Source organism: Salmo trutta, chromosome 13, assembly GCF_901001165.1.
Source record: "Salmo trutta chromosome 13, fSalTru1.1, whole genome shotgun sequence".
Classification (NCBI taxonomy): domain Eukaryota; kingdom Metazoa; phylum Chordata; class Actinopteri; order Salmoniformes; family Salmonidae; genus Salmo; species Salmo trutta.
In genome coordinates, this window is record NC_042969.1 from 3,705,190 (window position 1) to 3,827,810 (window position 122,621).

The 122,621-nt window shown below is 42.0% G+C and overlaps 2 protein-coding genes across 2 annotated transcripts; both read left to right on the top strand.

The window, feature by feature from the left end:
- Positions 1–14,384: 14,384 nt before the first annotated feature.
- On the top strand, positions 14,385–103,800 carry LOC115205082 (short transient receptor potential channel 3-like). The gene is made up of 12 exons (XM_029770673.1): positions 14,385–14,655; positions 27,901–28,675; positions 34,815–35,000; positions 39,946–40,110; positions 41,671–41,887; positions 68,455–68,688; positions 78,691–78,955; positions 80,511–80,706; positions 92,910–93,119; positions 99,389–99,463; positions 102,945–103,020; positions 103,379–103,800. Exons 1-12 carry the CDS (start codon positions 14,501–14,503, stop codon positions 103,528–103,530), a joined length of 2,706 nt encoding a protein of 901 aa, XP_029626533.1. The 5' UTR covers positions 14,385–14,500; the 3' UTR covers positions 103,531–103,800.
- Positions 103,801–109,585: 5,785 nt separating this feature from the next.
- Positions 109,586–112,713, top strand: LOC115205084 (glutathione S-transferase P). Its single transcript, XM_029770674.1, has 7 exons — positions 109,586–109,665; positions 109,927–109,959; positions 110,584–110,690; positions 111,329–111,416; positions 111,508–111,611; positions 112,056–112,157; positions 112,289–112,713. Coding segments are annotated over exons 1-7 (624 nt in total). The 5' UTR covers positions 109,586–109,664; the 3' UTR covers positions 112,478–112,713.
- The last annotated feature ends 9,908 nt before the right edge of the window (positions 112,714–122,621 follow it).

Below are 122,621 nucleotides of genomic sequence, written 5' to 3' on the forward strand. Positions count from 1 at the left end.
TACAGTATGCACACGCACAAACACACACACACAGTTTCAAATATACAGGGCTTCAAACATCTGAGACTGCTCGTCTCCCTCTCTGTCAGCACGGATTCATCCAGATGGAGGGATCCAATTTATCAATCTCGACAACACACACTCCAACCAATCAAAGAACATACAGACCCAGGAATACCATTATCTGAACAAAGTAAACATACCATTACCCACGCAAATGGAAGTCTGGGGAACTTATTTGCGTGTGTGTGTGTCTCTAGAAACGATTAGCTGGATCTCTCTGGTTCTGTTCTCTTCATGGACTATGTGTGATGATTAACTATCCATCCCTGTGCCCACATCAGTACCACTCATGTGTAATTGGGTTGGCTGGTATTTGTCTGAATCAGTCGGGGCGGATGTACTTAAGTGTTCTGTTTCAGGGAAATGTACAGTCCAACCCCCTTAGTTTTATTACTAAACTCACCATAAACTCACTATAGTAATCATAGAGTATAGCTCAGTACCACAAATACTATACAATTCACTACATTAAATGCTAGCCATTCTGCTCACAGAGTCAATAATGTTATTTTTAATATACAGGTAGATAACCAGGCAACTCCAATCGAAATTCACTGTCTGAATTGAAAATAGCCAATTAAGGTCTGTGAAGATATTGTCAATTCACTTCCAGAAATTATCAAATTGAAATAGGATTTGACTCTGATGTTTAGCTTACAGTCACTTCGGAGCCAATGTGTTGCTTTGCTGACCACCAACATGGCCTTGATATCATAGTATAATATAACCACTAAGCATAGAGTATTGCTCCCAGAGCCTTGGAACACAGGACAGCAGAAGGCAGAGGCTAAGCCATTAATAAACCTATTTACATGAATAACACAGCCCACATGGCAGAATCTACAGCTGCCATCAGAGGCTCTGACTGCATCTAAAATGGCCCCCTATCCCCTTTATCGTGCACTACTTTTGGCCCTGGTCAAACGTAATGCACTATACAGGGAATAGGGTGCCATTGGGGATGTAGCCTCCGAGACCGTTGTCACATCCTCCTGTCACACGAGCATCAAATGATGTGGCTATAGCCAGTCTGGAGCCATGCACTAATGAAAAGGCTTTTGGTTTCCGGAAGCTGTTGCTCATACAAGGTCTGACATAGTAACCAATGACATAGTGCAGGGTTACTATGTCATTGGTTAAGGGTGGGGGGATGGTTGTGTGTGTGGTCGTGCGTACGTGTTTGCATCTGTGTTAGTGGACAATAGAACAAGGCCCACAAGCAGTAAACCTGACACCTTTCTGACAGTAACAAATGCCATAGGCAAAGTTGTTGGAAATAGAGATTAGGGGGATGAAGGTACAGCAAAGAAAGAGAGAGACCTTGAGAAGAAGTCAATAGCATAAACATGTATCAGGCAATAGTTACACCCAATTCTCATTCTCTCCATTCATGAAAAACAGAAATGGTCTCACTGTAAATAGACAGGCTTTTCATTTCAAAGAAAGGGGGGAAAAAGTGAGAGACCTTAGCCGAAAGTCAATAAAGTCATTTTTTTTCAAGTTAATACTAACACTCATTTCTCACTACCCATTTACCAGTTACACCACACCTAACACACAGTGAGGGGCTCTCAATCATGAAAACTCTGACTGCAACTGCCAAACGTGCTACTGGCCCTAATCGAACGGTGTTGAGTAGAGCAGGTAATGTACAGTGCCTTCGGAAATTATTCAGACGCCTTAACTTTTTCCATATTTTGTTACGTTACATCCTTATTCTAAAATGGACCAAAAAAATACTCAGCAATCTACACACAATACCCCATAATGACAAAGCAACAACAGGTTTTTAGAAATGTCTGCAAATGTATTTAAAAAAAATATTCAGGCCCTTTACTATTAGACTCGAAGTTGAGCTCAGGTGCATCCTGTTTCCATTGATCATCCTTGAGATGTTTCTACAACTTGAATGGAGTCCACCTGTGGTAAATTCAATTGATTGGACATGATTTGGAAAGGCACACACCTGTCTATACAAAGTCCCATAGTTGGCAGTGCAGGTCAGAGCAAAAACCAAGTAATGTGGTTGAAGGAACTGTCCAGAGAGCTCCGTGACAGGATTGTGTCGAGGCACAGATCTGGGGAAGGGTATAAAAAAGGTCCCCAAGAATACAGTGGCCTCCATCATTTTTAAATGGAAGAAGTTTGGAACCACCAAGACTCTTCCAAGAGCTCGCCGCCCGGCCAAACTAGGCAATCGGGGGAGAAGGGCCTTGGTCAGGGAGATAACTAAGAGCCCGGTGGTCACTCTGACAGAGCTCAAGAGTTGTCCTATCTCTGCAGCACTCAACCAATCAGGCCTTTATGGTAGAGTGGCCAGACAGAAGCCTCTCTTCAGTAAAAGGCACATGACAGCCAGCTTGGAGTTTGCCATAAAGCACCTAAATACTCTCGAACCATGAGAAACAATCTGGTCTGGTCTGATGAAACCAAGATTGAACTCTTTGGCCTGAATGCCAAGTGTCACGTCTGGAGGAAACCTGGCACCATTCCTACAGTGAAGCATGGTGGTGGCAACATCATGCTGTGGGGATGGTTTTCAGTGGCAAGGACTGGGAGACTAGTCAGGATCGAGGCAAAGATGAATGCAGCAAAGTACAGAAAGATCCTTGATGAAAACCGGCTCCAGAGCACTCAGGACCTCAGACTAGGCAGAAGGTTGACCTTCCAACAGGACAACGACCCTAAGCACACAGCCAAGACAACGCAGGGGTGGCTTTGGGATAAGTCTCTGAATGTCCTTGAGTGGCCAAGCCAAAGCCCGGACTTGAACCCGATCAAACATCTTTGGAGAGACCTGAAAATAGCTGTGCAACAACGCTCCCCATCCAACCTGACAGAGCTTGAGAGCATCTGCAGGGAAGATTGGGAGAAACTCCCCAAATACAGACGTGCCAAGCTTGTAGCGTCATACCCAAGAAGACTCGATGCTGTAATCGCTGCAAAAGGTGCTTCAACACCGTACTGAGTAAAGGGTCTGAATACTTATGTAAATGTCAAATTTCAAAACATTTCTAAAAACCTATTTTTGCTTTGTCATTATGGGATATTGTGTGTAGATTGATGAACAAAAAAAAAACAATTCAATTTTAGAATAAGGCTGTAACGCAACAAAATGTGGAAAAAGTCTGTCACGACTTCCGCCGAAGGGCAGAAATAAAATGAAGGGAAAATAGTGATTCTGCCCAAATGTTTTTCCTAATTTGTGTGATGCCAGACGTATCAATACTGAAATATTACTTTCATTATCACACTGACACCATTGTTATAACACACCGGGTTAATGAGGTCTCCTTCATCTTACTGAGATACAGAATCGACGTACAGAGGGACTTTAAAGCCTGAATCCCTAATAGTGAAACCGCCACATCCGTTTGCGAACAAATAAGTTGCTGCAAACAACGAACATCATTTCTTCCGCTCAGACATCATTGCACACGCGAAAAGCACAATATTTACTGCAATTATTATCTATTTTTTTCACAATGCTCCGTGAAGTCTCCTCAGTTCGGCAACAGAAACAATAACAACAATGCTGGGGGGGCCGTGGCGCTGTTTCTACCTACTACAGAAAAGTTATAACTGGAAAAGTATAAACATTTCAAATGTTTATGACTTTCCAATGTCAAATTATCGTTATTTCTTTGGAAGAGTAGTTTTTACTTAACCAGGTAGTCCCATTGATGTCAAGCAAGCACCTTTTGCTGTCTGCCCAGAGGGTGTGTGGTTGCACACCCACACAGACATACACAAGCATAAACTTCTCAACATTAAAGAGATCCTTCAACACATTAGAAGTCATATAAACTTAAAAAGGTTAACATAGATTTTTCCCTCATTCCCCACTTTTGAGAGTAATCTAAATAAAATGAAAAATTACGAGTAAGCATACAGGTATCAAATGTTCACACAAGCAATTTCCACTCAAGCAGGTGAGGGGAAAGGGACTCTCCTTCCACAATGACCATATACTTCTGGGCCTCTACTCCGGACCGGCTCCTTCCACTCAGGATTCCTTTATATTTATAAAATATATATTTTTTTTTACCCCCTTTTCTCCCCAATTTCATGGTATCCAACTGGTAGTTACAGTCTTGTCTCATCGCTGCAACTCCCGTATGGACTCGGGAGAGGCGAAGGTCGAGAGCCGTGCGTCCCCCAAAACACAACCCAACCAAGCCGCACTGCTTCTTGACACAACGCCCACTTAACCCGGAAGCCAGCCGCACCAATGTGTAGGAGGAAACACCATGCACCTGGTGACGTGTCAGCATGCACTGCGCCCGGCCCGCCACAGGAGTCGCTAGTGCGCGATGGGACAAGGACATGCCTGCCGGCCAAACACTCCCCTAACCTGGACAACGCTGGGACAATTGTGCACCAATTGTGCACTGCCCCATGGGTCTCCCGGTCGTGACAGAGCCTGGACTCGAACCTAGAATCTCTAGGGGCACCAGACCACTGCGCCACGCGGGAGGCCCATTACGCTCAGGACTCTTTCTACGATTACCACCTTCTCCGCAAATACATTTACACATAAATCATTCCATCTAACCCATAACACATTCATTGCTCCCTACTTATATAGTTATAAACATACTAAAACACTTGCTCAAGTCAGTTACAAAAAATGTGTTTCCAACAATCCCTCAGCCCCAGTTTCCAACAATCACTCATCTGGAACAATGATCACTTTCATGGTCTACCTAACAAAAACCATATTGACTTTCACAGGGAAGAGAGGACACATGTTATAACACTTACCAACCTTGATAAGAATGATATTGGGGCAAGTGTCACAACTTCCGCCGAAGTCGGGTCCTCTCCTTGTTCGGGCGGCACTCGGCGGTCGGCGTCGCCGGTCTTCTAGCCATCATCGATCCACTTTTCATTTTCCATGTGTTTTGTCTTGTTTTTTCTCACACCTGGTTTCAATTCCCTCAATCACTTGTTGTGTATTTAACCCTCTGTTCCCCTAATGTCTTTGTGTGGGATTGTTTATTGTAAGTGCTTGTGCACATTTTGATTGGTGCCCGACTGGTTTTTGTACCCATTTCTTGTTATTTTTATGCCGTTGGTTTTGCTATTAAACTGCTCCGGCTATTACCAAGTTCTGCTCTCCTGCGTGTGACTTCCCTGCCACCGGTTACGCACCCCTTACATCAAGCTTGTAACATCCTGACCATAGAAAACTTTTATTTTCTATGGTAGAGTAGGCTAGGGCGTAACACGGGGTTGTGTCTAGTTCATTTATGTCTATGTGGAGTTCTAGATTTTGTATTTCTATGTTGTTTTTTGGGATGATTGCCAATTAGAGGCAGCTGGTCATCGTTGTCTCTAATTGGGGATCATATTTAAGTTGTTGTTTTTCCCACTAGGTTTTGTGGGAGATTATTTTAAGTAAGTGTATGTTGCACCTCTTCGTCACGGTTTGTTGTTTTGTTTATGAGTTTATTTGTATGTCTTGCATAGTTTCACAGTTTAAATAAAATGTGAAACAGTACACACGCTGTGCTTTGGTCTCCTTCGTACGACAAACGTGACAAAGCTACCATCTAGTGGCTCCCCTCACTCTGTCTCTAGAAGCCTCGCCTTCCCAAATCATTATTAGACCTATTGATAAATGATCCAACCCAAATTTCGAACGACATTGCTTAGTGATTCATGTTAGTTCTATCACTCCAAGTTAAAACCCTCAACTTAGCATACACCGACACTAGAATAATGTATATTTACATGAACATACAGTATATTCATTTTATACTTCTAGTATTAACTTTTTTCATCACGGTCATAATTACAGATCAGTATTTCAATGCATTCTTAGCCTAAATTACTATAAATTGCTCAATGTGTAGGCCTCCACAATCAACTTAATATCCCAAATAAACAATTTTGTACAAGTCTAAATCAATTACGGGCACGGCACTCATTCTTCTGGCGTCTCTTCGTCGTCTTCTTCAGATAGCTTTACAGTTCCTCTTCCCAATGGCACACATGTTCAAAGTGGATGGCCCATGATAATGTCCCGATTTTCAATGTATGAGGAATAATCTGATTTTCCAAGACAGACTCATGTCTCACCTGAGCCGCCACAACCTTTATCACCCATTATGTCTTCTCTATTTGACGACCAGTATACCAGCAACATGAGAGAAGTTTAGAACTAATCTCTCTCCATGCTCACTCCACGTGGACGGTCTCAGGACTCATGTAGAAGTGGTGAAGGACAGGGCCATAGTGAACGCCATTGTCGCCATTACTTCAGCCGGTGAGTGGTGGTTGAGGATCACACTGTTCTCGGTCGAATAATCCCTTCCATGCATTTAGTCACCTTTGCCATAACCTCGAGAGAGGACAGACCAGAACAACGGTTTCGTTTGGGGCAATTTCTGATTCAGGAAATCCAGGCAAACCATTCACTGTATGAAAAATTATTACTTCAACCAATATTCTTAATACAAATGTATAAGACATGTCAAAGAGAATAACAACACATAGGTAAAAAAATTGTAGACCTCCACAAGTCTGGTTCATCCTTGGGAGCAATTTCCAAATGCCTGAAGGTACCACGTTCATCTGTATAAATAGTACGCAAGTATAAACACCATGGGACCGCGCAGCCGTCATACCGCTCAGGAAGGAGACCCATTCTGTCTCCTAGAGATGAACGTACTTTGGTGCGAAAAGTGCAAATCAATCCCAGAACAACAGCAAAGGACCTTGTGAAGATGCTGGAGGAAACTGGTACACAAGTATCTATATCCACAGTAAAACGAGTCCTATATCGACATAACCTGAAAGGCCGCTCAGCAAGGAAGAAGCCACTGCTCCAAAACAGCCATAAAAATGCCAGACTATGGTTTGCAACTGCACATGGGGACAAAGATCAAACTTTTTGGAGAAATGTCCTCTGGTCTGATGAAACAAAAATAGAACTGTTTGGCCATAATGACCATCGTTATGTTTGGAGGAAAAAGGGGGACGTTTGCAAGCCGAAGAACACCATCCCAACCGTGAAGCACGGGGGTGGCAGCATCATGTTGTGGGGGGGCTTTGCTGCAGGAGGGACTGATGCACTTCACAAAATAGATGGCATCATGAGGCAGGAAAATTATGTGGATATATTGAAGCAACATCTCAAGACATCAGTCAATAAGTTAAAACGGGTCTTCCAAATGGACAATGAACCCAAGCATACTTACAAAGTTGTGGCAAAATGGCTTAAGGACAACAAAGTCAAGGTATTGGAGTGGCCATCACAATACCCTGACCTCAATCATATAGAAAATGTGTGGGCAGACCTGAAACAGCGTGTGCAAGCATTACATTTTAGTCATTTAGCAGACGCTCTTATCGAGAGCAACTTACAGTAGCAAATGCATACATTTCATGCATTTTTTTTTCTTTTTTGTACTGGCCCCCCGTGGGAAACGAACCCACAACCTTAGTGTTGCACACACCATGCTCTACCAACTGAGCCACAGGGAAGAGCAAGGAGGCCTACAAACCTGACTCAGTTACACCAGCTCTGTCAGGAGGAATGGGCCAAAATTCACCCAATTTAATGTTGGGAACATTGCCGAAGGCTACCCAAAACCTTTGACCCAAGTCAAACAATTTAAAGGCAATGCTACCAAATAGTAATTAAGTGTATGTAAACTTCTGACCGACTGAGAATGCGAGGAAAGAAATAAAAGCTGAAATAAATCATTCTCTCTACTATTATTCTGACATTTCACATTCTTAAAATAAAAGTGGTGATCCTAACTGACCTAAAACAGGGAATTTTTTTACCAGGATGAAATGTCAGGAATTGTGAAAAACTGAGTTCAAATGTATTTGAATAATATGTAAAATTCCGACTTCAACTGTATCATTTTATACACTTCTATATACCACTCAAGGTGTATATTCCAACCAACCATTACCAACATGTATTTCTTCCTTTTACAGTCAGGCATGTGAACAAAATAAATGTGCATATTTAACCAAAAAGCCTTAGGGGACTGGTAATCCCCCCTTTTAACACGTGACTCACATTCTGATTAATGTATAAAAAAACAACAACAAAAGAACACCAGGTTAAATAAAAATAAAACAAACATTACAACAAATCAAATTAAAACTACCCCCCTTGATATCTCCAGAAGGAAAAAAAATTGTACCTCATAAGTTCTACTTCAATATAGCCTAACCAGTTGTTAGATTGGCTTTTATAACACATATAAGACAAAAGGCTAACGAGTAGGCCTAACAAACAGCAAAAGCACTAGCCTATGTCAATCTAATATCCCCCATAGTACAAAAGTTGACCTATTCTATTCTGTGTGAGAAATAAATATTCCAAACATAAGGACAGGTGTGGGCACGATAGATCCCAAATTAATACAACCACTAGCGTCCCAAAAACTGTTTTATACGATGAGGCTGACGCAACAGTTAAGAACATTTAGCTTAAAATGTGATAAACTATTACGCAATTTCTTCACATTATAAGAGCAGCATTGCGCACATGGCAGTAGCCTATAAGCGCAAATGTTTCATTAGCAGAAAACACCATTCTCAAAAGTGACAGCAATTGCGCATTTTTAAGGTGAAAATGATTTTCCCCAAACTTGAAACTCGCTCGCTTCGTGTGTATGCCAGTTAGGCTCTACACCCCTTGTAAAGCGGATTGATGTGCTTCATTTCAAGAAGTTATTTGGCCACTTTAGTTGTGATACAAACCTTATCAAAACATATAAACTATGGGCTAGGCTACATGAGGTGTGCGATTATGATTTAAAAAAGGTGCAAAAAAAGGCATTGTTTCTTGCGTTAAGCTGGGGATCATTCACAAGTGATAATATATAATTCACAAGTGGTAGGCTAATATTGTCACTCATCAGACTATTCTTGATTTATTCTTGTCTTTAAATATACTAAATAATATATGTGGGAAATTTGTTTTGATTTAGAATGGACCATTATCATGCACCTGTCTCGAAACAGGGGAAAAAATACCAGTCATCTATGCACTTAAATAGCAAATGGAGAACGCTTTTCCCGTGGTTAATTTTCATGCCAGCTAGGTACGCTATACTCCTGTTGTAAAGATAAGCAATGTGCTTAATAATAGGAAAGTTGAGAAATAAATATAGTAGGCCTAGCCTATAGAAAGCTGATGGGATCCTCCTCTTTTTAATAGAGGCCATCACACTGTTTTCTCGCACAATTGCATAGCCTATAGAAATGTTGCGCAACATGAGCATATGGGCTCTCATGAAGTGTTTGATAAGATTTTCAATTACATTTGCATTGATATCAGAGTGATTAGAGGGACAATAGAGTGCTGAGTACCATCAGCAGCATCAGAGCTTGGAGAAGCCTAATAACCGTGACTGAACGGTCACTTGGAATTTGACTGCCTTCATAACTCATGACCGCCGGTGTGGCGTAATACGTTCACCACAACAGCCCTAGCAATAGCCATCTACTAGACATTTGTGCAGTGCTTTTTACTCAACACAAGTCATCATGTATTACATTAAAGGTCAATTCGGGGACTTTCTGTGTATTTTAATTGTTTTATCAATGTTTATTCACTTCTGAATCTCAGTCTCTTCAGCCCAGCTAGTGAGTTTGAGCTGTAGTAACAAGTGACTATGGTGTCGGATTACATTACATAGACACCGCACTGAAGGTTGGAAAGCCCTGCTTATTTCATTCGCTGAAAGGCACCACTTCTTGGCAGAAAGATACGCATTCACGTGCCGCAATGTCAAACGAACCACAACACAGGAAATCTATCCGCATCCACATAAACTAGCTCTTTCATAAACACAGAACGTTGTATATTTGAATTCAGTTCCTTAATGTAGCCTTTGGCTGTATTATACAACCAAAACATTAAGGAACTGTCAGTCTCTCTCAGTTTTCTTCTTTTGAATTATATGTGGCCTAATATTTAAATATTTAGATGAGTGGGCAGGGGGGAAAACTTAAAATGCACTCATTTTAAATATAAGGTATTATATAATCCAATGGTCATCTATAAGGAATTTATTCAGTGATTTTCTTTGTCTAATATATGTATCTATTCATTCACCACTAGGATGGGTTCACTTAATTTTAAGGGTCCATAATAAACCATTTGTAAGGCATTTAGGGGTAAGAATAAAATATATGCCTAAAATGTATTAAGCCCTTTAGTCATTTCAATAAACCATTTGGAAGACCTTATTAAGAGCTGTCCTAACCTGTTAGAAGCTGTCAGCTGCAAGCATGCGTTTGCATGAATCTGCCTGTGTCAAAGTGTGGAAAATGGTTTGGAAATTATGAAGTTGTATCGACCAATCACATCGCCTGTCAGTGTAACAGAGGTGTTTGTGAGCAAAAAGAACAATTTGCCTTCTCTGGAAGATAATGGAAAAAGTATTGTTCTTCTTCTTCTTGTTTTTCTTATTTTTTAGTGAACCACATTTGTTTGATGATTAACCTTGCTTGAGACCTGATGACTTGATTTAGCTTGCCAAGCTAATGTATAGGCTTTAGCTCAGTGGGCTAACACAGTCTTGTAGTAAAAAGGAGACCTGGGTTTGAAACCCGGTGGGTCACACTGGCAGTTATAAATTGATCAAGCAATGTCAGGCAATGGCTAAATAGGTACTGCGTTATCTCATCTGAATGGAGGGAGTTTACACTTGATTTAGGAATTGGCAGTCCCATTGAAGCTCATTCCGATATCACTCGTTACCTTTAAACTTCCTGCTGCAAATTTGGCTCCTGCTTCGCACCAGTCTCTGTGATCTAAGACTTCCAAGACACACCATAATGCTGGAACAAACCCGGTGCCCAACAGACTGATCAAGCCTCTCTATAATACAAAACACCTGTCAAAATACTGTCAAAACACTACAGTTCACCTCCTGTTCTCAATTATAACTTCTTTTGAGGCCCTCAAAAACGATCTGTCAGATGCTTTAAGACAGAGTACTCTCACCCCGTTGTGGAGCCCCCCCAAAAAACAGACTGTTCTGTCTGACTGAGACATCTTCCACACTTCAAGCACAGCCACACAGAGCTTCTTGTGTCAAGTGGGCCACGCACAACAATAGAAGAGCTGTACCAGTCAATCCTTCTAGTGAACTATTGCATCTGCACATCAACAGAGGTCGGGTTATGCTGCAGGCGGTCTCTCTGTTTATTGGCTAACTCCCTTTATTTTTTAGAGGGAGCGCAGAGGGATATGTGCTAATCATGTTAATGGAAAAATTAAAACCCAAAGGACAGCCTGTTAGCTGGTTGGATGGCAACATCAGTGTTCTAGCGTTCACATGGTCAAGCCTGGAGTTATCACACTCATTGGGGACCTATGGAGCATGCATGTCTGTACAGTACATGTGAGAAGTGATCTTTTTTATTTAGGCTACTTTAGCTCATATGATTGATATATATTTATTGCTGGTGCATTTTATACCAGCCGCCCCCACAGGAAATGGAAGCTGAGGGTAGGACAGCAAATACTTTCCTTAAACTGCAATGAGCTCAGTGATGCCGTACAACAAACTAGTAATCTGTCTGAACCTAGTCTCCATTCTTCCAGTACCCAATGCACCTTCTGATATGTCCATTCATATTGTCCATGAACCTTAATCCAGTTAGCAGCATATGTTGAAAGATTTGAGTGAGAACGCCAACTTGGCATTGGCCCAAATGTGCGCCCACAGTGATTTCTCTGCTTGCGTTGATTTTCGAGGTGCCAGGAACACCATAAATTATATCCTTTCTGCCAGGGATGACAGGATGTCGATCTTCCTCTTCCTGCTCTGGACCCCCTGGACTCCTCTGGTGCCCGTTGTGCTCTTTGTCCTCATCAGAAGACACATCATAGAGGTTGTGAGATCTGGGAGTGGCAGCTCTCTATTGTCACATCCTCTTCTGCTACTTCTTCTAAGCAGCCTTCGAGTGACTTATGACTACTGCTGTCCACCCTCAAAATATGATCTGATTACCTGGCATTGGTTTATTAATGAGGCATGCAGTTGCACAATAATTCAAATGCAGTATATTGATTTGAATCCCTTACATATTTTAGCAGTGGTACCATCTGCACTGTGCTGCAAATCTCTGCATAGGATGATCTGTTTGTTGTCTGAAAAAGTTCATGTTTCCCAAGACAGACACTTGCAGCATGCAAGTGAATATCTCCTCCAACCCCTTTGGTGTTCAATTGGAGTAAACAAAATAGCTTAGCTCACTTTGTACCATATAGTGTGGATGGGCAGACAAATGCTGATCAGCTGCACAGGTGTGCTGAGTAAGAAATGCTGCAGTGCTGTCCTTGGTGAGCAGGCTACTGTGGTGAGAGGAGCGGTCCAGGGATCTGAAATGACCAGATGTGGGAGTCGAGTTGTACATGGTGCTGAAATGGGAGACAATTGAGCTGTAGTACACAGAGCTATCTATGGTGCTAGAGTTGTCAACAAGATGCTTAGTGGCATTGTCCATGGTACTGTAATAGTAGCCAACACGCTACTATAGTACACCTTGCTGTCTATGTTGATGAATGGCCAATTTGGTACTTAGTGGAGCTGTCCATGGTTCTGAAATGAACAGCGCTCTGCTGTATTGAGTTGATCTGTCTTTGGTGCTGAAATGAGAGCTGTATGTCTTGCCACAGGGTTTCAACATAATTAATCGAATTCACATTAAAATTGCAGCGACGTAAAGTACTTAAGTAAAAGTACTTTAAAGTATTTTGACTTTTTCTCAAATAGTATTTTACTAACTTTTACCTGAGTCATTTTCTATTAAGGTATCTTTACTTTTACTCAAGAATGACAATTTGGTACTTTTTCCACCACTGCAAAATTGCAATACTGACAATATTATAACAACAACAAAAAATGCCCCCCTTTTTCTTCCCAATTTTTTGATATCCAATTGCGATCTTGTTTCGTTGCTGCAACTCCCTAACGGGCTCAGGAGAGGCGAAGGTTGAGTCATGCGTCCTCCGAAACATGACCCGACAAGCCGCACTTCTTAATCACCCACTCGATTAACCAGGAAGAAAGCTGCACCAATGTCTTGGAGGAAACACCATTCAACTGACGACCCGGCTGCCACAAGGAGTAGCTAGAGCGTGATGAGCTAAGTAAAGCCCCCCAGCCAAACCCTCCCCTAACCCGGACAACGCTGGGACAATTGTGCACCGCCCTATGCAATATATTTTAATGCATCTCAGACGCATTTAACCTCCTAGAGTCGATTGACGCACCAGTGCAAAAAATTCCCATCAAAATACATCCGTTTTGCTCAGGGACCACAAGTGTCATGGGACCCGTCTGAAGGTAACCGGCACCTGTTTTAAAAAACAAATGGAAGTATGAAGTTTTGTGCCTACCCAAAAAATGGGATTAAATAATTATGTGTTAAAAATATCCAAAATATTCTCAGAGTTTTTTAAAATATCTCCTAGATTTAGGACAGACACTTCAAAACCTTATTTCTTCTGATGATTTTTTTTTACTGTCCTTGAATGTGTTATTCAATGTGTTTCTATGGGCTTTAGTTGTAAAGGCCAAAATCACAATTTTATCAAATAATTTTGTCACATTTTTTTATATACCTAAAGGTGTCCTAAAACTCTAATTCAAATAGCCAAATGATCCATAGTATGACCATCTTAAAACAATTCCATTTGTCAGTTTAGAAACCCCCCCCCCAACGATTTAGACTTTAAATATATATTTTATATCATTTTTTTTAAAGAGTTTTATGGTCTACTATAGCGTTTTTTCTATTGTCACTCACGACCTTTGGAGTCAAACATTTCACACATCCCCCACAGAGGTGGCCAGTAATTACGCGTTTTATACCTATCGTTTACTACCGCATATTTCATGTACAGTATGCCTGTTTGAGTCATGTAACAGTACCTTGGGGGATATGGTGCCACCGCGCATACATACTTTCATAAGAAATTACAACCACTCTAGAAGCTGAGAAGCAAATTAGAAGCAGACTAGATTGCTGTAAGAGTGCTGCACTAGTATTCACATGGCTGAGCGCTACATCAAACCAACAGATCGGGGATTTATAATCCAAAGAAAGCAATAATGGAAAGCAAGCTGGATCTGGATCTTTCAGTACCAAGGCAAACACTTCACCTGTTACTCGTGTGATTATAGTAGCCTAGTGGTGGTGGTGAAGATGAAGACAGTGATTGATGAGCGTTCATTTGGCAGAAATGGGCCGGACCACTACAACCTCCTAAATTGACTTTTGCAGACTAGCCCGGAGTTGTACAACGACCTGGGGAAATAGACGGTAGGGCTGGCTGAGAACTCAAGCACACGCCGGCTTCATTCTGAAGCCCAAACTGACGTGCTTGACTTCGGAAGTTTGTCACAAAACAATGAGACGGTAGAGAGAGAGAGTCACTACTGCCCATATGTTAACGAAGGCCAGAATGTATCACAAGAGAGTATCGTTCTTCGAAGAGGAGGATGAACAGTGCTGGATAGAGGAAAACGACGGCGTGAATGCACATGACCTAATGTCCGTCCAAAAAGTCCGGAACTCGTCGGGATATTGTGCTTATAATATGTGAGTAAACGAGCCTACTGTCTATGGAAAACTCATTTTAGGCTTGATAACGTGGGCACGGGAACTGAGGTAGGATACTATCTTTGTGTGGATTAACATGTTTACTTCAAACTGTTGAAATTTCATGAATTATTTTATGACACAGGCTACTTTAAAATGAACTTTTCTGCCTTTGGTCCAATGAAAAAATCATAATTTGTCATGCCCTCTTCGAAGATCAAGACTATTCACATTTGTTGCACTGACATGCTATATAAAGTTCTCCGATACGAAGCTTTGAACTGGTAGCTAATAGTGCAATGATGTTGTTTTGGGCCAAACCCAAATGTTGAATTATATCCTATTATCGTTATCTAGCTGCATTTTTGGACATTGGCAGCGTTTGTGACAATACTTGCGGCACTTCGTTCGCTTGTCACACATGACATTGTGCAGACAAGAGAGCATCAGTTTGGTTGATAATGCATGACATGCTGACTAGACCGCGTCCCGTGCGCCACCGCATGTTCATTTTGTCCACCCACACCAGACGCGATCAGGACACACAGGTTGAAAAATCAAAACGAACTCTGAACCAACTATATTAATTTGGGGACAGGTCGAAAAGCATTAAACATGTATGAGAATTTAGCTACCTAGCTTGCTGTTGCTTGCAAATTTGTCCTGGGATATAAGCATTGAGTTGTTATTTTACCTGAAATGCACAAGGTCCTCTACTCCTACAATTAATCCACAGCTAAAAGGGGAAACAGAGTTTGTTTCTAGTAATCTCTCCTCAATCAGGCTTCTTCTTCTTCTTTGGACTTTATATGGTGGTTGGCAACCAATTTTAAGGTGCATTACCACCACCAATTGGAGTGTGGACCTCAGTTCATCTTTCAATCACCCACGTGGGTACAGTATATGCTCCTAAAAACCAATAAGGAGATGGGGGAGGCGGGACTTGCAGCGCGTCACAAATAGAACCAAGACTGGCTACTTGACGCAGTGTGGGTACAATGATTGAATAACGTGTGTGTACATTTATTTTGCGACGCGAGCGGTGTTGTCAGCATGTAAGCCGACATGTAGCCTACATACACTACATGACCAAAAGTATGTGGACACCTGCTCGTCAAATATCTCATTACAATATAATGGCCATTAAATGGAGTTGGTCCCCCCTTTGCTTCAATAACAGCCTCCACTGTTCTGGGAAAGCTTTCCACTAGATGTTAGAACATTGATGTGGGGATTTGCTTCCATTCAGGCACAAGAGCATTAGTGAGATCAGGCACTGATGTTGCACGATTAGGTCTGGCTCACAGTCGGCGTTGAAATTCATCCCAAAGGTGTTCAGTGGGGTTGAGGTCAGGGCTCTGTGCAGGTCAGTCAAGTTCTTCTACACCGATCTGGACAAACCATTTCTGTATGGACCTCGCTTTGTGCATGGGGACATTGTCATGCTGCAACAGGAAAGGGCCTTCCCCGAGCTCTTGCCACAAAGTTGGAAGCACAGAATCGTGTAGAATGTCATTGTATGCTGTAGCGTTAAGATTTCCCTTCACTGAAACTAAGGGGCCTAGCCCGAACCATGAAAAACAGCCCCAGACCATTATTCCTCCTCAACTAAACTTTTCAGTTGGCACTATGCATTTGGGCAGGTAGCGTTCTCCTGGCAACCGCCAAACCCAGATTCGTCCATCGGACAGCCAGATGGTGAAGCGTGATTCGTCACTCCAGAGAACACATTTCCACTGCTCCAGAGTCCAATGGTGGAAAGCTTTACACAGTTTGGAACTCGGTAGTAAGTGTTGCAACCGAGAACAGATCATTTTTACGCTCTACACGTTTCAACGGTCCCGTTCTGTTAGCTTGTGTTGCTTACCACTTCGCGGCTGAGCTGTTGTTGCTCCTAGATGTTTCCACTTCACAATAACAGCACTTACAATTGACCGGGGCAGCTCTAGCAGGGCAGAAATTTGACAAACTGACTTGTTGGAAAGGCCACTTTGAAAGTCTCTAAGCTCTTCAGTAAGGCCGTTCCACTGCCAATATTTAGCTATGGAGATTGCATGGCTGCGTGCTCGATTTTAGTAGCCAAATCCACTCATTTGAAGTGGTGTCCACGTAGTTTTTGTGTATATACAGTTGAAGTCGGAAGTTTACATACGCTTAGGTTGGAGTCATTCAAACTCTTTTTTTCAACCACTCCACAAATTTCTTGTTAACAAACTATAGTTTGGCAAGTCGGTTAGGACATCTACTTTGTGCATGACACAAGTAATTTTTGCAACAATTGTTTACAGACAGATTATTTCACTTATAATTCACTGTATCACAATTCCAGTGGGTCAGAAGTTTACATACACTAAGTTGACTGTGCCTTTAAACAGCTTGGAAAATTCCAGAAAATGATGTCATGGCTTTAGAAGCTTCTGATAGGCTAATTGACATAATTTGAGTCAATTGGAGGTGTACCTGTGGATGTATCTCAAGGCCTACCTTAAACTCAGTGCCTCTGCTTGGCATCATGGGAAAATCAAAATAAATCAGTCAAGACCTCAGAAAAAAATTGTAGACCTCCACAAGTCTGGTTCATCCTTGGGAGCAATTTCCAAACGCCTGAAGGTACCACGTTCATCTGTACAAACAATATATGCAAGGATAAACACCATGGGACCATGCAGCCGTCATACCGCTCAGGAAGGAGACGCGTTCTGTCTCCAAGAGAAGAACGTACTTTGGTGTGAAAAGTGCAAATCAATCCCAGAACAACAGCAAAGGACCTTGTGAAGATGATGGAGGAAACAGTTACACAAGTATCTATCTATAGCCACAGTTAAACGAGTCCTATATCGACATAACCTGAAAGGCCGCTCAGCAAGGAAGAAGCCACTGCTCCAAAACCACCATAAAAAAGCCAGACTATGGTTTGCAACTGCTTATGGGTACAAAGATAGTACTTTTTGGAGAAATGTCCTCTGGTCTGATGAAACAAAGATATAACTTTTTGGCAATAATGACCGTCGTTATGTTTGGAGGGAAAAGGGGGACGCTTGCAAGCCGAAGAACACCATCCCAACTGTGAAGCATGGGGGTGGTAGCATCATGTTGTGGGGGTGCTTTGCTGCAGGAGGGACTGGTGCCCTTCACAAAATAGATGGCATCATGAGGAAGGACAGTTATGTGGATATATTGAAGCAACATCTCAAGATATAAGTCAGGAAGTTGAAGCTTGGTCGCAAATGGGTCTTCCAAATGGACAATGACCACAAGCATACTTCCAAAGTTGTGTCAAAATGGCTTAAGGACAACGAAGTCAATGTATTGGAGTGGCCATCACAAAGCCCTGACCTCAATCCAATAGAAAATGTGTGGGCAGAACTGAACAAGCGTGTGCGAGCAAGGAGGCCTACAAACCTGACTCAGTTACACCAGCTCTGTCAGGAGGAATGGGCCAATATTCACCCAACTTATTGTGGGAAGCTTGTGGAAGGCTACCCGAAACATTTGACCCAAGTTAAACAATTTAAAGGCAATGTTACCAATTACTAATTGAGTGTATGTAAACTTGTGACCCACTAGGAATGTGATGAAAGATATAAAAGCTGAAATAAATCATTCTCTCTACTATTATTCTGACATTTGACATTCTTAAAATAAAGTGGTGATCCTAACTGACCTAAGACAGGGAATTTTTACTAGGATTAAATGTCAGGAATTGTGAAAACTGAGTTTAAATGTATTTTGCTAAGGTGTATGTAAACTTCCGACTTCAACTGTATAGTGTATGTCTACTACTTCATGTGACATGTTGAAAATCCCTCCACAATGTAGTAATGCTCAAACAGAAGGTGTTCTATTTCATCTCATGTTCCTATGCAGACACAAAATAACTTGGATGATTCAGGTTATATTATGTGTCTCTCCTTGATATTTTAAACCCCTGTGTAATCCTTTTACATCGTTTTTTTTTAATGAAACAATACCCACGATTACTTAATCCATTCCACACACAGATCACCTTTGAGAGGTTTGAGTATCTTATCCTTTAGGTAAACGACTCAGAGACAGCATGACTCAACCTCTAATGTTAACACTGGCAATATCCATGTTTCTCTCATTTGCAGGCATTGCTTAGAATTTTTATGTGGTCCAGACATTACCACTAAGCACTAGCTCCCTAGTCTATTTTGCAACAGTCATACATCAGGAGTATGTAAATCTAATACACCTAGCTGTGTGCATGTGTGTGTATAAATCCACTCCAGTCTTCAAAGGTTCTCCATATCTTACCCATGAATTAAGATGTTATCATGTGTCACGTGTGGTGATGTAAAGTGTGCTAACAGGGGTGATTACTCTGCTTTATGCTATCTTATCCTGGTGATACTTGCTTTGTGCTGATACAGTGTCTTCAGAAAGTATTCATACCCCTTGACTTATTTCACATTTTGTTGTGTGACAGCCTGAATTAAAAATTGATTAAATAACAAATACACATCGACACACAATAACCCATAATGACAATGTGAAAAAGCTTTTGGACGTTTTTTCAAATGTATTGAAAAAGTAAAATACAGAAATTACTAATTTACATAAGTATTCACACCCCTAAGTGTCAATACATGTTAGAAACACCTTGAGCAGTGATTACAGCTGTGAGTCTTTCTGGGTAAGTCTCTAAGAGCCTTGCACACCTGGATTGTACAATATTTGCACATTATTCTTAAAAAAATTATGAAAGTTCTGTCAAGTTGGTTATTGATCATTGCTAGACAGCCACGTTCAAGTCTTGCCATAGATTTTCAAGCCGATTTAAGTCAAAACTGTAATTAGGCTACTCAGGAACATTCAATGTCGTCTTGATATGCAACTCCAGTCTATATTTGTCCTTGTGTTTATTGGTTTTTGCCCTGTTGAAAAATGAATTTGTCTCCCAGTGTCTGTTGGAAAGCAAACTGAACCCGGTTTTCCTCTAGGATTTTGCCTGTGCTTAGCTCTATTCCGTTTCTTATTATCCTAAAAAACTTCCTAGTCCTGCTGATGACAAGCATACCCATAACATGTGTTGTGTTGGATTTGCCCCAAACATAACACTTTGTATTCAGGACATGGAGTTCATTTCTTTGCCCCAGAAAATTCAGTTTTACTTAAGTGTCTTATTACAAACAGGATGCATGTTTTGGAATATTTTTATTCTATACAGGCTTTTTTTCTTTTCACTGTGTAAATTAGGTTAGTATTGTGGAGTAACTACAATGTTGTTGATCCATCCTCAGTTATCTCCTATCACAGCCATTAAACTCTGTAATGGTTTTAAAGTCAGTATTGTCATCATGGTGAAATCCCTGAGTGGTTTCCTTCCTCTCCGGCAACTGAGTTAGAAAGGATGCCTGTATCTTTGTAGCGCCTGGGTGTATTTATACACCATCCAAAGTGTAATTAATAACTTCACCGTGCACAAAGGGATATTCAATATCTGTTAGTTTTTACCCATCTACTAATAGGTGCCCTTCTTTGCGAGTGTAACCGATGTGAAATGGCTAGTTAGTTAGCGGTGGTGCGCGCTAATAGCATTTCAATCAGTGACGTCACTCGCTCTGAGACTTGAAGTAGGGTTTCCCCTTGCAACGTTGCAAGGGCCGCGGCTTTTGTGGCGCGATGGGTAACGATGCTTCGTGGGGTGTCAGTTGTTGATGTGTGCAAGGGTCCCTGGTTCGAGCCTGGGTTGGGGCGAAGAGAGGGACGGAACCTACACTGTTACACGAGGCATTGGAAAACCTCTCTGGTCTTTGTGGTTGAATCTGTATTTGAAATCCACTGCTCCACTGAGGGACCTTACATATAATTGTATGTGTGGGGTATAGAGATGAGGTAGTCATTCAAAAATCTTGATAAACACTATTGCACACAGAGTGAGTCCATGAAACTTATTATGTAACTTGTTAAGTACATTTTTACTCCTGAACTTATTTAGGCTTGCTATAACAAAGGGGTTGAATACTTATTGACTCAAGACATTTCAGCTTTTCATTTTTTATTAATTTGTAAAAATGTCTAAAAACATAATTACACTTTGACATTATGGGGTATTGTGTAGGCCAGTGCCACAAAATCTAAATCTAATCGATTTAATATAAATTCAAGCTGTAACACAACAAAATGTGGAAATAGTAATGGGGTGTGAATACTTTCTGAAGCCACTTTACATGTAGCCCAGGCCTTTGGTAAGTCATGCAGTGTTTAACGTCCTTCTAACTATGGACGTAAACTCTATGTGTTTAGGGTGTTTTTGATGATTAGCGAGCTGGTACCACCTTACATTGTCAGGCTTAGCTGAGTTTACGGCTGTATATTAAAAATGACGTTCGAAAAGTCAGTTGAAATACTTTAAAATGAACCTGTCAAACAGTAGACTTACCACAGTTCCCCGACCCTGCTGTGTTGGGGATAGTAATAGCTCAAGTCTTGTGTGTTGTGATTTTGATATTTACTTAGATATTCCTTGGGTATATGTTGAGTTTGTGAATACGACAAAAGTGGATATCGTGCATTTTAAGATACCAACGCCATGTTATGCCTTGCCAATGGTATGCCTTGCCATCATGTGATATGTGCCTTAGGTGTAGAGACCCTAGCCTGGTCTCCGATCTGTTTGTGCTCTTACCAACTCCATTGCTCATTGTCAAGCTCATTGTTTGGCATGACAATCAGTGACAAGGAATTGGCATGATAGCACAACCAGACTGACACTCAGGCTATGGAGATATATAATTAGAATTAGTAGAATTTATATATTTCTTCAGTCCATGGATATTTTTTTTTGTGGTCTCTCAATACGGCAACACAATAGCCACTTGCGTGTGTAGAATATTGAGAGAGGCACAGGATTCTGACAGTATTTTCAGCAGAAGATATCCACTGACAGAGTACAAGAAAGTATTGTTGGACCTCGACCACCCAGGAATTAAAGGTCATGAATTTCTCCAGGCAGTGACATTTGTCCTCTGAGAAGATCATCTGTGACCTTCCAAGACCTCCCATTGTCTTATGGTTTTTAGCCTAGACAAAAACAAAACATGAAGAACATGAACTGGGTCATTCCACGAAATGAGTGCCTTTGGCATCTCTTTGATATTTTAAGTAGATATTGTACACAAATATAGAATTTTTAAAAGCCTGATATATTCAATGAAGTCCTCTTTATTAATGACCACATGGAAAATTGATTGAATCAGAATAGAAACTGGTTGAATAAAGACTTGCTAAAGTGCCAAAAATCTGCATTTTGACATGCCCCTCAGTGCATCCACTGTGAATTCTAGGAATATTTTAACCCACTTAATCCCAACATTTATCCAAGTTTTCAACATCATTGTAAAGCCATAGGTATGTTGTTGCTTTGACAAAGTAATTTCTGAAGATGAGTGATTCAAGGTAAAACAAAGACAACCTGTCCCTCATTTTAAGGTCAACCCTGTTATGTGAACTGAACTCTTGTTTTAATATCAAATCATATGAATATGTGAATATAAGGTGTGTGTGATGGCTTGTGTGTGTTTGTGTGAGTGAGTGAGTATCACCTGGTAGACGGTTAGTGATGGCTGTTCAACAGTCTGATGGCCTGGTAATAGAATCTGTTTTTTAGTCTCTCTGTCTTGGCTCTGATGCACCTGTACTGTCTACGTCTGTCAGACGGTAGCCAAGTGAACAGTCTGTGGCTGAGGTCCTTCTTGGCCTTCCTTTGACAGCGGGTGCTGTAGGTGTCTGGGAGGGCAGGCAGCGTGTCTCAGGTGATTCGTTGTTCAAGTGAAGCTTGCATTGAATTGCCCCTCCCTGTTGCACACAACAAGGGGACTCCTTGTCCTGCCTTATGGGCCGTTCAGGGTCTGACAAGGCTACTTACAATAGCAATTGAGGCCTTTGTATTGTATAATTAGTTGGGGCCGAAGCTGTGACTAAATGGCTTTGTCAGGTCCAGGCCTTTTCTTAGGCAGTGTATCAGGCCAGTCAGTGTCCCCACCAGCTGTGACTGTAAAAAAGGCCAAGCCTGTACCTGTGACTTTCCCCGATGCCGAAGTTTGGCTGCCGACTAAGTTATCAGTGTGTTTACTGTTTACTATTCAGGGGCAGTGAAAATTGTCGAAGCAGCGAGTAGAGATGGTGAAGCTATGGCAGTGGATGCCCAACAGTCTGTGGATGTCAGTTGGTTGAGAGATCCTGAAACCCTAATCATGAAGAAGGTTGATTTACTGCGCAGGTGAGTCATTTTAACTAACAAAAAATGTAAGAAACTGGAAATCACTGTCAAAGCGTCTAAAAGATTCTTGGATCTCCAGGATTTCACGGCTGAAACAACGCAGGGTATGCTGTTTGAAGATGCTTCCCCCTCTCAGGCCTCAGAGCCTGTGTAGGAATCTGAGTACATTTTACTAAGTGAAGGACTACATTAACTTTTGTGTCGTTTTTTGAAAATTGTATTAGTGTGTCTTATTTTTATTGTTTATTTATTTTTCGTTAAAGGATCTCAGTTTTTACCCCACCCAGTAGGTGGCAGCAATACACCTATTTGGTTGTAGTACGTCAATAAAACCTTAAAGAAGAAGAAGATTGTGCATTCATCCCTTGTGGGGTATAGGTTTCCTGTCTTCCTTGTAGGCCAAGTGTTTCCTCAAGTAAGTCTAGAGTTCCCTGCTTTCCCAGTAAGTCCAGTCTATCTTGCCCCCTCGGTAGGTCAAGGGTATCCCGGCCCTTCGTTAGGTCAGATGCATCCTTCTCCCACAGTATACTCTGTTTTTTTTGTTTTTTATCTTTCTTTTTTCTACTTTTTACCACTTTTTCTCCCCAATTTCGTGATTTCCAATTGGTAGTTACAGTCTTGTTCCATCGCTGCAACTCACTTACGGACTCGAGAGAGGTGAAGGTCGAGAGCAATGCGTCCTCGAAACACGGACCTGCCAAGCCACACTGCTTTTTGATACACTGCATCGCTTAACCCGGAATCCAGCCATACAACTGGCGACCGAAGTCAACGTGCCCGCGCCCAGCCCGCCACAAGAGTCGTGATGTGTGTTTGTCCTACTTTTTTATTTTGAATCCCAGCCCCCGTCCCCTTAGTAGGCCTTTTCCCTTTTGCTAGGCCGTCATTATAAATAAGAATTTGTTCTTAACTGACTTACCTAGTTAAATAAAATAAATAAATAAATTGTATAAAATATTCTGGGCCCTCAGTTTCCTGCGCCATTGAGCTCGGAAATAACACAGTTGTAGACATTTGTGCGAGGGATAAGAGGTCATTAGGTAGGTTTGCTTCTATGCGTAATCGGGTGCTTACTCAACATTGACAGGAGCGCTCCAAACAAAAGACTATGACTAAATTGACAACTTATAAATAAAATGAAATAAACCAAAACTTGTTTCTCAGAATCATAGGTTGTGCACTTTGCAAACAACGTGTCCACTCCGACAATGAGGACGGTAAAAGACTGGAATAATAGTATTTTAAATGCATTAACATAAATTACCGTAACCAAAACAAACATTGTAGATTAGAAATTGTAGGAATGAACTGTAAATGTGCTACTGGTGATACATTGTATGTAATGGGGAATTGATAGACACTAACAATCAAATGCAAACAATTGACACAACGAAGTCATTAAACAATGAATGTGCACAAATTGGGTGGAGAGAGCGCATTCACACTCCCCTTCATCGACTGTGTCATCCGCGCAGCCTCCGCAATGGATTAGTTCACTGAGATGGGCGCGAATCAGACAGGGGTCTCATGTCCCATCATTTAAAAAAATATATATTTGCTACTGCTCCAGCACAAAAAACAATTGGTCGACCAACAGCCAATCGATCAAACAATCAGCCAAACAATCGACCAGTCGACTAATTGGGGTCAGCTCTAGTTTCAACACCAGTGTATTAGCCTTTTCTTGGTTTGTTTGTTGTTATGTTATGCAACATGTATTTTCCTTCTCCGTCTGCATGCATTTTGTATTCTGTAATGTTGATATTTTGCATCAGAAGTATGGACTCTATTCGCATTAAGACTTTATGACTTACACCCTCCCCCTGTTCAGAAATGGGAGTCAATTTTTTTTCTGCCACAGCATTCGCCTCAAATGGATGCATTTGGAACGATGAAGGCTCCTCAGAGGAGGAAGGGGAGGACCATCCTCCCCAGTGAATTTCATAAAAATGTATATTGTAAAACTAAAAAAGTGATCATTTTTAGATAAAACTATACTAATATATTCACATCACCAAGTGTATTAAAACACACTTTTTTAAAATCAAGGTCTACAGTAGCCTCCACAGCACTCTAGGGTAGCACCATGGTGTAGTCGGAGGACAGCTAGCTTCTGTCCTCGTCTGGGTACATTGAGTTTAATACAAAACCTACAAAAACTGCTAAGGTATGTGTATGTGACCAATACAATTTGATTTGATTAGATTTTTAGGAAGCTCATGGTTCTCACTCCCTTCCATAGATTAAACAGTAATTATTACAACTTCCGGAGGACGTCCTCCAACCTATCAGAGCTCTTGCAGCATGAACTGACATGTTGTCCACACAATCAAAGGATCAGATAATGAATCACTACTGAAAGCATAAGCCTCAGTTAGCTAGCACTGCAGTGCATACAATGTGGTGAGTAGCTGACTCAAAGAGAGAGAAAGACAATAGTTGAACCGTTTTGAAGAAACTTTCAGTTTCACTTACTAAGCTAGCAGATGCAGCTAGCTAGCTTAGCCTACTCAAACACCCTGCTCAAACAGAGGGATACTATGTTTTTTTTGAGGGGTTGATCAGCTTTAATATTACAGATAGATTGTTGCTTTCATCAATGTAATTGTCTGCATCATTTCCAATCCCCCATATATTTTTGGGGTAAATATATATATATATATCCATATACAGTCGAAAGTTTACATACACCTTAGCCAAATACATTTAAACTCAGTTTTTCACAATTTCTGACATTTAATCCTAGTAAAAATTCCCTGTCTTAGGTCAGTTAGGATCACCACTTTATTTTAAGAATGTGAAATGTCAGAATAATAGTAGGGTGATTTATTTCAGCTTTTATTTCTTTCATCACATTCCCAGTGGGTCACAAGTTTACGTACACTCAATTAGTAATTGGTAGCATTGCCTTTAAATTGTTTAACTTTGGTCAAACGTTTCGTGTAGCCTTCCACAAGCTTCCCACAATAAGTTGGGTGAATTTTGGCCCATTCCTCCTGACAGAGCTGATGTAACTGAGTCAGGTTTGCTCGCACACACTTTTTCGGTTCTGCCCACAAATTTTCTATGGGATTGAGATCAGGGGTTTGTGATGGCCACTCCAATACCTTGACTTTGTTGTCCTTAAGCCATTTTGCCACAACTTTGGAAGTATGCTTGGGGTCAATGTCCATTTGGAAGACCCATTTGCGACCAAGCTTTAACTTCCTGACTTATATCTTGAGATGTCTTGCTTCAATATATCCACATAATTGTCCTTCCTCATGATGCCATCTATTTTGTGAAGTGCACCAGTCCCTCCTGCAGCAAAGCACCCCCACAACATGATGCTACCACCCTCGTGCTTCACAGTTGGGATGGTGTTCTTCGGCTTGCAAGCATCCCCCTTTTTCCTCCAAATATAACGATGGTCATTATGGCCAAACAGTTCTATTTTTGTTTCATCAGACCAGAGGACATTTCTCCAAGAAGTACACTCTTTGTCCCCATGTGCAGTTGCAAACCGTAGTCTGGCTTTTTTATGGCGGTTTTGGAGCAGTGGCTTCTTCCTTGCTGAGCGGCCTTTCAGGTTATGTCGATATAGGACTCGTTCTACTTTTGTACCTGTTTCCTCCAACATCTTCACATGGTCCTTTGCTGTTGTTCTGGGATTGATTTGCACTTTTCGCACCAAAGTACGAACGTGTCTCCTTCCTGAGTGGTATGACTGCAACTCCAATTGACTCAAATTATGTCAATTAGCCTGTCAGAAGCTTCTAAAGCCATGACATCATTTTCTGGAATTTTCCAAGCTGTTTAAAGGCACAGTGTATGTGTATGTAAACTTCTGACCCACTGGAATTGTGATACAGTGAATTATAAGTGAAATAATCTGTCTGTAAACAATTGTTGGAAAATCACTTGTGTCATGCACAAAGTAGATGTCCTAACCGACTTGCCAAAACTATAGTTTGTTAACAAGAAGTTTGTGGAGTGGTTGAAAAACGAGTTTTAATGACTCCAACCTAAGTGTATGCAAACTTCCGACTTCAACTGTGTATACTGTATTCTATCCTATTCTACTGTATCTTAGTCTATGCCGCTCTGACATTGCTCGTCCAAAGATTTATATATTCTTAATTCCTTTCCTTTACTTTAGATTTGTGTGTATTGTTGTAAAATTGTTTGATATTACATTGAGTTCAATACAAACCTACAAAACCTTGTTTGATATTACTGCACCGTTGGAGCTAGAAACACAAGCATTTCGCTACAACCACTGTAACATCTGCTAAACACATGTATGTGACAAATAAAATTGTATTTTAATTGTACAAATACTTACCAAATACCCTTGGATATTATTAAGCCAAAATCAAAAACATGTAATCCAATGGGCTTTATGGCTATGACTCTCATCTCTGGAAAGAGCAGTTGCTCAGATTCAAACCTGTCTGAGAAACCCATGATATCTCAGTGCAACCTGTAGTTGTATTACTCATGCATCTGTTGTGTTTCATTAAAACGCTATTAACGCCAGGAGGATTTCTCACTCAGTCTGTGTGACGCTCTGTCACTGGCTCACCTCTCACTGAGACGGCTGGGGTGGCTGGGTTCTAATGAATACACTGCTGTCCGGCTGCCACTCTCCATTCTGTTGTGAAGGTAGGGGTGGCACGGGGTGGTGGAATTACGTGGCTGTGGGTCAAGGAACAACAGAGACTGTGCAGACAACAAAGATGATGCCCTAGATGAGCCCTTATGCCAGAACGTAACATTAGCTCCGAGCTTATATTACTGGTCTCTTTGAATGGTGAAGGGTCGTTTAGTAGACTTTGTAAAACATAGGGCTACAACTGAAGTCATCTATTTATAGTTGAAGGAGAAAGCAGCTTGTTTTAACTTGTAGAGGGGCAATTTCTAATTTTTTTGGTAGTAAACTTGATGGTAAGTATGTTTGCAAAAGTCAAGGCTCTTCACAGAGGAAGTAACCATGATGTTGTTTTCTCCGTCTCTGCAAGGAAAGGGGCGGCGGAACTTGAGCTCCCCGCCCACCGGCGGATGACAGGGGCTCGGGAGAAGGGTCGTCGACCAGCGACGCGTGGGCCGGCCTTCATGTTCAACGACCACACCACCATTATGACCGCCGAGGAGGAGCGCTTTCTGGATGCCGCCGAGTACGGCAACATCCCTGTGGTCCGCAAGATGCTGGAGGAGTCCACCACGCTCAATGTCAACTGTGTGGACTACATGGGCCAGAACGCATTGCAGCTTGCGGTCGGCAACGAGCATCTGGAGGTGATGGAACTGCTCTTGCGGAGGGACAACCTGGCACGCATCGGTGACGCCTTACTCCTGGCTATCTCGAAAGGGTATGTCAGGATCGTGGAAGCCATCTTGGCCCATCCATCCTTCCAAGCCAGCGAGCGGCTGACGCGGAGTCCGTGTGAGCTGCAGGACGATGACTTCTACTCGTATGACGAGGATGGCACACGCTTCTCGCCCGACATCACCCCCATCATTCTGGCTGCACACTGCCAGAAGTACGAGGTGGTACACATGCTGCTGTTGAAGGGCGCGCGCATTGAGCGGCCACATGACTACTTTTGCAAGTGCCCAGAATGCACCGAGAAACAGGTCAAAGACGCTTTCAGCCACTCACGTTTGCGCATCAATGCCTACCGGGGCCTGGCTAGCCCGGCTTACCTTTCGCTGTCTAGCGAGGACCCAGTGCTCACCGCGCTGGAGCTCAGCAATGAACTGACCAAGTTGGCTGACATCGAGAAGGAGTTCAAGGTAGGACACTTATGAGCTACTCGCACTCAGGATTGCAAAATTCTGGAAACGTTCCTAAATTCACCGTTTTTTTTAGAAATCTATTTCTAAGAACGTTCTCAACATTGTTTGGTTTTTCTGAAAAACCTAGGAATTTGGGGAAATGTACAGAATTTTGCAAACCTTCTACTCAGAAGCTTAATGCTCAATGTCTGTTGTTTTTTCTGCATTTATTTTGATGGCATAACCAAGTTTGATCGGTTTCTTGGCATAGTACCTACTAGGGCTGGGTGATATGGCCAAAATTCAAATTTTTGACAGTGTGACGGTATTTCACTATATTTTATGTTTTTGATTAATAAAAGTTCTAAATTTGCTTTATGAGTAGTGTGTGACCCTAGGGTGGAAACACATATATTCTAAATCATTTCAATGGGTCTTTCTCCATTCTGATTGTTTTATAATGTTCAGTTGAACTTCAACCTAAAATAATTTCCTACATTTGCATCAATTTCGGCATTTCCTGCACTCATTTGAGATAATTTCCACACTGCCATGATATGGGCAAAAATACTAGGCCTTATTTTTAACCAAATGTTGCAATTGCGATTTAGATCAAAACCCTTGGGTGAAGTTTTGGAATCATGGAAATAGAATGTTTATTATAATTCAATAGTTAGAATGTAAATAATAGTGGGCACTTTGAATACAGCGTTGTTTGACATGACAACGAATGAAAATGCCATGGATGAGTTATTGTGACAGGGTAGGAACCAAAGGAATGTTCAGTGTTTCCTAGGGGACCCTATAATCTTTGGCTACGTTAAATCTTTATTCATATAGCCAACATATTCATGCTTCGCCTATTCATCTTTGATTTAGAATATACTGTTGCACAAACAGCATGCTGACTTAAGCCTCCACCAGCACTAGTATCAGGCTGTATTACCTAGCTACGTTTGCTCTGACTCAGCACTTTTATTAGCTAGTTAGCTAGCCAGCTAACTAGTGATTAGCATCAGTGGCTAAAACGATTTAGCTTAACTTGCTAAGAAAATACAAACTAGCTGTTTGCAGATGTAAGAAACACAAACTAATATTGCAATTATAGTACGCTTGTGGATGTATATTAAGATCAAAGTGGAAACAACATCGTTGTCATCAACATTGTTGCATGTGCTGCATTGACCATGCAGACTGAACGAAAGTGTCTCGTCAAGCAACAACGAACTCGCTCCTTGAGTGACGGGACGGGGCTAGGTCTGTGTGGAAAGCGGCATGGAGAGAGAGCTGAGAGGGATGACTCGAGTAGCGGAGTAAACTATGGGCGTTACAAACGGCGTATCACATTTAACAACCCAAACATTAAAATACCCTTATAGAAGGTCAAGTAAAAACCCAAACCGGTCCGTGCATACATACCGGTATATCGCCCAGCCCTAGTACCTACAAGATTGATGATTGTTATCAGGCAAAGTCTTGCACAATAGCAATGTGTTGATGCTGCTTAACCACCCGTTTAATTTCTGCCTCATGTTTTCATGTAATGAATCTTCAACCTGTGTGTGTGTGTTATGCTGCTGTCACCACCAGGATAAAAAGAGCCATAAAAAAGAGACCATGCAGCACAATTGCTTCTCCCTGGTAAATATGTTTAGTTACATCAATTCATTGACATTGCAGATAAACATTCTGAAAGAGACTTGAATTACAAGAGCAGTTAATGGGAGATAGGGGGGGAAAAAACGAACATGTCCTCTCCTTTAAGAACTTAGATTTGTTTGTATTATTTGTATTGATTGTAAAAATGAGTTCACTGAACCACATTGCCACAAAAGCTTGTTATCCAAATTTGCTAAAGTGTTCCATGCTGTTAAACATATGACACATTAACAACCATTTTGAGCTTGTATGATGGCACAAGCTACACTGAATTTGTTTTAAATGAGAACATTTGAGAAAAGGATGCTTGTTTGCAGTCTGGATACCAGTCTTTTTAGCTAACATTGACAAACATTGACAAACCTTGTATAAAATATGTTGAATTTGTACCTTTGAAACAATCTCAGATCTTCAATGTAATGTCCACTATAAGAAAAAAACTATAGGCTGGGCACCACATCCTACTGGAAAGTTGATCTACCTATAGATAGCCTTGTTTCCCATCCAGGGTTTTAACCAAGCCCCGTCCTGCTTAGTTTTGATATCTGTCACCAACTGTTACCAATGTGCTATCGTGATGTTGATTGTTGAAAAATCTCCATTTAATAGATTCACTGGTGCTATCAAAGTCATTCCGAAGTGTAGGTTTAACAGAGCAAATGAAATGTAACCATACCGTATCAATCATATATCATCAATGATGCTATTTAGGACTGTATAGCATTTGGGAAGTCATCAACAGCTATTGTTTAAATTCAACCTAGGATTAAACTAAAAATAGACAATACATACAGTGAGGGAAAAAATTCTTTCATCCCCTGCTGATTTTGTATGTTTGCCCACTGACAAAGAAATGATCAGTCTATAATTTTAATGGTAGGTTTATTTGAACAGTGAGAGACAGAATAACAACAAAAAAATCCATAAAAAGGTCCTGGAGTGGCCTAGAACTGTCAATCTCCCTCGGCCTGGGGCTCCATGCAAGATCTCACCAAATAAACCTACCATTAAAATTATAGACTGATCATTTCTTTGTCCGTGGGCAAACGTACAAAATCAGCAGGGGATCAAATACTTTTTTCCCTCACTGTATAGTCCTAGGTTTTCACACGTTACATAGCTCTCAATATCCGGCCTCATACAGGGCTTGTTATCTTTTTGTTCTGAAACCTGTTTTCTTCCATCTGTTCTCTGAATTGTCCTTTTGCCTCCCTCTGTGAGAGATTATATCAGAACATGTTCTAGTGAATCAAGCGCAGTAAATGGTTCACTGCCTCTTACCACATGGTGCAATGCTTCACTTTACAGTTGGATCACAATGTTCAGTTATAAGTAACTGGAAATGTAGGAATTGGACTTGCCTAAGACTGTATTCAAATTGTCTCCCATTCTATTCTGTCTTTGGACATATGGATTATGACAATCGGTCCGTTAAAAAAATTGGAGGCCCCTTACACTTCAGTGTTGTGACGCAAACATTCTAGCAAAATGCATAGCGCATAGAATTTAAACGGTATTGTCGGATATTATTAATCCTAATCAGACAGGTTTTTTTTACATGGACGATACATTGGAGATAATATAAGGCAAGTACTGGAAACAATAGAACACTATGAAAATTCTGGGAAACCAGGCCTGGTATTCATAGCTGACTTTGAAAATGTTTTTGATAAATTACGACTGGAATTTATATATAAAATGCCTGTAATATTTAATTTTGGAGAATCTCTTATACAATGGGTTAAAGTTATGTATAGTTACCCGAGGTGTTAAATAGTAAATAAGGGCTACTTCTCAGAAACTATTAAACTGTGAAGAGGAGTAAAATAAGGTTGTCCTCTATCGGCATATCTATTTCTTATCGCCATCGAAATATTAGCTATTAAAAAACCTGTTGAGGCCAGGGGGCAGGATCTTATCCCGGTATTGGGATTCATTGTCATGTGACCATGGCGGGGAATTCAAAACTGCAAGAGTAATCATTTCAAATACTCAAATAATCAACTATTTTCCTCCATTTGAAAGATACACATCTCCTAAATCTAACCACGCTGTCCGATTTTCAAAGAGGCTTTACGGAGAATGCATAAAGTTAGGTTATGTTAGGAGAGTACATTGACAATAGCTGTGTGTAATGTTTAGCCAATTCAAAGAAGGGCATCAACAGACAGAAAACTAGCTAGAATTATGCACTTACCTTTGACAATCTGCATCAGATGACACTCATAGGACATTATGTTATACAATACATGCATTTTTAGTTCCATCAAGTTCATATTTATATCCAAAAACAGCATTTACAGTCGCGGTGAAATTCAGAATTTTTTTCGGCTCGAATGCTCCCAGTGAATCCAGCATTACAAATCACGGAATTACTATTCGAAAACATTGGTAAATTATAATATTGTCATTCAAAGAATAATATATTATCAACTCGTAATTGCTACCGAATGACCAGATCTCAAAATAACTTTACTGGGAAATCACATTTTGCAATAAACGGGGTACTATGCTAAGAACAATAAGCTAAGCTATACAGTTAGCATCATCTAATATCGATAATAACATTGTAAATATCCCCTTACCTTTGATTATCTCCATCAGAAGGCACTGCCAGGAATCCCAGGTCCAGAACAAATGTGGTTTCTTTTGACAAAGTTCATAATTTATGTCCAAATAACACCAAATAGTTAGCGTTCAGTAGGCTCCCACAAAACGTGGTGGGGGGGGTGTAAAGTCACGCCGAAAAGCTAAAAAAAAACTAGTAAATAATCTATTTACGTTCGTTCAAACATGTCAAACGTTGTTTAGCATTAATCTTTTGGTCCATTTTTAACGTGAAACATCAGTAAACATCAGTAATATTTTCACACAACCTATCAAGTGTCTAGATAAACGATTATGACAAACACACTCTTCTCAGATTTATGCGCAGGCGCAAAAAATGAAGTGATGACGTGTCAACTTTCCTGCATTCTAATTCGGTCTGTATTCATCACAGATGCTTCAAACAACTTTATAAAGATCGTTGACATCTAGTGGAAGCCGTAGGAGTTGCGAACTGAATCCTTTCTCACTATGGTATCTATAAAACAATGACACTAAATAGTACAGTCACAAAATTCACATTTTTTTTAATCTATTTTTCACAGGTTTTTGCCTGCAATATGAGTTTTGTTATACTTACAGACACCATTCAAACTGTTTTAGAAAATTCAGAGTGTTTTCTATCCAAACCTGAACAATAAAATGCATATTCTAGCTTCTGAGTTGGTGTAGGAGGCAGTTAAAAATGGGCACATATTTTTTCCAAAATTCTCAATACTGCCCCCTAGCCCAAACAGGTTAAAATCAGATCCAACGATAATATCAAGGGGCTAGAAATCCAGGGCTTGAAAACAAAGGTTTCATTGTACTGTGATAATTCATGTTTTTTTAATCAGCAATTTTGATAGAGGATCTAGATACTTTTTCTAACCTCTCATGATTACAACCAAATTATGATTAGTGTACTATATTAGGTATTGGATCACAAAAAAATACTACTTTTACATTACCGTGTAGTTTATTAATAAAATGGTCTGACAGTGATGTGGACATACTCAATATTCATATCCCGAAATAATTGATTTATCTCACTACAATCAATTTTAATAGAAAGTTAGAAAAAATAGATAAGATCTTGCTACCATGGAAAGGAAAATACCTGTCTATTTGTGAACAAAATGTGGGAAAAGTCAAGGGGTCTGAATACTTCCCGAATGCACTGTATATACACACACAATTTTGTTGTATGTATTTCTTAATATAGGCCTATTGTAAATGTGTATTATTGTTGCGTCACCATCTTTATTGCAACAAGAAATACAAGTACAAACAAACTTTAAGCTACATATTATTTTGACAGAGGTAATGAGCTGTCCATTGATCAGCACAGCAATTGATAAAACAGCAACAATTACATTATCTGATCCATAGCACCCACTGATAAATCAAATTTAGAAAATGATTTTATATATATATATATATATATATAAACATTTTAATAATCAACAATGTTTGTGAACTAGGCCTTTATTACTCCTGTATGAGCGGAGAAAAGTACTTGTCAGCAGAGCAGAGAAAAATGCTTCTCAGCACTGTCCCAAAACCTGACCTCCCCCTTGTACAGTGCACAGTATTAAGATTTAAATGCATTTCAGATTTTCATACTTGAGTAATAATAACATTTTATGAAATGTGCATATATAACACTGCCGAGATCATTGCACACAGATATTCCCATTGGGTCACCACTACCGTAGTGACCCAATGGTTGTTTTCTCACTGATATAGCTTCTATGACAGTATGGTTGCTGAACAAAATACCACTGTAAGTTTATATTATGTTCGTGTCACATATTACTTTTGTAAGTTAGATTTATGCAGACGAGCTTGCATTTCCCTGTCTACAGCAGCTGACTTGGCTCTAACCTGTGTTTTCTCTCCCTCCGTCCAGAATGACTACCGCAAGCTGTCTATGCAGTGTAAGGACTTTGTAGTGGGAGTGCTGGACCTCTGTCGGGACACGGAGGAAGTGGAAGCCATTTTGAATGGAGATGTTACTGCTGAGAAGGAGGCGGGGAAGGGCCTTCGCTCTCTCCTGAGCAGGGTCAAACTGGCCATCAAGTACGAGGTGAAAAAGGTAAGTCGCTAACAGTTTCCTTTATCTATTCTAAGGCCTTGCAAGTAGTTGACTTCTCTCTCTCTTGTAAGTTATTTCTAGAATATACAGTAGTTCAGTCCAAACAATTCCCAAGACACACCACGTTACATCCAAGGGATTCCATTGTCACTTGCCTGTGTACCAGACCTGCATCTCTGGCCCTTCTGTCCTTTCTACACCCCTCCACCGGCCCTGCCTATAATATTACCTGGCAAACTTTCACCCGAGCAAAAAAAAAAACGAGCATGCCTTCCAACTCCACAGGGCAACTTTTGTAACATTATCTGTCTCGTATGCAGCATCCATCCATTTTTCATCGACATTTTATCTCTACACTTTTTGCAACAGTTAGCAATTTGCATTGCTCCGATGCTGGGTGCTTTTGTTTTTTTGCCAGAACTACAATATGTGATACTAGAAATCCCTGTGCTGTACCTCAAAGTTCAGGGGTCAACTAAGAACTAAACATAATCTTCCTATTCAGAGTGCCTAGAAGTAACACAGCATAATTCCAACCAAACCACAGTCAAAATATTGAATGCACATGCACATGCACGGTGAGCCTCAAAAGTGTTGGGATACTTGAAATGGTACAATGACTATGAGGTTAAAGTGCAGACTGTCAGCTTTAATTTGAGGGTATTTTCATATATTGGGTGTTGTTTAATTGTTTAGAAATTACAGAATTGTTTGTACATAATCCTCCCTTATTAGGGAACCAAAAGTATTGGGACAAATTCACTTATACTGTATGTGTATTAAAGTAGTAAAACGTTAAGTATTTGGTTCTATAGTCATTGGATGCAATGACTACATCAAGCTTGTGACTATACATTTGGTGGATGCATTTGTTGTTGTTTTGGTTGTTTCAGATTGTTTTGAGCCCAATAGAAATGAATGGTATATAATGTATTAAAAAGGATGTTGGATCCTTCCCTCTGGGCACACCATGTCATTTCAACGTGGAGAATTAGGTCATATTTGGAAAGATAGATTGATCAATGAGGTTCCAAACTATTTTCACCCACTCAAAAAGACAGCTAAAAGTTTGTTGAAATCCCAATGTGTTATTACTATGCTTTCAACTATTTAAAAGCACAACCAAATTCCAACGGAAAATCAATGTCAGATTTTTTGTTTAGTTGTCACCTAAATGTGTTATCACTGCGCTTTTAACCATTTTAAAAGCACACCAAAGTTCAAATGTCAGATATTTCATTTATTTATACAACAGCTTAATGTGTTGTCACTGTGCTTGATCTAATAACACAACCAAATGACATGGATTACAGTTAGTTGAGATTAGAGGTCGACCGATTATGATTTTTCAATGCCGATTATTCGAGGGCCAAAAACCCCGATGCCGATTAATCGGCCGATTTTTCTACATATATTTGTAATAATGACAATTACAACAATACTGAATGAATACTTATTTTAACTTAATATAATACATCAATAAAATCAATTTGTCTCAAATAAATAATGAAACATGTTCAATTTGGTTTAAATAATGCAAAAACAAAGTGTTGGACAAGAAAGTAAAAGTGCAATATGTGCCATGTAAAAAAACGTTTAAGTTCCTTGCTCAGAACATATGAAAGCTGGTGGTTCCTATTAACATGAGTCTTCAATATTCCCAGGTAAGAAGTTTTAGGTTGTAGTTATTGTAGGAATTATAGGACTATTTCTCTATACCATTTGTATTTCATATGCCTTTGACTATTGGATGTTCTTATAGGCACTATAGTATTGCCAGTGTAACAGTATAGCTTCCGTCCCTCTCCTCGCCCCTACCTGGGCTCAAACCAGGGACACATCGACAACAGCCACCCTCGAAGCATCGTTACCCATCGCTCCACAAAAGCCATGGCCCTTGCAGAGTAAGGGGAACAACTACTTCAAGGTCTCAGAGCGAGTGATGTCACCGATTGAAACGCTATTAGCGCACACCCCGCTAACTAGCTAGCCATTTCACATCGGTTACACCAGCCTAATCTCGGGAGTTGATAGGCTTGAAGTCATAAACAGCTCAATGCTTGAAACACAGCAAAGAGCTGCTGGCAAATGCACGAAAGTGCTGTTTGAATGAATGCTTACGAGCCTGCTGCTGCCTGCCACCGCTCAGTCAGACTGCTCTATCAAATATCAAATCATAGACTTAATTATAGCATAATAACACACAGAAATACAAGCCTTAGGTCATTAATATGGTAAAATCCATAAACTATCATTTTGAAAACAAAATGTTTATTCTTTCAGTGAAATACGGAACCGTTCCGTATTTTATCTAATGGGTGGCATCCCTAAGTCTAAATATTGCTGTTACATTGCACAACCTTCAATGTTATGTCATAATTATGTACAATTCTGGCAAATGAATTACGGTCTTTGTAAGGAAGAAATGGTCTTCACACAGTTCGCAACGAGACAGGCGTCCCAAACTGCTGCATATACCATGACTCTGCTTGCACGGAACGCAAGAGAAGTGACACAATTTCCCTAGTTAAAAGAAATTCATGTTAGCAGGCAATATTAACTAAATATGCAGGTTTAAAAATATATACTTGTGTATTGATTTTAAAGAAAGGCATTGATGTTTATGGTTAGGTATATATTGGTGCAACGACAGTGCTTTTTTCACGAATGTGCTTGTTAAATCATCACCCGTTTGGCGAAGTAGGCTATGATTCGATGAGAAATTAACAGGCGCCGCATCGATTATATGCAACGCAGAACAAGAAAGATAAACTAGTAATATCATCAACCATGTGTAGTTAACTAGTGATTATTGTTAAGATTGATTGTTTTTTATAAGATCAATTTAATGCTAGCTAGCAGCTTACCTTGGCTCCTTGCTGCACTCGCGTAACAGGTAGTCAGCCTGCCACGCAGTCTCCTCGTGGAGTGCAATGTAATCGGCCACAATTGGTGTCCAAAAATGCCGATTACCGATTGGTATGAAAACTTGAAATCGGCCCCAATTAATCGGCCACTCCGATTAATCGGTTGACCTCTAGTTGAGATTACATTAAAGTACATGGTGTACAGATAACTTTCCTGATAAGAGCGTCTGCTAAATGACGTAAATGTAATGTAAATGTAATAAAAACGTTAAGAAAACAAAAAAGATAAATTGATTGTAGAAGGAACAAAACTGCACTACCCCCTACGGAGATCAATGGGGAACCAGTTGATAGAGTGACCATCGGAAAGTATTCAGACCCCTTGGGAGACTAGTCAGGATCGAGGCAAAGATGAACGGAGCAAAGTACATAGATCCTTGATGAAAACCTGCTCCAGAGCTCTCAGAACCTCAGACTGGGGCGAAGGTTCACCTTCCAACAGGACAACGACCCTTAGCACACAGCCAAGACAATGCAGGAGTGGCTTCGGGACAAGTCTCTGAATGTACTTGAGTTGCCCAGCCAGAGCCTGTACTTGATCCCGATCGAACATCTCTGAAGAGACCTGAAAATAGCTGTGCAGCGACACTCCCCATCCAACCTGACAGAGCTTGAGAGGATATGCAAAGAAGAATGGGAGAAACTCCCCAAATACAGGTGTGCCAAGTTTGTAGCGTCATACCTAAGAAGACTCGAGGCTGGAATCGCCTTGAATCGATTGTTAGCAAACATTTCTAAAATCTAAAATCTTTTGCTTTGTCGTTATGGGGTATTGTGTGTAGATTGATGAAGGGGAAAAAATAATTCAATTTTAGAACAAGGCTGTAACCTAGCAAAATGTGTAAAAGTCAAGGGATCTGAATACTTTCCGAAGGCACTGTATATAATTCCATACATTTTTTCAACTGGTACTGGGGACCTTCAGACGATTCTTGTGAGGCCTGTGGGTGTCCTAGTGCAAAACAACATGTTCATGAGAGTATCGTCTTTCCATAGAGGGGTCATAATAGTTTTGTAGGCCAAACCGTTCGGACGCTACAGACAATTTTGTGAGATTGTCCTTATCCTGTAACTGCAAAGTTCATTTTCACCTCTCAACTTGTCCCAAGCTTTTAGTACATCCCTCACAGTACACTCATCCCACTTATCCCAAAAATGTATGAATGTCACACATTTCTCCCTTTCCAAAGAATCTTTAATAATAGACTCGCTGCTCCTTATTTATAGCCGTTCTGGCTTCGCCTTGATTCCTCATTCAACTGCATAATTAATCGGCCATATTTTCCGATTCAATTTTTGCTAGGAAAAAGGGAGAGCCGATGTAGGACAACCACGACGTTAAAAACCTAAAGGCACAGAGGTGTGTTATTCATTAACCTTGCACACTTGAGGATAGAACTTGTTCCTTACTACAGGGGGTAATGCACCTCTCGCTGACCCAGAATTCACGAGTCTGTGTCTCGAAATGAACTTGAACAAGTGATTCTCGAAGTCCCTGGGAGCAACAGCTTGGGGGTCAATCCCATTTCGATTCAACAATTACAATTTGAACCGGAAATGGCCAGCACTCCCATCCATTATCTTTTTCTTCAATTGGAATTGCGTGTCTATCTTTTCCCATATTATTATAAACATGTGAACCCAAACTATTTACATCCCCTTGAGACAGGTTGATGTTCTTATCTTGTGGTGTTTGGTCTTTACAGAGCAAATAACCAAATGTTTACTATTATGAAATGGTTATGGATTGACTGGGCTGGCAGACAGTGTCAAGTAAACCCACAGCGAGAACTGTCCACTTCGTTAATGGCTCGGTGGGTTTTCCATTACAGGGAACACCACCTCCCCAGTTCTTCCCACACCAGCCGCCACTGGCGAAAGCCTAATGCATTTCTCCAGCTGACAGCCTAGAGGACCAGGCCTGCCACTCAGCCTCTTTTCTTCCCAGACTGCTTGCCCATTGCATTAACTTTTACAGTACATATTTTATTTCCGGTTCTCTCTCTCCTTCCCTACAGTTTGTGGCCCACCCCAACTGCCAGCAGCAGCTGCTGACGATCTGGTATGAGAACCTGTCGGGCCTGAGGGAGCAGACCATCGCTGTGAAGTGCCTGGTGGTGGTGGCGGTGGCCTTTGGTTTGCCCCTACTGGCCATGGGCTACTGGTTCGCTCCCTGCAGTCGGGTAAGAGTACCACGTCCTCTGACAAACACATCACTCCCAACAGACACAAGCAAAAACCTATATACCTAAACATTAGCGATCTGACATGTTGTATTGCATGGAAACGAGACCATTTTTCAGTGTGATCAACTGTAGGCTACTAACAACAGAAGCTGCATAGTGTAGTCTACTATGCACCCTGTCCCTCTGGCCAGGGTAAACGAAGCGGTAACGTTGTGTATTTATAGCCCATTTGTTTGTGAGAAAATGTGAATGGGATCAAATTAGGTTCATATTCATAACTGGGCTGAGTAGGCTACCTAGACTTTTTTCTATCCAAAATTATTAGAACATAGTTATTAACTACAAAGTTCAAACCAATATGTATGATTGGCCCTGACCTGCTGTTTCGAATCTCTCTTTCGCTCTTTCTGACCTGCTCTCTCGACCTCTGAATGCTCGGCTATGAAAAGCCACCAACTGACATTTACTCTTGAGATGTTGAACTGCTGCACCCTCTTTAACCAACATGGTTATTATTTGACCCTGCTGGTCATCTATGAACATTTGAACGCCTTGAAGAACAATCTGGCCTTAATGGCCATACTCTTTATAATCTTCACCCATCATAGCCAGAAGAGGACTGGACTACCCTCGGAGCTTGGTTTCTCTCTAGGTTTCTTCCTAGGTTTCTGGCATTCTAGGTTACTGGCATTTCTAGTCACAGTGCTTCTGCATTGCTTGCTCTTTAGGGTTTTAGGCTGAGTATCTGTATAGCACTTTGTGACAACTGCTGATGTAAAAGGGCTTTATACAATCAATTAGATTGATTGAATTTGATTGCTAATTGCTTTGCAATGTGAAAAGTAATATCTGCCAAACGAGTATAGATATAATTGTGGTATGCAAGGCCACCCACCTCCATCATTCCCGCCACTCTGAACCTCACAACTGGAGTATGTCCAGGCTGTAGATTGAAATACAGAGACTGTGTTGGGACAGAATTCACCAATTGTGTTCCCTTCAATTATCTAAACTCAAACCAGAGCATATGAAGAGTATCGTGTCTAGCCCATAGAATGACATATAGAATAGTAATGTATAGGGCCCCTTGTGTCCATTACCCTAACTCTTCCTCTTAAAAGTAAAACAAAGACATTTACAGCCACCTTTGATTTAAGTAAGTAAGTCTAGGTGTGTGAGTGCATAGTGTGTTTATTTGTTTATATTCACTTACCCTGCTTTAAGGGTACGTGCCAGTAGTATAGCAAGGGTCTCTTGAACCGCTCCAATGAATGTTAGTGTTATATTTTATATCTTAAGGGATGTTGTTTGCAACACTCCAGTCTTCACTATAAACTAATTTCCATAAGGTTAAGTGGTTGTAGCATAGTTACTCTATAGACATCTTATCGACTGAATTCTCGCTTTGCATCCCACTGACCCCACTGAAGGTATTACTTGCTATGTGGTTGTTTTACCTACTGTATGTAAGTTGAATGCACTGATTGTAAGTCACTCTGAATGAAAGCATCTGCTAAATGACTGAAGTGTAAATGTGATCCTTTTTATTTTATGTAGCTGGGAAATGTCCTGCGCAGCCCCTTCATGAAGTTTGTGGCCCATGCCGCTTCCTTCGTCATCTTCCTGTGCCTGCTGTTGTTCAACGCATCGGACCGCTTCGAGGGCATTAGCACCATGCCAAACGTGACCGTCACTGACCATCCCATGCAGATTTACCGGGTCAAGACCACCGAATTCAGCTGGACCGAGATACTCATCATGGTCTGGGTCACAGGTGAGACAGGATTTATTTGTTTAACATTTTGTGGTACTGTGCATTTCCAAGCACCAGAGGGGCTTGGAAATGTGTGGTCAGAGGCAAGGCGATATATCAGAGCCATGTTTCAAGGTGCATAAAAATTTCAAAGGAGAATAACCTCAGTGATTAAAGCATAAAGTTCAACGATGGCTAAAGGTCTAAACCTCTGGGGGGGCTTTATTGCTATAGGCCATAGAAATGCATTGAATAACACATTCATAAATGGAAAAATAGATGTCTGTCCTATATTTAGGATATATAAGAAAGCTCAGGAAATATATATGTATTTATACGATTTCCATACTTTCATTCATTTTTTTAACCAGTACCGCGTTACCCTCACACAAATCCTGTGACACTTGTGGGGGTGGTAGAGCAAAACGGAGAACACCACTGTGTTCGTGAGTGTCTTAGTAGTTTGTGGCCCAACAGCCGTTTTCGTGATAGGAACAATTTTTGGGATGTCTCCTTGTCTGTCAAACAGCGCTGTAGCTCTGCCACCTTCCACCGCTGATGCGCAGGCACTTCAATCGACTCTGATTTTTTTCAAACTGAAAGTAGCTTTTCTCCAAAAAGCAGTACTCAAATCGCCTTGGTGGTGCCCTGCTCATTGTGTCAGTTAATTAGTTACCCAACTTAGGCCAGACAAAATTGATTCACTGTTTAACGGATTTTCCCCCCAGAAAAGTGAGACGAGCAAAAAAAATAAAAATAATAATTAATTCGGTGGATAAGGAATAACAGTACTTTATCACATTGTCCTATGAACAATAGGCAAAATATTCCATTTTAAACTGATTTTAGGATTATTATTAATACACAAATTAACATCAATGAACATTATTCACATAGAATATTGCATTATATTATACATCCTATCATATTCAAACAATTTTGTTAAGTTATGTATGAACGTATTATCAGTTCATTAATCTACTTAATTGTATTGCTTAACAAATTAAAGAATGATTGACAATAAATAATTGTAATCAAATTAAAATGTTGATCCATAATAATGAGTTCATTACCTGAATGCATCTCTATAGCCTTGGCGTTAACAAAATATTCATACAAATATGATTAGGCCTCTCATAGACTAGGCCTTTTAGAAAGAGGTTCAATCAAGTTAGATCTGCCAAATTAATATCGCATTGGAAAGAAATACATAAATCCAGCCTTAGAGTATAACATTTCGTCATCATCCAAAAGAAAAATGTCATTTATAACATGCACAATTAGAAGCATCAATCTATATAGAGCAAGCGTGACTAAATTCGAGCCCCGTAACTTTGTTCACCGCATCCTCCTTCGATTGTCTCGTCTGGCTGCCACGAAAAGCCCCCACCTGCTGATCTGCACGAAGTGTGTGCATGCCACTGGCGATGTACTTTGCTCGACATGCTAGCTGTTCTCGGCGGTGCATCATCACTTCAAACGCATTCCGTCGGGCTGTTATCGGTTGGCCTACTACAACTGGTAGTACCGGTAAAATGTAAGTTATGAATCGCAAATCACCATACAGCTGGCACACTTCGATTTCATCAATCATTTTGACTTCAATTTGGTTGTCCAAAGTATTATCAGCTTGCACTGCGTCTTTGCTGATGAATGCCTTGATCTCTGGCCAGTCAATTGGTTAAATTACATTGTTATTTCGTCTATTAATCGCTTCTACTAGATCTGAAAATGATGCAATAACCATGAATTTAACCGACTGTTTGTTTATAATGAGGGACGTCCTACATTTAACCTGGACACATAAATAGTAGGAATATGCGCTGGCTTCAGCCATGACGGCATGAGAGAGGAATGAAACATCTGCACTTCGCCTGCAGGTGCGAGCGTGTGTTTCACTGTCCAATCCGAGGCTTGAACATGATCTGAGCGAGTGATTTGAGGCTGTTTGGTCTCTTGGGCATCAAATTGGGAGAGCCTCAAAGGAGAGCGGACAGGGCATTATAAACAAAGAGCCCCATATATTGGCCAAAAAATAACGCATCAGATTTTTACTTTTTTTGGGGGTGTGGAGAAAAGTGAGGCGGGTGGCATTCCTTAAACAGTAATTCAACTTTGTCTAGCTTAATACAGTAAAAGTTATGGTATCAATATTATTGTAAGGATGAGGGGACCCTCAATGGTATATAGAGCAAGTCAGGATGTCATGTGAAACCATGTGTTCTGATATACTACTCGTACAGTATTATTTGGTTTTTACGAAAAGACACTCAAAATATCAACATTCAACATACAAATTCCTTAGAATCCCTATATTTACATATATTTACCATAGACCATATTAAACAGATATATGAAACAAACAATGCAAGATGGCGCCGACAGACATGGCAGCTCTGCCTCTAACTCCAAAGCAACTTTGCAGTATTTTGTTTTTTTTGTGTGTTATTTCTTACACTATTAGCCCAGAACGTTTTTTGGTGTTATTACGTAAATAACTTTTGGAAATCAGAGCGGTGGTAACTCACCAGCACTACGACCAGGAATATGACTTTCCCGAATTGGATCCTTTGTTCACACCCCCCAGGGCAATTGAACTTATCCCAGAGGCTGCTCCAAGACGCCACCGCCAACTTCTAGTCCAACTCAGGAGGCAGGCACACCATCTACCGCTTCCGAGTATATTACTCTCTAGTGTTCAGTCTCTGGACAATAAAGTAGACAAGCTCAGGGCGAGGATCTCCTTCCAGAGAGACATCAGGGACTGTAACATACTCTGTTTCACAGAATCAAGGCTCTCTCTGGATATACTGTCCCTGTCCATGCAGCCAGCTGGGTTCTCAGGACATCGCGCAGACAGGAATGAACATCTCTCCGGGAAGAAGAAGGTCTTTTGGTTCACCTGACCTAGAATAACTCACAATCAAATGCTGACCGTATTACCTCCCAAGAGAATTATCTTTGGTTATAGTCACAGCCATGTGTATTCCGCCTCAAGCCGATACCACGACGGCCCTCAAGGAACTACACTGGACTTTATGCAAACTGGAAACCACATATCCCGAGGCTGCATTTATTGTAGCTGGGGATTTTAACAAAGCAAATTTGCGGAAAATGCTACTCCATTCCTCGTGGCCGACGTAAGACATTTAAGCGAGTTATCCCTCGCAAGGCTGCCGGCCCAGACGGCATCCCTAGCCGCATCCTCAGAGCTGGCTGGAGTGGAGTGTTTACATAATCGATCTCTCTCTATCCCAGTTGCTGTCCCCACTTGCTTCAAGATGTCCACCATTGTTGCTGTACCCAAGAAAGCTAAGGTAACTGAACTAAATGACTATCACCCCGTAGCACTCACCTCTGTCGGCATGCGCTTTGAGTGGCTAGTTAAGGATCATATCACCTCTACCTTACCTGCCACCCTAGACCCACTTCAATTTGCTTACCGCCCCAATAGATCCACAGACGATGCAATTGCCATTGCACTGCATACTGCCCTATCCCACCTGGACAAGAGGAATACCTATGTAAGAATGCTGTTCATTGACTAGAGCACAGTCTTCAACACCATAGTACCCTCCAAGCTCATCCTCAAGCTTGGGGCGCTGGGTCTGAACCCCGCCCTGTGCTACTGGATTCTGGACTTCCTGACGGGCCGCCTCCAGGTGGTGAAGGTAGGAAACCTCCACTTCACTGATCCTTAACACAGGGACCCCACAAGGGTGCGTTCTCAGCCCCCTCCTGTACTCCCTGTTCACCCATGACTGTGTGGCCACACATGCCTCCAACTCAATCATCAAGTTTGCAGACGACACGACCAAAGTAGGCTGATTAGCAACAATGACGAGACAGCCTACAGGGAGGAGGTGAGGGACCTGGCAAAGTGGTGCCTGGAAAATAACCTCTCCCTGAATGTCAACAAAATGAAGAAGCTGATCGTGGACTTCAGGAAAAAGCAGAGGGCGCACGCCCCAATCCACATCGACGCAACCGCAGTGGAGAAGGTGGAAAGCATCAAGTTCATCAGTGTACACATCACTGATGATCTGAAATGATCCACCCACACAGACAGTGTGGTGAAGAAGGCGCAACAGCACCTCTTCAACCTCAAGAGGCTGAAGAAATTTGGCTTGACCCCTAAAACCCTCACAAACTGATGGACAATTGAGAGCATCCTGTTGGCCTGTATGCAGCCCGCGATGTGGTTAGTCATTGTGGCTGGGACCGCGGATTGTCCCGGGTTTGTGGCTGTCTAGATTCCTGCTGTTTGTTGTTTTCAATTTTCCCTGTGACCTGCCCTGTCTGGAACTGCGAGAAATAACAGCCTAACATACGTTGCTAGCTACCATGACAAAGACCAAAGCCGGCGGGAGTACAGTTGAGGACAGTGTCAGTGGTGTCTCTCTATCACACGTGAAGGATCTTTTAAACAAACAAAAAGATACCTATAAGCAGTTGTTACAACAACAAGAAAATAGCTTCAAGTGTTTTGTCCAAATACTCGTGGATTCTACTAATAAAAGAATGGACGACCTGACCAGAGGTCCAGGACCTGAAGAACAGTTTGCAGTTCTCCCAGGGTCAGCTCGATGAGTTGAAACAGGAGAACGGCAAGATGACAGCAATCTGTAAGTCATTGAGAGAGGACATTAGTTCTGTCTGTGAATCCATGATAACAATGACAGATAAATCAGACTCGAGGGACAATCAAGGCAAAACAACATGGTTGTGGAAGGAATTGCAGAATCTCCACATGAGACCTGGATGGAGTCTGAGGACAAAGTGAGGGAAATGGTCTTTGAGAAATTGAAGATGGACCACAGGAAGATTGAGGTGGAGCGCGCCCACAGGACTGGAAAACCCACCACCGGCCAAGGTATTAGGCCCAGGCAGATAGTGGTCAAGTTCCTGAGGTTCAAGGACAAGGTAGCTGTTCTGGAAAGAGCCAAGAACTTGAGAGGAATGTATATCTTCCTCAACGAGGACTATCCTGAAGCTGTGCACCAAAAGAGGAAAGAACTGGTCCCAGCCATGAAAGCTGCCAGAGCACGTGGGGACATTGCGTACATCCGCTACGACAGGCTCATTGTCCACCCTCCCTACCAGAAGCCTGGAAGGGATGAGAGAGCCAATCCTATGGGTTCATAGCCTCAACCCCGCAGCACACACACACCAATTGATTAATGGACTGCTGAATGTATATTTTTGTTCTCTTGCTTTGTCTGCTCTTTTTCATATTATGTCTATCTGTGATAAGCTACCCAGGAAAAGGCTGAAAATAGCCCATATTAATATATGTAGCCTTAGAAATAAGGTTAATGAAATCAATAACTTGCTAACATCAGATAACATTCATATATTAGCCATTTCTGAGACTCACTTAGATAATTAATTTGATGATACATCAGTATCAATACAAGGATATAACATTTATAGAAGAGACAGAAATGCTTATGGGGGAGGTGTTGCTGTATATATTCAGAGCCATATCACTGTAATGCTTAGAGAAGATCTTATGTCAAGTGTTATTTAAGTGTTTTGGTTGCAGGTTGACTTGGCACATCTAAAGCCTTTTTTGGGGGGGTGTTGCTATAGGCCACCAAGTGCTAACAGTCCGTACCTAAATAATATGTGTGAAATGCTTGTAGCGTACGTGATGTAAACAGAGAGGTCTACTTTCTTGGGGACCTGAATATTGACTGGTTTTCATCAAGCTGTCCGCTCAAGAGGAAGCTTCTTACCGTAACCAGTGCCTGTAATCTGGTTCAGGTTATTAATCAACCTACCAGGGTGTTTACGAACACTACAGGAACAAGATCATCCATGTGTAGCGATCACATTTTCACTAATGCTGTAGAACTTTGTTCTAAAGCTGCTGTATATCCGTACCTATTGGATGCAGTGATCACAATATAGTGGCTCCATCAAGGAAAGCCAAAGTTCCAATAGCCTGGCCTGAAATAGTGTACAACAGATCATACAAAAGATTTTGCTGTGACTCTTATGTGGATGGTGTTATAAAATATTTGTTGGTCTGATGTGATTAATGAGGAGCATCTAGATGCTGCACTTGATGAATTTATGAAATTGCTTCTTCCAATTATTGATAAACATACACCTGTTAAGAAACTGACTGTTAAGGCTCCATGGATTGATGAGGAATTGAAAAACTGTATGGTTGAAAGAGATGGGGCAAAAGGAGTGGCTAATACGTCTGGCTGTACATTTGACTGGCTTACTTACTGCAAATTGAGAAATTATGTGACTAAACTTAACAAAAAGAAGAATAAACTTTATTATGAAGCCAAGATCAATGGTATAAAGAATGATGGAAAAAAACTTTGGAGTACAAATTCAACTTCATCTGTCATCAAATCAGATGGCTTATTCATCACAACACCATTTGATGTTGGCAATTATTTTAATGATTATTTAATTGGCAAAGTGGGCAAACTTAGGCAGGAAATGCCCACGACAAACAGTGAGCAATTATATCCATGTATAAAAAAACAAATAATGAAAGAAAAGCAGTGCAAGTTTGAATTTTGTAAAGTTAGTGTGGGAGAGGTGGAAAAATGATTGCTAACGATCAATAATGACAAACCTTCTGGCATTGACAACTTAGATGGAAGGCTACTGAGGATGGTAGCTGACTCTATAGCCACTCCTATCTGTCATATTTTTAATCTGAGCCTAGAGGAAAGTCTTTGTCCTCAGGCCTGGAGGGAAGCCAAAGTAATTCCTCTACCCAAGAGTGGTAAAGCGGCCTTTACTGGTTCTAACAGCAGACCTATAAGCTTGCTGCCAGCTCTTTGCAAACTGTTGGAAAAAATTGTGTTTGACCAAATACAATGCTATTTCTCTGTAAACAAATGAACAACAGACTTTCAGAATGCTTATAGAGAAGGGCACTCAACATGTACTGCACTGACACAAATGACTGATGGTTGAAAGAAATTGATAATAAGAAGATTGTGGGAGCTGTACTGTTAGATTTCAGTGCAGCCTTTGATATTATTGACCATAACCTGTTGTTGAAAAAACTTAAGTGCTATGGCTTTTCAACCTCTGCCATTGCCATATCGTGGATTCAGAGCTATCTATCTAATAAAACTCAAAGGGTTTTCTTTAATGTCAAACATATAAAGTGTGGTGTACCGCAGGGCAGCTCTCTAGGCCCTCTACTCTTTTCTATTTTTACTTATGACCTGCCACTAGCATTAGACAAAGCATGTGTGTCCATGTATGCTGATGATTCAACTATATATGCATCAGCAACCACAGCTAATGAAGTCACTAAAACCCTTAACAAAGAGTTGAAGTCTGTTTTGGAATGGGTGGCCAGTAATAAACTGGTCCTGAACATCTCTAAAACTAAGAGCATTGTATTTGGTATAAATCATTCCTTAAGTGCTAGGCCTCAGCTGAATCTGGTAATGAATGATGTGGCTGTTGAACAAGTTGAGGAGACTAAATTACTTGGCGTTACCTTAGATTGTAAACTGTCATGGTCAAAACATATAGATTCAGTGGTTGCAAAGATGGGGAGAGGTCTAGCCGTAATAAAGAGATGCTCTGGTTTTTTGACACCACACTCCAAAAAGCAAGTTCTGCAGGCTCTAGTTTTGTCTAATCTTGATTATTGTCCAGTCGTGTGTTCCAGAGCTGCAAGGAAAGACCTAGTTAAGCTGTAGCTGGCCCAGAACAGAACGACACGTTTTGCTCTTAATTGTAATCAGAGGGCTAATATTAATACTATGCATGCCAGTCTCTCTTGGCTAAGAGTTGAGGAGAGACTGACTGTGTTACTTCTTCTTTTTATTAGAAACATTAATGTGTTGAAAATCCCAAATTGTTTGCATAGTCAACCAGAAATTCAGTTAACGGAAAAATAAGTGTTAAGTAAAAAATGTATTCAAAAATTAAAATAGCAAATAGTTAAAGAGCAGCAGTAAAATAACAGTAGCGATGCTTTATACAGGGGGTACCGGTACAGAGTCAATGTGCGGGGACACAGGTTAGTCGAGGTAATTGAGGTATTATTTACTGTGGCGTACAGCAGGTCAGCCACCAAGGGGAGACTCGTCGAGGCCTGGTGACAGACGGAGTATACATCACGAGGCGATGGCTCCATCTGCTGGACGTGCCATGTCTCAACGGGATCTCCGGCCAGGACTAATTGGGGCTGATTGCTCACCAGCTGTACAAGTCCCATAAAGCTGCCAGAAGGGCAGCACACTAGGGAGAGACTGGGGGAGGAAAGGACTCCCGTATAGTTGGGGACTGTACCAGAGCTAACAGGAGGGAGTTCAGTTTTGATCCCCACAGGATACAGCACGACCCGGGGAGCAGAAGACGATATCCCGGACAGGGTCTCTTGGGGGAGACCTATTATTATTTTTTTGACTATTATTTTAATAAACACCTTTGAAACTGAGCTAATCCTACTCTGTCCGTGTCTGATCTGTGTAAACGTTTTGAGCCATCCCCTGGTCTGCCACAGAACATGTAGGTAGTGTTAAAGTGACTATGCATAGATAATAACCAGAGAGAAGTAGCAGCATAAAACAGTCTGGATAGCCATTTGATTAGTTCAAGAGTCTCATGGCTTGGGGGTAGAAGCTGTTAAGAAGCCTTTTGGACCAAGACTTGGTGCTCTGGTATTGCTTGCCGTGCTGTAGCCAAGAGAACAGTCTATAACTAGGGTGGCTAGAGTCTTTTACAATTTTTTAGGGCCTTCCTCTTACACCGACCGGTATAGAGGTCCTGGATGGCAGGAAGGTTAGCCCTAGTGATGTACTGGGCCGTACACACTACCCTCTGTAGTGCCTTGCGGTCAGAGGTCGAGCAGTTGCCATACCAAGCAATGATACAACCAATCAGGATGCTCTCGATGGTGCAGCTGTAGAACTTTTTGAGCATCTGTGAACCCATGCCAAATCTTTTCAGTCTCCTGAGGGGGAATAGGCTTTGTCGTGCCCTCTTCACGACTGTCTTCGTGTGTTCTGACGATGATAGTTTGTAGGTGATGTGGACACCAAGGAACTTGAAGCTCTCAACCTGCTCCACTACAGCCCCAGTCAATGAGAATGGGGGTGTGCTCGGTCCTCCTTTTCCTGTAGTCCATGATCATCCCTTTTGTCTTGATCTTGTTGAGGGATAGGTTGCCAGGTCAGAGACCTGGCACCACACGACCAGGTCTCTGACCTCCTCCCTATAGGTTGTTTCATTGTTGTCGGTGATCAGGCCTACCACTGTTGTGTCATCGGCAAACTTAATGATGGTGTTGGAGTCGTGCCTGGCCGTGCAGTCATGGGTGAGCAGGGAGTACAGGAGGGGACTGAGCACGCACCCCGGATGTGTTGTTGCCTACCATTACAACCTGGGGGGCGGCCCTTCAGGAAGTCCAGGATCCAGTTGCAGAGGGAGGTGTTTAGTCCCAGGGTCCTTAGCTTAGTGATGAGCTTTGAGGGCACTATGGTGTTGAACACTGAGCTGTAGTCAGTGAATAACATTCACACATAGGTGTTCCTTTTGTCCGGGTGGGAAAGGGCAGTGTGGAGTGTAATAAAGATTGCGTCATCTGTGGATCTGTTGGGGTGGTATGCAAATTGCAGTGGGTCTAGAGTTTCTGGGATAATGGTGTTGATGTGAGCCATAACCAGCCTTTCAAAGCACTTCATGGCTACAGACGTGAGTGCTACGGGTCGGTAGTCATTGAGGCAGGTTACTTTAGTGTTCTTGGGCACAGGGACTATGGTGGTCTGCTTGAAACATGTTGGTATTACAGACTTAGTCAGGGACAGGTTGAAAATGTCAGTGAAGACACTTGCCAGTTGGTCAGCGCATGCTCGGAGTACAAGTCCTGGTAATCCGTCTGGCCCTGCAGCCTTGTGAATGTTGACCTGTTTAAAGGTCTTACTCACATCGGCTATGGAGAGCGTGATCACACAATCGTCCGGAACAGCTGATGCTCTCATGCATGCTTCAGTGTTACTTGCCTCGAAGCGAGCATAGAAGTAGTTTAGCTCGTCCAGTAGACTTGTGTCACTGGGCAGCTCATCGCTGTGCTTCCTTTTGTGGTATGTAATAGTTTGCAAGCCCTGCCACATCCGACGAGTGTCGGAGCCGGTGTAGTACGATTCGATCTTAGTCCTGTATTGACGCTTCACCTGTTTGATTGTTCGTCGGAGGGAATAGTGGGATTTCTTATAAGCTTCTGGGTTAGAGTCCCGCTCCTTGAAAGCGGCAGCTCTACCCTTTAGCTCAATGTTGCCTGTAATCCATGGCTTCTGGTTGGGGTTTGTACGTACGGTCACTGTGGGGACGATGTCATCGATGCACTTATTGATGAAGCCAGTGACTGATGTGGTGTACTCCTCAATGCCATCGGAAGAATCCCAGAACATATTCCAGTCTGTGCAACAAAGCTGGGACCGAGAGACTGAAAAACAGCTTCTATCTCAAGGCCATCAGACTGTTAAATAGCCATCACTAGCCGGCTACCACCCGGTTACTCAACCCTGCAACTTAGAGGCTTCTGCCTTATGTACATAGACATTGAATCACTGGTCACTTTAATAATGGGATACTAGTCACTTTAATAATGTTTATATACTGCTTTAATCATTTCATATGTATATACTGTATTCTATACTATTGTATTTTAGTCAATGCCACTCCGACATTGCTCGTCCTAATATTTATATTTCTTAATTCCATTATTTTACTTTTAGATTTGTGTGTATTGTTGTGAATTGTTAGATATTGCTGCACTGTTGGAGCTAGGAGCACAAGCATTTCGCTACACCCGCAATAACATTTGCTAAATATGTGTATGTGACCAATAACATTTGATTTGATTTGATTTACATATATATTTCCCAGGACTCCCTTGAAAGTGGTGGCAATTGTTACGGGGTGGATTTTCCTGGACAGATTTAAATTAAATATATTGTTTTGTATACTGTGCTCTACTTATCTAGCAGGGACATCTCTTTTCAATGTGCTCTGAAGGACCTAGCATTTAAAACGTAGCAGCTGTATGGCACAATCGTCAGGAGACTATCTCTGCCTTTAAAACACTGAGGTCTTTTCAATGAAAAGTGAACCATTTCAATTTACTTTCCATAGCTTAACTCTTAGCAGCCAGACTAATCTAAATTGGAAAGAGCAGGTGACAATACATACTTACGAGCGAGAAGATCAGGGAACTCTCTGGGGAGAGCAAAAACAGATGAGATTTTGGCGAGGAGCAGTCTTCAGTCCCCCTGTGGCTCCCGCAAGATTGAAATACCAATTATGGTGACATATCTGCAAATGAACCCTCTCTTTCCTCTCCTCTACCAAACAGTCTCCATTCTGTTCTCAGCATGGGGAGGTTTCCTGGATTGTGTTAATTTGGCATCAAATGGAAGAAAACAGACTGAACCAAGAAGAAACTACATGGACTTTAGTTTTCTGTTGCAAAAGTTTCAAAATCTGTTTCCGTTGCTTGCCCAAATTAACACAGCCCTCATCGGGCCCGGTCGAGAGTGACACCATTGCCAGGTACTGCAGGTTTTGAGTAGATTAGATACATTTTATCTCAAAATCTACTTTTTGTAGCAGATTAGGCAAACTTACACAGCAGGGTAGGAGAATTAGGTTAAGGTTAGGAAAAGGGTTAAGGTTAGGGTTAGCTAAAATGCAAAACATTTCAACTTTTGACGTCAATTTGAAATAAGAAGTATTCTATTTAGAATATATTGATTTTGATCTATATCTATTTTGATTAGAAATGACCGGTATTGCGAGGTTGCTCCACTATTAAAGATGCATCTCGTTTGGTAGGATAGGAAGTTATTATAATGAGTCACTACCGGTCTTTTGACATGACCCAAGAGGTCCGCTGACCTTCATTTATCAAACAACAGTACAGTTTGAAGATAGACATAAACTACTTTTCCAATAGAAATGCCAAATCACACCTGTAGGCGGTATCATGGTGACGTTGGCTAGCTAAGCTCATGTGCAGAAGCACATCATCAAATCTAACGGTCATCTTGCGCCAAACTGCGCATGTGCAAGCCCTCAAATTAAAGGCACTTCTTCGATTTAAAGTTGTTTTTCACAAAAATGAAAACGGGTCAGTTTGTCACTTTCAATTACTTAAGACATTGGCTCGGTTGTACATTTAGATTTTGAGAAAATAAGGAATAATTTATCACTTCTCTCATTTTCTCGGCCTGGTCTGCTTGGTCGGTTGAGCAAGCGTTACCGGAAGTCTTACGATGTTGCGCCTCTGGGTTTAGAAACTCTGTGACCAAGCATTTAAATGCAAGATCAATTGTCTCTGAGGAGGGAAGATTTCTTCCTTTTTCTGTCCCCCTATGACGTATTGAGTGAACAAATCGATGCAGTGACTATGCCTATGTTTCATCATCTGAATTTTGAATGGTTATGTTATGCACAGTTCAGACTCCGAATTTATGGTGAGTCATAACTGAATAGAAATGAAGTGCAGGCTGGCTCTCAACACTGCAGACTTCCTAGTTGGTTTGGGGATGAATTCAGACATAACAACGCCCTCTTGTGTTAAAGAAACCACACGTTTATTGCAGTGAAAATGATTGGTTTAATGTATCTCGGTTAATGTAACGTGTCTTCAGATTTCATAACTCCCTTTTACTAAGGAATCACGAGAAAGCTTGGTAAGTAGCCTTTCTGTAATATCTGAAATTATTGGATAGCCTATGCTGTGATGAATACCGTGTAGCCTTATTAGGAACTGTGTTTCAGATATCTCTATGAAGCTCATATAATGAAAGGTGCTATGTTAATAGTTCAAACGCAGCGCTATCATCTCACCCAACTAACAAAAGTCTTCCATCTCCGAATCCAAGGCCATGATTGTTCTTCCGTTGTGGGTGTGGTAGCGAAGCAACTTTTATTTGCACGCATTTAACATATCTTTTTTTAATTTTTAATTTTTTTATTTAACCTTCATTGAAACCAGGTAGGCTAGTTGAGAACAAGTTCTCATTTGCAACTGCGACCTGGCCAAGATAAAGCACAGCAGTTCGACACATACAACAACACAGAGTTAGACATGGAATAAGCAAACATACAGTCAATAATACAGTAGAAAAAGTCTATATTCAGTATGTGCAAATGAGGTAGGATAAGGGAGGTAAGGCAATAAATAGGCCATGTTGGCGAAGTAATTACAATATAGCAATTAAACACTGGAATGGTAGATGTGCAGAAGATGAATGTGCAAGTAGAGATACTGGAGTGCAAAAGAGAAAGATAAATAAATAAATATAGTATGGGGATGAGGTAGTTGGATGAGCTAATAACAGATGGGCTATGTACAGGTGCAGTGATCTGTGAGCTGCTCTGACAGCTGGTGCTTAAAGTTAGTGAGGGAGATATGAGTCTCCAGCTTCAGTGATTTTTGCAGTTGGTTCCAGTCATTGGCAGCAGAGAACTGGAAGGAAAGGCGGCCAAAGGGGGAATTGGCTTTGGGGGTGACCAGTGAGAAATACCTGCTGGAGCACATGCTATGGGTGGGTGCTGCTATGGTGACCAGTGAGCTGAGATAAGGCGGGGCTTTACCAGGCAGAGACTTGTAGATGACCTGGAACCAGTGGGTTTGGCGATGACTATGAAGCGAGGGCCAGCCAATGAGAGTGTACAGGTCGCAGTGGTGGGTAGTATATGTGGCTATGGTGACAAAACGGATGGCACTGTGATAGACTGCATCCAATTTGTTGAGTAGAGTGTTGGAGGCTATTTTGTAAATGACATCGTCAAAGTCGAGGATGGGTAGGATGGTCAGTTTTACGAGGGTATGTTTGGCAGCATGAGTGAAGGATGCTTTGTTGCGAAATAGAAAGCTGATTATAGATTTAATTTTGGATTGGAGATGCTTAATGTGAGTCTGGATGGAGAGTTTACAGTCTAACCAGACACCTAGGTATTTGTAGTTGTCCACATATTCTAAGTCAGAACCGTCCAGAGTAGTGATGCTGGACGGGCGGGCAGATGCGGGCAGCGATCGGTTGAAGAGCAGGCATTTAGTTTTACTTGCATTTAAGAGCAGTTGGAGGCCACGGAAGGAGAGTTGTATGGCATTGAATCTCGTCTGGAGGTTAGTTAACAGTGTCCAAAGAAGGGCCAGAGGTATACAGAATAGTGTCGTCTGCGTAGAGGTGGATCAGAGAATCACCAGCAGCAAGAGCGACATCATTGATGTATACAGAGAAGAGAGTCGGCCCGAGAATTGAACCCTGTGGCACCATCATAGAGACAGCCAGAGCTTCGGACAACAGGCCCTCCGATTTGACACACTGAACACTATCAGAGAAGTAGTTGGTGAAACAGGCGAGGCAATCATTTAAGAAACCAAGGCTGTTTAGTCTGCCGATAAGAATGTGGTGATTGGCAGAGTCAAAAGCCTTGGCCAGGTCGATGAATACGGCTGCACAGTAATGTCTCTTATCGATGGTGGTTATGATATCGTTTAGGACCTTGAGCGTGGCTGAGGTGCACCTATGGCCAGCTCTGAAACCAGATTGCATAGCGGAGAAGGTATGGTGGGATTCGAAATGGTTGGTAAGCTGTTTGTTAACTTGGCTTTCGATGACCTTAGAATGGCAGGGTACACCATAGTACCCTCAAAGCTCATCACTAAGCTAAGGGTCCTGGGACTAAACACCTCCCTCTGCAAATAGATCCTGGACTTCCTGACGGGCCACCCCAGGTAGTGAGTGTAGGTAGCAACACATCTGCCACGCTGATCCTCAACACTGGATCTCCACAGGGGTGCGTGCTCAGTCCCCTCCTGTACTCCCTGTTCATCCACGACTGCATTGCCAGACACGACTCCAACACCATCATTAAGTTTGCAGACGACACAACAGTGGTAGGCCTGAGCAGGTTGAGAGCTTCAATCCTTAGTGTCCACAGAAACAAAAACTAGAATGGTCCAAACACACCAAGACAGTCGTGAAGAGGGCACGACAAAGCCTATTCCGCCTCAGGAAACTAAAAAGATTTGGCATGGGTCCTGAGATCCTCAAAAGGTTCTACAGCTGCAACACCGTGAGCATCCTGACTGGTTGCATCACTGCCTGGTACGGCAAATTGCTCGGCCTCTGACCGCAAGGTACTACAGAGAGTAGTCCGTACGGCCCAGTACATCACTGGGGCTAAGCTGCCTGCCATCCAGGACCTCTACATCAGGCGGTGTCAGACGAAGGCCCTAAAAATTGTCAAAGACCCCATTCACCCTAGTCATAGACTGTTCTCTCTAATACCGCATGGCAAGCGGTACCGGAGTGCCAAGTCTAGGACAAAAAGGCTTCTCAACAGTTTTTACCCCCAAGCCATAAGACTCCTGAACAGGTAATCAAATGGCTATACGGACTATTTGCATTGTGTGCCCCCAACCCCTCTTTTTACGCTGCTGCTACTCTCTGTTTATCATATATGCATAGTCACTTTAACTATATCTACATGTACATACTACCTCAATCAGCCTGACTAACCGGTGTCTGTATGTAGCCTCGCTACTTTTATAGCCTCGCTACTGTATATAGCCTGTCAGTTTACTGTTGTTTTATTTCTTTACTTACCTATTGTTCACCTAACACCTTTTTTGCACTATTGGTTAGAGCCTGTAAGTAAGCATTTCACTGTAAGGTCTACTGTCACGTCCTGACCAGTAGAGGGGGTAGTTGGGTCAGGACGTGGCAGAAGGGAGTGTGTGTTTTTTATTGTTTCATTGATTTTGGCCGTGTGACTTCCAATCAGGCACAGCTGTAGAGGGTTGTGGTTGATTGGGAGTCACACATAAGTTACCTACGTTTCCTTTGTGTTTCGTGGGTAATTGTTCTTGTCATTGTGGTTGCACCTGACAGGACTGTGTTGGCTGTCAGTTTTGTTGTTTTTGTGATTTGCATAGTGTTCGTTGAATTAAATATGACGAACCCTAACTCCGCCGCATTTTGGTCCACTTCTTCCTCAGACGTCCGTTACAGAATTACCCACCAAACCAGGACCAAGCGGCGGAAGAGGAAGGAGCAGCAGGACTACAGCGTTATGGACAAATGGACTTGGGAACAAATCCAGGACGGAGAGGGACCATGGACTCAGGCTGGGGATTATCGCCTCCCGCAGTGGGAGATTGAAGCGGCGAGAGCGGAGAGGCACTATTACGAGGAGAGAGAGCGCAACGAGCGCGAGAGGCAGCCCCAATAATTTTTTTGGGGGGGGCACATGGGACAGTCGGTGGAGCTGAGGTCGGAACCAGAGCCAGTCGGGATGACATTGGAGGTGAGCGAGGGATATGAGGCAGAGACTGTGACGGGGTTAATGGGGAAATTAGGAGAGAGAGAGATGAGAGAGCTGCTAGTGTGGTGCATAAAGTACGGCATTCGCCCTAATGAGCGTGTCGCAGGAATGATGTCACCTGAGGCAGCTCTCCATACTCGTCCTGAGGTGCGTGCTGGTTGTCTGGTAAAGACTGTGCCTGCGCCCAGAAACAGGCCTCCTGCATGTCTTCCCAGCCCTGCACGTCCTGTGCCTACGCCCAGAACCAAGCCTCCTGCATGTCTTCCTATCCTGGTCAAGCCCGTGCCTCCTCCACGGACCAGTACTCCAGTGGGTCTCCCCATCCTGGTCAAGCCCGTGCCTCCTCCACGGACCAGTACTCCAGTGGGTCTCCCTATCCTGGTCAAGCCCGTGCCTCCTCCATGGACCAGTCCTCCAGTGGGTCTCTCCACCCTGGTCTCTCCTGTGCCACCTCCTCAAACCAGGCCTCCAGCGGGTCTTCCCAGACTGGTGAGTCCAGAGCCTGCGCCCAGAGCCAGGCCTCCGTTATGTCTCCCCAGCCTGGTGAATCCTGAGCCGGAGCTGCCAGAGTGGCCAGACTGCCCGGTTCTGCCAGAGTGGCCAGACTGCCCGGTTCTGCCAGAGTGGCCAGACTGCCCGGTTCTGTCAGAGTGGCCAGACTGCCCGGATCTGCCAAGGTGCCCTGCCTGCCCTCCGGCCCAACCCGAGTGGCCCTCCTGTCCTCCGGCCCAGCCCGAGTGGCCCTCCTGTCCTCCGGCCCAGCCCGAGTGGCCCTCCTGCCCTCCGGCCCAGCCCGAGTGGCCCTCCTGCCCTCCGGCCCAGCCCGAGTGGCCCTCCTGCCCTCCGGCCCAGCCCGAGTGGCCCTCCTGCCCTCCGGCCCAGCCCGAGTGGCCCTCCTGCCCTCCGGCCCAGCCCGAGTGGCCCTCCTGCCCTCCGGTCCAGCCCGAGTGGCCCTCCTGCCCTCCGGTCCAGCCCGAGTGGCCCTCCTGCCCTCCGGTCCAGCCCGAGTGGCCCTCCTGCCTCCGGTCCAGTCCGAGTGGCCCTCCTGCCCTCTGGCCCAGCCCGAGTGGCCCTCCTGCCCTCCGACCCAGCCCGAGTGGCCCTCTTGCCCTCCGGCCCAGCCCGAGTGGCCCGCATGTCTTCCGGCCCAGCCCGAGTGGCCCGCATGTCTTCCGACCCAGCCAGAGTGGTCCGTCTGCCAGGGTCAGCCTGAGTGGCCCGTCTGCCCCGCGCAGCTATCGGCGCCAACAAAGTGGGCGACGCCGAAGGTGGAGCGAGGTCCACGTCCTGCACCTGAGCCACCTCCAGGATAGGTGGGTTGGGGAGGGAGGGTGTAGCACAGTGCCGTCGGTGACGGCAGCCACCCTCCCTTCCCTCCCTTATTGTTTAGGGGTTAATTTTTGTTGGGGTATTGGGGATTTTCTTGTGTTTTATTTTTTAGGTGCATCCCGGGGTCTGCACCTTGAGGGGGGTTACTGTCACGTCCTGACCAGTAGAGGGGGTAGTTGGGTCAGGACGTGGCAGAAGGGAGTGTGTGTTTTTTATTGTTTCATTGATTTTGGCCGTGTGACTTCCAATCAGGCACAGCTGTAGAGGGTTGTGGTTGATTGGGAGTCACACATAAGTTGCCTACGTTTCCTTTGTGTTTCGTGGGTAATTGTTCTTGTCATTGTGGTTGCACCTGACAGGACTGTGTTGGCTGTCAGTTTTGTTGTTTTTGTGAATTGCATCGTGTTCATTGAATTAAATATGACGAACCCTAACTCCGCCGCATTTTGGTCCACTTCTTCCTCAGACAGCCGTTACATCTACACCAGTTGTATTCGGCGTACGTGACAAATACACTTTGATTTGATTTAGGATAGATATAGATCTGTAGCAGTTTGGGTCTAGAGTGTCTCCCCCTTTAAAGAGGGGGATGACCGCGGCAGATTTCCAATCTTTGGGAATCTCAGACGATACGAAAGAGAGGTTGAACAGGCTAGTAATAGGGGTTGCAACAATTTCGGCAGATGATTTTAGAAAGAGAGGGTCCAGATTGTCTAGCCCAGCTGATTAGTAGGGGTCCAGATTTTGCAGCTCTTTCAGAACATCAGCTATCTGGATTTGGATGAAGGAGAAATGGGGGAGGCTTGGGCGAGTTGCTGTGGGCGGTGGAGGGCTGTTGATTGGGGTAGGGGTAGCCAGGTGGAAAGCATGGCCAGCCGTAAAAAATGCTTATTGAAAATCTCAATTATAGTGGATTTATTGGTGGTGACAGTGTTTCCTAGCCTCAGTGCAGTGGGCAGCTGGGAGGAAGTGTTCTTATTGTCCATGGACTTTACAGTGTCCCAGAACTTTTTTGAGTTTGTGATACAGGATGCAAATTTCTGCTTGAAAATGCTAGCCTTAGCTTTCCTAACTGCCCTGAAAAGTTACATATCACGGGGGCTATTCGATGCTAATGCAGAACGCCACAGGATGTTTTTGTGTTGGTGAAGGGCAGTCAGGTCTGGAGAGAACCAAGGGCTATATCTGTTCCTGGTTCTAAATTTTTTGAATGGGGCATGCTTATTTAAGATGGTGAAGAAGGTACTTTTAAAGAATAACCAGGCATCCTCTGCTGACGGGATGAGGTCAATATCCTTCCAGAATACCCGGGCCAGGTCGATTAGAAAGGCCTGCTTGCTGAAGTGTTTTAGAGAGCGTTTGACAGTGATGAGGGGTGGTCGTTTGACAGCAGACCCATTACGGAGGCAGGCAATGAGGCAGTGATCGCTGAGATCTTGGTTGAAAACAGCAGAGGTGTATTTGGAGGGCAAGTTGGTTAGGATGATATCTATGAGAGTGCCCGTGTTTACAGATTTGGGGTTGTACCTGGTGGGTTCATTGATCATTTGTGTGAGATTGAGGGCATCAAGCTTAGATTGTAGGATGGCCGGGGTGTTAAGCATGTCCCAGTTTAGGTCATCTAGCAGCACGAGCTCTGAAGATAGATGGGGGCAATCAATTCACATATGGTGTCCAGGGCACAGCTGGGGGCAGAGGGTGGTCTGTAGCAAGCGGCAACGGTGAGAGACTTGTTTCTGGAAAGGTGGATTTTTAAAAGTAGAAGCTCAAATTGTTTGGATACAGGCCTGGATAGTAAGACAGAACTCTGCAGGCTATCTCTGCAGTAGATTGCAACACTTTGGCTGTTCTACCTTGTCGGAAAATGTTATAGTTAGGGATGGAAATTTCAGGGTTTTTGGTGGTCTTCCTAAACCAGGATTCAGACACGGCTAGGACATCCAGGTTGGCAGAGTGTGCTAAAGCAGTGAATAAAACAAACTTAGGAAGGAGGCTTCTAATGTTAACATGCATGAAACCAAGGCTTTTACTGTTACAGAAGTCAACAAATGAGAGCACCTGGGGAGTAGGAGTGGAGCTAGGCACTGCAGGGCCTGGATTAACCTCTACATCACCAGAGGAACAGAGGAGGTGGAGGATAAGGGTACGGCTAAAGGCTATAAGAACTGCTCGTCTAGTACGTTCGGAACAGAGAGTAAAAGGAGCAGGTTTCTGGGCACGATAGAATAGATTCAAGGCATAATGTACAGTCAAAGGTATGGTAGGATGTGAGTACATTGGAGGTAAACCTAGGCATTGAGAAATGATGAAAGGGATATTGTCTCTAGAGATGATTAAACCAGGTGATGTCACCATATATGTGGGAGGTGGAACTAAATGGTTGGTTAAGGCATATTGAGCAGGGCTAGAGGCTCTACAGTGAAATAAGACAATCACTAACTAGGACAGTAATGGAGAAGGCATATTGATATTAGGGAGAGGCATGCATATTAATACAGTGAGGGAAAAAAGTATTTGATCCCCTGCTGATTTTGTGCGTTTGCCCACTGACAAAGAAATTATCAGTCAATAATTTTAATGGTAGGTTTATTTGAACAGTGAGAGACAGAATAACAACAAAAAATCCAGAAAAATGCATGTCAAAAATGTTATAAATTGATTTGCATTTTAATGAGGGAAATTATTTGACCCCCTCTCAATCAGAAAGATTTCTGGCTCCCAGGTGTCTTTTATACAGGTAACGAGCTGAGATTAGGAGCACACTCTTAAAGGGAGTTCTCCCAATCTCAGTTTGTTACTTGTATAAAAGACAACTGTCCACAGAAGCAATCAATCAATCAGATTCCAAACTCTCCACCATGGCCAAGACCAAAGAGCTCTCCAAGGATGTCAGGGACAAGATTGTAGACCTACACAAGGCTGGAATGGGCTACAAGACCATCGCCAAGCAGCTTGGTGAGAAGGTGACAGTTTGTGCGATTATTCGCAAATGGAAGAAACACAAAAGAACTGTCAATCTCCCTCGGCCTGGGGCTCCATACAAGATCTCACCTTGTGGAGTTGCAATGATTATGAGAATGGTGAGGAATCAGCCCAGAACTACATGGAAGGTTCTTGTCAATGATCTCAAGGCAGCTGGGACCATAGTCACCAAGAAAACAATTGGTAACACACTACGCCGTGAAGGACTGAAATCCTGCAGCGCCCGCAAGGTCCCCCTGCTCAAGAAAGCACATATACATGCCCATCTGAAGTTTGCCAATGAACATCTGAATGATTCAGAGGACAACTGGGTGAAAGTGTTTTGTTCAGATGAGACCAAAATGGAGCTCTATGGCATCAACTCAACTCGCCATGTTTGGAGGAGGAGGAATGCTGCCTATGACCCCAAGAACACCATCCCCACCGTCAAACATGGAAGTGGAAACATTATGCTTTGGGGGTGTTTTTCTGCTTAGGGGACAGGACAACTTCACCGCATCAAAGGGACGATGGACGGGGCCATGTACCGTCAAATCTTCGGTGAGAACCTCCTTCCCTCAGCCAGGGCATTGAAAATGGGTCGTGGATGGGTATTCCAGCATGACAACGACCCAAAACACACGGCCAAGGCAGCAAAGGAGTGGCTCAAGAAGAAGCACATTAAGGTCCTGGAGTGGCCTAGCCAGTCTCCAGACTTTAATCCCATAGAAAATCTGTGGAGGGAGCTGAAGGTTCGAGTTGCCAAACGTCAGCCTCGAAACCTTAATGACTTGGAGAAGATCTGCAAAGAGGAGTGGGACAAAATCACTCCTGAGATGTGTGCAAACCTGGTGGCCAACTACAAGAAACGTCTGACCTCTGTGATTGCCAACAAGGGTTTTGCCACCAAGTACTAAGTCATGTTTTACAGAGGGGTCAAATACTTATTTCCCTCATTAAAATGCAAATCGTTTTATAACATTTTTGACATGTGTTTTTCTGGATTTTTTTGTTGTTATTCTGTCTATCACTGTTCAAATAAATCTACCATTAAAATTATAGACTGATCATTTCTTTGTCAATGGGCAAACGTACAAAATCAGCAGGGGATCAAATACTTTTTTCCCCTCACTGTATGCATTACCATTTCTCCTGACAGTGGAAGAACTGCTCTGGCGCGTTGCATGAACAGGGGTGCGCTTCACCCGCACTGGGCCAAAAGCGAGGCAGAGCAAGGTTGTTATAGTTTTGTGATTTAATATTTGTTTTTATTTCTAGATTTTTATTAGAAATTCAGTTTAGTTTCGGTTAGTTTTCAGACTTGATTTACTAGTTTTTTAAATTTAGTTTCAGTTTGATAAAACATTTTATTTTGTTATATAATTTAGCTAACGTTTTAGTTTTAGTGTTACGGAAAGAAAGTAGCCTATTTGTGGGAGGCTGGAAGCCATTTATTTGTTGACAGCCTATATGTTTTGGGGGGGAGATGTTACTTCTTGCCACTAGGGGGCAGTAATACTTCAGGTAATGGGAGAGGACGATAGACTTGGATAGACGTAACATCTCTGTATCATGATGGCGTCAGTGAGAGCATGGGTAGCGCCATTGAGGCCATCTCCATCTTGAAACATAAACCTGATGACCCCACCTGATGACCCGGCTGTTACGTATCCAAACAGGTAATCAGGTCATGCCAACTGGTCATCAGGAGGGATCAGCCAATGAAGATGGAAGTCCAGCTCAGTTGGCTAAGTCCTCAATGGCGCTGTCCATGCTACAGTATCACAGGCTTTTAGTCACTAGAGGACTCCATACAACTCCATGGACAGGACATAGGTTTGGTTAGGTTTCAATTATAAATCAATTCTAATATGACTTGGATTTAAAGGATAAGCGCCTACACTGGTACAAGAAATATGGTGGAAGGAAAGTCTCTTGACTATGTTTACACCAATCCGATGCTTTTTTAACTTTGGTAGTTTAAGAATAATCAAGTACCTTTACCTTTATCTGACAGAATGGAAGGAGAAAAAATAACAAATTAACTCAGGGCACATTTGACATGTATTGTTTATGTAACATTAAACATATATCATTGACTAACCCCTTCAAATAAGTTACAGAGAGGTGGTCGTTCGATTTCTCAAACCTGATGACATGCTGAATATTCTCACCACAACACTTGGGATGCAAGGGCAAAAACCAGATCCAGTTCCACAAGGCACAGCTTTGGATAAACAGCCATCCTTGCCTGCCAGAACTGGAGAGGTGACTCTACCAGGTTTTTCCGCAGCTCACTCGGGACACTTCATGTCCTGCCAGGTTGACCCCCCGTATGGACAGTGACCTCAGACACAATCTTCGAAGTGAGGAAATCTATATTTCTGAAGAACTGTGTTTGAGATGCTTGCTGGATTCAACGTGCTGGCATCTTGCTGGAGTCCTGCTGCTCCACAGGTGTACTCTCTGATTTGCTGAAGTACAAAAGACTTCCCTCATCAGTGGCCATCACTGAAGCTGGAGACTTATATTTCCCTCACTAACTTTAACCTCTCTGGGCCAGTGGGACGCTTGGGTCCCACCTACTCAACAGCCAGTGGAATCCCGTGGCGCGATATTCAAATACCTTAGAAATGCTATTACTTCAATTTCTCAAACATATGACTATTTTACACCATTTTAAAGACAAGACTCTCGTTAATCTAACCACACTGTCCGATTTCAAAAAGGCTTTACAACGAAAGCAAAACATTAGATTATGTCAGCAGAGTACCCAGCCAGAAATAATCAGACACCCATTTTTCAAGCTAGCATATAATGTCACATAAACCCAAACCACAGCTAAATGCAGCACTAACCTTTGATGATCTTCATCAGATGACACTCCTAGGACATTATGTTATACAATACATGCATGTTTTGTTCAATCAAGTTCATATTTATATCAAAAACCAACTTTTTACATTAGCATGTGACTAGCATGTGACTAGCATTCCCACCGAACACTTCCGGTGAATTTACTAAATTACTCACGATAAACGTTCACAAAAAACATAACAATTATTTTAAGAATTATAGATACAGAACTCCTTTATGCAATCGCGGTGTCCGATTTTGAAATAGCTTTTCGGTGAAAGCACATTTTGCAATATTCTGAGTAGATAGCCCGGCCATCACGGGCTAGCTATTTTGACACCCACCAAGTGTGGTACTCACCAAACTCAGATTTACTATTAGAAAAATTGGATTACCTTTGCTGTTCTTCGTCAGAATGCACTCCCAGGACTTCTACTTCAATAACAAATGTCAGTTTTGTTCCAAATAATCCATAGTTATATCCAAATAGCGGCGTTTTGTTCGTGCGTTCAAGACACTATCCGAAGGGTAAAGAAGGGTGATGCGCCCTGCGCGTTTCGTGACAAAAAAATTCTAAATATTTCATTACCGTACTTCGAAGCATGTCAAACGCTGTTTAAAATAAATTTTTATGCGATTTTTCTCGTAAAAAAGCGATAATATTCCGACCGGGAAACCCTGTTTTCGTTCAAAGACGAAAAAATAAAAACATGGTGTCGGCTCGTGCACGCGCCCCAGTCTCATTGTTCTCAGATTGACCACTATCCAAATGCGCTACTGTTTTTCAGCCATGGCCTGCACAGTCACCATTCAACGTTCTGCCGCCTTCTGAGAGCCTATGGGAGCGTTAGAAAATGTCACATTATGCCAGAGATCCCCTGTTTTGGATAGAGATGATCAAGAAGGCCAAGAAATAGTCAGAGAGAGCGCTTCCTGTTTGGAATCTTCTCAGGTTTTGGCCTGCCAAATGAGTTCTGTTATACTCACAGACACCATTCAAACAGTTTTAGAAACTTTAGGGTGTTCTCTATCCAAATCAAACAATTATATGCATATTCTAGTTACTGGGCAGGAGTAGTAACCAGATTAAATTGGGTACGTTTTTTATCCGGCCGTGCAAATACTGCCCCCTATCCCCAACAGGTTAAACATCAGCTATCTGAGCAGCTAACCAATCGCGGCAGCTGTACATAGCCCGTCTGTAAATAGCCCACCAAATCTACCTAACTCATCCCCATTTTGTTTTTATTTACTTTTCTGCTCTTTTGCACACCAGTATTTCTACTTGCACATCACCATCTGCTCATCTATCACTCCAGTGTTAATTTGCTAAATTGTAATTACTTCGCTACTATGGCCTATTTATTGCCTTACCTCCTCACACCATTTGCACACACTGTATATCAACTTTATTTTTTCCCCCTATTGTGTTATTGACTGTACGCTTGTTTATTCCATGTGTAACTCTGTGTTGTTGTTTGTGTCGCACTGCTTTGCTTTATCTTGGCCAGATTGCAGTTGTAAATGAGAACTTGTTCTCAACTAGCTTACCTGGTTAAATAAAGGTGATAGCAAAAAGTTTTTTTAAATATATTTTTTTATAACGTCTCCAGCAACTTCTCAAGCTGCACAAGCTTAGCCCAGTCACGCACCTTGCTCACCCTCGGATTTCTTCCCTCTTGGCTACTGATGGTGATGCCCAAGCTAGGTCTATTTGAAATATCGGCATATACTGGCAGCATTTACCGCCAGATTCAGAAGCTCGAAAACTCCATGAGAAAAAAACTCAATTACAGTTTAGAAGAAACTAAACATAATTTAACATGGTTTTTATTTGATTTATTTTGCAGTCAAAGATTGTAGTTCCAGTATAGTTTTACAGATGTTTTTTTTCTATCAAGGCACGAGGTGAGACCCAAACGCAGACACAGGAGGCAGATGGTTGGAGTCTTACAATGTTTATTAATACAAAGGGGTAGGCAAGAGAATGGTCATGGACAGGCAAAAAGGTCAAAACCAGATCAGAGTCCAAGAGGTACAGAGTGGCAGACAGGCTTGTGGTCGAGGCAGGCAGAAAGGTCAGGCAAGTGGGTACAAAGTCCAGAAACAGGCAAGGGTCAAAACCGGGAGGACTAGAAAAAGGAGAATGCAAAAAGCAGGGGAATGGGAAAAATGCTGGTTGACTTGAAACTAAAGATGAACTGGCACAGAGAGACAGGAAACACAGGGATAAATACACTGCGGAAAATAAGCGACACCTGGAGGGGGTGGAGACAATCACAAGGACAGGTCAGGGCGTGACAATTTCAGTTTACTATATTAAAATTGTTGTCATTTAGTAGACACTCTCATCCAGAGTGACTTAGAGGAGCAATTAGGGTTAAGTGCCTTTCTCAAGGGCATCTCGACAGACTTTTCACCTAGTCAGCTCAGGGATTAAAACCAGCGACCTTTTGGTTACTGGCGCAACTCTCTAAACTGCTAGGATTTTCCTTTTCAGCGTATACTAAATTGTTTTTCCAAATGTAGTTTTTATTTTTGTTTCAGCTTTTGTTTACTAAAATAACCTTGCGGCAGAGGTTGCCGAACTATCGTCAAAAGTCAGACTAGGCGCACTGCATAGTTTCAGATGGCACTCTATCCCCACTCTTCGATCCAAACAGAAATGGACATCTTTTTTAGTTTGGTGCAGGGATTGAGCTGTTTTTGTACCAGGGTTTAGAGTTTTTAATCTGTAGTGCACAGCTAGATTCATTCAGTTGATTTAATAAACAAATTAACCTATTTTCAGGCCCTCAATGTGGTTTCTTTAGGTAGACATTAGGAGATTACTGAATCAACACACTGCGGTCTCACTATTGCCAGTCATGTTAATTAGGGCACAACATAGCTAAACAATTTGCAACGGAAAACGAAAATGAGCATTCTTATTGGATACGTCCAGTCTCTCTTCGTTTCAGACCTTTTTTTCAGTTGCATACCTAATTAACACAACCCATTTCCTCTTGATGTTGTTTCCTCTGTAGATTTTTCTCTCAGTTTCAGAACCGTTTAATCTGTTTGGTGCCTACTGAACACAACCCACAACTTTGTTGCTTCCTCTGCAGGAATGATGTGGTCGGAGTGTAAGGAGCTGTGGACCGAGGGGCCCAGGGAGTACATGCAACAGCTGTGGAACATTCTGGACTTCGGCATGCTCTCCATCTTCATTGCCGCTTTCACCGCTCGGTTCTTTGCCTTCCTCCAGGCCACCAGAGCCCAGCAGTACGTCAACGAAAAGATCCACACCACCGACCTCTCCCTGGTGACCCTACCCCCAGAGGTCAAATACTTTACCTACGGTGAGAGAAGAGCTACTGTATCGATTTTTATCCTAAAGTCAGGATGCACCCAATCAAATGTTATTTGTCACTGAAATAGTGACACGAGCAATAAATACAGAGTGAATAATGAATAATATTAATGAGTAAAAGCAGCATGGCTATATAGAGAGTACCAGTACCCGAGTCGATGTGCAGGGGTACAAGGTAATTGAGGGTGCACCCTTAGCTGTTTCCTGACGTCCACGATCATCTCCTTTATTTTGTTGACGTTGAGTGAGAGGTTGTTTTCCAGGCACCACACTCCCAGAGCCCTCACCTCCTCCCTGTAGGCTTTCTTGTCATCGTTGGTAATCAAGCCTACCACTGTTGTGTCGTCTGCAAACTTGATGATTGAGTTGGAGGCGTGCTTGGCCACGCAGTCATGGGTGAACAGAGAGTAGAGGAGGGGTCTGAGCACGCATCCTTGTGGGGCCCCATTGTTGAGGATCAGCGGAGTGGAGGTGATGGTTCCTACCTTCACCACCTAGGGGCGAAGTCAGGAAGTCCAGGACCCAGTTGCACAGGGCGGGGTTCAGACCCAGGGGCTCAAATTTAATGATGAGCCTGGAGGGTACTTTGGTGTTGAATGCTGAGCTATAGTCAATTAACAGCATTCTTATATAGGTATTCCTCTTGTCCAGATTGGACAGGGCAGTGTGCAGAGTGATGGCGATTGAATCGTCTGTGGATCTATTGGGGCGGTAGCAAATTGAAGTGGGTCTAGGGTGTCAGGTAAGTTAGAGGTGATATGAACCTTGACTAGTCTCTCAAAGCACTTCATGATGACAGAGGTGAATGCTACAGGGCCATAGTCGTTAAGTTCAGTTACCTTTGCCTTCTTGGGTACAGGAACAATGGTTGAACAATGTTGAATTGCGACTCCACTTTATCTCTATACTGACGTTTAGCTTGTTTGATTGCCTTGCAGAGATAATAACTACACTGTTTATATTCTGCCATATTACCAGTCAGTCGCCTTGCCCTGGTTAAATGTGGTGGTTTGCGCTTTCAGTTTTGCTTGAATGCTACCATCTATCCAGGGTTTCTTGTTAGGGTAGGTTTTAATAGTCACAGTGGGTGTTACATCTCCTATACACTTTCTTATGAACTCAGTCACCGTATCTGTGTATGCGTCTAGATTATTTTCGCAAGCTACTCGGAACATATCCCAGTCCACGTGATCAAACCAATCCTGAAGCGTGGATACCGATTGGTCAGACCAGCATTGAATAGTACGAAGCACGGGCACTTCCTGTTTGAGTTTCTGCCTATAGGACGGGAGGAGCAAGATGGAGTCGTGGTCAGATTTGCCGAAAGGAGGGCAGGGAGGGCCTTGTAAGCATTCCGGAAGTTTGAATAGCAATGGTCGAGAGTCTTAGTAGCGCGAGTAGGACAGTCAATGTGTTGATAGAACTTCGGCAGCCTAGTCCTCAGATTTGCTTTGTTAAAATCCCCAGCTACTATAAATGCAGCCTCAGGATATGTGGTTTCCAGTTTGCCTAAAGTCCAGTGAAGTTCTTTGAGGGCCGTCAAGGTTTTGGCTTGAGGTGGGATGTAAACGGCCGTGGCGATGATGGAGGAGAATTCTCTTGGGAGATAATATGGTTGGCATTTAATTGTGAGGTATTCTAGGTCAAGTGAACAAAAGGACTTGAGTTCCTGTATGTTCCTAGAATTACACCATAAGTCATTAATCATGAAGCACACCCCTCTGCCCTTCTGCTTCCCATAGAGATATTTATTACTGTCGGCGCGATATACTGAGAATCCTGCTGGCTTTACCGACTCCAACAGAATATCCCGAGAGAGCCATGTTTCTGTGAAAGAAAGTATGTTACAGGCCCCGATGTCTCTCTGGAAAGAAAGACTGAACATTAGCGAGTAATATACTCGGAAGCGGTGGGTGGTGTGCGCGCCTCTAATTCAAACCAGCAGGCCACCTCGAGTGCCTGTCCTCCACCAGCGATGTTTTGGATCAGCCTTTGGAATAAGTTTAATTTCTCTGGGAAGAGTGAACAAAGGATCTGCTCCAGGGAAGTTGTATTCCTGGTCGTAATTGTCATCGTCGTGTGTGTAGGTGGCAGGGAAGTCAGGCGCAGGAGAAACCAACTTGGTATAACTGGAGTAGTTTAATAAAGAAATAAAATCAAACTCCAAAACCAACGTACGTAAATAAAATAACATGGGTCAAATAAACCCGTCGCACACCAATACAAAATACACGAGCACATAACAAACAAACAATCTCTGACAAGGACATGAGGGTAAACAGAGGGTTAAATACACAACATGTAATGAATGGGATTGGAACCAGGTGTGTAGGAAGACAAGACAAAACCAATGGAAAATGAAAAATTGATAAATGATGGCTAGAAGACCGGTGACATCGAACGGCGAGCACCACCCGAACAAGGAGGGGCATCGACTTCGGCAGAAGTCGTGACAGTAATGCTGGTAGTTCTGGTGAGTTACCGCCTCTAATATCCAATAGTTCTTCCCGGCTGTATGTAATGACACAAAACATTTCCTGAGCTAATAATGTAAAAAATAGTACATAAAGAAATGAAATACTGCAAAGTTTAAGAGCTAGTAGCGAGGCTCCGTTGGGGCCATCTTCCAGTGTCTTCCAGTGCTATGTTCTTATACAGTGGGGAGAACAAGTATTTGATACACTGCCTATTTTGCAGGTTTTCCTACTTACAAAGCATGTAGAGGTCTGTAATTTTTATCATAGGTACACTTCAACTGTGAGAGACGGAATCTAAAACAAAAATCCAGAAAATCACATTGTATGATTTTTAAGTGCCCATGAACGCCATGGGCATGGGTCTGTTTGAAACAAGTTGGTATAACAGACCGGGTCAGAGATGGTTGAAAATGTCAGTGAAGAAACTTGCCAGCTGGTCAGTGCATTCTCTGAGTACGCATCCTGGTATTCCATCTGGCCCCGCGGCCTTGTAAATGTTAACCTGTTTAAAGGTCTTACATTGGCTACGGAGAGCGAGATCACACAGTCATCCAGAACAGCTGGTGCTCTCATGCATGGTTCAGTGTTGTTTGCCTCAAAGGAGCATAGAAGGCATTTAGCTCGTCTGGTAGACTCATGTCGGTGGGCAGCTCACGGCTGGGTTTCCCTTTATAATTCATGAGAGTTTGCAAGACCTGCCACATCAGTCAAGCGTCAGAGCCAGCGTAGGATTTGATCTTAGTCCTGTATTGATGCTTTGCCTGTTTGATGGCTTGTTGGAGGGTGTAGCGGGATTTCTTATAAGCTTCCGGATTAATGTCCCAAATGTTGAAAGTGGCAGCTCTAGCATTTAGCTCAGTGCGGATGTTGCATGTAATCCATGGCTTCTGGTTGGGGTATGTACGTACAGTGGTTCCTCCTTTAAAAGTTGCGAGCTTACACTGCAGGACTTAGAGGTACCCAGCGTCACTGCTTCATTATTCCAGACTACCGCAGGGGGGAGTTAGAGCACTCATTATGCATTTGGGTCCCAAGGTTTTTATATGACCAATCATATCGAGTGGTTCCAATGACAAATTTAATGTTATGCCACCCGTCACTGGTGACTTTCTCCAGCAAAGATGTCTGACAAAAACATTACGGTGGAAGCAAATCTAAGAAATTATGACGTCATAATGAGTCAAGCAAAAAATGTACAATTGAGAGGAATATGTTAGCGACATATTTGTAGAGACAAACGATTGTGCATATTTTTTGTCGTAAAGTTAATTTACGAAAATCGCTATTTAGCAAGTTAGCTGACTAGCTAACTCTAGCCAGCTAGCTAGCTAGTGTTATGACATGAGTATGAAATTGTAATTTGTGTTGTACAATTGTGTAAGCTTGCCTTGCTTATATTTGCCATGCAATGCAGCTGAGGTAACATAGCTAACTAACTATTTACTTGTGTATTGTGTAGTGGAAGGTAAAAATTACTGTGTGCCTATGGATGTGTAGCTAGCTACAGTATGTAGCCGATCTGTGTATGGACCCTAAAACGTTAGGTTCTGAACTAATATTCATACCAATCTATGAATCTCAGGTACCATAGTTGTTGTATCGACTTCAAGTCTGAATGGCATTAATGAAGCCTATGGATAGAGTAGAATATAATAACTTTATTGTGCCATGGATGCAAGTCCTATATACATGTACTGTAGTTATTACCACGCATGAGATACCCATATTGTAGCCTGTACATTGAATATATTCACTGATCATGTACTCTTCCTTGGTAAATAAAGGTGTGGTTCAGGTATGAATCTCTGTGAGACATTCTTTTTCAGTCATATCCAATACCAGGTGTATCTAACTCCATTCTTTGAATGATGCTGTGACTGCATGTATGTATTACAATTATACACTTCAACAGTGTTTACCACTCCTGCTCCTGGGACATCAATGATTACACATTGTAACTATGCAATAGACTAGAAACATGATTTAAGTAAAGGCTGATTTGTAATTCATATATACAGAAATAAAAAACAGTACACTACACTTCCTATGCATATCTAACTCCCTTCATCTGCATTCATCTGAGGACACAGGATAGTATTCCAATGAGATACTTAATTTCCACCAGTGGAGAATGTGAAACGCTTTATTGAAAGTTCATTATCCAGGTGTTATAAATACATAATACATGCATTATAATTATGATCATTGTAATATTATATTATAAATACAAGTTAAATCTGTACTTCAATGCACATATGGTGTGCATTATTAAAAAAAAGAGTGCTACCCTAATCTTCTCTTAGTTCATCACAATTACATAGTGTCTCTAGCTGTGTCTCCTAACCAGCCTTGGGCCCCCCGGTTGGCCCGAAGGTTATCTTAAGAGCGGGTGAGGTGGCGATGACGGGACTGGCTTCCTCTCTCACATCAACAAACTTGATATGCTGAATTCTTGACGCACAACTGAAGGTGCTGCCATACCCTGCCAGCATGCGAGCCACTCAGGCAGAGAAAGACGCATGGAAGAGGGCGAGGAACGAGATGGGAGTAACAATCCAGGCTATTTGCTCTGAGACCGGCATAATAATGTAATGAAACAAGCAGGGAACAGGTTTCGAACCCTCAACATTCTTGCCCGAAGTCCAGCACGCTATCAACTGTGCCCAAATGTATTAATTGGGGTTGGGGCCAATTGTGGCTAAAAACACTTTATCAATTGGAATCTTTAACAAGTGGAAAGGGGGAAAAGTATTATAATTAGTTTTTCACAATGGGTTATTAGCTGAACAATAGACTATTCAACCTTTACTAAAGAATTGTCTAATAGCCGAGCTAAGTGTGAACCCCCCTCCCAACTTGCAACAAATCATTTGTATCTACCTTTCCACATCTACCTACACAAGTATCTGCCTACACACGGTTAATGTTCTGGGGAAAAAAATATATCTACAAATATTGGTCATGGCTCCTGAGTGGCGAAGCAGTCTAAGGCACTGCATCTCAGTGCAAGAGGCATTACTACAATCCCTGGTTCGAATACAGGCTGTATCACATCCAACCGTGATTGGGAGTGCCATAGGGCGGCGCACAATTGGCCCAGCGTCACCCGGGGTAGGCTGTCATTGTAAATAAGAATTTGTTCTTACTTGACTTGCCTAGTTAAATAAAGGTTAAATAAAAAATAAAAAAATGGCGGCAACCGCAGCGCAATCAATAGGAGTTGAGGTGTGGCAGGTGCTGAAAATATAGCTAACCTGTTATGCAAGTGTTGCACACCAACAGATGGAGAAAACCTACACCAGTCGAGCAATTCATTTCAACAATAATCTTCATTTTAATTTGACTTTACAAACAACAAGAGCGCTTATTTGGATTCTAATTCTTCAGAGCCTAGACCTATATAAAATAACTTAACTGGCTGATGCAGGTTTGATACCCGTGCCGACCGCCACCGGGAGACCCATGAGGTGGCTTTTGGTTTTAATTTAGAATCCTCCAATCCTCTATATGTAATTATTAGCGGAGAGCCACGTCTTATTTTTTGATATACTGTAGACCTACCCTAGGGGACATGAGTCTCACTAGTGTTGAGTAATGTGCTGTTAAAAGTGGTGTAGGTCTTATTTATGTCACGTCCTGACCAGTAAAAGGGGTTGTTTGTTATTATAGTTTGATCAGGGGGTGTTTGTTTAGTGTGTTTTTTTGGGGGGGGGGAAATGTTCTATTTATGTCTATTTCTATGTCTGTGTCTATTTATTCTAATTTCTATGTTTAGTTTATTGGGTTCACCTTCAGTTGGAGGCAGCTGTTCCTCATTGCCTCTAATTGAAGGTCCTATTTAATAGGGGTGTTTTTTCATTGGGATTTGTGGGTAGTTGTTCTTTGTATAGCTTAGTAGCCTTACAGGACTGTTTCGTCGTTGTTTTTGTTATTTTGTGTTCACGTTTTTCCCTAAATAAAAAGGAAGATGAGTATACACATTCCCGCTGCGTTTTGGTCCAATCAGTACGACGACCGTGACAATTTATTTAAAGTTAGAAGCAATAGAATTTGAAGCGAAAGCCTACAACTATTTTAGCACTGTTTTGCGAGGTTCTGAGACAAGTATGAGGAATGGGCTTGAGAAATCAATTACATTTTTATTTTCACTTAATCTCAGTTTGGGTATTGGTTAGACTAGAATTAGAAAATTAGGGTGAAGAAATGTTATGCTCTTAGTGTAACCTTTATTTAACTAGGCAAGTCAGTTGAGAACAAATTCTTATTTACAAGGACAGCTTATCCTTCCTCCCTGGCAGGGAAGTGAACCCCGGTCTCCCGCGTGCCCTGTCCGTACCACACAGGGATTCTTTAGCTGAATAGCCCAGTACTGTACTGCCGACCGTCACGTTGTACAGTGCCATATTTTCCGTTCCATCCTAACGGACAATTAAATAACTAGCCACAGAATGCTGCAGCAGCCCACAAGGTGTGCTGCAGTGTGACACAACTTTTAAAGGAGTAACCACTGTACGGTCACTGTGAAGACAACGTCGTCGATGCAATTATTAATGAAGCCGGTGACTGATGTAACTGATTTCCCAAAGGGAGGGAGAGGGAGGGCCTTGTATGCGTTTCTGAGTGTGGAGTAAAGGTCATTTAGAGTTTTGTCGCCTCTATTTGCATAGGTGACATGCTGGTAAAAATCTGGTAAAACGGATTTTGTTGTGTGGTGTTAGTGCCAGCATTGGTTTGTGGTGATAAATAGACAGCTACGAAAAATATAGATGGGAACTCTCTTGTTAAATAGTATGGTCTGCAGCTTATGAGGTATTCTGACTCAGGCAAAAAAAACTCTAGACTTCCTAAACATTAGAGATCGCGCACCAGCTGTTGTTATCAAAGAGACACACCGCTGCCCCTCTCGCCTTACCCGAATCTGCCATCTGATCTTGACGATGCATAGAAAAAACAGAGCTGGATATCCATGTCCTCGTTCAGCCACGACTCCGAGAAACATAGGATATTACAGTTCTTTCAGGTCCCGTTGATAGGATTGTCTCAAACGGAGCTCATCCAGTTTATTCTCCAGTGACTGCACGTTCGCCAACAAAGTAGAGGGCAATGATGGTCTACTTGCTTGCCAACGTAGTCAAGACACCACCTCGCTTGCCTCTCTTTCGCCGCTGCTTTCTCTTTCGAGTGCGAGGGATCAGGGCCTGGTCCGGGGTAAGCAGAATGCCCAAAACTTGCTGAAGTAGAAATCGTCATCAAATCGAGGTTAATGATCACTGTTCTGATGTCCACAAGCAGTTTTTGGTCATATGAAATGATGGCGAGAAACATTATGTACAAAAATGTAAGATCAGCAACAACCAGATTCTTTTTAAAACCTCTTGAGGATACAATCCCGTTAACGGGATTGGTTGGACAACAGCCAGTGAGATAGCATGGCGCGATATTCAAAACAAAATAATCTCAAAATTAAAATTAAAGTATTATACGGCATTTTAAAGATACTCTACTCGTTAATCCAATCACATTGTCCGATTTCAAAAAGGCTTTACGGTGAAAGAAAAACATTAGATTATTTTAGCATAGCACCTCGCAAAAAAAAAAGCAATTTTCCAAGCACGATAGCCATCACAAAACCAGATATACAGCTAAAATTAAGCACTAACCTTTGACAATCTTCATCAGATGACACTCCTAGGACATCATGATAGACAATACATGCATTTTTTGTTTGATCAAGTTTATATTTATATCCAAAAACCCAATTTTTACATTGGTGCGTGACGTTCAGAAAATGTTTTCTCCCCATAACACTTCGGTGAATAGGCACATTTAATTTACGGAATAACTCATAAACGTTGAAAAAATGTATAACAATTATTTAAAGAATTAGAGATAATCTACTCCTTTATGCAACCACTTTGTCAGATTTCAAAATAACGTTACGGAAAAAGCACATTGTTCAATATTCTGAGTACAGAACTTAGCCTTCAATGCTAAGCTATACAGTTAGCCTACAACCACCGTGTCGACAAATCTCTAACAATATGTTCGAAATATTTACTTACCTTTGCTGATCTTCGGCGGAATGCACTCGGATGGGCACCCACTTCCACAAGAAATGTTCATTTGTTCTGCAAAGTCCATCATTTATGTCCAAATACGTCCGTTTTGTTGACCCATCCAGAACACTACAATGCCATGTGGCGTGGACGCAAATCCATAGACGAAATGTTCAACGTTCCATACCGTTTGTAGAAATACGTCAAACGATGTTTACAATCAATCCTTTAGGGTATTTTTTTATGTAAAATTACGATAATTTTACAACCGGGCAATAGCTATTCATCCCAGAAGAAAAATATAAAAACAATGACGTCACGTACACGCGCATCATGACACCTCTCCTCAGACTGGCCAGTGATTGACTAAGCCAAAATGATCTGCCCGGTAACAGATGACGGTTGAAACCAGTTCATAAAGATTGTTGACAGCCAATGGAAGAGTTAGGAGGTGTAACGTAAATCCTATGTCACTGTAATTTTCCAAGGGATTCAAAACAAAAACTACATTTCTAAATTCTCCCACTTCCTGATTCAATTTTTCTCAGGTTTTTTGCCTGCCATATGAGTTCTGTTATACTCACAGACACCATTCAAACAGTTTTAGAAACTTCAGAGTGTTTACTATTCAAATCTACTAATAATATGCATATTCTATTTTCTGGGCCAGAGTAGTAACCTGTTTAAATTAGGTACGTTTTTCATCCGGCCATGAAAATACTAGCCCCTAGTTAATGCAGACTTCGTCAGGAGCCCGTAAAACGGCAGCTATCCACTGCAGCGCCATCTTCTTAAACCTGTGAAATAGTTGAGACAAGTAGGCATCTTGCACACATCTACAAATACTACCACAAGTGTCAATACAGATGTTTCCTGACCACTTGCCCTGCAAGACGTGTAACAGTGTTAGCAATGATTATGCTTAAGGGCAGGCACACTAATCTCAAGAATCATTAGATTCTTAGCACAGGTTAAGCTCTAATTGTCTAATCGTACACAGTGACGTACACATACAGAATTACTTTAAGTGCAACATTATCCACCTAGTACACTGTACGCAGAAGGGAGAAAAATTATCATTAGGTATATCATTAGAACATGCAAAAGGATAAACATTTAAAATCACATAAATGCCTGTTTTTTATTTGACATTGAGAACATATGTGGCCTATGCAAATTGTGGTGGCAACTTATTTTATAGTCCTGTTTCATTTAGTTTTAGCTGATATTTAGTGAGAAATTGTATGTATTGGTGCTTGTGTTGATGAATCCTAAAGAAACAAAAGACTACTTTTTGGGGAATTATTATACAATTACTATTTTCTGTGTTATTTCAAAGCCCACAAAGACATAGTGGGACTGTAAAACAAAGTGTAACCCAACCATTGTGTAGAACAGTCATATAGCGCAATGCATTAAACACATGTTCATGTTGCTGTTGCCCATTCCTCCACTTAGCAAGAGACAAATGGCTGCCGTCGGACCCCCAGCTGATCTCAGAAGGGCTGTACGCCATCGCTGTGGTGCTGAGCTTCACACGCATCGCTTACATCCTGCCGGCTAATGAGAGCTTTGGACCGCTCCAGATCTCCCTGGGCCGCACGGTCAAAGACATCTTCAAGTTTATGGTCCTGTTCATCATGGTCTTCCTGGCGTTCATGATCGGCATGTTCATCCTCTATTCTTACTACTTGGGTGCCAAGGTCAACCCGGCCTTCACCACGTGAGTGATATAGCAGACACATAGAGGACACTTGTGTATAGAGAACACTTATTGGAATAGACATATGGTGAGACACTTATGGGAACAGACTTATAGGGACTCACAACATAAGAGAACATTAATTGATGGTCACTCAGGCAGGTCTGGAGTCAGTGACAGGAACTGCTCTGTACACAGTCACTCTGTATGGACTGACAGTCAGTAGGGAGGCTTTGTACACATTCAACCATACTGTTTTGTCCCCAAAGTCCCTAAAATGAATACACTCATAAAACATAAGACTTGAGAATACGATTGGTACACATTTATAAAGTAATACTGCTTGGGACATATCTACATAAAAAAAATCTCCAACAAATGAGTTCTCCATTCATGTAGGGAGCTCTTTTCTTCCTCTATTGAGCCCATTCATGCAGCGCTAGCTCATTCAGTCTATCAACTCAGTCATTGTAGTGCAGAATAAAGTTGAAAATGGCCAACCTTGGACTCCCTTTCTAAGAGTTCTTCAAAACTGAATTGGAAAAGGCACCGCCGAGCTTGTGACAGCTCAGCAAAAATAACTAATATCACACTGGAGTGGATTACCGCCAAGGTTGCTGTTTCCAAGCTGAGGCTGAGAAAATGAAATCCTTCCCATTGTTATGGTTATTCTTTTCCTCTATTGTCTTAGTGTCCATATTGCATTTCATTAGCCAAGCTGCCTTGGCATAAATGCAACACACACACAAATCTAACATTGCCAAGAGTCACAATTGTCACGTTCTGACCTTAGTATGAGGTCATTTTTCCATAGTAGATTGGTCAGGGCCTGACAGGGGGGTGTTTTTGTCTATGTATTTTGGGTTTTCTGTTTTCTATGTGGGTTGTCTAGATTGTCGTTCTATGTTGTATTTTCTATGTTGGTGCCGGGTGTGGTTTCCAATCAGAGGCAGGTGTTTTTCGTTGTCTCTGATTGGAAGCCATACTTAGGCAGCCTGTTTTTCATGGGGTTTTGTGGGTGGTTGTTTTCCGTTTCGTTGTTTGTACCTGACGGGACTGTTGTTGGTCGTTTTGTTATTTTGCAAAGTGTTTTCATTAAAAGTAATATGAGCACTTGACACGCCGCATTTTGGTCTCCTTTAGACGACCCTTATTACAACAATGGTCATTTCTGCTCTTATCAAGGACATCTGTGGAATTCATATTACACAAAATATAAAATACAGCAACATCACCTGAAATAAAAAAGATATAATTTCATGGCAACAATTCTCACGTTATAAATGTTTCTCGAAGGGACTTTGGCAACCAGAATACTTTAACACAGGATGATGCATTTTAGTATTAAGCAAGACATGCCAATATATTTGGTTCATTCCCCACACACTTATGAGTTAGGCTACACATGAGGTGACATCACTTTATTTGAAGCAGCACTTTATCGCCTGTCACTTTGGGCAACAGCCAAATGTAGTTTGTGATTTCGCTAGGGCACAACAACAATCTAGAAACCCCTAATCTGATCAGCCTGTCCTATAGCTTTCTTATCCCCTTCCTTCCTTCCTTGTCACCGTAGGGTGGAGGAGAGCTTCAAGACTCTGTTCTGGTCTATATTTGGACTGTCCGAGGTGTCCTCTGTGGTGCTCAAGTACAACCACAAGTTCATCGAGAACATCGGCTACGTGCTCTATGGAATCTACAACGTGACCATGGTGGTGGTGTTGCTCAACATGCTGATTGCCATGATCAACAGCTCTTATCAAGAAATCGAGGTGAGTCACTGGTGTAGTGAAGTTGCCCCTAGATACTGATCTTGGGTAAATAAAAGAAGGGAAGCAGATCCTAGATCTGTACGTAGGGGGAAACTTCACCGCAGAGGTTAGTCAGTGGCATCTGTAGACCCACCATTTCATCTGATTATAGTTATAGGGATACTAGTGTATTTTGGTGTAATCTTTTTGTGTGCAGTGCATTCGGAAAGTATTAACTTTTTCAAAATGTTGTTACGTTACAGCTTTATTCTTTTTGCAAATGTGTAAAAAAAAAATATTAAAAAAAACGGAAATATCACATTTACGTAAGTATTCAGTACCTTGTTGAAGCACCTTTGGCAGTGATTACAGCCTTAAGTTTTCTTGGATATGACGCTACAAGCTTGGCACACCTGTATTTGTGGAGTTTCTTCATTCTTCTCTGCAGATCCTCTCAAGATCTGTCAGGTTGGATGGGGAGCGTCGCTGCACAGCTATTTTCAGGTCTCTCCAGAGATGTTCGATTGGGTTCAAGAAAGGGCTCAGGCTGGGCCATTCAAGGACATTCAGAGACTTGTCCCGAAGCCACTCCTGCGTTGTCTTGGCTGTGTGCTTATAGTTGTTGTCCTGTTGGAAGGTGAACCTTCGCCCCAGTCTGAGGTCCTGAGAGCTCTGGAGCAGGTTTCCATCAAGTATCTCTCTGTACTTTGCTCCGTTCAACTTTCCCTCGATCCTGACTAGTCTCCCAGTCCCTGCCGCTGAAAAACATCCCCAAAGCATGATGCGAGGAGCCGCTGCTTCCAATTGAAGGTCAAGAACAAAACTGCACATAGAAACAGAGTGACTAGAATAAACATAGAAAATGCCCTAACATAGAACATATACCAAACCTCTAGACCACTCTAATCAAACACCCCTTGTCTATACACATAGACTAACAATCCCCGAAACATATAAACAAAATACCCCCTGCCACGTCCTGACCATACTAAACACTAACAAATAACACCTTTACAGGTCAGAACGTGACAGCTGCCACCACCATGCTTCACCGTAGGGATAGTATTGGCCAGGTGATGATGAGCGGTACCTGGTTTCCTCCAGATGTGACGCTTAGCATTCAGGTCAAAGAGTTCAATCTTGGTTTCATCAGACCAGAGCATCTTGTTTCTAATGGTCAGAGTCCTTTAGGTGCCTTATCTGAAACACAAGCGGGCTGTCATGTGCCTTTTATTGAGGAGTGACTTTCATCTGGCCACTCTACCATAAAGGCCTGATTGGTGGAGAGCTGCAGAGATGGTTGTCCTTCTGGAAGGTTCTTGAATCCCCACAGAGGAACTGTGGAGCTCTGTCAGAGTGACCATTGGGTTCTTGGTCACCTCCCTGACCAAGGCCCTTCTCCCCCGAGTGGTCAGTTTGGTCGGTTGGCCAGCTCTAGGAAGAATCTTGGTGGTTCCAAACTTCCTCCATTTAAGAATGATGGAGGCCACAGTGTTCTTGGGGACCTTCAATGCTGCTGAATGTTTTTGGTACCCTTCCCCAGATCTGTGCCTCGACACAATGCTGTCTCGGAGATCTACGGACAAATCCTTCGACCTCATGGCTTGGTTTTTGCTCTGACATGCACTATCAACGGTGGAACCTTATATAGACAGGTGTGTGCCTTTCCAAATCATGTCCAATCAATTGAATTTACCACTGGTGGACACCAATCAAGTTGTAGAAACATCTCAAAGATAATCAATGGAAAGAGGATGCACCTGAGCTGAATTCCGAGTCTCATAGCAAAGGGTCTGAATACTTATGTAAATAAGGTATTTATGTTTTTTATTTTTAATACATTTGCAAACATTTATAAAAACCTGTTTTCGGTTTGTCATCATGGGGTTTTGTGTGTAGATTGATGAGGGAACATTTTAATTTAATCCATACTTTTCAGAATAGACTGTATATACACCATATGACCAAAACTATGTGTACACCTGCTCGTCGAACATCTCATTCCAAAATCATGGGCATTAATATGGAGTTGGCCCCGCCTTTGCTGCTATAACAGCCTCCACTTTTCTGATAAGGCTTTCCACTAGATGTTGGAACATTGCTTCGGGGACTTGCTTCCATTCAACCACAAGAGCATTAGTGAGGTCGGGCACTGATGTTGGGCGATTAGGCCTGGCTTGCAGTCAGCGTTCCAATTAATCTCAAAGGTGTTCGATGGGATTGAGGTCAGGGCTCGGTGCAGGCCAGTCAAGTTCTTCCACACCGATCTCAACAAACCATTTCTATATGGACCTCGCTTTGTGCACAGGGGCATTGTCATGCGGAAACAGGAAAAGGCCTTCCTCCAAACTGTTGCCACAAAGTTGGGAGCACAGAATCATCTAGAATGTCATTGTATGCTGTAGCATTAAGATTTCCCTTCACTGGAAGTAATGGGCCTAATTTGAACCATGAAAACAGCCCCAGACTATTATATAGCCTCCACCAAACTTTAGAGTTGGCACTATGCATTCAGGCAGGTAGCGTTCTCCTGGCACCTGCCAAACCCAGATTCGTCTGTGGGACTGCCAGATGGTGAAGCTTGATTCATTGCTCCAGAGAACGCGTTTCCACTGCTCCAGAGTCCAATGGCAGCAAGCTTTAAACCACTCCATGGATTTGCGCATGGTGATCTTGTGTGCGGTTGCTCGGCCATGGAAACCCATTTCATGAAGCCCCCGACGAACAACTGACGTTGCTTCCAGAGGCAGTTTTGAACTCAGTGGTGAGTGTTGCAACCAAGGAGAGACACGCTACGCGCTTCAGCACTCGGCGGTCCCGTTCTGTGAGCTTGTGTGGTCTACCAATTTGCAGCCGAGCTGTTGTTGTTCCTAGACCTTTCCACTTCACAACAACAGCACTTACAGTTGACCGGGGCAGCTCTAGCAGGGCAGAAATGTGACGAACTGACTTGTTTGAAAGGTGGCATCCTATGACGGTGCCACGTTGAAAGTCACTGAGCTTGTCAGTAAGGCCTTTCTACTGCCAATGTTCGTCTTCGGAGATTGCATGGCTCTGTGATTTTATTTTATACACCTGTCAGGTGTGGCTGAAATAGACGAATCCACGAATTTGAATGGGTGTCCACATACTTTTGCATATATATATATATATATATATATATATATATATATTATTTTTTAAATTTTTTTTATAGGCTCCTCAGAGGAGGAAGGGGAGGACCATCCTCCTCAGTGAATTTCATAAAATAAAAATAGTGAAACATTAAAAAAGTTATACTTTTTAGATAAAACTGTACAAAATACATTCACGTCACCAAATAATTGATTAAAACACACTGTTTTGCAATGAAGGTCTACAGTAGCCTCAATAGCACTCTGTAGGATAGCACCATGGTGTAGCTGGTGTCCGTCCTCCTCTGGGTACATTGACTTCAATACAAAACCTAGGAGGCTTATGGTTCTCACCCCTTTCCATTCACTTACACAGTAATTATGACAACTTCCAGAGGACATCCTCCAATCTATCACATCTCTTGCAGCATGAACTGACATGTTGTCCACCCAATCAAAGGATCAGAGAATGTATCTAGTACTGAAAGCATAAGCTACAGCTAGCTAGCACTGCAGTGCATAAAATGTGGTGAGTAGTTGACTCAGAGAGAAATACAATAGTTGAACAGTTTTGAAGAAATTAATTTCTTAAAAAATGGAGGAGAGAGAGAGTGTCATTTTTGTTTTACTTTCACTTACTTAGCTAGGAAATGCAGCTAGCTACTTTAGCTTACTCAAACAACTTGCTCAAACAGAGGGATGCTATGTTAGCTAGCTGGCTATGACTATCCAACACTGGAAATCTTCCAAATCAAGGTAAGCTTTTGGTTTTACTAATTTATTGCCACCGGGGCCCGCCGGTGTAACGGCTAAACTGCTTACTACTGACTGTACACTGTACTGCATGATTGTTCGGGTTTACTAACGTGTTAGTTCTATTATCTGTGTTGACTATGATGTTACTTTGGCTAATATGGTGACAACGATGTAGGCAGTGTGTAGCGGTTATGATATGTAGGTTTTGTCTTGCTGATGTGTTGTGCACAAGCAAAGGGAAAAGGTAAGAGGAGGAGAGCGCGTAGATGTGAGAAGGAATACAACAAGCTGTTTGTATGTGGCTATGAAAGTGCACTGTTTGCGTGTGATCAGGGGTGTATTCATTCCACTGATTCTGTTGAAAAACATTTCTTAAACGGAAGTGAACGGAATGACACGGGGATAAACATACCTGAATAGAAACTCTCGTTTGCAACTGTTGGACTAATGATTACCCCCTAGATCAGTTAGATGCAGGCAAGAGTGTGCAAGGTGGAATTAAATGTGTCACTGTCTGTCCATGTGTCACTGTCTGTCATCTCAAATCATTCTCTCAACCTGTGTGCTCCTATTTTATAAACTTTCATTCATAGGCTAGTTTGTAGCAACCTCATGATGGGTATAGCAAAACTTTGAGTTAATGTAGTAGCCTAAACCTATCACTGTTACATTGAACTGGTTGAATGGCATATGAATGACAGTCATCCAATATGCTGTAATAGAAATAAGGCCATGCTCATAAAAAAATAGCATCCTCCAATATATATATATATATATATATATATATATATATATATATACATACATACATACATACATACATACATACATACATACATACATACATACAGTACCAGTCAAAAGTTTGGACACACCTACTCATTCAAGGGTTTTTCTTTATTTTTACTATTTTCTACAACTAGGAATTAACACATATGGAATCATGTAGTTACCAAAAAAGTGTTAAATAAATAAAAATCTATTTTATATTTGACATTCTTCAAAGTAGCCACCCTTTGCCTTGGTGACAGCTTTGCACATTCTTGGCATTCTTTCAACCACCTTCACCTGGAATGCTTTTCCAACAGTCTTGAAGGAGTCCCACATATGCTGAGCACTTGTTGGCTGCTTTTCCTTCACTCTGTAGTCTAACTCATCCCAAACCATCTCAATTGGGTTGAGGTCAGGTGATTGTGAAGGCCAGGTCATCTGATGCAGTACTTCATCACTCGCCTTGGTCAAGTAGCCTTTACAAAGCCTGGAGGTGTGTTTTTGGTCCTTGTCCTGTTGAAAAACAAATGGTAGTCCCACTAAGCACAAACCAGATGGGATAGCGTATCGCTGCAGAATGATGTGGTAGCCATGCTGGTTAAGTGTGCCTTGAATTCAAAATAAATCACTGACAGTGTCACCAGCAAAGCACCACCACACCATCACACCTCTTCCTCCATGCTTCACGGTGGGAACCACACATGGAGAGATCATCCGTTCACCTCCTCTGCATCTCACAAAGACACAGATTTTGGAACAAAAAATCTCAAATTTGGACTCGTCAGACCAAAGGACAGATTTCCACCGGTCTAATGTCCATTGCTCGTGTTTCTTGGCCCAAACAAGTCTCTTCTTTTTATTGGTGTCCTTTAGTAGTGGTTTCTTTGCAGCAATTTGACCATGAAGTCCTGATTTATGCAGTCTCCTCTGAACAGTTGCTGTTGAGATGTGTCTGTTACTTGAACTCTGTGAAGCATTTATTTGGGCTGCAATTTCTGAGGCTGGTAACTCTAATGAACTTATCCTATGCTGCAGAGGTAACTCTGGGTCTACCTTTCCTGTGGTGTTCCTCATGAGATACAGGTTTATCATAGCGCTTGATGATTTTTGTGACTCCACTTGAAGAAACCGACTGATCTTCATGTCTTAAAGTAATGATAGACTGTTGTTTCTCTTTGCTTATTTGAGCTGTTTTTGCCATAATATGGACTTGGTCATTTACCAAATAGGGCTATCTTCCTGTTTACCACCCCTACCTTGTCACAAAACTGATTGGCTGAAACGCATTAATTCCACAAATTAACTTAAAGGCACACCTGTTAATTGAAACGTATTCCAGGTTACTACCTCATGAAGTTGGTTGAGAGAATGCCAAGAGTGCGCAAAGCTGTCATCAAGGCAAAGGGTGGCTACTTTGAAGAGTCTCAAATATAAAATATATTTTGATTTGATAAACTCTTTTTTGGTTACTACATGATTTCATTGTTTTTATGTCTTCATTATTATTTCACAATGTAGAAAATACAAAAAAATTAAGAAAAACCTGGAATGAGTAGGTGTGACCAAACTTTTGACTAGTACTGTATATCAGTGGCCGTCGGTGCCGTTTAAGATGAGGGAGGACGATTTTAAATTTTTATGAGAATGGCCTTATTTTTATTACAGCATATTGTATGACTGTCATTCATATTACATTCACCCAGTTCAATGAAACAATTGAGTTTCTATTGGACAAATTCAGGTATGTTTATCCCCGTTTCGTTCCGTTTGCTTCTGTTTAAGATTTGTTTTTAACAGAATCGGCGGATCACACACAAACAGTTAACTTTCATAGCCACAAACAAACAGTTTGTTGTATTCCTTCTCACATATACACAACCGTTCAAAAGTTTGGGGTCACTTAGAAATGTCTGTAACGGCTGTCTGAAGAGAGAGTAGACCAAGGTGCAGCGGAGTTAGTGTTCATCATAGACGTTTAATTGACGAAAGAACACTATACCAAAAAAAAACAGGAAAACCGACAGCCAAACAGTACTGACAGGTAACACACTGAACAGAAACAATTACCCACAAAACCCAAAGGAAAAACATGCTCCTTATGTGTGACTCCCAATCAGCAACAACGAACTTCAGCTGTGCCTGATTGGGAGCCACACACGGCCCAAAACAAAGAAATACAAAAAACCTAGAAAACGAACATAGAACGCCCACCCAATGTAACACCCTGGCCAAACCAAAATAAAGAACAAAAAACCCCTCTCTATAGCCTGTCACGCCCTGACCAGGTGAACTCTGCTATTTTGGTCAGGGTGTGGCATTTCTATGCTTTATTTTCTATGTTTTGGTTATAGCCTTTCTTTGTGTTTTATTTCTATGTTGGGCTCGGGGGTGATTTCCCAATCAGACAGCTGTCGCTTGTGAAGTCTGATTGGGAATCACATTTAAGTTCCTTTTCCCCCACGATGTTTGTGGGTTGTTGTCTCCTTATTTGAGCACGTAACGTATTGGCAGTTCTTACTTGAGTTTGTGTACATGTTTAATTCTAGTGTGTTAAATAAACATGTATTCGCTCCCAGCTGCGTTTTGGTCCGCTTCCTCGTCTCCCGACGACAAACGTTACAGAACAACCCACCGAACCAGGACCAAGCAGCGGGAGGAAAAGGAGCGCGAGAGATGGGCTCGCGAGGGAAAGGAGTTCTGGACCTGGGAGGAGATCATGTCGGGGAAAGGACCCTGGCGGACGGACTCCCAGGTCGAGGAGGAAAAGCCAGCCGGTAGACGGAGTCGCAGGCGGCGGTCGAGGAGGCCCGGAAAACAGCCCCAAGAAAATTTTGGGGGGGGGCTAATGGGGTGGTCCGGAAGGGCAGAGGAAGAGCCCAGACCACTGCTCTCGTGGGGGATGACGGCGGAGGAAGAGAAGGAGATGAGGCGTTTGATTGAGGACCTGCAGAGGGAAGATCTGGAGGAGGAGCCATGGTATGCTGAGTTGCGCGCTGTGTCGCCAGTGCGCCCGCACAGCCCGGTGCGTCCGGTGGACATGCCCAGCACATGCCGTGCTAGGATGGGCATCCAGCCAGGACGAGTGGCTAAACCGGCTCCACGCTTCAGGTCACCAGTGCGTGTTCACAGTCCTGTCTGGCCCGTTCCTGTTCCCCGCACCAAGCCCACGGTGCGTGTCCCCAGTCCTGTCCGGCCCGTCCCTGCTCCCCGCACCAAGCCATGGTATGCAGAGTTGCGCGCTGTGTCGCCAGTGCGCCCGCACAGCCCAGTGCGTCCGGTGGACATGCCCAGCACATGCCGTGCTAGGATGGGCATCCAGCCAGGACGAGTGGCTAAACCGGCTCCACGCTTCAGGTCACCAGTACGTGTTCACAGTCCTGTCTGGCCCGTCCCTGCTCCCCGCACCAGGTTAGTGGTGCGTGTCCCCAGTCCTGTCCGGCCCGTCCCTGCTCCCCGCACCAGGTTAGTGGTGCGTGTCCCCAGTCCTGTCCGGCCCGTCCCTGCTCCCCGCACCAGGTTAGTGGTGCGTGTCCCCAGTCCTGTCCGGCCCGTCCCTGCTCCCCGCACCAAGTCAGTGGTGCGTGTCCCCAGTCCGGTCCGGCCCGTCCCTGCTCCCCGCACCAAGTCAGTGGTGCGTGTCCCCGGTCCGGCCCGTCCCTGCTCCCCGCACCAGGTTAGTGGTGCGTGTCCCCAGTCCTGTCCGGCCCGTCCCTGCTCCCCGCACCAGGTTAGTGGTGCGTGTCCCCAGTCCTGTCCGGCCCATCCCTGTTCCCCGCACCAAGCCCACGGTGCGTGTCCACAGTCCTGTCCGGCCCATCCCTGTTCCCCTCACCAAGCCCACGGTGCGTGTCCACAGTCCTGTCCGGCCCGTCCCTGTTCCCCGCACCAAGCCCACGGTGCGTGTCCACAGTCCTGTCCGGCCCGTCCCTGTTCCCCGCACCAAGCCCACGGTGCGTGTCCACAGTCCTGTCCGGCCCGTTCCTGTTCCCCGCACCAAGCCCACGGTGCGTGTCCACAGTCCGGCACGGCCCGTGTCTGGTCCACCGGTGCCCAATCATGTTCCGGTCGACGGCTCCGCTCCGGAGCCTGAGCATGCCGCTCCACAGTGGTCCAGTCCGGGCCAGAGGGGTAGGGCTAGGGTGGAGGCGGGGGGAGAAACACGCCCGGGGCCAGAGCCTCCACCGAGGGTGAGGCGCCCACCCGGGTCCCCCCCCTAATAGACTTTAGTTTGGTGCGCCGGGAGTACGCACCGTTGGAGGGGGGGTACTGTCACGCCCTGACCAGGTGAACTCTGCTATTTTGGTCAGGGTGTGGCATTTCTATGCTTTATTTTCTATGTTTTGGTTATAGCCTTTCTTTGTGTTTTATTTCTATGTTGGGCTCGGGGGTGATTTCCCAATCAGACAGCTGTCGCTTGTGAAGTCTGATTGGGAATCACATTTAAGTTCCTTTTCCCCCACGATGTTTGTGGGTTGTTGTCTCCTTATTTGAGCACGTAACGTATTGGCAGTTCTTACTTGAGTTTGTGTACATGTTTAATTCTAGTGTGTTAAATAAACATGTATTCGCTCCCAGCTGCGTTTTGGTCCGCTTCCTCGTCTCCCGACGACAAACGTTACATAGCCAGGGCGTTACAATGTCCTTGTTTTTGAAGGAAAAGCTATTTTCTTGTCCATTAAAATAACATCAAATTGATCAGAAATACAGTTGTTAATACAATACATTGTTAATGCTGTAAATGAATATTGTAGCTGGAAATGACAGATTTTTTATGGAATATCTACATTGGTGTACAGAGGCCCATTATCAGCAACCATCACTCCTGTGTTCCAAAGGCACGTTGTGTTAGCTAATCCAAGTTTATCATTTTAAAAGGCTAATTGATCATTAGAAAACCCTTTTGCAATTATTTTAACGTAGCTGAAAACTTTTGTTCTGATTAAAGAAGCAATAAAACTGACCTTCTTTAGACTAGTTGAGTATCTGGAGCATCAGCATTTGTGGGTTCGATTACAGGCTCAAAATGGCTTGAAACAAAGAACTTTCTTCTGACACTCGTCAGTCTATTCTTGTTCTGAGAAATGAAGCCTATTCCATGCGAGAAATTTCCAAGAAACTGAAGACCTCATACAACGCTGTGTACGACTCCCTTCACAGAACAGCGCAAACTAGCTAACACAAAGTGCCATTGGAACACAGACATGGTTGCTGATAATGGGCCTCTGTATGCCTCTGTATTCCATTAAAAATCAAACGTTTCCAGCTACAATAGTCATTTACAACATTAACAATGTCTACACAGTATTTCTGATCAATTTGATGGTATTTTAATGAACAAAAAATTTGCTTTTCTTTTCAAAAACACAGACATTTCTAAGTGACCCCAAACTTTTGAACGCTAGTGTATATACAGTTGAAGTCAAAGTTTACATACATTTAGGTTGGAGTCGTTAAAACTTGTTTTTCAACCTCTCCACAAATTTCTTGTTACAAAACTATAGTTTTGGCAAGTCGGTTAGGACATCTACTTTGTGCATGACACAAGTAATATTTCCAACAATTGTTTACAGACAGATTATTTCACTTATAATTCACTGTATCACAATTCCAGTGGGTCAGAATTTTACATACACTAAATTGACTGTGCCTTTAAACAGTTTGGAAAATTCCAGAAAATGATGTCATGGCTTTAGAAGATTCTGATAGGCTAATTGACATAATTTGTCAATTGGAGGTGTACCTGTGGATGTATATCAAGGCCTATCTTCAAACTCAGTGCCTCTTTGCTTGACATTATGGGGAAATCAAAAGAAATTAGCCAATACCTCAGAAAAACAATTGTAGACCTCCACAAGTCTGGTTCATCCTTGGGAGCAATTTTCAAACACATGAAGGTACCACGTTAATCTGTACAAACAAGAGTACGCAAGTATAAATACCATGGGACCACGCAGCCATCATACCAATCAGGAAGGAGACGCGTTCTGTCTCCTAGAGATGAACGTACTTTGTTGCGAAAAGTGCAAATCAATCCCAGAACAACAGCAAAGGACCTTGTGAAGATGCTGGAGGAAACAGGTACAAAAGTATCTATATCCACAGTAAAACGAGTCCTATATCGACATAACCTGAAAGGCCGCTCAGCAAGGAAGCCACTGCTCCAAAACCGCCATAAAAAAGCCAGACTACGGTTTGCAACTGCACATGGGGACAAAGATGGTACTTTTTGGAGAAATGTTCTCTGGTCTGATGAAACAAAAATATAACTATTTGGCCATAATGACCATCATTATGTTTGCAGGAAAAAGAGGGAGGCAAGCCGAAGAACGCCATTCCAACTGTGAAGCATGGGGGTGGCAGCATCATGTTGTGGGGGTGCTTTGCTGCAGGATGGACTGGTGCACTTCACAAAACAGATGGCATCATGAAGGACAATTATGTAGATATATTGAAGTAACATCTCAAGACATCAGTCAGGAAGTTAAAGCTTGATCGCAAATGTGTCTCCCAAATGGACAATGACCCCAAGCATACTTCCAAAGTTGTGGCAAAATGGCTTAAGGACAACAAAGTCAAGGTATTGGAGTGGCCATCACAAAGCCCTGACCTCAATTCTATAGAACAATTGTGGGCAGAACTGAAAAAGCGCGTGCGAGCAAGGAGGCCTACAATCCTGACTCAGTTACACCAGCTCTGTCAGGAGGAATGGGCCAAAATTCACCTAACTTATTCTGGGAAGGCTACCCAAAACGTTTGACCCAAGTTAAACAATTTAAAGGCAATGCTACCAAATACTAATTGAACGTATGTAAACTTCTGACCCACTGGGAATGTGATGAAAGAAATAAAAGCTGAAATAAATTATTCTCTCTACTATTATTCTGACATTTCACATTCTTAAAATAAAGTGGGGATCCTAACTGACCTAAAACAGGGAATTTTTACTCAGATTAAATGTCAGGTATTGTGAAAAACGTAGTTTAAATGTAGTTGGCTAAAGTGTATGTAAACTTCCGACTTCAACTATATATATATATATATATATATATATATATATATATATATATATATTATTCCGTTATGCTCTGATGTCTCTGATTGTGAAACATCAGGTCAGCAATGAATATTTCTTAAATCAGTCATTTCAAGATGATCCTTGTTGTGTGTATCTTTCACTGTTTCCTACTTGCCTCATATGACCACAGCACAGCTGTACTAAAGCCACAATGTATCACGCCCCCTTGTGTATTATTGCTTTAATCAATCATTTTTAGATGATCCATGTTATGTGTTGTGGAAATTTCCTTTGCTAATCCACTAAACAAGCAACAACAGGTGACATGAGGCCTCTGCTGTAATTTCCTATCAGAGACAACAATTAGTGTATGACTTTAGATGGCAGTATTAGGCAAATGCTGTTATCTAAAAGTCACAAACTATTGTTATCTCATAGATTAGGCCTACAGCAAAGGAAGTGAACCGGTTATCATCAGTTCAAATAGGTTTTGATAATGTAGCGTCACTAAGTCAATCTCTTAAGGGGGTGTTTGCTCAGAGAGAGAAATAACTCTGCTTATCTCTCAGGACGATGCGGACGTGGAGTGGAAGTTTGCACGCTCCAAGCTATGGCTGTCGTACTTTGACAATGGCAAGACACTGCCTCCTCCCTTCAGCATCGTTCCCACTCCCAAGTCCTTCTACCACCACATCAAGTGGATAGTCGGCATGCTGCCATGCCGACAACGGAATGTGAAGAAGGATCTAGAGCTGGGGTTGGACAGTTCAAAGTCCAGGGTATGTATGTATGTATGTATGTATGTATGTATGGATGGATGGATGGATGGATGGATGGATGGGTGTGTGTGTATGTACAGTGCCTTCAAAAAGTATTCATACCCCTTGACTTATTCTACATTTTGTTGTTACAGGCTGATTTCTAAATGGATTCAATATTTTTTTTATGCTCAACCATCTTCACACAATAAACCATAATGACAATGTGAAAACATGTTTTTAGAAATGTTAGTACATTTATTGAAAATGAAACACAAAAAATATCTAATTGACACTGGTTTTCACACCCCTGAGTCAATGCTTTGTTGAAGCACTTTTGGCCGCGATTAGAGCTGTGAGTCTTTTTGGGAAAGTCTCTTGTGCAACATTTTCCCATTATTATTTTCAAAATTCTTCAATCTCTGTCAAATTGGTTGTTGATTATTGCTGGACAACCATTTTCAGGTCTTGCAACAGATTTCCAAGCAGATTTAAGTTAAAACTGTAACTCGGCCACCAAGGAACATTCACTGTCTTCTTGGTAAGCAACTCCAGTGTAGATTTGGCCTGAAGTTATTGTCCTGCTGAAAGGTGAATTAATCTCCCAGTGTCTGGTGGAAAGCAGACTGAACCAGTTTTCCTGTAAGATTTTCCTTGTGCTTAGCTCCATTCCATTTCTTTTTTATCCTGAAAAGCCCCCTCATCCTTAATGATTACAAGCATACCCATAACATGATGCAACCGCCACTATGCTTGATAATATGGAGAGTGGTACAGTACTCAGTAATGTGTTGTATTGGATTTGCACCAAACATAACACTTTGTATTCAGGACAAAAAGTTAATTGCAGTATTACTTTAGTGCCTTGTTGCAAGCAGGATGGATGTTTTGCAATATTTGTATTCTGTACAGGCTTCTTTCTTTTCACTCTGTCAATTAGGTTAGTATTGTGGAGTAACTACAATGCTGTTGATACATCCTCAGTTTTCTCCTTTCACAGCCATTAAACTCTGTAACTGTTTTAAAGTCAACATTGGCCTCATGGTGAAATCCCTGAGCAGTGTCCTTCCTTTCCGGCAACTGAGTTATAGGAAGAAAGCCTGTATCTTTGTAGTGACTGGGTGTATTACACCAAAGTGTAATTAATAACCATGCTCAAAGAGATATTCAATGTCTGTTTTTATTTTTTTAAATCTAGCAATAGATGCCCTTTGCGAGGCATTGGAAAACCTCCCTGGTCTTTGTGGTTGAATCTGTGTTTGAAATTCACTGCTCGACTGGGGGACCTTACAGATAATTGTATGTGTGGGGTACAGAGATGAGTTAGTCATTAAAAAATCAGGTTAAACACTATTATTGCACACAGAGGGAATCCATGCAACTTGTTATGTGACTTGTTAAGTACATTTTTACTCCTGAACTTATTTAGGCTTGCCATAACAAAGGGGTTGAATACTTATTGACTGAAGACATTTCAGCTTTTCATTGTTTAAAAAAAATTAATCTACTTTGACATGATGGGGTATTATGTAGGCCAGTCACCAAAAAAATCTAAATTTAATAAATGTTAAATTCAAACTGGAACACAACAAAATGTGGAAAAAGTCAAGGGGTGTGAATACCTTCTGAAGGCACTGTTATGTGATTTATGTGATGTATGTACAGTTGAAGTCGGAAGTTTACATACACTTAGATTGGAATCATTAAAACTCGTTTTTCAACCACTTCACAAATGTCTTGTTAACAAGCTATAGTTTTGGCATATCGGTTAGGATATCTACTTTGTGCATGACAGATCATTTTTCCAACAATTGTTTACAGACAGATTATTTCACTTATAATTCACTGTATTACAATTCCAGTTGGTCAGAAGTTTACATACACTAAGTTGACTGTGCCTTTAAATAGCTTGGAAAATCCCAGAAAATGATGTCATGGCTTTAGAAGCTTCAAGGCTTTGTGATGGCCACTCCAATACCTTGACTTTGTTGTCCTTAAGCCATTTTGTCACAACTTGGGAAGTATGCTTGGGGTCAATGTCCATTTGGAAGACCCATTTGCGACCAAGGTTTAACTTCCTGACTGATGTCTTGAGATGTTGCTTCAATATATCCACATCATTTTCCTCCTCATGATGCCATCAGTTTTGTGAAGTGCACCAGTTCCTCCTGCAGCAAAGCACCCCCACAACATGAGATGCTGCCACCCCCGTGCTTCACGGTTGGGATGTTGTTCTTCGGCTTGCAAGCCTCCCCCTTTTTCCTCCAAACATAACGATGGTCATTATGGCCAAACAGTTCTATTATTGTTCTATTATTGTTTCATCAGACCAGAGGACCAGAGGATTCTCCAAAAAGTATGATCTCTGTCCCCATGTGCAGTTGCAAACCGTAGTATGGCTTTTTTATGGTGGTTTTGGAGCAGTGGCTTCTTCCTTGCTGAGTGGCCTTTCAGGTTATGTCGATATAGGACTCATTTTACTGTGGATTTAGATACGTTTGTACCTGTTTCCTCGAGCATCTTCACAAGGTCCTTTGCTGTTGTTCTGGGATTGATTTGCTCTTTTCTCAACAAAGTACGTTCATCTCTAGGAAACAGAACGTGTCTCCTTCCTGAGCGGTATGACGGCTGCGTGGTCCCATGGTGTTTATACTTGTGTACTATTGTTTGTACAGGTGACCGTGGTACCTTCATGCGTTTGGAAAATGCTCCCAAAGATGAACCAGACTTGTGGAGGTCTTGGCTGATTTCTTTTGATATTCCCATGATGTCAAGCAAAGAGGCACTGAGTGTGAAGGTCGGCCTTGAAAGACATCCACAGGTACACCTCCAATTGACTCAAATGATGTCAATTAGCCTATCAGAAGTTTCGAAGCCATGACATCATTTTCTGGAATTTCCAAAGCTGTTTAAGGCACAGTTAACTTAGTGTATGTAAAATTTCTGACCCACTGGAATTGTGACACAGTGAATTATAAGTGAAATAATCTGTCTGTAAACAATTGTTGGAAAAATTACTTGTGTCATGTACAAAGTAGACGTCCTAACCGACTTGCCAAAACTATAGTTTGATAACAAGAAATTTGTGGAGTTGTTGAAAAACGAGTTTTAATGACTACAACCTAAGTGTATGTAAACTTCCGACTTCAACTGTATATGTATGGAGATGACTGTTCTCTGGAAATTCCCATTTAAGACAGGTTTGATCCAATGTAGTTTGATGCCTCTCTCTAATTTGATCCCTTTGAGGACATAATTTATTTAAAACTTGAATCAGTAGGCCCCCATAGCATATATTCTTTCTCTCTTTGTCTGTCTGTCTGTCACCCTCTCTCTCTGTCTCTCAGGGCGCGTTCGTAAATTTGCTCTGGCTATCTACTCAAATTTCAGAGCACTCTCGTCTTAGTGTGCCAGAGCACAGAATAATTGATGAATTTACCTACGCTCAACACCAGTTGAATATGGCCAGTGTCAGTTAACATTGGAATAAAAGCGTAATTAAATTGTTGCCAGCAGCACAGTTACAGTCACCAACGCTCTATATAACATGAAAACAGCCTAACCAGCTCTGCTAGGGGGAGTAAAATGGTCAGGTTGAGGTGTATTTGTGTCTGAAAGTAGCTAGCAAGCTAGCCAACATTAGTCAGTTAGCTTGGGTGCTTGACTGCCATTGTGAGGTCAGAACACTCGAATCAAACCTACTCCTCGGCCAGAGCGTCCAATGTGCGCTCTGAACGCTCCAAGAGCGAAAACCAAACGGAATAGCGCCCTGAGCGCACTCAGAGCGCACTCTGGCACTCCAGATTGAATTTATGAACACACCCTTACTGTCTCTCTCTGTCCCCCTTTCTCTCTTTCTCTCTTGTTTTCCCTTTACATGAACTACATTTGACCACATTGATTTCTTCTCTGAGGCATATTTCACATGGCAATCTGACAAGTGGAATGGAAATGTTGCGGCATTGTTATCTCAATAGGCGAGCCACAAGGAAGACTCGTTGCAGTTGGTCTAAATGTTGTCTTCAACAGAAACATTCATAGTAACATAGACCCCTTTCCATTACCCGACACACTGACGTCACGCACAGATGCGCATGACTCTTGGCGCCATCTGCGCCCGTTCAACATAGCCTAGATTTACACTTTTATTATTTCTAAACAAAATAACTTTTTGGGGTTCTCATACGCTTACAGTCATGTTTTGATTCTTGCTTGAACAGTCGCTAAGATTATATTTGGTTGTGACCTTTGGAAAATAACTATTTTGGATGCAGCAGTTGTTAGCTAGAGTGCTAACGCTAATTGACATACAGTAGCAAAAGCTAGCCAAAGAGCCATTTTATCTAGTTGATGTTGGAAGTGTTTTTTAAGTATAATGCAGTTGACTTGCGATGATGACACAAACATTATATTAAGCAGGACATTCATACAAGCCTTGAAATCCAATTATAATCCAAAAGTAGTGTGAAATGCACTCATAAGCAACATGTAAATAGAGGCTTATTTTGCTGGCGTGCTATAAGAACTCCCCCGGTGTTCTGCCACCAACTTGCGCCAATGTTTGCAAACACAGAAAGGGGTCTATAGTGTGTTATGTTGTTTTTGGTTTTAAAACATGCAAATATGAGGTACATTGAATTCCAGTGCTTTCTGGTCAGACACACAAAATGTCTTTATTTTTTTTTGGGGGGGGGGGCTAGAAGCAAAATGGGTTGACACCGCTTCTGTTACCCTGAACCCAAGGTATTTCTTCAATTATCTACCTATTGATCGGGTGGGTGGTGGGTCAAGAATGTCCTTGGGTAGATCCCCTGTTAGCCTGTAGGGAATCGAAGAGTGGCTGGGTAGTGGGAAGAAGAAGACATGACTGATGAGTAATAAGGCTCTCTGTGCACTTGAGGCACTTGAGGCCAGATGGCCTTCGGTCAAAAAACAATGTAACCACACTATCGAACTATACACATTATCGAACTATACTTGGTAAGTGAAGCCTCTCCAAGGTCCTTAGCCATAAGACTGACAGCTAATGCACAGCCTTCATCAGAGCAGTGACAGGGACAGTTGAGACCCTGGTATTTTGACAATGTTCCAGGAATGATGCGAAACAATGTAGTATTGGTTTTTTGATCCCCCAAAACGTATGTGTCCGTGTGTGTGTAAATGTACGGGCGTCTGCGCTTGCGAGTGTTAAAACCAGGAGTTGGAACCAAAATGATTTTCCAATCATTTTGTTCTGAACATAACTACTATTTATTTTGTTTCATACCACGGTTCCTACCAGCAAAACAAGGTTCTGAACCGGTTTGAACCAGTTTATATTGTTCCTTTCTGTTCCTTTTTAACCTGTGAAATCAACAGTTTTTAACATTTAGCTCATTACATGACTTCACCAATCAGTGCGGAGTGATTAGGCAAGCTAGTTGTTTACATGTGTGTAGCCTATGGTGCAAGATGCTACTGAAATTGTGTGGGTGGGTAGAGAGCAAGGGAGACATTTTGTGGGTGGGGAGAGAGCGAGAGAGAGTTGAGGAGGAGGCTTGAAGCGCTGGGCATCTTGTTATGACATGCATTATCTAAATTAGGTCCACAGAATTATACCAAGGAGGAGTGGCTTCTATGGAGGAGCTTTGAATGTCCTTTGAGCTAGCTAGCTAACAAGCTTGAACTAGCTAGCTAACAGGCTCGTGATTGCAGAGCGGCACCAGAATTAAAAACACATCTTACCTTTTTGTAGTTAATAAATCCAACGTGAAACGTGATAACTAGGCCTATAGTATCCTTAACTAGAATTTAAAATGTTGATCCATTCTTCTCTAGCCAATTACAAATGTCTCTCCCTATCTTCTGAATTAAGCTTGTAATGTCAGTAACGGAGTCTATGTTTAGGAGGGGGGAGGATCACAGGTAACTTAAACATGCACACTCACAGGCAAAGATTTTCAGCTTGCAGGCAGACACTGGAATACGTTTCTGAGTGACAGAGTAGGGCTTTGTTGCGTTTTGTTGTGGAACTAGAAAATAAATGCCTGGAATTTAAAAGAACGATATTAACTGGTTCCCATGATTTTTAAATGACGGTTCTTTTCCAGAACATTATGGATCACTTTCGTTCCAGGTTCCATTTCTGTTCCTTGAAAGATTTAGTTATTTTTCTGTTCTGTTCTCTGATCCGGTTCCAACCTCTGGTTAAGACTCTCATTGATAATTGGTCCTTATTTTTATAATGGTTAATTGAGTATCCAGATAAAGTATCCAAATGTGCTTTTGTTTGTGCTTGTCTATTTTTGCAGCTCAATCTCTTCACCCAGTCCAACCTACGCATTGCAGAGTCCCACAGCATTCTGAACCAACCCACTTGCTATCAGGTAAGCTGACCTCTCCGTCAGTCTAAATATAATGTTTAGCAAAATGTCACATTAAAGATCGACTGCCCCTAAAAAGCAACTTTACATTTTGAAAATGGCCTATGTGGCATTGATATGAGTCAGAAACATTTATTCTAATGTCAAAATTGACTACAAAGGATAAATAGGATAATTTTGGTCATAAAGCCAGTCTGGTCCAAATCTGAGATTTGGGAGATGATAGGTATGTCACGGATGAAGGGTACCATGACAGTTTTCCTTGGGTTGATTTCAATCCTGCCCACAGCAGCCAAGTAATCATTTACATTTTAGCAGACGCTCTTATCCAGAGTGACTTACAGTAGTGAGTGCTTTTATTTTTGTATTGGTCCCCCGTGGGAATCGAACTCACAATCCTGGCATTGCAAGCGCCATGCTCTACCGACTGAGCCACACGGGATATCATCAATTTGGAGCACAGCTGCACGGTACCTGATCGTAATGCCCATGGTCTTTTTGGTTTGACATTCAATATCCCAATGGGGCTAGTTAGGGACCATCAGTAAATTACCTCAATGTTTATGGGACAATATTTAAAAAATGTCAACAGCTCCAAATTTCAATGACTTAAAAACCTCAAACCAATTATAAATTGTAGAAATTCATATACAAATATTGAAAACATATTTGTATATGAAAGATGAAAATATTGTCCAATTTACTTTGTGTAATTTATTGACGGTTCCTAACTAGCCCAGAGAGAGGTTATCCAATGTTAAACCAACTTTGCCATAGTCGCACACCAGCCAGGTTAAGCTAATTTGCGAAAGAAGTTGGCTAGCACTAGTTTGCCAAGGTGACTTCGAGACACAAGACCTGGGCCTGATTTCCCAATTGCGATGGAACCTAGGCTTACCAGTGTGTTAGCGATGTATCTTTCCTACAATGGCCGAAGATGTAACATGCGCTTCACCACGCAGAAAGAATGGTCACTAAGTGTGACGTTGGAGCATATGTCTGTACTGATAGGATCGAAAGAAAGGAAGTGCTGCTCTCGAATCAGCTTTATCTATTCAAATCTTTCCTTAACATTATTTCACAATACTGATGACTGATCAGTTCCTAGAGAGATATTACCACCTATGGCTGCAAATATTGATTTTGATTATTCTCATGCTTACCCAATTAAAATGCACTAAATCACTGATTTGGTACATCATTGCACGAATGTTAGGCTATACAGTACATCATTAACTATATTGAGACAAATTACAAACAGTAGCCTAAAAGTAGCAAAATAGAAATGTATTTCAATATGATTGAGATAAGCCTATACAGTGAGGGAAAAATGTATTTGATCCCCTGCTGATTTTGTACGTTTGCCCACTGACAAAGAAATGATCAGTCTATAATTTTAATGGTAGGTTCATTTGAACAGTGAGAGACAGAATAACAAAACAACCCAGAAAAACGCATGTCAAAAATGTTATAAATTGATTTGCATTTTAATGAGGGAAATAAGTATTTGACCTCTCTGCAAAACATGACTTCGTACTTGGTGGCAAAACCCTTGTTGGCAATCACAGAGGTCAGACGTTTCTTGTAGTTGGCCACCAGGTTTGCACACATCTCAGGAGGGATTTTGTCTCACTCCTCTTTGCAGATCTTCTCCAAGTCATTAAGGTTTCGAAGCTGACGTTTGGCAGCTCAAACCTTCAGCTCCCTCCACAGATTTTCTATGGGATTAAGGTCTGGAGACTGGCTAGGCCACTCCAGGACCTTAATGTGCTTCTTCTTGAGCCACTCCTTTGTTGCCTTGGCCGTGTGTTTTGGGTCATTGTCATGCTGGAATACCCATCCACGACCCATTTTCAATGCCCTGGCTGAGGGAAGGAGGTTCTCACCCAAGATTTGACGGTACATGGCCCCGTCCATCGTCCCTTTAATGCGGTGAAGTTGTCCTGTCACCTTAGCAGAAAAACACCTCCAAAGCATAATGTTTCCACCTCCATGTTTGACGGTGGGGATGGTGTTCTTGGGGTCATAGGCAGCATTCCTCCTCCTCCAAACACGGCGAGTTGAGTTGATGCCAAAGAGCTCCATTTTGGTCTCATCTGACCACAACACTTTCACCCAGTTGTCCTCTGAATCATTCAGATGTTCATTGGCAAATTTCAGATAGGCATGTATATGTGCTTTCTTGAGCAGGGGGACCTTCACGGCGTAGTGTGTTACCAATTGTTTTCTTGGTGACTATGGTCCCAGCTGCCTTGAGATCATTGACAAGATCCTCCCATGTAGTTCTGGGCTGATTCCTCACCGTTCTCATGATCATTGCAACTCCACGAGCTGAGATCTTGCATGGAGCCCCAGGCCGAGGGAGATTGACAGTTATTTTGTGTTTCTTCCATTTGTGAATAATCGCACCAACTGTTGTCACCTCCTCACCAAGCTGCTTGGAGATGGTCTTGTAGCCCATTCCAGCCTTGTGTAGGTCTACAATCTTGTCCCTGACATCCTTGAAGAGTTCTTTGGTCTTGGCCATGGTGGAGAGTTTGGAATCTGATTGATTGATTGCTTCTGTGGACAGGTGTCTTTTATACAGGTAACAAGCTGAGATTAGGAGCACTCCCTTTAAGAGTGTGCTCCTAATCTCAGCTCGTTACCTATATAAAAGACACCTGGGAGCCAGAAATCTAACTGATTGAGAGGGGGTCAAATACTTATTTCCCTCATTAAAATGCAAATCAATTTATAACATTTTTGACATGCGTTTTTCTGGAATTTTTTTTGTTATTCTGTCTCTCACTGTTCAGATAAACCTACCATTAAAATGATAGACTGATCATTTCTTTGTCAGTGGGCAAACGTACAAAATCCACTTTTATTTTAATGCAGTCATCTCGGTTTTCTTTTAAATAATATTTTTATACGCCACTTGTTTGTATCAATTGCAAAGACATCGAAAACTTTGTTTTGAAGTCATTGGCGGTCACAGATGTTTAGCAGAGATCTTATGTGTATACAGTGATGCGGGAGGGGGAAAAAAACATCTAACCATGCACTTAGCTGTTCTACAAGTTGTCCGAGGCATGCGTTAGATTACCTGCATTTTCAAGTGCATTGTTAATTATGATGCTTTGGGAAACAGCTCAGAGTTTTAACGATGCTCATACAAAGGTTCTAACAATGAACTTAGCCTTACGATGCTTTTGGGAGACCGGGTCTTGGTTAGACTGTTTCAAGTTATCTAGAAGGATGAGTGACTGTAACTGTGTACTGTTTTGACAGAGTGAATGTACAAACACTTGCCACTTGCAAACACACACACAAGAGACCCACAATAAACCACCCCCTTCAAGCCAACTCTCGTTTGGCTTCAGTCATGGCTGCTGCATTTGTTAATGACCAAGCTGAAAAACAAGGCCAAATCAGGAAGTTTAGCCCCACTATAACATAACGGCATATAGGCCTACATTTTTTTTTTCCTTCCTTGTTACAGCAAATCATGAAGCGACTCATCAAACGCTACGTTTTGAAAGCACAAGTGGACAAAGAAAACGATGAGGTCAATGAAGGTAAAGTTGCATCTTCACTTTTACTTTGAAGTACTTCATCAGAAATAGTCTGAGAATCTTTTGCGGTGTTGTTACACAATGCATAAAATTAACAATTCTCAGGGGTAGAAAGAGGTCTACAAACTGCAAATTCCACAGGGTTCCCATTGGTGTTTGAAGCTGAAATAAACTGTGCTAACTGCATTGTGTACAGTATATATGTTGAATTATGGAGAGTGCATCAGTTCAACATTGTCATGCAGTGAATATTTCAGTAAATATTTCATTTGAGAACCCTTTAACAGAATTCTTCAATACAAACAACTTGAACGGACCTCATATTATTTCTGTTATGACCTCACATTATGTTACTTTGCAGGTGAACTGAAAGAAATCAAGCAGGACATCTCCAGTTTACGTTACGAACTCCTGGAAGACAAGTCTCAGGCTACAGAGGAGCTGTCCTTGCTTATCCAGAAACTGAGTGACAAACTGAACCTAGGCCCTACTACACGCTTGCCCTACAAGTGACCCGCAGATGCGGAAGTGCGACATCGGCGGATGCGGTGGATTGAGATGCATCCAATGCAAAAAAAGCAGTTACAGTATTTTATGCAACAAATAGTGGTATAGTCTCTGTTGAGACATACACTTTAGGCCAGGGCTATCAAACTCATGCATTAATGTAATTGGGATGTTTCTTTTTTTAACTGAAATCCATCTAGTTGCAAAGCACCTTTATTTTCTACATAAACACTGGTCTTGTTGGTCTTAGTGCTTTGGCTATTTTGCAGGATTCTAGAAATGTTATGTTTTAGAAGTGTCCAGCCCTGGTCCTGGAGTGTGTAAATGTGAAAACAGTTAACAGTATAGGGGCATAACATATAACCTGTAACACCTTCATAAGGTCGACATTAAGATTCAGAAATGCCTCTTTCAACAACCACAGGGTGCTCATATAGATATAAACATAGAAATACCATATACATAGAACTAGAATAATGGGCTTGAAACCCACAGCCTTTTGACTGGTAAACTCATTATTGTACTTGAGGCATAATGGAACTGCATGGGGACGATCATTCTATTCATTCTAATTCTATGGATGTAACAGCCATCTAACATTATTGTTACGATATACAGTAGTTGACATTCCATCTTAGATGGGACTTGCTTGAGCATTTCTCTCAGGTCAAATGTTCCAAATTCTATATAACATGCCTCTTACAGTATATTCTATGCTATAACACATACTTATATGTGGGTCTACTTATTCCGTTTAAAATTCCTTGTACTGCAAATGTCAAATACACCATACAAGGCTATGTCGAATACATTGCCACCTTATTTGATTGAGGTCCTTGTGTGAGTCAACCTATTTTCTCTGTGTAGCGTAGCCCTGGTGTAAAATTGTGGATAGAAAGTGGAATATTGCCTCTCCGGGTCCAGGGTTGGTTTACACCTGCACTTAAGCATTTATTGGTATGATAAATATCTTTAGATTTCCTTAATAACCTATGCAGGATATTTAATTCTCTTTGTCCGATAACCATTTTGTAATTATACTAGGGAACAGAAACATGCATTTGATTCCATATTGTATTTGATAGAAAGTCTTTCCTTAGGATGTTCTTCGACACTGTAAAGAATGTTTTTTTGTAACTCAATAACTGTAGCATTTCAGTTATAGTGTTCTCTTTTAAATCTAGTTTTGAGGACAACAGAAATAGTTGAAAACAAATATTTGTATGCATACAGTTGAAGTCGGAAGTTTACATACACCTAAGCCAAATACATTTAAACTCAGTTTTTCACAATTCCTGAAATTTATCAGAGAGAAAATTCCCTGGCTTAGGTCATTTAGAATCACCACTTTATTTTAAGAATGGGAAATGTCAGAATAATAGTAGAGAGAATGATTTATTTCAGCTTTTATTTCTTTCACCACATTTCCAGTGGGTCAGAAGTTTACATACACTCAATTAGTATTTGGTAGCATTGCCTTTAAATTGTTTAACTTGGGTCAAATGTTTCGGGTGGCCTTCCACAAGCTTCCCACAATAAGTTGGGTGAATTTTAGCCCATTACTCCTGACAGAGCTGGTGTACCTGAGTCAGATTTTGTAGGCCTCCTTGCTCGCACATGCTTTTTCAGTTCTGCCCACAAGTTTTCTATAGGCTTGAGGTCACACTCCACTGGCTTCCAGTTGAAGCTCGCATCTGCTACAAGACCATGGTGCTTGCCTACGGAGCTGTGAGGGGAACGGCACCTCCGTACCTTCAGGCTCTGATCAGTCCCTACACCCAAAGAAGGGCACTGCGTTCATCCACCTCTGGCCTGCTGGCCCCCCTACCTCTGCGGAAGCACAGTTCCCTCTCAGCCCAGTCAAAACTGTTCGCTGCTCTGGCACCCCAATGGTGGAACACGCTCCCTCACGCCGCAAGGACAGCGGAGTCAATCACCACCTTCCGGAGACACCTGAAACCCCACCTCTTTAAGGAATACCTGAGATAGGATTAAGTAATCCTTCTAACCCCCCCCCCCCCCACCAAAAAAGATATAGATGTACTATTGTAAAGTGGTTGTTCCACTGGATATCATAAGGTGAATGCACCAATTTGTAAGTCGCTCTGGATAAGAGCGTCTGCTAAATTACGTAAATGTAAATGTCAGGGCTTTGTGATGGCCACTCCAATACCTTGACTTTGTTGTCCTTAAGGCATTTTGCCTCAACTTTGGAAGTATGCTTGGGGTCATTGTCCATTTGGAAGACGCATTTGTGACCAAGCTTTAACTTCCTGACTGATGTCTTGAGAGTTTGCTTCAATATATCTACATAATTGTCCGTCCTCATGATGCCATCTATTTTGTGAAGTGCGCCAGTCCCTCCTGCAGCAAAGCACCCCCTCACAACATGATGCTGCCACCCCCGTGCTTCACAGTTGGGATGGTGTTTTTCGGCTTGCAAGCCTCCCCCTTTTTCCTCCAAACATTTTGATGGTCATTATGGCCAAACAGTTCTATTTTTGTTTCATCAGACCAGAGGACATTTCTCCAAAAAGTCTGATCTTTGACTCCATGTGCAGTTGCAAACCATAGTATGGCTTTCTTATGGTGGTTTTGGAGCAGTGGCTTCTTCCTTGCTGAGTGGCCTTTCATGTTATGTCGATATAGGACTCGTTTTACTGTGGATATAGATACGTTTGTACCTGTTTCCTCGAGCATCTTCACAAGGTCCTTTGCTGTTGTTCTGGGATTGATTTGCACTTTTCGCAATAAAGTACGTTCATCTCTATGAGACAGAACGCTTCTCCTTCCTGAGCGGAATGACGGCTGCGTGGTCCCATGGTGTGTATACTTACGTAGTATTGTTTTTTCAGATGAACGTGGTACCTTCAGGCGTTTGGAGGATTGCTCCCAAGGATGAACCAGACTTGTGGAGGTCTACGATTGTTTTTCTGAGGTCTTGGCTGATTTCTTTAGATTTTCAAGCAAAGATGCACTTGAGATAGGTAGGCCTTGAGATACATCCACAGGTACACCTCCAATTGACTCAAATGATGTCAATTAGCCTATCAGAAGCTTCTAAAGCCATGACATTTTCTGGAATCTTCCAAGCTGTTTAAAGGCACAGTAAACTTCTGACCCACTGGAATTGTGATACAGTGAATTATAAGTGAAATAATCTGTCTGTAAACAATTGTTGGAAAAATTACTTGTGTCATGCATAAAGTAGATGTCCTAACCGACTTGCCAAAACTATAGTATGTTAACAAGAAATTTGAGGATAGGTTGAAAAACAAGTTTTAATGTAAACTTTGACTTCAACTGTATATGAAAATCCATAGCTGCTGTGTTATAAAGAAGGCTTGAGATAAGCAATGGAAAACCTCATACAATATATCTCATATATACAGTATGTAATATTTAAATGTGCAATATTATCAAAGAGTGATTTCTTGTAGGCCTCTCCACTAGTTTTGGATAGATGCACCAACTATTTTGTGGGGAAAAGCTGGCATCATTATTTTTTGGTTACAGCAGGGTATTTTTTTTACATTTAACTTATGCATTTTCATATATCCATATGTATGACTTTATTTTGATGGTTCTAATTACATAATTGTAGAATGAGATGATCTAGAAATGATATGGTGATGCATATTTTTAACCTGTTTTCTATATAAAATTCCTTTGGGAAAAAAGCAGAGTTGGAATGATTTTGTTGTATGTTTTGTCATAAGTAAATGTAACACTAAGGTATTAGGTAGATTTGGGACCAGGCAAAGCACTATGTAAAATGGCAACCTTTGGAGTTAAAATACACTCTCCTCCTCTTTTAGCACAAACAAAAGGAGATGAGAAAACAAATATTGTTTAATACAAATCCAACATATTTCATGTTTTATTACAATCCTGTTTAGTCATGAGTGTATGTGTAATACTAAGATATTAGGTAGCAAAGCCCTTATATCAAGTATAAACCTGGTAGTGGAGCGTCACCATGAGGGAAACATTCAAGACGTTCAATAGCACACAGTGGGATCCTTGCAAATAGTCTTTCCAAGCTAGAGGGCAGTGGTGTGCTATAGAAGATTGGGATTTAGGTCCCAAATCTATCAATTGCAGATAAAACAAACTACACTGAGGGTTCACTCAGACCGTTTAGGCTGTATTTTAAGGATAGTTGTTGTTTCACGTCAATAACCAATAACAATGTCTGCAAGGGAAGAAGAAGAGGAAGAAGTGGAATTGTTTCAGGCATTTTAATGTGATTAAAGTAGCTACCCAGTGAAAATCTCATTTTTAAAAGTTTATATTCTTTTAACTCATATCCAAATGATGTTGACTCACCCTATACTCATTTTTGTGGCCAAAGCATACATTGGAGAAAAAACACAAAAAAACCCCACCTCAAACTTAAGAATACTTGTTATTTCCTCATAGAACATGATGTCATATTCATGAGGAGGATGGGCTGGCCAATCAGCGGTCTAGAGGAGGTTGAGCTGACCAATCAGTGGTCTACTTGCGTTCATATTTTTAATGACCAGTATATGCCCAAACCATTCTGTTGTTGGGATACACCCACACCATTCCAAAACAGAAAAGCTATTGTAAGTAATTAAAGGTCATATTTAATAGAAATCTGTAAACGCTGGGCAGGTACTTTAACATGTCCAATACAGCATAAATATTATTTTATCATCAGATACCTGTACATACACTGAACAAAAATATAAACACAACATGCAAAAATGTCAAAGATTTGAATGAGTTACAGTTCATATAAGGAAATTAGTCAATTTAAATAAATACATGTAGCCATAATCTATTGATTTCACAAGACTGGGTATACAGATATGCATCTGTTGGTCACAAATGTCTTAGGGTGTGGATCAGAAATCCAGTCAGTATCTGGTGTGACCATCATTTGCCTCATGCAGCACAACATATCTCCTTTGCATAGAGTTGATCAGGCTGTTGATTGTAGCCTGTGGAATGTTGTCCCACTCCTCTTCAATTGCTGTGTGAAGTTGCTGGATATTGGTGGGAACTGGAACATGCTGTCGTACACGTCAATCCAGAGCCTCCCAAACATGCTCAATGGGTGACATGTCTGGTGAGTATGTAGGCCATGGAAAAACCGGGACATTTTCAGCTTCCAGGAATTGTGTACAGATCCTTGCGACATGGGGCCGTGCATTATCATGCTGAAACGTAAGGTGATGGCGGTGGATAAATGGCACGACAATGGGCCTCAGGATCTCGTCACGATATCTCTGTGTATTCAATACCCTGGTGAGGACAACGAGCATGTAAATGAGCCTCCCTGAGACGGTTTCTGACAGTTTATGCAGAAATTCTTAAGTTGTGCAAACCCACAGTTTCATCAGTTGTCAGGTTGGCTGGCCTCAGATGATCCCACAGGTGAAGAAGCCAGATGGGGAGTTTCTGGGCTGGCGTGGTTACACATTGTTTGCGGTTGTGAGTCCAGTTGGATGTACTGTCAAATTCTGAAAAAATATGTTTATGGTAGAGAAGTGAACATTACATTCTCTGGCAACAGCTCTGGTGGATATTCCTGGAGTCAGCATGCCAATTGCACACTCCCTCAACACTTGAGACTTCTGTGGCATTGTGTTGTGTGACAAAACAGCACATTTTAGAGTGGCCTTTTATTGTCCCCAGCACAAGGTGCATCTGTGTAATGCTCATACTGTTTAATCAGCTTCTTGATATACCACACCTGTCAGGTGGATGGATTATCTTGACAAAGGAGAAATGCTCACTAACAGGGATGTAAACAAACTTGTGCAAAACATTTTAGCAAAATAAACTTTTTGTCCACATGGAACATTTCTGGGATCTTTTATTTCAGCTCATGGAACATGGAACGAACACTGTTCAGTATATATCATCATGACTCAGCCAAAACAGTTGACTTTCTGCTTTCTGGCAAGTCTAACTGGTTCATTGGCTGGGGGAACACGTTTAATTCTAATACAAAACCCACTCTCCTCCCATTTTTAAAACTTGAATGTGCAAGTCATATTGCGAAACCAACAAAGGTGTGTATATAAGGCCAATACACAGAGGAGAGTAGGTATTGCATTTTGCGTTAACACACTACTTGGCTCTACAAACCACAGCTGATAACAGAGAGTAAGTGAATGCACAGCAAAACTTTTAATCTACTCTTCTTGCCTGTTTAGTTATGGATTATGGTTGATTTGTATAAAAAGGGTAGAAAACATGCACATTCAATTTATTTCTGCAAGTGCTGCTGGATATTCTAAAGTAGGAAACTGACAATAAAGAACATTGACTTTGTACTGCACACTTCAGAGAACTAACTGTAGTGTGCAGAGCCATTCATTTTCTGTCTTTCGTACTAATAATTATTGTTTTCTGTTTTCTCTTTAGTGTCTCTCACACTCACATATTTTCCAGTCCGAGGTACTGTATGTTGACCTGATCAATGTTCCATCAATGTTGAACTTTTCAGTTTTAAGAATGGACAGCTATTGAAGTGCAAAATACTGTAGCCAACATTTACCCTGGTTGTCAGTCTGTTTCTGCTCTCTTGCCAACACCTTATGGAATTTTCATGCCAAACTTGGCTATTGAAGTAGACTTTTTAAAGGCCCAATGGAGTTAAAAACGTGATTTACCTGTGTTTTTTTTATATAGATAATTTTATCATTTTAATTTAAAACAATCACGGTAAGGTACTTAATTGTTACCCAGAAATGATTTGCTATTGAGATAAAAATGGCTACAGTGGACCTTTTAACCTTTTCTTTTAAACACAGAAACAATTATTGATATAGAGTTTGCTTATTAAACAGTAAATTGCATTTTGCCCTTAACTTTCTTTATAACCTTGTTGTAAGAACCAGACATTTTGTCAGGCCCTACTAGGGTTTCATTTGGTAGAGATTAGGCGCGCTCACACTGCACCTTAGCTCAGGGCTAAGAACGATGCAGTGTGAAAAGGCCAATCCTTTTTCCTGTGCTGTAGAATTTAGAACTAGAATACAATATATTTGAATAGGATCTCTATGGTCTGTGCTATAACAGGTCGTGCTGAGGTCATCCGGGTGATGCTCAAAGACCAAGGGGCAGAGTTTGATGAGAAGGTCATCACCATGGAGATGTGGACGGAGGGCACTCTCAAAGCCAGCTGTGTGAGTAACCCGGTAACCAGTACCATAATCAAGTTATGTTATTGCATTTCACATCACTTTTACATGCAGACAAAAATGTCTTAGTTAATTCAGGGGTTGGTGGGGAGGGAGTAACCTTCGAAAAAAAAAGTACTTTCAAAAAGTGAATAAATGAGTATCCTTGGCTGAATGTTTACTGAAACACCGTCGACAATGTTCTTCTAAAAAGGCGGTTTAGATAGCAACTGAGCAAACATGACACTGGTAACCCGAGCTTCTAAGCAACATTACCCATGTGGGCCTTACAGAGACGGAGAGAGCCCCTAACAAGCTCTATAGGGGGAGGTTGGATGCAAGATCAGCCAAACGGAACTTGATAAACATATCAATAGAAAACATACCTACCACAAATACTGTCTTTATAAAAAGCACACTCTGTGCCTTATGCATAGCTCACAAGGTGTTGTTCATGCACTTATAATGCATTATGAAGAGGGTATTCATAGGAGGTGTTACCAAAACGTCATCTCAGAATCATGAATTTGAATCATGAAGTTTAGATGCTAAGCGATTCAGGACATGACAAATCACAATTATGTTTTTTGACAGGGGATTAGAAGTGAATTGTTGATCATTTTTCCTTTGCTTTTTGTTCACAGTTGTTTGGTCAGCTCCCTAAATTTGAAGACGGTGACCTCACTTTGTACCAGACCAATGCAATAAGGAGACATCTCGCACGCAAACTTGGTAAATGGAGAACAAACAGAAAATCCTGCTTGCAACATAATGAAATTCATTTTGACTCACCCAATATGTCTTGATCAATTCTCTGCTCCAGGACTTTATGGCAAAGACCAGAGGGAGGCTGCTCTCATTGACATGATGGATGAAGCCATTCAAGATCTCCTAAACAAATACATAAAACTGATGTTCGAGAAAGATGTAAGTGTTCAAATGTATGGTAAATGTAACCAATTTGATCTAAACCCATCGGCTCCCTCATAATACAGATCTGTTGCTGGATCTTAGTTTGACCAGTTTTGTCACAGTAGTAAAATAATCCTGCAGTAGGAGGATTTGATTATTCTCAAAAACGTTTTTACAGAAATGTGTTTTGTTAGGCTACAGTAGGCATTTGTTTACGTGAGAGATCTAGTGAGAGACAGATAACTGTTTATGTGACTACTAGGGCGCTTATAATTTCCTGCAGAGAAGGAAAATTCTCTGCGACAACAGTGATCAAATGAATATACTATATGTATATCATAGTATAGTAGTAGTATAGTATTGACTGTAGGAAAAATTGCCACTTACCTACTGTAACTGCAATGCAAGTTTGATTAGATTGAGTCCCAAAATGATTAATAATGATATTTGGTTCCCCAGGACTCCGGTAAAGAGGGGTACCTTAAGGCACTGCCAACAAATCTCAAGCCCTTCGAGGAAACCCTGTCCAGCAATAAAGGAAGCTTTCTGGTTGGCGACAAGGTACATTTATTTATGTTTTCTCATTATCATCAAAGACGTCAACTGGCATATACTGTACATGGGGGTAGAGGTAAGGGGTTAGGGGTTGTTTTGGACCTGGACTTCTCATGCTCTCTTCCTCTCTCTGGCAGATCTCCTTAGCCGACTATGCCCTGGTGCTCCTGCTGATCCACCACCAAGTCTTCAGCCCCCCCTGCCTGGATGCCTTCCCCTCCCTCCAGAGCTACCTGAAGAGGGTGTGTGCCCGACCCAACCTGCATGCTTACCTTCATAGCGACGACTTCAAGAACAGACCCATCATTCCTGGAAATAGAGCCTAAAGTCCTTGTGGCCCTAGTCCTCTTATCGTACCTCAGTATTAAATCATATCTAAAATGCCACAATATGTATACATTCAACCAGAATTGAATTGTAATTTGGCTGTATATTGAGTACTGTGTGTCTTGGTGGAGTAGGTCTCTGTCTGTTTGTGCCTGGTACCAGTGCTACCCGCTTGCAGCGAGGAGTGTTAAAAATGATGTTATTGTTTAATAAAGACATTTGCATATACATCGAATTTTCGCTATTGTTTTGTGTGTCGAAAATATTGGCAGATACGTTTTATATAAAAGCAATAATACCCCTGAGGCTGTGGTCTATCAGATATATTGTAATGGCGAGGTAGTTTTCCAGCCACCTTCTCCCAGCCACCTTCTGACAATATATCCAATATACCATGCCCTCCTGGGCTTCATTGCTTAAATCTTTTAAATCTAATATTTTCCTTTTAGATTAAGTGATAGTGGATCTTATTGACACTTGTAGAAACAATTGACTAAAACATTGTCTCAAGTATTCTATTACAAACAGCAGCTCAACTTACATACAGTGAAGAGCCAAATGTGCAAGTCATGGTTGTTGTCAGGTGTCAAGTTAAGAAAGAGTGTGAGGGGACAATGTATAGGGAAGGAGGATCAGGTTTGGTATTTGCAGTCATATATAGCGAGCATTTATACTGAACAAAAATACAAACGCAACATGCAAAGTGTTGTCCCATATTTCATGAGCTGAAATAAAAGATCCCAGAAATGTTCCATACACACAAAAAGCATATATCTCTCAAATGTTGTGCACACATTTGTTTACATCCCTGTTACTGAGCATAATTCCTTTGCCAAGATAATCCATCCACCTGACAGGTGTGGCATATCAAGAAGATGATTAAACAGCATGATCATTACACAGGTGCACCTTGTGCTGGGGACAATAAGAGGCCACTATAAAACGTGCAGTTTTGTCACTCAACACAATGCCACAGATTTCTTACGTTTTGAGGGAGCTTGGCATTGGCATGCTGACTGCAGGAATGTCCAACAGAGCTATTAACAGAGAATGTAATGTTAATTTCTCCACCATAAACCACCTCTAATGTCATTTTAGAGGATTTGGCAGTACATCCAACTGGCCTCACAACCGCATACAATGTGTAACCACGCCAGCCCAGGACCTCCACATCCAGCTTTTTCACCTGCAGGATCGTCTGAGACAGCGGATGAAACTGAGAAGTATTTCTGTCTGTAATAAAGCCCTTTTGTGGGGAAAAAGTCATTCTGATTGACTGGGCCTGGCTCCCCAGTGGGTGGGCCTGGCTCCCAAGTGGGTGGGCTTTTGCCTTCCTAGGCCCACCCATTGCTGTGCCCCTGCTTAGTCATGTCAAATCCATAGATTAGGGCCTAATGAATTTATTTAAATTGACTGATTTCCTTATATGTAACTCAGTAAAATAATAGAAATTGTTTGATGTTGCATTTATGTTTTTGTTCAGTATAATTGAAAGAGACTCATTGGGCTTAGGAAATGTCAACTTTTTGCAGCTCTACATTTGTTTGCTCTCAATTTCCCAATATTCTGTGGTTTGGCCTAATTCCAGGTATGCATGGAATTCACGGACAGTTAAACTGTAGCATGTTCATGGACCACACCTTAGAGAAGGCATTTTTAAATGCTCACATGAGGAGATATGCTTGAAGATAGATCTACAGGGCTTAATGGGTTCTTAGGCTGTCCACATCGGAGAACCCTTTATAAAATCCTTGATTGTTCCAGGTATAACTTTTTTGGTTTCAGGTAGAACCCTTTCCACAGAGGGTTCTACATGGAACCCGAAATGGTTCTACCTGAAACCAAAATCGGGTTTGACCTGGAAACAAAAAGGATTCTCCTATGGCGACAGTAGAAGAACCCTTTTGGAACCCTTTTTTCTGAGTGTAGACAGGGTGACTCAGAATGATAAACAGATTTTCTGGTATGCACTGGCTGGCCACAGATGTCTTTATGCAGATCATGAGATTTTGCCAAGTCATAGAAATTACCATAATAGTTGTCTGTAGATGTATAGTACTCACATTTGAGTTACCCCATATTTACACAAAGAACCTTCCAGAGACATACATAAAAATCACACATCTTGCCTCAAGTCATTGAGCCTATATTTTTCCAAAGAATAGACCTAGGTTAATATTACAGTTAAGTGCACTGAACAAAAATATTAACGCAACATGCAATAATTTGAAAGATTTTACTGAGTTACAGTTCATAAAAGGAAATCAGTCAATTTAAATAAATTCATTAGGCCCTAACCTATGGATTTCACATGACTGGGCAAGTGCACAGGGCCTTGGAGGGCACAGGCCCACCCACTTGGAAGCTAGGCCCAGCCAATGAGAATGAGTTTTTCCCCACAAAAGGGGTTTATTACAGACAGAAATAATCCTCAACCCTGGCCATCCCTACTGCCTCTGTTCTGGCGGACTCACTAAACACAAATGCTTGGAGTTACAGTTGTAAATTATGTCTGAGTGTTGGCATGTGCCCCTGGCTATCCGTATATTTAAAAAACAAATCTTAATATAAGGAATTTGAAATTATTTATAATTTTACTTTTGATACTTAAGTATATTTTAACATTTACATTTACTTTTGATATTTAGGTACATTTAAAACAAAATACTTTTAGACTTTTACTCAAGTAGTATTTTAGTGGGTGAATTAAGTTTTTAATTTAGTGATTTTCTAGAGTAACAATTGGGCACTTTTTCCACCATTGTAAATAAGCAATTGAATTGCAGACGATGAGAACGTGACTATAGACTTGAAGGTCACACCTGAGACTTTGCTTGGGATTTGCATGATTGATATCACAAGACTAGAAGCCTATTGTTGGAAACAAAGAAGCTTTGCAACTCATTTAAGGCAACAGCGTAACTTCAGTGATGGTAAATCAGTATGACTTTGCAGAAAACTATGGAACGCTGTTTGGGTCATAAACCATGAGGTCAAAACGCAATCTTTTTAATACTACGCATGTAAAGTAAGCAGGTGCAGGTGCAAAGTTAACGTGTTTACGCGTTAAGTTAACGTCTTCACGAGCTAAGTTAACACCTACACACGTCAAATAAGCACGTGCAAATGTTCTTGCAGGTGGTCCAATGTGCTAAATTAACGGCTGCAAGCGGTCCTGCAGCGTCAAATTAACGCCTACAGCTGCTAAATATACACCTACACACGATAACTTAACGCGTTCTTTAATATACTAATTTTACTAACCAATTTCCCTAGCTCCTCCTTTCAAACAGATTTCATTAATCGGTGTACAGTCAGTTTAAAGCAACAACACCATATTGTGAGAAAGAACTTCCTTATCCCCTGCAAACAAACCCTAAATGACTGCACTTGGTTTCTGCTCTTCAATAATCCTGGACTTGATGCCCTTCAGTCCACGTTAACAAGGTTGATTCGGGGGGGACAAAATGGCGCTGTAGGGAGAACACTGTGTTTCAGCAAACTACTGTGGCATTCGTTAATTTCTCTTTTTATATACATTTTCTAGCTTGAAAAAGTGGTAGAATTTGCAAAATAAGCTATCCTACAATGAGTATTTCTCCAGAATTTCCGACAGCATGCCCAGCAGAACTACTAAGAACTCGACCAAAACCACCACCTCTGTAGATGTGCAGGAGGAGCTAGCTAACGTTAGTGAAGCTAACACCATTGCGGATCCAGGCACAATGGACCTGGTGATTCAAAGGATGACGGATAACATTACTAAAGTGATCGATGTTAAGATAGTAATGGTCTTAGAAGCAATAGCAGGCCATTCAGAAGAACTACAGAGGGTTGTCAAGCGTGTGGATAAAGCAGAAGGAAGAATTGCTACTGTGGAAACTTCAACTACATCAATGGACACTAAGATAAAGGCACTTGAGAAACAGGTGCGTGAAATGGCGGAGCACATTGACGACATGGATAATCGAGGACGCAGATGCAATATCCATGTTGTGGGACTCCCAGAAAATTCTGAAAGGACACGTTCAGTAATAAAATTTGAGGAACGGATCCCTGGCTACCTACAAATGGACACTAAAGCTGGTCATGTGAAGCTGGATAGAGCCCATCGCTCTCAAGCACTGATACCCGGTCCCAACCAGCGCCCACTGCCAGTGGTTATAAAGTTCCACAACTTCACTGACAAGCAGCGCGTCATGGATGCGGCCAGACGCATCGGTTCTTTACGGTAGTCAACGTCAAGGTCCATGGGTCTCATTCTTCAATGATTATTCCACAGCAGTTGTACGAAGACGCAAGGCGTTCGATGAGGTGAAGGCTCAACTCAAGAGAATAAAGATGGACTACGCACTGCTGTACCCCTCCACATTGAAGATTATGGTCAACGGATCGCCTAAAAAACTCTACACACCTGAAGAGGCTGCTGCGTTTATTGACTCTCTCGGGTAAATAACTTTATTAAGCTGCATCACAGCATTGGATAACTTTTTTGTTTGAATCTGATCATGAAGCAGTGATGTGAGTTCTCAAGTGCTCCTGTTCAGTAATATTCCTATCTTTATTATTTTTCTTGCTAAAGTAACTGCCACTATAGCTCAGACTGAGATATGTGTGAATCTATATTGGTGCCCAGGCCTGGTTTTAGGTGGAAGAGCCTCAATCTTCTTTTATTGATTTTAATTTCCATATATATAAAGGATGAGGCTATTGAGTGGCAATGCGGACTTAAGAGTCTACATTGGAAAGTTGAAATTCCCTGCATGTTAACTAGTGGGAAAACCCCCTTTTGGATCTTTACATGTTTAATTTTCGGGTTTAGTATAGTTCGGGTTCAGGGTTCATATTGTTTGTTTATGCTCGGTGAGATTGAGGAGAGTTCAACACATGGGAAAATGTACCACCCCATCTTTGCAGTAGAATTCAGTCTGGATATTGGTTGGTCAAAGTGCAATGGCAGGTAACATAAAAGGAAGAAGGTACTGTCTTTTTTGAAAAAATAAAATATTGATATTGCTCTGTTGCAAGAAACTCATTTGGACGATACGGAGCATCTGAAATTGCAACAAGGGGGGTTTGGTCAAGTGTATTTCTCATCATTTACATCTAGAAGTAAAGGTGTAGCAATTCTTGTGAAAAAGAACCTACCACTTAAGGTGTTGAATTGTGTGAAAGATCATTTTCACAAAACTGTCGTCTTGTAGAATGGAAACCATGCAGAGAAGCCTTGAGTGGGCTAGGCTGATAAATGTTGCTTCAGCAGATGACCTAATTGATCAAGTATCTCAGTTCATTCAGGAGATTCATACCTCTGGCTGACATGCACAACAAGGTAAGCAGTATAGTAGTGGGTGTGGTTGTGCTTACTGTTGAGCAATCAAACAGTATTGTATGATAGGCCGCTGATTTTTTTTCACTCTTCGTTCTCCTGCAGCCCATTGTATTTGTTCTTGGTTAACATTTCTATTCATGTCTTGGCTTCAAAATCCAATGTTAAAAAAACATTACTTGGCCACAATTTGTGACAGTTACTATCATTTAAAAGTGTTTTTGGAATGAGGGGGGTGGGCGGTGTCACAATATATTAAGAAGCCTAAAGACAGTGTTGTATTATTGTAACAGCCAGTTCCGGTTACTGGGCTCCTCAGAATTGTAGAGGAGCTAGAAGTGTACTTTGTTATGCCATCACTCAAGAGCAACTGAGGTTTCTGATGTCCTGTGCTTTCAGTGTGTCTCAGATGGCAGATATTCTACATGTGTCCTGATCGACAGTCAAACGTTGTCAAAGGTCAGTTGTGCTTGGGAGTAATGCTATAAACTACAAAGACTTTAGATGCATGGTTTCCAGTTTCTTACCAATCAAACAATTTAGAATGACTACAATCAAGACAGGACTTTAAAATTACTATGATGATATACATTACCTCATCCCTGGCCATTGTTATTATTTTTTCCAGACACTACATGCACAGTTCTATTCTGACATGTCAGATTGTAGTTGTTCATGAATACTTTTCCACATGGATTTGGTTTCCTTTTGTTGGCAGTCAATCTTTTTTAAGGGTAATGATAATCAGGTAATTGTTTTACTAACTTGTCCCAAAACACTGTTACTGAACTATCTAAGATCCAGTTAGCGCAAACCGTTGACGAGGCACAGGAAGCGGTCATGGAGGCCTCCAAACAACTGGTCATGTTGGGTTCAGTGCGATACATTCGTACATTGGAAAAGCGGGATGCCCTGGTGGAGTCAGCCACAAAGTTCTACTTAGAAAGCAGGCTACGGGATGCTCTAAAGCAGAGAGTTTCCATATATCTAAGGAATCTCATAAGCTGAGTTAAATTCTTCAGGGCAAATTCATTATGTGACTTTTTTTGCTTTATAAATTAAAAGAGTGTCTGGAGTGTCTAGGTCTCCTGCCTTACATGAATAGACCCTCAAGCCTCTTCAGAGAGGTTTTTCTCTACCTTGAGAAGCCTCTTTTGGCCAAAGACATATCTTCTCTCTTCAAAGCAGAGCTCTCCCCACCTGGTACCAATCAAAGAGCAATAGAGAGCAGAGTCGTATGTTTCTGGAGGGACTGGCTGCTGGAGGTGGAAGGTTAGATGCAAAACAATGATCATTGAAGTAACACGGCCCACATCAGTAAAATATATCGTGTATCGTGTTCTCCAATAAGTGTTACTTATGAACTTTAATGACCCCCCCCCTTCTTTTTTCAGAGGGGAACGCATACCCTTTAACCCTGGAGAAGGTTCTCATTTTCACTTCGGGGGCTTCGGCCATTCCTAGGCTGGGATTCCCAGCGGAGCCACAGCTACAGTTCTAACACAAACAAGAGAAGGAGGCTGCCAGGATCTTCCCGGGAGAAAATTTACCCAACTTACGCAGCCTTCAGGGAGAAAATGGAGAGTGGAATTCTACAGTCACCAACATTTGGTGGCATTGTCAAAGACAGCCACCCTAGTCATAGACTGTTTTCTCTGCTACCGCACGGCAAGCGGTACCGGAGCTCCAAGTCTAGCTCCAAGAGGCTTCTAAACAGCTTCTACCCCCAAGCCAACATTTCATCAAATGGCTACCCAGACTATTTGCATTGCAACCTCCCTCCTCTTTCACGCTGCTGCTACTCTCTATGCATAGTCACATTAATATCTCGACCTACATGTTCATATTACCTCGACTAACTGGTGCCCCCCGCACATTGACTCTGTACAGGTACGCCCTGTATATAGCCTCACTATTGCTATTTTACTGCTGCTTTTTAATAATTTGTTATTTAATTATACTTTTATTTCTTTAAGGTATTTTTCTTAACTGGATTGTTGGTTAAGGACTTGTAAGTAAGCATTTCACTGTAAGGTCTACCACTGTTGTATTTGGTGCATGTGACAAATAAAAATTGAATTCATTTAAGGGGAATTATCCAAAATGTTTATTGCATGACTACCTAGTAAAGTTCAGAATACTGCAGCCAATGTTAATTGGTGATGTGTCCCAAAAGGATTGATATTATGAAAGTTTCCGACAGGATCGACCATCAGCAAAAAAAGTTGTGTAGTGAAAGTTTTCAAAAACATTACAACCAATCAGAATCAATTGGACACAATAATACATAATACATAATGCAAATTAATATTTTAATGAATGTATGATTTCTTAGGCGGTAAACTGAGCATTATGCAAAGTAGTTAAGTCATGTATGAAAAACGACTATAATGTTACAATATGTGCAATGTTACCATAAATAAACCTTACAGTAAATATGGACAACATTTCATTTACATGTGTTATGGCAATGGGAAACAAACACTGTAGTTGGTACATAGGTTGTGGTGCAGCAAGTTGATGAGGGTAGTGGAGAAGCACTGGTGGGAGAATGGTCATTAAGTCTCACCATCTACTTTGTTTTGCTTACGCTGAGACTGTTGTCCTATCACCATTGTGTCAGACCCCAGAGCTCCTCCATGTACCCATGATCACTGGTGATCAGGTGTACCATGGTAGTGTCGTCAGCATGTTTAGGTGTTGGGTCCATTCTGGGGATACACATTCTTGTGATAATGTAAAAAATCTAATTTGTTATTACAGGGTTTTCACACAGAGGCCTGAGTATGCTAACCAGTTTGTGGGTCAGGATGGTGTTGAAAGCAGAGCTATCAAAGAAAACGCACTGTGACGTATGTAAAATGCACATTTGACAAATTTGTTGGGACAACAGGCAAACTGGAATTGGTCCAGTGAATTTGTCTTGGTACACCCAGACGGACACTGCTGTCAAAAATGCCAACCAGCGGCTCTATATCCTACGGTGGCTAAAGAGGTATTGCCTGACGTCAAACATTAAGAGATTCTGATTAAAGTGTCTGAAAAAATTCAAACAGGACCATAAGAACAGATTCCTTTTTTTGTCATCTTTACTGGCACAGTTGTTTTAAAATCATTTCTAATTGTAGTCACTTTCAATTGATTCATTGACTCCAAGAACTATAGATTGTTTGTAGTTCGTAACATGAACACACAACTAACATTAAACGTTGCTCGACCGTAGATTGGAATACATGTTTTAATAACATTGGATATTTGATTAGACTTAATGTTGCATACCTTGCAGTGTTGTGCATGCCAACCAGGTGAGAATCACCAGAATTAACTGTGATACTTGATGAATCAGGTCTTCCCTGCTGCTTTATCAGCCTCCCCCTTGCCCACTCCAAGCTCCTCTTCATGGTTCCCTTCTGCAAGACACAATTTTGTGAAAATAAAGCGGAAGGAGTGGGAACTCTATTCCTTTGAAGCAGTACTATATAGTACTAGTACATGCCTGAAGTTTTTGTGTTACCCTAATTGGCTTTGATTTTTTAATTAGATTTTTTAAATTTATTTATTTCACCTTTATTTACCAGGTAGGCAAGTTGAGAACAAGTTCTCATTTACAATTGCGACCTGGCCAAGATAAAGCAAAGGAGAGTTGTATGGCATTGAAGCTTGTCTGGAAGGTTATTAACACTGTGTCCAAAGAAGGGCCAGAAGTATACAGAATGGTGTCGTCTGCGTAGTGGTGGATCAGAGACTCACCAGCAGCAAGAGCGACATCATTGATGTATACAGAGAAAAGAGTTGGCCCAAGAATTGAACCCTGTGGCACCCCCATAGAGACTGCCAGAGGCCCGGACAACAGGCCATCCGATTTGACACATTGAACTCTATCAGAGAAGTAGTTGGTAAACCAGGCGAGGCAATCATTTCAGAAACCAAGGCTATTGAGTCTGCCGATGAGGATCTGGTGATTGACAGAGTCGAAAGCCTTGGCCAGGTCAATGAATACGGCAGCACAGTATTGTTTCTTATCGATGGCAGTTACAATATCGTTTAGGACCTTGAGCGTGGCTGAGGTGCACCTATGACCGGCTCTGAAACCAGATTGCATAGCGGAGAAGGTGCGGTGGGATTCGAAATGGTCGGTAATCTGTTTGTTGACTTGGCTTTCGAAGACCTTAGAAAGGCAGGGTAGGATAGATATAGGTCTGTAGCAGTTTGGGTCAAGAGTGTCCCCTCCTTTGAAGAGTGGGATGACCGCAGCTGATTTCCAATCTTTTGGAATCTCAGACAACACGAAAGAGAGGTTGAACAGGCTAGTAATAGGGGTTGCAACAATTTCGGCAGATAATTTTACAAAGAAAGGGTCCAGATTGTCTAGCCCGGCTGATTTGTAGGGGTCCAGATTTTGCAGCTCTTTCAGAACATCAGCTGACTGGATTTGGGAGAAGGAGAAATGGGGAAGGCTTGGGCGAGTAGCTGTGGGGGGTGCAGTGCTGTTGACCGCGGTAGGGGTAGCCAGGTGGAAAGCATGACCAGCCGTAGAAAAATGCTTATTGAAATTCTCAATTATAGTGGATTTATCGGAGGTGACAGAGTTTCTTATCCTCAGTGCAGTGGGCAGCTGGGAGGAGGCGTTCTTATTCTCTATGGACTTTACAGTGTCCCAGAACTTTTTTGAGTTTGTGTTGCAGGAAGCAAATTTCTGCTTGAAAAAGCTAGCCTTGGCTTTTCTAACTGCCTGTGTATATTGGTTTCTAACTTCCCTGAAAAGTTGCATATCGCGGGGGCTGTTCGATGCTAATGCAGAACGCCACAGGATG

Excerpts from the sequence above, each read along its gene's own strand:
- LOC115205082 (XM_029770673.1), top strand. The coding sequence starts at position 14,501 with ATGTTAACGAAGGCCAGAATGTATCACAAGAGAGTATCGTTCTTCGAA. Across the intron at positions 68,689-78,690 it reads GGTCAAATACTTTACCTACG|CAAGAGACAAATGGCTGCCG; the intron begins GTGAGAGAAGAG and ends TCCTCCACTTAG. Across the intron at positions 93,120-99,388 it reads TGGACAGTTCAAAGTCCAGG|CTCAATCTCTTCACCCAGTC; the intron begins GTATGTATGTAT and ends CTATTTTTGCAG.
- LOC115205084 (XM_029770674.1), top strand. Across the intron at positions 109,960-110,583 it reads CACATATTTTCCAGTCCGAG|GTCGTGCTGAGGTCATCCGG; the intron begins GTACTGTATGTT and ends GTGCTATAACAG. Across the intron at positions 110,691-111,328 it reads GCACTCTCAAAGCCAGCTGT|TTGTTTGGTCAGCTCCCTAA; the intron begins GTGAGTAACCCG and ends TTTTGTTCACAG.